We start from the raw sequence: 141284 nt of genomic DNA on the forward strand, positions 1-141284 counted from the left end.
GGCAGAAGCTTTTTTCTGAAAAGGCAAACTTACGGCTCCTTCTCCCACAGGGAAGGTGCCAGCCCTGAAAACTAATGCAGTTTTTCACTATCCCTCTGCAGCCTATCCACAGGCACAACAGCTTTTGGGATCTCTGCTTTCCCAGAGACTCAGCATGTCACGGTGCTCGTTCTCGGCAGAAGCTTTTTCTGAGAAGGCAAAAGTGTGGCTCCTTCTCCCACAAGGAAGGTGCTAGCCCTGAAAGATCTTGCTGGTATTCACTATCCCTCTGCAGCCTATCCACAGGCACAACAGCTTTGGGGATCTCTGCTTTCCCAGAGACTCAGCATGTCACGGTGCTCGCTCTCGGCAGAAGCTTTTTTCTGAAAAGGCAAACTTACGGCTCCTTCTCCCACAGGGAAGGTGCCAGCCCTGAAAACTAATGCAGTTTTTCACTATCCCTCTGCAGCCTATCCACAGGCACAACAGCTTTGGGGATCTCTGCTTTCCCAGAGACTCAGCATGTCACGGTGCTCGCTCTCGGCAGAAGCTTTTTTCTGAAAAAGAAAACTTTCGGCTCCTTCTCCCACAAGGAAGGTGCCAGGCCTAAAAGCTAATGCAGGTCTTCACTATCCTCCTGCAGCCTATCCACAGGCACAACAGCACTGGGGATCTCTGCTTTCCCAGAGACTCAGCATGTCACGGTGCTCGCTCTCGGCAGAAGCTTTTTTCTGAAAAGGCAAACTTACGGCTCCTTCTCCCACAGGGAAGGTGCCAGCCCTGAAAACTAATGCAGTTTTTCACTATCCCTCTGCAGCCTATCCACAGGCACAACAGCTTTGGGGATCTCTGCTTTCCCAGAGACTCAGCATGTCACGGTGCTCGCTCTCGGCAGAAGCTTTTTTCTGAAAAGGCAAACTTACGGCTCCTTCTCCCACAGGGAAGGTGCCAGCCCTGAAAACTAATGCAGTTTTTCACTATCCCTCTGCAGCCTATCCACAGGCACAACAGCTTTGGGGATCTCTGCTTTCCCAGAGACTCAGCATGTCACGGTGCTCACTCTCGCCAGAGCCTTTTTCTGAAAAGGCAAACTTACGGCTCCTTCTCCCATTAGGAAGGTGACAGCCCTGAAAGATCTTGCTGGTATTCACTATCCCTCTGCAGCCTATCCACAGGCACAACAGCTTTTGGGATCTCTGCTTTCCCAGAGACTCAGCATGTCACGGTGCTCGCTCTCGGCAGAAGCTTTTTTCTGAAAAGGCAAACTTACGGCACCTTCTCCCACAGGGAAGGTGCCAGCCCTGAAAACTAATGCAGTTTTTCACTATCCCTCTGCAGCCTATCCACAGGCACAACAGCTTTGGGGATCTCTGCTTTCCCAGAGACTCAGCATGTCACGGTGCTCGGTCTCGGCAGAAGCTTTTTCTGAGAAGGCAAAAGTGTGGCTCCTTCTCCCACAAGGAAGGTGCTAGCCCTGAAAGATCTTGCTGGTATTCACTATCCCTCTGCAGCCTATCCACAGGCACAACAGCTTTGGGGATCTCTGCTTTCCCAGAGACTCAGCATGTCACGGTGCTCGCTCTCGGCAGAAGCTTTTTTCTGAAAAGGCAAACTTACGGCTCCTTCTCCCACAGGGAAGGTGCCAGCCCTGAAAACTAATGCAGTTTTTCACTATCCCTCTGCAGCCTATCCACAGGCACAACAGCTTTGGGGATCTCTGCTTTCCCAGAGACTCAGCATGTCACAGTGCTCGCTCTCGGCAGAAGCTTTTTTCTGAAAAAGAAAACTTTCGGCTCCTTCTCCCACAAGGAAGGTGCCAGGCCTAAAAGCTAATGCAGCTCTTCACTATCCTCCTGCAGCCTATCCACAGGCACAACAGCACTGGGGATCTCTGCTTTCCCAGAGACTCAGCATGTCACGGTGCTCGCTCTCGGCAGAAGCTTTTTTCTGAAAAGGCAAACTTACGGCTCCTTCTCCCACAGGGAAGGTGCCAGCCCTGAAAACTAATGCAGTTTTTCACTATCCCTCTGCAGCCTATCCACAGGCACAACAGCTTTGGGGATCTCTGCTTTCCCAGAGACTCAGCATGTCACGGTGCTCGCTCTCGGCAGAAGCTTTTTTCTGAAAAGGCAAACTTACGGCTCCTTCTCCCACAGGGAAGGTGCCAGCCCTGAAAACTAATGCAGTTTTTTACTATCCCTCTGCAGCCTATCCACAGGCACAACAGCTTTGGGGATCTCTGCTTTCCCAGAGACTCAGCATGTCACGGTGCTCACTCTCGCCAGAGCCTTTTTCTGAAAAGGCAAACTTACGGCTCCTTCTCCCACAAGGAAGGTGCCAGCCCTGAAAGATCTTGCTGGTATTCACTATCCCTCTGCAGCCTATCCACAGGCACAACAGCTTTGGGGATCTCTGCTTTCCCAGAGACTCAGCATGTCACGGTGCTCGCTCTCGGCAGAAGCTTTTTTCTGAAAAGGCAAACTTACGGCTCCTTCTCCCACAGGGAAGGTGCCAGCCCTGAAAACTAATGCAGTTTTTCACTATCCCTCTGCAGCCTATCCACAGGCACAACAGCTTTTGGGATCTCTGCTTTCCCAGAGACTCAGCATGTCACGGTGCTCGCTCTCGGCAGAAGCTTTTTTCTGAAAAGGCAAACTTACGGCTCCTTCTCCCACAGGGAAGGTGCCAGCCCTGAAAACTAATGCAGTTTTTCACTATCCCTCTGCAGCCTATCCACAGGCACAACAGCTTTGGGGATCTCTGCTTTCCCAGAGACTCAGCATGTCACGGTGCTCACTCTCGCCAGAGCCTTTTTCTGAAAAGGCAAACTTACGGCTCCTTCTCCCACAAGGAAGGTGCCAGCCCTGAAAGATCTTGCTGGTATTCACTATCCCTCTGCAGCCTATCCACAGGCACAACAGCACTGGGGATCTCTGCTTTCCCAGAGACTCAGCATCTCACGGTGCTCGTTATCGGCAGAAGCTTTTTTCTGAAAAGGCAAACGTCTGGCTCCTTCTCCAGCAAGGCAAGTGCCAGGCCTGAAAGATTTTGTGGTCTTCACCGCCACCTGCAGCCTATCCACAGGCACAACAGCACTGGGGATCCTTTAGCCGCAGCAGCACTGGGGATCTCTGCTTTCCCAGAGACTCAGCATGTCACGGTGCTCGTTCTCGGCAGAATCTTTTTTTCTGAAAATGCAAACGTCTGGCTCCTTCTCCCACAAGGAAGCTGCCAGACTGAAAGCTAATGCAGGTCTTCACTATCCGCCTGCAGCCTATCCACAGGCACAACAGCTTTTGGGATCTCTGCTTTCCCAGAGACTCAGCATGTCACGGTGCTCGCTCTCGGCAGAAGCTTTTTTCTGAAAAGGCAAACTTACGGCTCCTTCTCCCACAGGGAAGGTGCCAGCCCTGAAAACTAATGCAGTTTTTCACTATCCCTCTGCAGCCTATCCACAGGCACAACAGCTTTGGGGATCTCTGCTTTCCCAGAGACTCAGCATGTCACGGTGCTCGCTCTCGGCAGAAGCTTTTTTCTGAAAAGGCAAACTTACGGCTCCTTCTCCCACAGGGAAGGTGCCAGCCCTGAAAACTAATGCAGTTTTTCACTATCCCTCTGCAGCCTATCCACAGGCACAACAGCTTTGGGGATCTCTGCTTTCCCAGAGACTCAGCATGTCACGGTGCTCGTTCTCGGCAGAAGCTTTTTCTGAGAAGGCAAAAGTGTGGCTCCTTCTCCCACAAGGAAGGTGCTAGCCCTGAAAGATCTTGCTGGTATTCACTATCCCTCTGCAGCCTATCCACAGGCACAACAGCTTTGGGGATCTCTGCTTTCCCAGAGACTCAGCATGTCACGGTGCTCGCTCTCGGCAGAAGCTTTTTTCTGAAAAGGCAAACTTACGGCTCCTTCTCCCACAGGGAAGGTGCCAGCCCTGAAAACTAATGCAGTTTTTCACTATCCCTCTGCAGCCTATCCACAGGCACAACAGCTGTGGGGATCTCTGCTTTCCCAGAGACTCAGCATGTCACGGTGCTCGCTCTCGGCAGAAGCTTTTTTCTGAAAAGGCAAACTTACGGCTCCTTCTCCCACAGGGAAGGTGCCAGCCCTGAAAACTAATGCAGTTTTTCACTATCCCTCTGCAGCCTATCCACAGGCACAACAGCTTTTGGGATCTCTGCTTTCCCAGAGACTCAGCATGTCACGGTGCTCGTTCTCGGCAGAAGCTTTTTCTGAGAAGGCAAAAGTGTGGCTCCTTCTCCCACAAGGAAGGTGCTAGCCCTGAAAGATCTTGCTGGTATTCACTATCCCTCTGCAGCCTATCCACAGGCACAACAGCTTTGGGGATCTCTGCTTTCCCAGAGACTCAGCATGTCACGGTGCTCGCTCTCGGCAGAAGCTTTTTTCTGAAAAGGCAAACTTACGGCTCCTTCTCCCACAGGGAAGGTGCCAGCCCTGAAAACTAATGCAGTTTTTCACTATCCCTCTGCAGCCTATCCACAGGCACAACAGCTTTGGGGATCTCTGCTTTCCCAGAGACTCAGCATGTCACGGTGCTCGCTCTCGGCAGAAGCTTTTTTCTGAAAAAGAAAACTTTCGGCTCCTTCTCCCACAAGGAAGGTGCCAGGCCTAAAAGCTAATGCAGCTCTTCACTATCCTCCTGCAGCCTATCCACAGGCACAACAGCTTTGGGGATCTCTGCTTTCCCAGAGACTCAGCATGTCACGGTGCTCACTCTCGCCAGAGCCTTTTTCTGAAAAGGCAAACTTACGGCTCCTTCTCCCACAAGGAAGGTGCCAGCCCTGATAGATCTTGCTGGTATTCACTATCCCTCTGCAGCCTATCCACAGGCACAACAGCACTGGGGATCTCTGCTTTCCCAGAGACTCAGCATCTCACGGTGCTCGTTATCGGCAGAAGCTTTTTTCTGAAAAGGCAAACGTCTGGCTCCTTCTCCAGCAAGGCAAGTGCCAGGCCTGAAAGATTTTGTGGTCTTCACCGCCACCTGCAGCCTATCCACAGGCACAACAGCACTGGGGATCCTTTAGCCGCAGCAGCACTGGGGATCTCTGCTTTCCCAGAGACTCAGCATGTCACGGTGCTCGTTCTCGGCAGAATCTTTTTTTCTGAAAATGCAAACGTCTGGCTCCTTCTCCCACAAGGAAGCTGCCAGACTGAAAGCTAATGCAGGTCTTCACTATCCGCCTGCAGCCTATCCACAGGCACAACAGCTTTTGGGATCTCTGCTTTCCCAGAGACTCAGCATGTCACGGTGCTCGCTCTCGGCAGAAGCTTTTTTCTGAAAAGGCAAACTTACGGCTCCTTCTCCCACAGGGAAGGTGCCAGCCCTGAAAACTAATGCAGTTTTTCACTATCCCTCTGCAGCCTATCCACAGGCACAACAGCTTTGGGGATCTCTGCTTTCCCAGAGACTCAGCATGTCACGGTGCTCGCTCTCGGCAGAAGCTTTTTTCTGAAAAGGCAAACTTACGGCTCCTTCTCCCACAGGGAAGGTGCCAGCCCTGAAAACTAATGCAGTTTTTCACTATCCCTCTGCAGCCTATCCACAGGCACAACAGCTTTTGGGATCTCTGCTTTCCCAGAGACTCAGCATGTCACGGTGCTCGCTCTCGGCAGAAGCTTTTTTCTGAAAAGGCAAACTTACGGCTCCTTCTCCCACAGGGAAGGTGCTAGCCCTGAAAGATCTTGCTGGTATTCACTATCCCTCTGCAGCCTATCCACAGGCACAACAGCTTTGGGGATCTCTGCTTTCCCAGAGACTCAGCATGTCACGGTGCTCGCTCTCGGCAGAAGCTTTTTTCTGAAAAGGCAAACTTACGGCTCCTTCTCCCACAGGGAAGGTGCCAGCCCTGAAAACTAATGCAGTTTTTCACTATCCCTCTGCAGCCTATCCACAGGCACAACAGCTTTGGGGATCTCTGCTTTCCCAGAGACTCAGCATGTCACGGTGCTCGCTCTCGGCAGAAGCTTTTTTCTGAAAAGGCAAACTTACGGCTCCTTCTCCCACAGGGAAGGTGCCAGCCCTGAAAACTAATGCAGTTTTTCACTATCCCTCTGCAGCCTATCCACAGGCACAACAGCTTTTGGGATCTCTGCTTTCCCAGAGACTCAGCATGTCACGGTGCTCGTTCTCGGCAGAAGCTTTTTCTGAGAAGGCAAAAGTGTGGCTCCTTCTCCCACAAGGAAGGTGCTAGCCCTGAAAGATCTTGCTGGTATTCACTATCCCTCTGCAGCCTATCCACAGGCACAACAGCTTTGGGGATCTCTGCTTTCCCAGAGACTCAGCATGTCACGGTGCTCGCTCTCGGCAGAAGCTTTTTTCTGAAAAGGCAAACTTACGGCTCCTTCTCCCACAGGGAAGGTGCCAGCCCTGAAAACTAATGCAGTTTTTCACTATCCCTCTGCAGCCTATCCACAGGCACAACAGCTTTGGGGATCTCTGCTTTCCCAGAGACTCAGCATGTCACGGTGCTCGCTCTCGGCAGAAGCTTTTTTCTGAAAAAGAAAACTTTCGGCTCCTTCTCCCACAAGGAAGGTGCCAGGCCTAAAAGCTAATGCAGCTCTTCACTATCCTCCTGCAGCCTATCCACAGGCACAACAGCTTTGGGGATCTCTGCTTTCCCAGAGACTCAGCATGTCACGGTGCTCGCTCTCGGCAGAAGCTTTTTTCTGAAAAGGCAAACTTACGGCTCCTTCTCCCACAGGGAAGGTGCCAGCCCTGAAAACTAATGCAGTTTTTCACTATCCCTCTGCAGCCTATCCACAGGCACAACAGCTTTGGGGATCTCTGCTTTCCCAGAGACTCAGCATGTCACGGTGCTCGCTCTCGGCAGAAGCTTTTTTCTGAAAAGGCAAACTTACGGCTCCTTCTCCCACAGGGAAGGTGCCAGCCCTGAAAACTAATGCAGTTTTTCACTATCCCTCTGCAGCCTATCCACAGGCACAACAGCTTTGGGGATCTCTGCTTTCCCAGAGACTCAGCATGTCACGGTGCTCACTCTCGCCAGAGCCTTTTTCTGAAAAGGCAAACTTACGGCTCCTTCTCCCACAAGGAAGGTGCCAGCCCTGAAAGATCTTGCTGGTATTCACTATCCCTCTGCAGCCTATCCACAGGCACAACAGCTTTGGGGATCTCTGCTTTCCCAGAGACTCAGCATGTCACGGTGCTCGCTCTCGGCAGAAGCTTTTTTCTGAAAAGGCAAACTTACGGCTCCTTCTCCCACAGGGAAGGTGCCAGCCCTGAAAACTAATGCAGTTTTTCACTATCCCTCTGCAGCCTATCCACAGGCACAACAGCTTTTGGGATCTCTGCTTTCCCAGAGACTCAGCATGTCACGGTGCTCGTTCTCGGCAGAAGCTTTTTCTGAGAAGGCAAAAGTGTGGCTCCTTCTCCCACAAGGAAGGTGCTAGCCCTGAAAGATCTTGCTGGTATTCACTATCCCTCTGCAGCCTATCCACAGGCACAACAGCTTTGGGGATCTCTGCTTTCCCAGAGACTCAGCATGTCACGGTGCTCGCTCTCGGCAGAAGCTTTTTTCTGAAAAGGCAAACTTACGGCTCCTTCTCCCACAGGGAAGGTGCCAGCCCTGAAAACTAATGCAGTTTTTCACTATCCCTCTGCAGCCTATCCACAGGCACAACAGCTTTTGGGATCTCTGCTTTCCCAGAGACTCAGCATGTCACGGTGCTCGTTCTCGGCAGAAGCTTTTTCTGAGAAGGCAAAAGTGTGGCTCCTTCTCCCACAAGGAAGGTGCTAGCCCTGAAAGATCTTGCTGGTATTCACTATCCCTCTGCAGCCTATCCACAGGCACAACAGCACTGGGGATCTCTGCTTTCCCAGAGACTCAGCATCTCACGGTGCTCGTTATCGGCAGAAGCTTTTTTCTGAAAAGGCAAACGTCTGGCTCCTTCTCCAGCAAGGCAAGTGCCAGGCCTGAAAGATTTTGTGGTCTTCACCGCCACCTGCAGCCTATCCACAGGCACAACAGCACTGGGGATCCTTTAGCCGCAGCAGCACTGGGGATCTCTGCTTTCCCAGAGACTCAGCATGTCACGGTGCTCGTTCTCGGCAGAATCTTTTTTTCTGAAAATGCAAACGTCTGGCTCCTTCTCCCACAAGGAAGCTGCCAGACTGAAAGCTAATGCAGGTCTTCACTATCCGCCTGCAGCCTATCCACAGGCACAACAGCTTTTGGGATCTCTGCTTTCCCAGAGACTCAGCATGTCACGGTGCTCGCTCTCGGCAGAAGCTTTTTTCTGAAAAGGCAAACTTACGGCTCCTTCTCCCACAGGGAAGGTGCCAGCCCTGAAAACTAATGCAGTTTTTCACTATCCCTCTGCAGCCTATCCACAGGCACAACAGCTTTGGGGATCTCTGCTTTCCCAGAGACTCAGCATGTCACGGTGCTCGTTCTCGGCAGAAGCTTTTTCTGAGAAGGCAAAAGTGTGGCTCCTTCTCCCACAAGGAAGGTGCTAGCCCTGAAGGATCTTGCTGGTATTCACTATCCCTCTGCAGCCTATCCACAGGCACAACAGCTTTGGGGATCTCTGCTTTCCCAGAGACTCAGCATGTCACGGTGCTCGCTCTCGGCAGAAGCTTTTTTCTGAAAAGGCAAACTTACGGCTCCTTCTCCCACAGGGAAGGTGCCAGCCCTGAAAACTAATGCAGTTTTTCACTATCCCTCTGCAGCCTATCCACAGGCACAACAGCTTTGGGGATCTCTGCTTTCCCAGAGACTCAGCATGTCACGGTGCTCGCTCTCGGCAGAAGCTTTTTTCTGAAAAAGAAAACTTTCGGCTCCTTCTCCCACAAGGAAGGTGCCAGGCCTAAAAGCTAATGCAGCTCTTCACTATCCTCCTGCAGCCTATCCACAGGCACAACAGCACTGGGGATCTCTGCTTTCCCAGAGACTCAGCATGTCACGGTGCTCGCTCTCGGCAGAAGCTTTTTTCTGAAAAGGCAAACTTACGGCTCCTTCTCCCACAGGGAAGGTGCCAGCCCTGAAAACTAATGCAGTTTTTCACTATCCCTCTGCAGCCTATCCACAGGCACAACAGCTTTGGGGATCTCTGCTTTCCCAGAGACTCAGCATGTCACGGTGCTCTCTCTCGCCAGAGCCTTTTTCTGAAAAGGCAAACTTACGGCTCCTTCTCCCACAAGGAAGGTGCCAGCCCTGAAAGATCTTGCTGGTATTCACTATCCCTCTGCAGCCTATCCACAGGCACAACAGCTTTTGGGATCTCTGCTTTCCCAGAGACTCAGCATGTCACGGTGCTCGCTCTCGGCAGAAGCTTTTTTCTGAAAAGGCAAACTTACGGCTCCTTCTCCCACAGGGAAGGTGCCAGCCCTGAAAACTAATGCAGTTTTTCACTATCCCTCTGCAGCCTATCCACAGGCACAACAGCTTTGGGGATCTCTGCTTTCCCAGAGACTCAGCATGTCATGGTGCTCGCTCTCGGCAGAAGCTTTTTTCTGAAAAAGAAAACTTTCGGCTCCTTCTCCCACAGGGAAGGTGCCAGCCCTGAAAACTAATGCAGCTCTTCACTATCCTCCTGCAGCCTATCCACAGGCACAACAGCACTGGGGATCTCTGCTTTCCCAGAGACTCAGCATGTCACGGTGCTCGCTCTCGGCAGAAGCTTTTTTCTGAAAAAGAAAACTTTCGGCTCCTTCTCCCACAAGGAAGGTGCCAGGCCTAAAAGCTAATGCAGCTCTTCACTATCCCTCTGCAGCCTATCCACAGGCACAACAGCTTTGGGGATCTCTGCTTTCCCAGAGACTCAGCATGTCACGGTGCTCGCTCTCGGCAGAAGCTTTTTTCTGAAAAGGCAAACTTACGGCTCCTTCTCCCACAGGGAAGGTGCCAGCCCTGAAAACTAATGCAGTTTTTCACTATCCCTCTGCAGCCTATCCACAGGCACAACAGCTTTGGGGATCTCTGCTTTCCCAGAGACTCAGCATGTCACGGTGCTCACTCTCGCCAGAGCCTTTTTCTGAAAAGGCAAACTTACGGCTCCTTCTCCCACAAGGAAGGTGCCAGCCCTGAAAGATCTTGCTGGTATTCACTATCCCTCTGCAGCCTATCCACAGGCACAACAGCTTTTGGGATCTCTGCTTTCCCAGAGACTCAGCATGTCACGGTGCTCGCTCTCGGCAGAAGCTTTTTTCTGAAAAGGCAAACTTACGGCTCCTTCTCCCACAGGGAAGGTGCCAGCCCTGAAAACTAATGCAGTTTTTCACTATCCCTCTGCAGCCTATCCACAGGCACAACAGCTTTGGGGATCTCTGCTTTCCCAGAGACTCAGCATGTCACGGTGCTCGCTCTCGGCAGAAGCTTTTTTCTGAAAAGGCAAACTTACGGCTCCTTCTCCCACAGGGAAGGTGCCAGCCCTGAAAACTAATGCAGTTTTTCACTATCCCTCTGCAGCCTATCCACAGGCACAACAGCTTTGGGGATCTCTGCTTTCCCAGAGACTCAGCATGTCACGGTGCTCGCTCTCGGCAGAAGCTTTTTTCTGAAAAGGCAAACTTACGGCTCCTTCTCCCACAGGGAAGGTGCCAGCCCTGAAAACTAATGCAGTTTTTCACTATCCCTCTGCAGCCTATCCACAGGCACAACAGCTTTGGGGATCTCTGCTTTCCCAGAGACTCAGCATGTCACGGTGCTCGCTCTCGGCAGAAGCTTTTTCTGAGAAGGCAAAAGTGTGGCTCCTTCTCCCACAAGGAAGGTGCTAGCCCTGAAAGATCTTGCTGGTATTCACTATCCCTCTGCAGCCTATCCACAGGCACAACAGCACTGGGGATCTCTGCTTTCCCAGAGACTCAGCATCTCACGGTGCTCGTTATCGGCAGAAGCTTTTTTCTGAAAAGGCAAACGTCTGGCTCCTTCTCCAGCAAGGCAAGTGCCAGGCCTGAAAGATTTTGTGGTCTTCACCGCCACCTGCAGCCTATCCACAGGCACAACAGCACTGGGGATCCTTTAGCCGCAGAAGCACTGGGGATCTCTGCTTTCCCAGAGACTCAGCATGTCACGGTGCTCGTTCTCGGCAGAATCTTTTTTTCTGAAAATGCAAACGTCTGGCTCCTTCTCCCACAAGGAAGCTGCCAGACTGAAAGCTAATGCAGGTCTTCACTATCCGCCTGCAGCCTATCCACAGGCACAACAGCTTTTGGGATCTCTGCTTTCCCAGAGACTCAGCATGTCACGGTGCTCGCTCTCGGCAGAAGCTTTTTTCTGAAAAGGCAAACTTACGGCTCCTTCTCCCACAGGGAAGGTGCCAGCCCTGAAAACTAATGCAGTTTTTCACTATCCCTCTGCAGCCTATCCACAGGCACAACAGCTTTTGGGATCTCTGCTTTCCCAGAGACTCAGCATGTCACGGTGCTCGTTCTCGGCAGAAGCTTTTTCTGAGAAGGCAAAAGTGTGGCTCCTTCTCCCACAAGGAAGGTGCTAGCCCTGAAAGATCTTGCTGGTATTCACTATCCCTCTGCAGCCTATCCACAGGCACAACAGCTTTGGGGATCTCTGCTTTCCCAGAGACTCAGCATGTCACGGTGCTCGCTCTCGGCAGAAGCTTTTTTCTGAAAAGGCAAACTTACGGCTCCTTCTCCCACAGGGAAGGTGCCAGCCCTGAAAACTAATGCAGTTTTTCACTATCCCTCTGCAGCCTATCCACAGGCACAACAGCTTTGGGGATCTCTGCTTTCCCAGAGACTCAGCATGTCACGGTGCTCGCTCTCGGCAGAAGCTTTTTTCTGAAAAGGCAAACTTACGGCTCCTTCTCCCACAGGGAAGGTGCCAGCCCTGAAAACTAATGCAGTTTTTCACTATCCCTCTGCAGCCTATCCACAGGCACAACAGCTTTTGGGATCTCTGCTTTCCCAGAGACTCAGCATGTCACGGTGCTCGTTCTCGGCAGAAGCTTTTTCTGAGAAGGCAAAAGTGTGGCTCCTTCTCCCACAAGGAAGGTGCTAGCCCTGAAAGATCTTGCTGGTATTCACTATCCCTCTGCAGCCTATCCACAGGCACAACAGCTTTGGGGATCTCTGCTTTCCCAGAGACTCAGCATGTCACGGTGCTCGCTCTCGGCAGAAGCTTTTTTCTGAAAAGGCAAACTTACGGCTCCTTCTCCCACAGGGAAGGTGCCAGCCCTGAAAACTAATGCAGTTTTTCACTATCCCTCTGCAGCCTATCCACAGGCACAACAGCTTTGGGGATCTCTGCTTTCCCAGAGACTCAGCATGTCACGGTGCTCGCTCTCGGCAGAAGCTTTTTTCTGAAAAAGAAAACTTTCGGCTCCTTCTCCCACAAGGAAGGTGCCAGGCCTAAAAGCTAATGCAGCTCTTCACTATCCTCCTGCAGCCTATCCACAGGCACAACAGCACTGGGGATCTCTGCTTTCCCAGAGACTCAGCATGTCACGGTGCTCGCTCTCGGCAGAAGCTTTTTTCTGAAAAGGCAAACTTACGGCTCCTTCTCCCACAGGGAAGGTGCCAGCCCTGAAAACTAATGCAGTTTTTCACTATCCCTCTGCAGCCTATCCACAGGCACAACAGCTTTGGGGATCTCTGCTTTCCCAGAGACTCAGCATGTCACGGTGCTCGCTCTCGGTAGAAGCTTTTTTCTGAAAAGGCAAACTTACGGCTCCTTCTCCCACAGGGAAGGTGCCAGCCCTGAAAACTAATGCAGTTTTTCACTATCCCTCTGCAGCCTATCCACAGGCACAACAGCTTTGGGGATCTCTGCTTTCCCAGAGACTCAGCATGTCACGGTGCTCACTCTCGCCAGAGCCTTTTTCTGAAAAGGCAAACTTACGGCTCCTTCTCCCACAAGGAAGGTGCCAGCCCTGAAAGATCTTGCTGGTATTCACTATCCCTCTGCAGCCTATCCACAGGCACAACAGCTTTGGGGATCTCTGCTTTCCCAGAGACTCAGCATGTCACGGTGCTCGCTCTCGGCAGAAGCTTTTTTCTGAAAAGGCAAACTTACGGCTCCTTCTCCCACAGGGAAGGTGCCAGCCCTGAAAATTAATGCAGTTTTTCACTATCCCTCTGCAGCCTATCCACAGGCACAACAGCTTTTGGGATCTCTGCTTTCCCAGAGACTCAGCATGTCACGGTGCTCGTTCTCGGCAGAAGCTTTTTCTGAGAAGGCAAAAGTGTGGCTCCTTCTCCCACAAGGAAGGTGCTAGCCCTGAAAGATCTTGCTGGTATTCACTATCCCTCTGCAGCCTATCCACAGGCACAACAGCTTTGGGGATCTCTGCTTTCCCAGAGACTCAGCATGTCACGGTGCTCGCTCTCGGCAGAAGCTTTTTTCTGAAAAGGCAAACTTACGGCTCCTTCTCCCACAGGGAAGGTGCCAGCCCTGAAAACTAATGCAGTTTTTCACTATCCCTCTGCAGCCTATCCACAGGCACAACAGCTTTGGGGATCTCTGCTTTCCCAGAGACTCAGCATGTCACGGTGCTCGCTCTCGGCAGAAGCTTTTTTCTGAAAAGGCAAACTTACGGCTCCTTCTCCCACAGGGAAGGTGCCAGCCCTGAAAACTAATGCAGTTTTTCACTATCCCTCTGCAGCCTATCCACAGGCACAACAGCTTTGGGGATCTCTGCTTTCCCAGAGACTCAGCATGTCACGGTGCTCGCTCTCGGCAGAAGCTTTTTTCTGAAAAGGCAAACTTACGGCTCCTTCTCCCACAGGGAAGGTGCCAGCCCTGAAAACTAATGCAGTTTTTCACTATCCCTCTGCAGCCTATCCACAGGCACAACAGCTTTGGGGATCTCTGCTTTCCCAGAGACTCAGCATGTCACGGTGCTCGTTCTCGCCAGACCCTTTTTCTGAAAAGGCAAACTTACGGCTCCTTTTCCCACAAGGAAGGTGCCAGCCCTGAAAGATCTTGCTGGTATTCACTATCCCTCTGCAGCCTATCCACAGGCACAACAGCTTTGGGGATCTCTGCTTTCCCAGAGACTCAGCATGTCACGGTGCTCGCTCTCGGCAGAAGCTTTTTTCTGAAAAGGCAAACTTACGGCTCCTTCTCCCACAGGGAAGGTGCCAGCCCTGAAAACTAATGCAGTTTTTCACTATCCCTCTGCAGCCTATCCACAGGCACAACAGCTTTGGGGATCTCTGCTTTCCCAGAGACTCAGCATGTCACGGTGCTCGCTCTCGGCAGAAGCTTTTTTCTGAAAAGGCAAACTTACGGCTCCTTCTCCCACAGGGAAGGTGCCAGCCCTGAAAACTAATGCAGTTTTTCACTATCCCTCTGCAGCCTATCCACAGGCACAACAGCTTTTGGGATCTCTGCTTTCCCAGAGACTCAGCATGTCACGGTGCTCGCTCTCGCCAGAGCCTTTTTCTGAAAAGGCAAACTTACGGCTCCTTCTCCCACAGGGAAGGTGCCAGCCCTGAAAACTAATGCAGTTTTTCACTATCCCTCTGCAGCCTATCCACAGGCACAACAGCTTTGGGGATCTCTGCTTTCCCAGAGACTCAGCATGTCACGGTGCTCGCTCTCGGCAGAAGCTTTTTTCTGAAAAGGCAAACTTACGGCTCCTTCTCCGACAGGGAAGGTGCCAGCCCTGAAAACTAATGCAGTTTTTCACTATCCCTCTGCAGCCTATCCACAGGCACAACAGCTTTGGGGATCTCTGCTTTCCCAGAGACTCAGCATGTCACGGTGCTCGCTCTCGGCAGAAGCTTTTTTCTGAAAAGGCAAACTTACGGCTCCTTCTCCCACAGGGAAGGTGCCAGCCCTGAAAACTAATGCAGTTTTTCACTATCCCTCTGCAGCCTATCCACAGGCACAACAGCTTTGGGGATCTCTGCTTTCCCAGAGACTCAGCATGTCACGGTGCTCGCTCTCGGCAGAAGCTTTTTTCTGAAAAGGCAAACTTACGGCTCCTTCTCCCACAGGGAAGGTGCCAGCCCTGAAAACTAATGCAGTTTTTCACTATCCCTCTGCAGCCTATCCACAGGCACAACAGCTTTCGGGATCTCTGCTTTCCCAGAGACTCAGCATGTCACGGTGCTCGCTCTCGGCAGAAGCTTTTTTCTGAAAAGGCAAACTTACGGCTCCTTCTCCCACAGGGAAGGTGCCAGCCCTGAAAACTAATGCAGTTTTTCACTATCCCTCTGCAGCCTATCCACAGGCACAACAGCTTTGGGGATCTCTGCTTTCCCAGAGACTCAGCATGTCACGGTGCTCGCTCTCGGCAGAAGCTTTTTTCTGAAAAGGCAAACTTACGGCTCCTTCTCCCACAGGGAAGGTGCCAGCCCTGAAAACTAATGCAGTTTTTCACTATCCCTCTGCAGCCTATCCACAGGCACAACAGCTTTTGGGATCTCTGCTTTCCCAGAGACTCAGCATGTCACGGTGCTCGCTCTCGGCAGAAGCTTTTTTCTGAAAAGGCAAACTTACGGCTCCTTCTCCCACAGGGAAGGTGCCAGCCCTGAAAACTAATGCAGTTTTTCACTATCCCTCTGCAGCCTATCCACAGGCACAACAGCTTTGGGGATCTCTGCTTTCCCAGAGACTCAGCATGTCACGGTGCTCGCTCTCGGCAGAAGCTTTTTTCTGAAAAGGCAAACTTACGGCTCCTTCTCCCACAGGGAAGGTGCCAGCCCAGAAAACTAATGCAGTTTTTCACTATCCCTCTGCAGCCTATCCACAGGCACAACAGCTTTGGGGATCTCTGCTTTCCCAGAGACTCAGCATGTCACGGTGCTCGTTCTCGCCAGAGCCTTTTTCTGAAAAGGGAAACTTACGGCTCCTTTTCCCACAAGGAAGGTGCCAGCCCTGAAAGATCTTGCTGGTATTCACTATCCCTCTGCAGCCTATCCACAGGCACAACAGCTTTTGGGATCTCTGCTTTCCCAGAGACTCAGCATGTCACGGTGCTCGCTCTCGGCAGAAGCTTTTTTCTGAAAAGGCAAACTTACGGCTCCTTCTCCCACAGGGAAGGTGCCAGCCCTGAAAACTAATGCGTTTTTTCACTATCCCTCTGCAGCCTATCCACAGGCACAACAGCTTTGGGGATCTCTGCTTTCCCAGAGACTCAGCATGTCACGGTGCTCGCTCTCGGCAGAAGCTTTTTTCTGAGAAGGCAAACTTACGGCTCCTTCTCCCACAGGGAAGGTGCCAGCCCTGAAAACTAATGCAGTTTTTCACTATCCCTCTGCAGCCTATCCACAGGCACAACAGCTTTGGGGATCTCTGCTTTCCCAGAGACTCAGCATGTCACGGTGCTCGCTCTCGGCAGAAGCTTTTTTCTGAAAAGGCAAACTTACGGCTCCTTCTCCCACAGGGAAGGTGCCAGCCCTGAAAACTAATGCAGTTTTTCACTATCCCTCTGCAGCCTATCCACAGGCACAACAGCTTTGGGGATCTCTGCTTTCCCAGAGACTCAGCATGTCACGGTGCTCACTCTCGCCAGAGCCTTTTTCTGAAAAGGCAAACTTAGGGCTCCTTCTCCCACAAGGAAGGTGCCAGCCCTGAAAGATCTTGCTGGTATTCACTATCCCTCTGCAGCCTATCCACAGGCACAACAGCTTTTGGGATCTCTGCTTTCCCAGAGACTCAGCATGTCACGGTGCTCGCTCTCGGCAGAAGCTTTTTTCTGAAAAGGCAAACTTACGGCTCCTTCTCCCACAGGGAAGGTGCCAGCCCTGAAAACTAATGCAGTTTTTCACTATCCCTCTGCAGCCTATCCACAGGCACAACAGCTTTGGGGATCTCTGCTTTCCCAGAGACTCAGCATGTCACGGTGCTCGCTCTCGGCAGAAGCTTTTTTCTGAAAAGGCAAACTTACGGCTCCTTCTCCCACAGGGAAGGTGCCAGCCCTGAAAACTAATGCAGTTTTTCACTATCCCTCTGCAGCCTATCCACAGGCACAACAGCTTTTGGGATCTCTGCTTTCCCAGAGACTCAGCATGTCACGGTGCTCGCTCTCGGCAGAAGCTTTTTTCTGAAAAGGCAAACTTACGGCTCCTTCTCCCACAGGGAAGGTGCCAGCCCTGAAAACTAATGCAGTTTTTCACTATCCCTCTGCAGCCTATCCACAGGCACAACAGCTTTCGGGATCTCTGCTTTCCCAGAGACTCAGCATGTCACGGTGCTCGCTCTCGGCAGAAGCTTTTTTCTGAAAAGGCAAACTTACGGCTCCTTCTCCCACAGGGAAGGTGCCAGCCCTGAAAACTAATGCAGTTTTTCACTATCCCTCTGCAGCCTATCCACAGGCACAACAGCTTTGGGGATCTCTGCTTTCCCAGAGACTCAGCATGTCACGGTGCTCGCTCTCGGCAGAAGCTTTTTTCTGAAAAGGCAAACTTACGGCTCCTTCTCCCACAGGGAAGGTGCCAGCCCTGAAAACTAATGCAGTTTTTCACTATCCCTCTGCAGCCTATCCACAGGCACAACAGCTTTTGGGATCTCTGCTTTCCCAGAGACTCAGCATGTCACGGTGCTCGCTCTCGGCAGAAGCTTTTTTCTGAAAAGGCAAACTTACGGCTCCTTCTCCCACAGGGAAGGTGCCAGCCCTGAAAACTAATGCAGTTTTTCACTATCCCTCTGCAGCCTATCCACAGGCACAACAGCTTTCGGGATCTCTGCTTTCCCAGAGACTCAGCATGTCACGGTGCTCGCTCTCGGCAGAAGCTTTTTTCTGAAAAGGCAAACTTACGGCTCCTTCTCCCACAGGGAAGGTGCCAGCCCTGAAAACTAATGCAGTTTTTCACTATCCCTCTGCAGCCTATCCACAGGCACAACAGCTTTGGGGATCTCTGCTTTCCCAGAGACTCAGCATGTCACGGTGCTCGTTCTCGCCAGAGCCTTTTTCTGAAAAGGGAAACTTACGGCTCCTTTTCCCACAAGGAAGGTGCCAGCCCTGAAAGATCTTGCTGGTATTCACTATCCCTCTGCAGCCTATCCACAGGCACAACAGCTTTTGGGATCTCTGCTTTCCCAGAGACTCAGCATGTCACGGTGCTCGCTCTCGGCAGAAGCTTTTTTCTGAAAAGGCAAACTTACGGCTCCTTCTCCCACAGGGAAGGTGCCAGCCCTGAAAACTAATGCGGTTTTTCACTATCCCTCTGCAGCCTATCCACAGGCACAACAGCTTTGGGGATCTCTGCTTTCCCAGAGACTCAGCATGTCACGGTGCTCGCTCTCGGCAGAAGCTTTTTTCTGAAAAGGCAAACTTACGGCTCCTTCTCCCACAGGGAAGGTGCCAGCCCTGAAAACTAATGCAGTTTTTCACTATCCCTCTGCAGCCTATCCACAGGCACAACAGCTTTTGGGATCTCTGCTTCCCCAGAGACTCAGCATGTCACGGTGCTCGCTCTCGCCAGAGCCTTTTTCTGAAAAGGCAAACTTACGGCTCCTTCTCCCACAGGGAAGGTGCCAGCCCTGAAAACTAATGCAGTTTTTCACTATCCCTCTGCAGCCTATCCACAGGCACAACAGCTTTGGGGATCTCTGCTTTCCCAGAGACTCAGCATGTCACGGTGCTCGCTCTCGGCAGAAGCTTTTTTCTGAAAAGGCAAACTTACGGCTCCTTCTCCGACAGGGAAGGTGCCAGCCCTGAAAACTAATGCAGTTTTTCACTATCCCTCTGCAGCCTATCCACAGGCACAACAGCTTTGGGGATCTCTGCTTTCCCAGAGACTCAGCATGTCACGGTGCTCGCTCTCGGCAGAAGCTTTTTTCTGAAAAGGCAAACTTACGGCTCCTTCTCCCACAGGGAAGGTGCCAGCCCTGAAAACTAATGCAGTTTTTCACTATCCCTCTGCAGCCTATCCACAGGCACAACAGCTTTGGGGATCTCTGCTTTCCCAGAGACTCAGCATGTCACGGTGCTCGCTCTCGGCAGAAGCTTTTTTCTGAAAAGGCAAACTTACGGCTCCTTCTCCCACAGGGAAGGTGCCAGCCCTGAAAACTAATGCAGTTTTTCACTATCCCTCTGCAGCCTATCCACAGGCACAACAGCTTTCGGGATCTCTGCTTTCCCAGAGACTCAGCATGTCACGGTGCTCGCTCTCGGCAGAAGCTTTTTTCTGAAAAGGCAAACTTACGGCTCCTTCTCCCACAGGGAAGGTGCCAGCCCTGAAAACTAATGCAGTTTTTCACTATCCCTCTGCAGCCTATCCACAGGCACAACAGCTTTGGGGATCTCTGCTTTCCCAGAGACTCAGCATGTCACGGTGCTCGCTCTCGGCAGAAGCTTTTTTCTGAAAAGGCAAACTTACGGCTCCTTCTCCCACAGGGAAGGTGCCAGCCCTGAAAACTAATGCAGTTTTTCACTATCCCTCTGCAGCCTATCCACAGGCACAACAGCTTTTGGGATCTCTGCTTTCCCAGAGACTCAGCATGTCACGGTGCTCGCTCTCGGCAGAAGCTTTTTTCTGAAAAGGCAAACTTACGGCTCCTTCTCCCACAGGGAAGGTGCCAGCCCTGAAAACTAATGCAGTTTTTCACTATCCCTCTGCAGCCTATCCACAGGCACAACAGCTTTGGGGATCTCTGCTTTCCCAGAGACTCAGCATGTCACGGTGCTCGCTCTCGGCAGAAGCTTTTTTCTGAAAAGGCAAACTTACGGCTCCTTCTCCCACAGGGAAGGTGCCAGCCCTGAAAACTAATGCAGTTTTTCACTATCCCTCTGCAGCCTATCCACAGGCACAACAGCTTTGGGGATCTCTGCTTTCCCAGAGACTCAGCATGTCACGGTGCTCGTTCTCGCCAGAGCCTTTTTCTGAAAAGGGAAACTTACGGCTCCTTTTCCCACAAGGAAGGTGCCAGCCCTGAAAGATCTTGCTGGTATTCACTATCCCTCTGCAGCCTATCCACAGGCACAACAGCTTTTGGGATCTCTGCTTTCCCAGAGACTCAGCATGTCACGGTGCTCGCTCTCGGCAGAAGCTTTTTTCTGAAAAGGCAAACTTACGGCTCCTTCTCCCACAGGGAAGGTGCCAGCCCTGAAAACTAATGCGGTTTTTCACTATCCCTCTGCAGCCTATCCACAGGCACAACAGCTTTGGGGATCTCTGCTTTCCCAGAGACTCAGCATGTCACGGTGCTCGCTCTCGGCAGAAGCTTTTTTCTGAAAAGGCAAACTTACGGCTCCTTCTCCCACAGGGAAGGTGCCAGCCCTGAAAACTAATGCAGTTTTTCACTATCCCTCTGCAGCCTATCCACAGGCACAACAGCTTTGGGGATCTCTGCTTTCCCAGAGACTCAGCATGTCACGGTGCTCGCTCTCGGCAGAAGCTTTTTTCTGAAAAGGCAAACTTACGGCTCCTTCTCCCACAGGGAAGGTGCCAGCCCTGAAAACTAATGCAGTTTTTCACTATCCCTCTGCAGCCTATCCACAGGCACAACAGCTTTGGGGATCTCTGCTTTCCCAGAGACTCAGCATGTCACGGTGCTCACTCTCGCCAGAGCCTTTTTCTGAAAAGGCAAACTTAGGGCTCCTTCTCCCACAAGGAAGGTGCCAGCCCTGAAAGATCTTGCTGGTATTCACTATCCCTCTGCAGCCTATCCACAGGCACAACAGCTTTTGGGATCTCTGCTTTCCCAGAGACTCAGCATGTCACGGTGCTCGCTCTCGGCAGAAGCTTTTTTCTGAAAAGGCAAACTTACGGCTCCTTCTCCCACAGGGAAGGTGCCAGCCCTGAAAACTAATGCAGTTTTTCACTATCCCTCTGCAGCCTATCCACAGGCACAACAGCTTTGGGGATCTCTGCTTTCCCAGAGACTCAGCATGTCACGGTGCTCGCTCTCGGCAGAAGCTTTTTTCTGAAAAGGCAAACTTACGGCTCCTTCTCCCACAGGGAAGGTGCCAGCCCTGAAAACTAATGCAGTTTTTCACTATCCCTCTGCAGCCTATCCACAGGCACAACAGCTTTTGGGATCTCTGCTTTCCCAGAGACTCAGCATGTCACGGTGCTCGCTCTCGGCAGAAGCTTTTTTCTGAAAAGGCAAACTTACGGCTCCTTCTCCCACAGGGAAGGTGCCAGCCCTGATAACTAATGCAGTTTTTCACTATCCCTCTGCAGCCTATCCACAGGCACAACAGCTTTCGGGATCTCTGCTTTCCCAGAGACTCAGCATGTCACGGTGCTCGCTCTCGGCAGAAGCTTTTTTCTGAAAAGGCAAACTTACGGCTCCTTCTCCCACAGGGAAGGTGCCAGCCCTGAAAACTAATGCAGTTTTTCACTATCCCTCTGCAGCCTATCCACAGGCACAACAGCTTTGGGGATCTCTGCTTTCCCAGAGACTCAGCATGTCACGGTGCTCGCTCTCGGCAGAAGCTTTTTTCTGAAAAGGCAAACTTACGGCTCCTTCTCCCACAGGGAAGGTGCCAGCCCTGAAAACTAATGCAGTTTTTCACTATCCCTCTGCAGCCTATCCACAGGCACAACAGCTTTTGGGATCTCTGCTTTCCCAGAGACTCAGCATGTCACGGTGCTCGCTCTCGGCAGAAGCTTTTTTCTGAAAAGGCAAACTTACGGCTCCTTCTCCCACAGGGAAGGTGCCAGCCCTGAAAACTAATGCAGTTTTTCACTATCCCTCTGCAGCCTATCCACAGGCACAACAGCTTTCGGGATCTCTGCTTTCCCAGAGACTCAGCATGTCACGGTGCTCGCTCTCGGCAGAAGCTTTTTTCTGAAAAGGCAAACTTACGGCTCCTTCTCCCACAGGGAAGGTGCCAGCCCTGAAAACTAATGCAGTTTTTCACTATCCCTCTGCAGCCTATCCACAGGCACAACAGCTTTGGGGATCTCTGCTTTCCCAGAGACTCAGCATGTCACGGTGCTCGTTCTCGCCAGAGCCTTTTTCTGAAAAGGGAAACTTACGGCTCCTTTTCCCACAAGGAAGGTGCCAGCCCTGAAAGATCTTGCTGGTATTCACTATCCCTCTGCAGCCTATCCACAGGCACAACAGCTTTTGGGATCTCTGCTTTCCCAGAGACTCAGCATGTCACGGTGCTCGCTCTCGGCAGAAGCTTTTTTCTGAAAAGGCAAACTTACGGCTCCTTCTCCCACAGGGAAGGTGCCAGCCCTGAAAACTAATGCGGTTTTTCACTATCCCTCTGCAGCCTATCCACAGGCACAACAGCTTTGGGGATCTCTGCTTTCCCAGAGACTCAGCATGTCACGGTGCTCGCTCTCGGCAGAAGCTTTTTTCTGAAAAGGCAAACTTACGGCTCCTTCTCCCACAGGGAAGGTGCCAGCCCTGAAAACTAATGCAGTTTTTCACTATCCCTCTGCAGCCTATCCACAGGCACAACAGCTTTTGGGATCTCTGCTTTCCCAGAGACTCAGCATGTCACGGTGCTCGCTCTCGCCAGAGCCTTTTTCTGAAAAGGCAAACTTACGGCTCCTTCTCCCACAGGGAAGGTGCCAGCCCTGAAAACTAATGCAGTTTTTCACTATCCCTCTGCAGCCTATCCACAGGCACAACAGCTTTGGGGATCTCTGCTTTCCCAGAGACTCAGCATGTCACGGTGCTCGCTCTCGGCAGAAGCTTTTTTCTGAAAAGGCAAACTTACGGCTCCTTCTCCCACAGGGAAGGTGCCAGCCCTGAAAACTAATGCAGTTTTTCACTATCCCTCTGCAGCCTATCCACAGGCACAACAGCTTTGGGGATCTCTGCTTTCCCAGAGACTCAGCATGTCACGGTGCTCACTCTCGCCAAAGCTTTTTCTGAGAAGGCAAAAGTGTGGCTCCTTCTCCCACAAGGAAGGTGCTAGCCCTGAAAGATCTTGCTGGTATTCACTATCCCTCTGCAGCCTATCCACAGGCACAACAGCTTTTGGGATCTCTGCTTTCCCAGAGACTCAGCATGTCACGGTGCTCGCTCTCGGCAGAAGCTTTTTTCTGAAAAGGCAAACTTACGGCTCCTTCTCCCACAGGGAAGGTGCCAGCCCTGAAAACTAATGCAGTTTTTCACTATCCCTCTGCAGCCTATCCACAGGCACAACAGCTTTGGGGATCTCTGCTTTCCCAGAGACTCAGCATGTCACGGTGCTCGCTCTCGGCAGAAGCTTTTTTCTGAAAAGGCAAACTTACGGCTCCTTCTCCCACAGGGAAGGTGCCAGCCCTGAAAACTAATGCAGTTTTTCACTATCCCTCTGCAGCCTATCCACAGGCACAACAGCTTTGGGGATCTCTGCTTTCCCAGAGACTCAGCATATCACGGTGCTCGCTCTCGGCAGAAGCTTTTTTCTGAAAAGGCAAACTTACGGCTCCTTCTCCCACAGGGAAGGTGCCAGCCCTGAAAACTAATGCAGTTTTTCACTATCCCTCTGCAGCCTATCCACAGGCACAACAGCTTTGGGGATCTCTGCTTTCCCAGAGACTCAGCATGTCACGGTGCTCGCTCTCGGCAGAAGCTTTTTTCTGAAAAGGCAAACTTACGGCTCCTTCTCCCACAGGGAAGGTGCCAGCCCTGAAAACTAATGCAGTTTTTCACTATCCCTCTGCAGCCTATCCACAGGCACAACAGCTTTGGGGATCTCTGCTTTCCCAGAGACTCAGCATGTCACGGTGCTCGCTCTCGGCAGAAGCTTTTTTCTGAAAAGGCAAACTTACGGCTCCTTCTCCCACAGGGAAGGTGCCAGCCCTGAAAACTAATGCAGTTTTTCACTATCCCTCTGCAGCCTATCCACAGGCACAACAGCTTTGGGGATCTCTGCTTTCCCAGAGACTCAGCATGTCACGGTGCTCGCTCTCGGCAGAAGCTTTTTCTGAGAAGGCAAAAGTGTGGCTCCTTCTCCCACAAGGAAGGTGCTAGCCCTGAAAGATCTTGCTGGTATTCACTATCCCTCTGCAGCCTATCCACAGGCACAACAGCTTTGGGGATCTCTGCTTTCCCAGAGACTCAGCATGTCACGGTGCTCGCTCTCGGCAGAAGCTTTTTTCTGAAAAGGCAAACTTACGGCTCCTTCTCCCACAGGGAAGGTGCCAGCCCTGAAAACTAATGCAGTTTTTCACTATCCCTCTGCAGCCTATCCACAGGCACAACAGCTTTGGGGATCTCTGCTTTCCCAGAGACTCAGCATGTCACGGTGCTCGCTCTCGGCAGAAGCTTTTTTCTGAAAAGGCAAACTTACGGCTCCTTCTCCCACAGGGAAGGTGCCAGCCCTGAAAACTAATGCAGTTTTTCACTATCCCTCTGCAGCCTATCCACAGGCACAACAGCTTTGGGGATCTCTGCTTTCCCAGAGACTCAGCATGTCACGGTGCTCGCTCTCGGCAGAAGCTTTTTTCTGAAAAGGCAAACTTACGGCTCCTTCTCCGAAAGGGAAGGTGCCAGCCCTGAAAACTAATGCAGTTTTTCACTATCCCTCTGCAGCCTATCCACAGGCACAACAGCTTTGGGGATCTCTGCTTTCCCAGAGACTCAGCATGTCACGGTGCTCGCTCTCGGCAGAAGCTTTTTTCTGAAAAGGCAAACTTACGGCTCCTTCTCCCACAGGGAAGGTGCCAGCCCTGAAAACTAATGCAGTTTTTCACTATCCCTCTGCAGCCTATCCACAGGCACAACAGCTTTGGGGATCTCTGCTTTCCCAGAGACTCAGCATGTCACGGTGCTCGCTCTCGGCAGAAGCTTTTTTCTGAAAAGGCAAACTTACGGCTCCTTCTCCCACAGGGAAGGTGCCAGCCCTGAAAACTAATGCAGTTTTTCACTATCCCTCTGCAGCCTATCCACAGGCACAACAGCTTTTGGGATCTCTGCTTTCCCAGAGACTCAGCATGTCACGGTGCTCGCTCTCGGCAGAAGCTTTTTTCTGAAAAGGCAAACTTACGGCTCCTTCTCCCACAGGGAAGGTGCCAGCCCTGAAAACTAATGCAGTTTTTCACTATCCCTCTGCAGCCTATCCACAGGCACAACAGCTTTGGGGATCTCTGCTTTCCCAGAGACTCAGCATGTCACGGTGCTCGCTCTCGGCAGAAGCTTTTTTCTGAAAAGGCAAACTTACGGCTCCTTCTCCCACAGGGAAGGTGCCAGCCCTGAAAACTAATGCAGTTTTTCACTATCCCTCTGCAGCCTATCCACAGGCACAACAGCTTTGGGGATCTCTGCTTTCCCAGAGACTCAGCATGTCACGGTGCTCGTTCTCGCCAGAGCCTTTTTCTGAAAAGGGAAACTTACGGCTCCTTTGCCCACAAGGAAGGTGCCAGCCCTGAAAGATCTTGCTGGTATTCACTATCCCTCTGCAGCCTATCCACAGGCACAACAGCTTTGGGGATCTCTGCTTTCCCAGAGACTCAGCATGTCACGGTGCTCGCTCTCGGCAGAAGCTTTTTTCTGAAAAGGCAAACTTACGGCTCCTTCTCCCACAGGGAAGGTGCCAGCCCTGAAAACTAATGCAGTTTTTCACTATCCCTCTGCAGCCTATCCACAGGCACAACAGCTTTTGGGATCTCTGCTTTCCCAGAGACTCAGCATGTCACGGTGCTCGCTCTCGCCAGAGCCTTTTTCTGAAAAGGCAAACTTACGGCTCCTTCTCCCACAGGGAAGGTGCCAGCCCTGAAAACTAATGCAGTTTTTCACTATCCCTCTGCAGCCTATCCACAGGCACAACAGCTTTGGGGATCTCTGCTTTCCCAGAGACTCAGCATGTCACGGTGCTCGCTCTCGGCAGAAGCTTTTTTCTGAAAAGGCAAACTTACGGCTCCTTCTCCCACAGGGAAGGTGCCAGCCCTGAAAACTAATGCAGTTTTTCACTATCCCTCTGCAGCCTATCCACAGGCACAACAGCTTTGGGGATCTCTGCTTTCCCAGAGACTCAGCATGTCACGGTGCTCGCTCTCGGCAGAAGCTTTTTTCTGAAAAGGCAAACTTACGGCTCCTTCTCCCACAGGGAAGGTGCCAGCCCTGAAAACTAATGCAGTTTTTCACTATCCCTCTGCAGCCTATCCACAGGCACAACAGCTTTGGGGATCTCTGCTTTCCCAGAGACTCAGCATGTCACGGTGCTCACTCTCGCCAGAGCCTTTTTCTGAAAAGGCAAACTTACGGCTCCTTCTCCCACAAGGAAGGTGCCAGCCCTGAAAGATCTTGCTGGTATTCACTATCCCTCTGCAGCCTATCCACAGGCACAACAGCTCTTGGGATCTCTGCTTTCCCAGAGACTCAGCATGTCACGGTGCTCGCTCTCGGCAGAAGCTTTTTTCTGAAAAGGCAAACTTACGGCTCCTTCTCCCACAGGGAAGGTGCCAGCCCTGAAAACTAATGCAGTTTTTCACTATCCCTCTGCAGCCTATCCACAGGCACAACAGCTTTGGGGATCTCTGCTTTCCCAGAGACTCAGCATGTCACGGTGCTCGCTCTCGGCAGAAGCTTTTTTCTGAAAAGGCAAACTTACGGCTCCTTCTCCCACAGGGAAGGTGCCAGCCCTGAAAACTAATGCAGTTTTTCACTATCCCTCTGCAGCCTATCCACAGGCACAACAGCTTTTGGGATCTCTGCTTTCCCAGAGACTCAGCATGTCACGGTGCTCGCTCTCGGCAGAAGCTTTTTTCTGAAAAGGCAAACTTACGGCTCCTTCTCCCACAGGGAAGGTGCCAGCCCTGAAAACTAATGCAGTTTTTCACTATCCCTCTGCAGCCTATCCACAGGCACAACAGCTTTCGGGATCTCTGCTTTCCCAGAGACTCAGCATGTCACGGTGCTCGCTCTCGGCAGAAGCTTTTTTCTGAAAAGGCAAACTTACGGCTCCTTCTCCCACAGGGAAGGTGCCAGCCCTGAAAACTAATGCAGTTTTTCACTATCCCTCTGCAGCCTATCCACAGGCACAACAGCTTTGGGGATCTCTGCTTTCCCAGAGACTCAGCATGTCACGGTGCTCGCTCTCGGCAGAAGCTTTTTTCTGAAAAGGCAAACTTACGGCTCCTTCTCCCACAGGGAAGGTGCCAGCCCTGAAAACTAATGCAGTTTTTCACTATCCCTCTGCAGCCTATCCACAGGCACAACAGCTTTTGGTATCTCTGCTTTCCCAGAGACTCAGCATGTCACGGTGCTCGCTCTCGGCAGAAGCTTTTTTCTGAAAAGGCAAACTTACGGCTCCTTCTCCCACAGGGAAGGTGCCAGCCCTGAAAACTAATGCAGTTTTTCACTATCCCTCTGCAGCCTATCCACAGGCACAACAGCTTTCGGGATCTCTGCTTTCCCAGAGACTCAGCATGTCACGGTGCTCGCTCTCGGCAGAAGCTTTTTTCTGAAAAGGCAAACTTACGGCTCCTTCTCCCACAGGGAAGGTGCCAGCCCTGAAAACTAATGCAGTTTTTCACTATCCCTCTGCAGCCTATCCACAGGCACAACAGCTTTGGGGATCTCTGCTTTCCCAGAGACTCAGCATGTCACGGTGCTCGTTCTCGCCAGAGCCTTTTTCTGAAAAGGGAAACTTACGGCTCCTTTTCCCACAAGGAAGGTGCCAGCCCTGAAAGATCTTGCTGGTATTCACTATCCCTCTGCAGCCTATCCACAGGCACAACAGCTTTTGGGATCTCTGCTTTCCCAGAGACTCAGCATGTCACGGTGCTCGCTCTCGGCAGAAGCTTTTTTCTGAAAAGGCAAACTTACGGCTCCTTCTCCCACAGGGAAGGTGCCAGCCCTGAAAACTAATGCGGTTTTTCACTATCCCTCTGCAGCCTATCCACAGGCACAACAGCTTTGGGGATCTCTGCTTTCCCAGAGACTCAGCATGTCACGGTGCTCGCTCTCGGCAGAAGCTTTTTTCTGAAAAGGCAAACTTACGGCTCCTTCTCCCACAGGGAAGGTGCCAGCCCTGAAAACTAATGCAGTTTTTCACTATCCCTCTGCAGCCTATCCACAGGCACAACAGCTTTTGGGATCTCTGCTTTCCCAGAGACTCAGCATGTCACGGTGCTCGCTCTCGCCAGAGCCTTTTTCTGAAAAGGCAAACTTACGGCTCCTTCTCCCACAGGGAAGGTGCCAGCCCTGAAAACTAATGCAGTTTTTCACTATCCCTCTGCAGCCTATCCACAGGCACAACAGCTTTGGGGATCTCTGCTTTCCCAGAGACTCAGCATGTCACGGTGCTCGCTCTCGGCAGAAGCTTTTTTCTGAAAAGGCAAACTTACGGCTCCTTCTCCCACAGGGAAGGTGCCAGCCCTGAAAACTAATGCAGTTTTTCACTATCCCTCTGCAGCCTATCCACAGGCACAACAGCTTTGGGGATCTCTGCTTTCCCAGAGACTCAGCATGTCACGGTGCTCACTCTCGCCAAAGCTTTTTCTGAGAAGGCAAAAGTGTGGCTCCTTCTCCCACAAGGAAGGTGCTAGCGCTGAAAGATCTTGCTGGTATTCACTATCCCTCTGCAGCCTATCCACAGGCACAACAGCTTTTGGGATCTCTGCTTTCCCAGAGACTCAGCATGTCACGGTGCTCGCTCTCGGCAGAAGCTTTTTTCTGAAAAGGCAAACTTACGGCTCCTTCTCCCACAGGGAAGGTGCCAGCCCTGAAAACTAATGCAGTTTTTCACTATCCCTCTGCAGCCTATCCACAGGCACAACAGCTTTGGGGATCTCTGCTTTCCCAGAGACTCAGCATGTCACGGTGCTCGCTCTCGGCAGAAGCTTTTTTCTGAAAAGGCAAACTTACGGCTCCTTCTCCCACAGGGAAGGTGCCAGCCCTGAAAACTAATGCAGTTTTTCACTATCCCTCTGCAGCCTATCCACAGGCACAACAGCTTTGGGGATCTCTGCTTTCCCAGAGACTCAGCATATCACGGTGCTCGCTCTCGGCAGAAGCTTTTTTCTGAAAAGGCAAACTTACGGCTCCTTCTCCCACAGGGAAGGTGCCAGCCCTGAAAACTAATGCAGTTTTTCACTATCCCTCTGCAGCCTATCCACAGGCACAACAGCTTTGGGGATCTCTGCTTTCCCAGAGACTCAGCATGTCACGGTGCTCGCTCTCGGCAGAAGCTTTTTTCTGAAAAGGCAAACTTACGGCTCCTTCTCCCACAGGGAAGGTGCCAGCCCTGAAAACTAATGCAGTTTTTCACTATCCCTCTGCAGCCTATCCACAGGCACAACAGCTTTGGGGATCTCTGCTTTCCCAGAGACTCAGCATATCACGGTGCTCGCTCTCGGCAGAAGCTTTTTTCTGAAAAGGCAAACTTACGGCTCCTTCTCCCACAGGGAAGGTGCCAGCCCTGAAAACTAATGCAGTTTTTCACTATCCCTCTGCAGCCTATCCACAGGCACAACAGCTTTGGGGATCTCTGCTTTCCCAGAGACTCAGCATGTCACGGTGCTCGCTCTCGGCAGAAGCTTTTTTCTGAAAAGGCAAACTTACGGCTCCTTCTCCCACAGGGAAGGTGCCAGCCCTGAAAACTAATGCAGTTTTTCACTATCCCTCTGCAGCCTATCCACAGGCACAACAGCTTTGGGGATCTCTGCTTTCCCAGAGACTCAGCATGTCACGGTGCTCGCTCTCGGCAGAAGCTTTTTTCTGAAAAGGCAAACTTACGGCTCCTTCTCCCACAGGGAAGGTGCCAGCCCTGAAAACTAATGCAGTTTTTCACTATCCCTCTGCAGCCTATCCACAGGCACAACAGCTTTGGGGATCTCTGCTTTCCCAGAGACTCAGCATGTCACGGTGCTCGCTCTCGGCAGAAGCTTTTTCTGAGAAGGCAAAAGTGTGGCTCCTTCTCCCACAAGGAAGGTGCTAGCCCTGAAAGATCTTGCTGGTATTCACTATCCCTCTGCAGCCTATCCACAGGCACAACAGCTTTGGGGATCTCTGCTTTCCCAGAGACTCAGCATGTCACGGTGCTCGCTCTCGGCAGAAGCTTTTTTCTGAAAAGGCAAACTTACGGCTCCTTCTCCCACAGGGAAGGTGCCAGCCCTGAAAACTAATGCAGTTTTTCACTATCCCTCTGCAGCCTATCCACAGGCACAACAGCTTTGGGGATCTCTGCTTTCCCAGAGACTCAGCATGTCACGGTGCTCGTTCTCGCCAGAGCCTTTTTCTGAAAAGGCAAACTTAGGGCTCCTTCTCCCACAAGGAAGGTGCCAGCCCTGAAAGATCTTGCTGGTATTCACTATCCCTCTGCAGCCTATCCACAGGCACAACAGCTTTGGGGATCTCTGCTTTCCCAGAGACTCAGCATGTCACGGTGCTCGCTCTCGGCAGAAGCTTTTTTCTGAAAAGGCAAACTTACGGCTCCTTCTCCGAAAGGGAAGGTGCCAGCCCTGAAAACTAATGCAGTTTTTCACTATCCCTCTGCAGCCTATCCACAGGCACAACAGCTTTGGGGATCTCTGCTTTCCCAGAGACTCAGCATGTCACGGTGCTCGCTCTCGGCAGAAGCTTTTTTCTGAAAAGGCAAACTTACGGCTCCTTCTCCCACAGGGAAGGTGCCAGCCCTGAAAACTAATGCAGTTTTTCACTATCCCTCTGCAGCCTATCCACAGGCACAACAGCTTTGGGGATCTCTGCTTTCCCAGAGACTCAGCATGTCACGGTGCTCGCTCTCGGCAGAAGCTTTTTTCTGAAAAGGCAAACTTACGGCTCCTTCTCCCACAGGGAAGGTGCCAGCCCTGAAAACTAATGCAGTTTTTCACTATCCCTCTGCAGCCTATCCACAGGCACAACAGCTTTTGGGATCTCTGCTTTCCCAGAGACTCAGCATGTCACGGTGCTCGCTCTCGGCAGAAGCTTTTTTCTGAAAAGGCAAACTTACGGCTCCTTCTCCCACAGGGAAGGTGCCAGCCCTGAAAACTAATGCAGTTTTTCACTATCCCTCTGCAGCCTATCCACAGGCACAACAGCTTTGGGGATCTCTGCTTTCCCAGAGACTCAGCATGTCACGGTGCTCGCTCTCGGCAGAAGCTTTTTTCTGAAAAGGCAAACTTACGGCTCCTTCTCCCACAGGGAAGGTGCCAGCCCTGAAAACTAATGCAGTTTTTCACTATCCCTCTGCAGCCTATCCACAGGCACAACAGCTTTGGGGATCTCTGCTTTCCCAGAGACTCAGCATGTCACGGTGCTCGTTCTCGCCAGAGCCTTTTTCTGAAAAGGGAAACTTACGGCTCCTTTTCCCACAAGGAAGGTGCCAGCCCTGAAAGATCTTGCTGGTATTCACTATCCCTCTGCAGCCTATCCACAGGCACAACAGCTTTTGGGATCTCTGCTTTCCCAGAGACTCAGCATGTCACGGTGCTCGCTCTCGGCAGAAGCTTTTTTCTGAAAAGGCAAACTTACGGCTCCTTCTCCCACAGGGAAGGTGCCAGCCCTGAAAACTAATGCGGTTTTTCACTATCCCTCTGCAGCCTATCCACAGGCACAACAGCTTTGGGGATCTCTGCTTTCCCAGAGACTCAGCATGTCACGGTGCTCGCTCTCGGCAGAAGCTTTTTTCTGAAAAGGCAAACTTACGGCTCCTTCTCCCACAGGGAAGGTGCCAGCCCTGAAAACTAATGCAGTTTTTCACTATCCCTCTGCAGCCTATCCACAGGCACAACAGCTTTTGGGATCTCTGCTTTCCCAGAGACTCAGCATGTCACGGTGCTCGCTCTCGCCAGAGCCTTTTTCTGAAAAGGCAAACTTACGGCTCCTTCTCCCACAGGGAAGGTGCCAGCCCTGAAAACTAATGCAGTTTTTCACTATCCCTCTGCAGCCTATCCACAGGCACAACAGCTTTGGGGATCTCTGCTTTCCCAGAGACTCAGCATGTCACGGTGCTCGCTCTCGGCAGAAGCTTTTTTCTGAAAAGGCAAACTTACGGCTCCTTCTCCCACAGGGAAGGTGCCAGCCCTGAAAACTAATGCAGTTTTTCACTATCCCTCTGCAGCCTATCCACAGGCACAACAGCTTTGGGGATCTCTGCTTTCCCAGAGACTCAGCATGTCACGGTGCTCGCTCTCGGCAGAAGCTTTTTTCTGAAAAGGCAAACTTACGGCTCCTTCTCCCACAGGGAAGGTGCCAGCCCTGAAAACTAATGCAGTTTTTCACTATCCCTCTGCAGCCTATCCACAGGCACAACAGCTTTGGGGATCTCTGCTTTCCCAGAGACTCAGCATGTCACGGTGCTCACTCTCGCCAGAGCCTTTTTCTGAAAAGGCAAACTTAGGGCTCCTTCTCCCACAAGGAAGGTGCCAGCCCTGAAAGATCTTGCTGGTATTCACTATCCCTCTGCAGCCTATCCACAGGCACAACAGCTTTTGGGATCTCTGCTTTCCCAGAGACTCAGCATGTCACGGTGCTCGCTCTCGGCAGAAGCTTTTTTCTGAAAAGGCAAACTTACGGCTCCTTCTCCCACAGGGAAGGTGCCAGCCCTGAAAACTAATGCAGTTTTTCACTATCCCTCTGCAGCCTATCCACAGGCACAACAGCTTTGGGGATCTCTGCTTTCCCAGAGACTCAGCATGTCACGGTGCTCGCTCTCGGCAGAAGCTTTTTTCTGAAAAGGCAAACTTACGGCTCCTTCTCCCACAGGGAAGGTGCCAGCCCTGAAAACTAATGCAGTTTTTCACTATCCCTCTGCAGCCTATCCACAGGCACAACAGCTTTTGGGATCTCTGCTTTCCCAGAGACTCAGCATGTCACGGTGCTCGCTCTCGGCAGAAGCTTTTTTCTGAAAAGGCAAACTTACGGCTCCTTCTCCCACAGGGAAGGTGCCAGCCCTGAAAACTAATGCAGTTTTTCACTATCCCTCTGCAGCCTATCCACAGGCACAACAGCTTTGGGGATCTCTGCTTTCCCAGAGACTCAGCATGTCACGGTGCTCGCTCTCGGCAGAAGCTTTTTTCTGAAAAGGCAAACTTACGGCTCCTTCTCCCACAGGGAAGGTGCCAGCCCTGAAAACTAATGCAGTTTTTCACTATCCCTCTGCAGCCTATCCACAGGCACAACAGCTTTCGGGATCTCTGCTTTCCCAGAGACTCAGCATGTCACGGTGCTCGCTCTCGGCAGAAGCTTTTTTCTGAAAAGGCAAACTTACGGCTCCTTCTCCCACAGGGAAGGTGCCAGCCCTGAAAACTAATGCAGTTTTTCACTATCCCTCTGCAGCCTATCCACAGGCACAACAGCTTTTGGTATCTCTGCTTTCCCAGAGACTCAGCATGTCACGGTGCTCGCTCTCGGCAGAAGCTTTTTTCTGAAAAGGCAAACTTACGGCTCCTTCTCCCACAGGGAAGGTGCCAGCCCTGAAAACTAATGCAGTTTTTCACTATCCCTCTGCAGCCTATCCACAGGCACAACAGCTTTCGGGATCTCTGCTTTCCCAGAGACTCAGCATGTCACGGTGCTCGCTCTCGGCAGAAGCTTTTTTCTGAAAAGGCAAACTTACGGCTCCTTCTCCCACAGGGAAGGTGCCAGCCCTGAAAACTAATGCAGTTTTTCACTATCCCTCTGCAGCCTATCCACAGGCACAACAGCTTTGGGGATCTCTGCTTTCCCAGAGACTCAGCATGTCACGGTGCTCGTTCTCGCCAGAGCCTTTTTCTGAAAAGGGAAACTTACGGCTCCTTTTCCCACAAGGAAGGTGCCAGCCCTGAAAGATCTTGCTGGTATTCACTATCCCTCTGCAGCCTATCCACAGGCACAACAGCTTTGGGGATCTCTGCTTTCCCAGAGACTCAGCATGTCACGGTGCTCGCTCTCGGCAGAAGCTTTTTTCTGAAAAGGCAAACTTACGGCTCCTTCTCCCACAGGGAAGGTGCCAGCCCTGAAAACTAATGCAGTTTTTCACTATCCCTCTGCAGCCTATCCACAGGCACAACAGCTTTTGGGATCTCTGCTTTCCCAGAGACTCAGCATGTCACGGTGCTCGCTCTCGCCAGAGCCTTTTTCTGAAAAGGCAAACTTACGGCTCCTTCTCCCACAGGGAAGGTGCCAGCCCTGAAAACTAATGCAGTTTTTCACTATCCCTCTGCAGCCTATCCACAGGCACAACAGCTTTGGGGATCTCTGCTTTCCCAGAGACTCAGCATGTCACGGTGCTCGCTCTCGGCAGAAGCTTTTTTCTGAAAAGGCAAACTTACGGCTCCTTCTCCCACAGGGAAGGTGCCAGCCCTGAAAACTAATGCAGTTTTTCACTATCCCTCTGCAGCCTATCCACAGGCACAACAGCTTTGGGGATCTCTGCTTTCCCAGAGACTCAGCATGTCACGGTGCTCACTCTCGCCAAAGCTTTTTCTGAGAAGGCAAAAGTGTGGCTCCTTCTCCCACAAGGAAGGTGCTAGCGCTGAAAGATCTTGCTGGTATTCACTATCCCTCTGCAGCCTATCCACAGGCACAACAGCTTTTGGGATCTCTGCTTTCCCAGAGACTCAGCATGTCACGGTGCTCGCTCTCGGCAGAAGCTTTTTTCTGAAAAGGCAAACTTACGGCTCCTTCTCCCACAGGGAAGGTGCCAGCCCTGAAAACTAATGCAGTTTTTCACTATCCCTCTGCAGCCTATCCACAGGCACAACAGCTTTGGGGATCTCTGCTTTCCCAGAGACTCAGCATGTCACGGTGCTCGCTCTCGGCAGAAGCTTTTTTCTGAAAAGGCAAACTTACGGCTCCTTCTCCCACAGGGAAGGTGCCAGCCCTGAAAACTAATGCAGTTTTTCACTATCCCTCTGCAGCCTATCCACAGGCACAACAGCTTTGGGGATCTCTGCTTTCCCAGAGACTCAGCATATCACGGTGCTCGCTCTCGGCAGAAGCTTTTTTCTGAAAAGGCAAACTTACGGCTCCTTCTCCCACAGGGAAGGTGCCAGCCCTGAAAACTAATGCAGTTTTTCACTATCCCTCTGCAGCCTATCCACAGGCACAACAGCTTTGGGGATCTCTGCTTTCCCAGAGACTCAGCATGTCACGGTGCTCGCTCTCGGCAGAAGCTTTTTTCTGAAAAGGCAAACTTACGGCTCCTTCTCCCACAGGGAAGGTGCCAGCCCTGAAAACTAATGCAGTTTTTCACTATCCCTCTGCAGCCTATCCACAGGCACAACAGCTTTGGGGATCTCTGCTTTCCCAGAGACTCAGCATGTCACGGTGCTCGCTCTCGGCAGAAGCTTTTTTCTGAAAAGGCAAACTTACGGCTCCTTCTCCCACAGGGAAGGTGCCAGCCCTGAAAACTAATGCAGTTTTTCACTATCCCTCTGCAGCCTATCCACAGGCACAACAGCTTTGGGGATCTCTGCTTTCCCAGAGACTCAGCATGTCACGGTGCTCGCTCTCGGCAGAAGCTTTTTCTGAGAAGGCAAAAGTGTGGCTCCTTCTCCCACAAGGAAGGTGCTAGCCCTGAAAGATCTTGCTGGTATTCACTATCCCTCTGCAGCCTATCCACAGGCACAACAGCTTTGGGGATCTCTGCTTTCCCAGAGACTCAGCATGTCACGGTGCTCGCTCTCGGCAGAAGCTTTTTTCTGAAAAGGCAAACTTACGGCTCCTTCTCCCACAGGGAAGGTGCCAGCCCTGAAAACTAATGCAGTTTTTCACTATCCCTCTGCAGCCTATCCACAGGCACAACAGCTTTGGGGATCTCTGCTTTCCCAGAGACTCAGCATGTCACGGTGCTCGCTCTCGCCAGAGCCTTTTTCTGAAAAGGCAAACTTACGGCTCCTTCTCCCACAAGGAAGGTGCCAGCCCTGAAAGATCTTGCTGGTATTCACTATCCCTCTGCAGCCTATCCACAGGCACAACAGCTTTGGGGATCTCTGCTTTCCCAGAGACTCAGCATGTCACGGTGCTCGCTCTCGGCAGAAGCTTTTTTCTGAAAAGGCAAACTTACGGCTCCTTCTCCGAAAGGGAAGGTGCCAGCCCTGAAAACTAATGCAGTTTTTCACTATCCCTCTGCAGCCTATCCACAGGCACAACAGCTTTGGGGATCTCTGCTTTCCCAGAGACTCAGCATGTCACGGTGCTCGCTCTCGGCAGAAGCTTTTTTCTGAAAAGGCAAACTTACGGCTCCTTCTCCCACAGGGAAGGTGCCAGCCCTGAAAACTAATGCAGTTTTTCACTATCCCTCTGCAGCCTATCCACAGGCACAACAGCTTTGGGGATCTCTGCTTTCCCAGAGACTCAGCATGTCACGGTGCTCGCTCTCGGCAGAAGCTTTTTTCTGAAAAGGCAAACTTACGGCTCCTTCTCCCACAGGGAAGGTGCCAGCCCTGAAAACTAATGCAGTTTTTACTATCCCTCTGCAGCCTATCCACAGGCACAACAGCTTTGGGGATCTCTGCTTTCCCAGAGACTCAGCATGTCACGGTGCTCACTCTCGCCAAAGCTTTTTCTGAGAAGGCAAAAGTGTGGCTCCTTCTCCCACAAGGAAGGTGCTAGCCCTGAAAGATCTTGCTGGTATTCACTATCCCTCTGCATCCTATCCACAGGCACAACAGCTTTGGGGATCTCTGCTTTCCCAGAGACTCAGCATGTCACGGTGCTCGCTCTCGGCAGAAGCTTTTTTCTGAAAAGGCAAACTTACGGCTCCTTCTCCCACAGGGAAGGTGCCAGCCCTGAAAACTAATGCAGTTTTTCACTATCCCTCTGCAGCCTATCCACAGGCACAACAGCTTTGGGGATCTCTGCTTTCCCAGAGACTCAGCATGTCACGGTGCTCGCTCTCGGCAGAAGCTTTTTTCTGAAAAGGCAAACTTACGGCTCCTTCTCCCACAGGGAAGGTGCCAGCCCTGAAAACTAATGCAGTTTTTCACTATCCCTCTGCAGCCTATCCACAGGCACAACAGCTTTGGGGATCTCTGCTTTCCCAGAGACTCAGCATGTCACGGTGCTCGCTCTCGGCAGAAGCTTTTTTCTGAAAAGGCAAACTTACGGCTCCTTCTCCCACAGGGAAGGTGCCAGCCCTGAAAACTAATGCAGTTTTTCACTATCCCTCTGCAGCCTATCCACAGGCACAACAGCTTTGGGGATCTCTGCTTTCCCAGAGACTCAGCATGTCACGGTGCTCGTTCTCGCCAGAGCCTTTATCTGAAAAGGCAAACTTACGGCTCCTTTTCCCACAAGGAAGGTGCCAGCCCTGAAAACTAATGCAGTTTTTCACTATCCCTCTGCAGCCTATCCACAGGCACAACAGCTTTGGGGATCTCTGCTTTCCCAGAGACTCAGCATGTCACGGTGCTCGCTCTCGGCAGAAGCTTTTTTCTGAAAAGGCAAACTTACGGCTCCTTCTCCCACAGGGAAGGTGCCAGCCCTGAAAACTAATGCAGTTTTTCACTATCCCTCTGCAGCCTATCCACAGGCACAACAGCTTTTGGGATCTCTGCTTTCCCAGAGACTCAGCATGTCACAGTGCTCGCTCTCGGCAGAAGCTTTTTTCTGAAAAGGCAAACTTACGGCTCCTTCTCCCACAGGGAAGGTGCCAGCCCTGAAAACTAATGCAGTTTTTCACTATCCCTCTGCAGCCTATCCACAGGCACAACAGCTTTGGGGATCTCTGCTTTCCCAGAGACTCAGCATGTCACGGTGCTCGCTCTCGGCAGAAGCTTTTTTCTGAAAAGGCAAACTTATGGCTCCTTCTCCCACAGGGAAGGTGCCAGCCCTGAAAACTAATGCAGTTTTTCACTATCCCTCTGCAGCCTATCCACAGGCACAACAGCTTTGGGGATCTCTGCTTTCCCAGAGACTCAGCATGTCACGGTGCTCGCTCTCGGCAGAAGCTTTTTCTGAGAAGGCAAAAGTGTGTCTCCTTCTCCCACAAGGAAGGTGCTAGCCCTGAAAGATCTTGCTGGTATTCACTATCCCTCTGCAGCCTATCCACAGGCACAACAGCTTTGGGGATCTCTGCTTTCCCAGAGACTCAGCATGTCACGGTGCTCGCTCTCGGCAGAAGCTTTTTTCTGAAAAGGCAAACTTACGGCTCCTTCTCCCACAGGGAAGGTGCCAGCCCTGAAAACTAATGCAGTTTTTCACTATCCCTCTGCAGCCTATCCACAGGCACAACAGCTTTGGGGATCTCTGCTTTCCCAGAGACTCAGCATGTCACGGTGCTCGCTCTCGGCAGAAGCTTTTTTCTGAAAAGGCAAACTTACGGCTCCTTCTCCCACAGGGAAGGTGCCAGCCCTGAAAACTAATGCAGTTTTTCACTATCCCTCTGCAGCCTATCCACAGGCACAACAGCTTTTGGGATCTCTGCTTTCCCAGAGACTCAGCATGTCACAGTGCTCGCTCTCGGCAGAAGCTTTTTTCTGAAAAGGCAAACTTACGGCTCCTTCTCCCACAGGGAAGGTGCCAGCCCTGAAAACTAATGCAGTTTTTCACTATCCCTCTGCAGCCTATCCACAGGCACAACAGCTTTGGGGATCTCTGCTTTCCCAGAGACTCAGCATGTCACGGTGCTCGCTCTCGGCAGAAGCTTTTTTCTGAAAAGGCAAACTTATGGCTCCTTCTCCCACAGGGAAGGTGCCAGCCCTGAAAACTAATGCAGTTTTTCACTATCCCTCTGCAGCCTATCCACAGGCACAACAGCTTTGGGGATCTCTGCTTTCCCAGAGACTCAGCATGTCACGGTGCTCGCTCTCGGCAGAAGCTTTTTCTGAGAAGGCAAAAGTGTGGCTCCTTCTCCCACAAGGAAGGTGCTAGCCCTGAAAGATCTTGCTGGTATTCACTATCCCTCTGCAGCCTATCCACAGGCACAACAGCTTTGGGGATCTCTGCTTTCCCAGAGACTCAGCATGTCACGGTGCTCGCTCTCGGCAGAAGCTTTTTTCTGAAAAGGCAAACTTACGGCTCCTTCTCCCACAGGGAAGGTGCCAGCCCTGAAAACTAATGCAGTTTTTCACTATCCCTCTGCAGCCTATCCACAGGCACAACAGCTTTGGGGATCTCTGCTTTCCCAGAGACTCAGCATGTCACGGTGCTCGCTCTCGGCAGAAGCTTTTTTCTGAAAAGGCAAACTTACGGCTCCTTCTCCCACAGGGAAGGTGCCAGCCCTGAAAACTAATGCAGTTTTTCACTATCCCTCTGCAGCCTATCCACAGGCACAACAGCTTTTGGGATCTCTGCTTTCCCAGAGACTCAGCATGTCACGGTGCTCGCTCTCGGCAGAAGCTTTTTTCTGAAAAGGCAAACTTACGGCTCCTTCTCCCACAGGGAAGGTGCCAGCCCTGAAAACTAATGCAGTTTTTCACTATCCCTCTGCAGCCTATCCACAGGCACAACAGCTTTGGGGATCTCTGCTTTCCCAGAGACTCAGCATGTCACGGTGCTCGCTCTCGGCAGAAGCTTTTTCTGAGAAGGCAAAAGTGTGGCTCCTTCTCCCACAAGGAAGGTGCTAGCCCTGAAAGATCTTGCTGGTATTCACTATCCCTCTGCAGCCTATCCACAGGCACAACAGCTTTGGGGATCTCTGCTTTCCCAGAGACTCAGCATGTCACGGTGCTCGCTCTCGGCAGAAGCTTTTTTCTGAAAAGGCAAACTTACGGCTCCTTCTCCCACAGGGAAGGTGCTAGCCCTGAAAACTAATGCAGTTTTTCACTATCCCTCTGCTGCCTATCCACAGGCACAACAGCTTTTGGGATCTCTGCTTTCCCAGAGACTCAGCATGTCACGGTGCTCGCTCTCGGCAGAAGCTTTTTTCTGAAAAGGCAAACTTACGGCTCCTTCTCCCACAGGGAAGGTGCCAGCCCTGAAAACTAATGCAGTTTTTCACTATCCCTCTGCAGCCTATCCACAGGCACAACAGCTTTGGGGATCTCTGCTTTCCCAGAGACTCAGCATGTCACGGTGCTCGCTCTCGGCAGAAGCTTTTTTCTGAAAAGGCAAACTTACGGCTCCTTCTCCCACAGGGAAGGTGCCAGCCCTGAAAACTAATGCAGTTTTTCACTATCCCTCTGCAGCCTATCCACAGGCACAACAGCTTTTGGGATCTCTGCTTTCCCAGAGACTCAGCATGTCACGGTGCTCGCTCTCGGCAGAAGCTTTTTTCTGAAAAGGCAAACTTACGGCTCCTTCTCCCACAGGGAAGGTGCCAGCCCTGAAAACTAATGCAGTTTTTCACTATCCCTCTGCAGCCTATCCACAGGCACAACAGCTTTTGGGATCTCTGCTTTCCCAGAGACTCAGCATGTCACGGTGCTCGCTCTCGGCAGAAGCTTTTTTCTGAAAAGGCAAACTTACGGCTCCTTCTCCCACAGGGAAGGTGCCAGCCCTGAAAACTAATGCAGTTTTTCACTATCCCTCTGCAGCCTATCCACAGTCACAACAGCTTTTGGGATCTCTGCTTTCCCAGAGACTCAGCATGTCACGGTGCTCGCTCTCGGCAGAAGCTTTTTTCTGAAAAGGCAAACTTACGGCTCCTTCTCCCACAGGGAAGGTGCCAGCCCTGAAAACTAATGCAGTTTTTCACTATCCCTCTGCAGCCTATCCACAGGCACAACAGCTTTGGGGATCTCTGCTTTCCCAGAGACTCAGCATGTCACGGTGCTCGCTCTCGGCAGAAGCTTTTTTCTGAAAAGGCAAACTTACGGCTCCTTCTCCCACAGGGAAGGTGCCAGCCCTGAAAACTAATGCAGTTTTTCACTATCCCTCTGCAGCCTATCCACAGGCACAACAGCTTTTGGGATCTCTGCTTTCCCAGAGACTCAGCATGTCACGGTGCTCGCTCTCGGCAGAAGCTTTTTTCTGAAAAGGCAAACTTACGGCTCCTTCTCCCACAGGGAAGGTGCCAGCCCTGAAAACTAATGCAGTTTTTCACTATCCCTCTGCAGCCTATCCACAGGCACAACAGCTTTGGGGATCTCTGCTTTCCCAGAGACTCAGCATGTCACGGTGCTCGCTCTCGGCAGAAGCTTTTTTCTGAAAAGGCAAACTTACGGCTCCTTCTCCCACAGGGAAGGTGCCAGCCCTGAAAACTAATGCAGTTTTTCACTATCCCTCTGCAGCCTATCCACAGGCACAACAGCTTTGGGGATCTCTGCTTTCCCAGAGACTCAGCATGTCACGGTGCTCGCTCTCGGCAGAAGCTTTTTCTGAGAAGGCAAAAGTGTGGCTCCTTCTCCCACAAGGAAGGTGCTAGCCCTGAAAGATCTTGCTGGTATTCACTATCCCTCTGCAGCCTATCCACAGGCACAACAGCTTTGGGGATCTCTGCTTTCCCAGAGACTCAGCATGTCACGGTGCTCGCTCTCGGCAGAAGCCTTTTTCTGAAAAGGCAAACTTACGGCTCCTTCTCCCACAGGGAAGGTGCCAGCCCTGAAAACTAATGCAGTTTTTCACTATCCCTCTGCAGCCTATCCACAGGCACAACAGCTTTGGGGATCTCTGCTTTCCCAGAGACTCAGCATGTCACGGTGCTCGTTCTCGCCAGAGCCTTTTTCTGAAAAGGCAAACTTACGGCTCCTTCTCCCACAAGGAAGGTGCCAGCCCTGAAAGATCTTGCTGGTATTCACTATCCCTCTGCAGCCTATCCACAGGCACAACAGCTTTGGGGATCTCTGCTTTCCCAGAGACTCAGCATGTCACGGTGCTCACTCTCGCCAGAGCCTTTTTCTGAAAAGGCAAACTTACGGCTCCTTCTCCCACAAGGAAGGTGCCAGCCCTGAAAGATCTTGCTGGTATTCACTATCCCTCTGCAGCCTATCCACAGGCACAACAGCTTTGGGGATCTCTGCTTTCCCAGAGACTCAGCATGTCACGGTGCTCGCTCTCGGCAGAAGCTTTTTTCTGAAAAGGCAAACTTACGGCTCCTTCTCCGAAAGGGAAGGTGCCAGCCCTGAAAACTAATGCAGTTTTTCACTATCCCTCTGCAGCCTATCCACAGGCACAACAGCTTTGGGGATCTCTGCTTTCCCAGAGACTCAGCATGTCACGGTGCTCGCTCTCGGCAGAAGCTTTTTTCTGAAAAGGCAAACTTACGGCTCCTTCTCCCACAGGGAAGGTGCCAGCCCTGAAAACTAATGCAGTTTTTCACTATCCCTCTGCAGCCTATCCACAGGCACAACAGCTTTGGGGATCTCTGCTTTCCCAGAGACTCAGCATGTCACGGTGCTCGCTCTCGGCAGAAGCTTTTTTCTGAAAAGGCAAACTTACGGCTCCTTCTCCCACAGGGAAGGTGCCAGCCCTGAAAACTAATGCAGTTTTTACTATCCCTCTGCAGCCTATCCACAGGCACAACAGCTTTGGGGATCTCTGCTTTCCCAGAGACTCAGCATGTCACGGTGCTCACTCTCGCCAAAGCTTTTTCTGAGAAGGCAAAAGTGTGGCTCCTTCTCCCACAAGGAAGGTGCTAGCCCTGAAAGATCTTGCTGGTATTCACTATCCCTCTGCAGCCTATCCACAGGCACAACAGCTTTTGGGATCTCTGCTTTCCCAGAGACTCAGCATGTCACGGTGCTCGCTCTCGGCAGAAGCTTTTTTCTGAAAAGGCAAACTTACGGCTCCTTCTCCCACAGGGAAGGTGCCAGCCCTGAAAACTAATGCAGTTTTTCACTATCCCTCTGCAGCCTATCCACAGGCACAACAGCTTTGGGGATCTCTGCTTTCCCAGAGACTCAGCATGTCACGGTGCTCGCTCTCGGCAGAAGCTTTTTTCTGAAAAGGCAAACTTACGGCTCCTTCTCCCACAGGGAAGGTGCCAGCCCTGAAAACTAATGCAGTTTTTCACTATCCCTCTGCAGCCTATCCACAGGCACAACAGCTTTGGGGATCTCTGCTTTCCCAGAGACTCAGCATGTCACGGTGCTCGCTCTCGGCAGAAGCTTTTTTCTGAAAAGGCAAACTTACGGCTCCTTCTCCCACAGGGAAGGTGCCAGCCCTGAAAACTAATGCAGTTTTTCACTATCCCTCTGCAGCCTATCCACAGGCACAACAGCTTTGGGGATCTCTGCTTTCCCAGAGACTCAGCATGTCACGGTGCTCGTTCTCGCCAGAGCCTTTTTCTGAAAAGGCAAACTTACGGCTCCTTTTCCCACAAGGAAGGTGCCAGCCCTGAAAACTAATGCAGTTTTTCACTATCCCTCTGCAGCCTATCCACAGGCACAACAGCTTTGGGGATCTCTGCTTTCCCAGAGACTCAGCATGTCACGGTGCTCGCTCTCGGCAGAAGCTTTTTTCTGAAAAGGCAAACTTACGGCTCCTTCTCCCACAGGGAAGGTGCCAGCCCTGAAAACTAATGCAGTTTTTCACTATCCCTCTGCAGCCTATCCACAGGCACAACAGCTTTTGGGATCTCTGCTTTCCCAGAGACTCAGCATGTCACAGTGCTCGCTCTCGGCAGAAGCTTTTTTCTGAAAAGGCAAACTTACGGCTCCTTCTCCCACAGGGAAGGTGCCAGCCCTGAAAACTAATGCAGTTTTTCACTATCCCTCTGCAGCCTATCCACAGGCACAACAGCTTTGGGGATCTCTGCTTTCCCAGAGACTCAGCATGTCACGGTGCTCGCTCTCGGCAGAAGCTTTTTTCTGAAAAGGCAAACTTACGGCTCCTTCTCCCACAGGGAAGGTGCCAGCCCTGAAAACTAATGCAGTTTTTCACTATCCCTCTGCAGCCTATCCACAGGCACAACAGCTTTGGGGATCTCTGCTTTCCCAGAGACTCAGCATGTCACGGTGCTCGCTCTCGGCAGAAGCTTTTTCTGAGAAGGCAAAAGTGTGGCTCCTTCTCCCACAAGGAAGGTGCTAGCCCTGAAAGATCTTGCTGGTATTCACTATCCCTCTGCAGCCTATCCACAGGCACAACAGCTTTGGGGATCTCTGCTTTCCCAGAGACTCAGCATGTCACGGTGCTCGCTCTCGGCAGAAGCTTTTTTCTGAAAAGGCAAACTTACGGCTCCTTCTCCCACAGGGAAGGTGCCAGCCCTGAAAACTAATGCAGTTTTTCACTATCCCTCTGCAGCCTATCCACAGGCACAACAGCTTTTGGGATCTCTGCTTTCCCACAGACTCAGCATGTCACGGTGCTCGCTCTCGGCAGAAGCTTTTTTCTGAAAAGGCAAACTTACGGCTCCTTCTCCCACAGGGAAGGTGCCAGCCCTGAAAACTAATGCAGTTTTTCACTATCCCTCTGCAGCCTATCCACAGGCACAACAGCTTTTGGGATCTCTGCTTTCCCAGAGACTCAGCATGTCACGGTGCTCGCTCTCGGCAGAAGCTTTTTTCTGAAAAGGCAAACTTACGGCTCCTTCTCCCACAGGGAAGGTGCCAGCCCTGAAAACTAATGCAGTTTTTCACTATCCCTCTGCAGCCTATCCACAGGCACAACAGCTTTGGGGATCTCTGCTTTCCCAGAGACTCAGCATGTCACGGTGCTCGCTCTCGGCAGAAGCTTTTTTCTGAAAAGGCAAACTTACGGCTCCTTCTCCCACAGGGAAGGTGCCAGCCCTGAAAACTAATGCAGTTTTTCACTATCCCTCTGCAGCCTATCCACAGGCACAACAGCTTTGGGGATCTCTGCTTTCCCAGAGACTCAGCATGTCACGGTGCTCACTCTCGCCAGAGCCTTTTTCTGAAAAGGCAAACTTAGGGCTCCTTCTCCCACAAGGAAGGTGCCAGCCCTGAAAGATCTTGCTGGTATTCACTATCCCTCTGCAGCCTATCCACAGGCACAACAGCTTTGGGGATCTCTGCTTTCCCAGAGACTCAGCATGTCACGGTGCTCGCTCTCGGCAGAAGCTTTTTCTGAGAAGGCAAAAGTGTGGCTCCTTCTCCCACAAGGAAGGTGCTAGCCCTGAAAGATCTTGCTGGTATTCACTATCCCTCTGCAGCCTATCCACAGGCACAACAGCTTTGGGGATCTCTGCTTTCCCAGAGACTCAGCATGTCACGGTGCTCGCTCTCGGCAGAAGCTTTTTTCTGAAAAGGCAAACTTACGGCTCCTTCTCCCACAGGGAAGGTGCCAGCCCTGAAAACTAATGCAGTTTTTCACTATCCCTCTGCAGCCTATCCACAGGCACAACAGCTTTTGGGATCTCTGCTTTCCCACAGACTCAGCATGTCACGGTGCTCGCTCTCGGCAGAAGCTTTTTTCTGAAAAGGCAAACTTACGGCTCCTTCTCCCACAGGGAAGGTGCCAGCCCTGAAAACTAATGCAGTTTTTCACTATCCCTCTGCAGCCTATCCACAGGCACAACAGCTTTTGGGATCTCTGCTTTCCCAGAGACTCAGCATGTCACGGTGCTCGCTCTCGGCAGAAGCTTTTTTCTGAAAAGGCAAACTTACGGCTCCTTCTCCCACAGGGAAGGTGCCAGCCCTGAAAACTAATGCAGTTTTTCACTATCCCTCTGCAGCCTATCCACAGGCACAACAGCTTTGGGGATCTCTGCTTTCCCAGAGACTCAGCATGTCACGGTGCTCGCTCTCGGCAGAAGCTTTTTTCTGAAAAGGCAAACTTATGGCTCCTTCTCCCACAGGGAAGGTGCCAGCCCTGAAAACTAATGCAGTTTTTCACTATCCCTCTGCAGCCTATCCACAGGCACAACAGCTTTGGGGATCTCTGCTTTCCCAGAGACTCAGCATGTCACGGTGCTCACTCTCGCCAGAGCCTTTTTCTGAAAAGGCAAACTTAGGGCTCCTTCTCCCACAAGGAAGGTGCCAGCCCTGAAAGATCTTGCTGGTATTCACTATCCCTCTGCAGCCTATCCACAGGCACAACAACTTTGGGGATCTCTGCTTTCCCAGAGACTCAGCATGTCACGGTGCTCGCTCTCGGCAGAAGCTTTTTTCTGAAAAGGCAAACTTACGGCTCCTTCTCCCACAGGGAAGGTGCCAGCCCTGAAAACTAATGCAGTTTTTCACTATCCCTCTGCAGCCTATCCACAGGCACAACAGCTTTGGGGATCTCTGCTTTCCCAGAGACTCAGCATGTCACGGTGCTCGCTCTCGGCAGAAGCTTTTTTCTGAAAAGGCAAACTTACGGCTCCTTCTCCCACAGGGAAGGTGCCAGCCCTGAAAACTAATGCAGTTTTTCACTATCCCTCTGCAGCCTATCCACCGGCACAACAGCTTTGGGGATCTCTGCTTTCCCAGAGACTCAGCATGTCACGGTGCTCGCTCTCGGCAGAAGCTTTTTTCTGAAAAGGCAAACTTACGGCTCCTTCTCCCACAGGGAAGGTGCCAGCCCTGAAAACTAATGCAGTTTTTCACTATCCCTCTGCAGCCTATCCACAGGCACAACAGCTTTGGGGATCTCTGCTTTCCCAGAGACTCAGCATGTCACGGTGCTCACTCTCGCCAAAGCTTTTTCTGAGAAGGCAAAAGTGTGGCTCCTTCTCCCACAAGGAAGGTGCTAGCCCTGAAAGATCTTGCTGGTATTCACTATCCCTCTGCAGCCTATCCACAGGCACAACAGCTTTTGGGATCTCTGCTTTCCCAGAGACTCAGCATGTCACGGTGCTCGCTCTCGGCAGAAGCTTTTTTCTGAAAAGGCAAACTTACGGCTCCTTCTCCCACAGGGAAGGTGCCAGCCCTGAAAACTAATGCAGTTTTTCACTATCCCTCTGCAGCCTATCCACAGGCACAACAGCTTTGGGGATCTCTGCTTTCCCAGAGACTCAGCATGTCACGGTGCTCGCTCTCGGCAGAAGCTTTTTTCTGAAAAGGCAAACTTACGGCTCCTTCTCCCACAGGGAAGGTGCCAGCCCTGAAAACTAATGCAGTTTTTCACTATCCCTCTGCAGCCTATCCACAGGCACAACAGCTTTGGGGATCTCTGCTTTCCCAGAGACTCAGCATGTCACGGTGCTCGCTCTCGGCAGAAGCTTTTTTCTGAAAAGGCAAACTTACGGCTCCTTCTCCCACAGGGAAGGTGCCAGCCCTGAAAACTAATGCAGTTTTTCACTATCCCTCTGCAGCCTATCCACAGGCACAACAGCTTTGGGGATCTCTGCTTTCCCAGAGACTCAGCATGTCACGGTGCTCGCTCTCGGCAGAAGCTTTTTCTGAGAAGGCAAAAGTGTGGCTCCTTCTCCCACAAGGAAGGTGCTAGCCCTGAAAGATCTTGCTGGTATTCACTATCCCTCTGCAGCCTATCCACAGGCACAACAGCTTTGGGGATCTCTGCTTTCCCAGAGACTCAGCATGTCACGGTGCTCGCTCTCGGCAGAAGCTTTTTTCTGAAAAGGCAAACTTACGGCTCCTTCTCCCACAGGGAAGGTGCCAGCCCTGAAAACTAATGCAGTTTTTCACTATCCCTCTGCAGCCTATCCACAGGCACAACAGCTTTTGGGATCTCTGCTTTCCCAGAGACTCAGCATGTCACGGTGCTCGCTCTCGGCAGAAGCTTTTTTCTGAAAAGGCAAACTTACGGCTCCTTCTCCCACAGGGAAGGTGCCAGCCCTGAAAACTAATGCAGTTTTTCACTATCCCTCTGCAGCCTATCCACAGGCACAACAGCTTTGGGGATCTCTGCTTTCCCAGAGACTCAGCATGTCACGGTGCTCGCTCTCGGCAGAAGCTTTTTTCTGAGAAGGCAAACTTACGGCTCCTTCTCCCACAGGGAAGGTGCCAGCCCTGAAAACTAATGCAGTTTTTCACTATCCCTCTGCAGCCTATCCACAGGCACAACAGCTTTTGGGATCTCTGCTTTCCCAGAGACTCAGCATGTCACGGTGCTCGCTCTCGGCAGAAGCTTTTTTCTGAAAAGGCAAACTTACGGCTCCTTCTCCCACAGGGAAGGTGCCAGCCCTGAAAACTAATGCTGTTTTTCACTATCCCTCTGCAGCCTATCCACAGGCACAACAGCTTTGGGGATCTCTGCTTTCCCAGAGACTCAGCATGTCACGGTGCTCGCTCTCGGCAGAAGCTTTTTCTGAGAAGGCAAAAGTGTGGCTCCTTCTCCCACAAGGAAGGTGCTAGCCCTGAAAGATCTTGCTGGTATTCACTATCCCTCTGCAGCCTATCCACAGGCACAACAGCTTTGGGGATCTCTGCTTTCCCAGAGACTCAGCATGTCACGGTGCTCGCTCTCGGCAGAAGCTTTTTTCTGAAAAGGCAAACTTACGGCTCCTTCTCCCACAGGGAAGGTGCCAGCCCTGAAAACTAATGCAGTTTTTCACTATCCCTCTGCAGCCTATCCACAGGCACAACAGCTTTGGGGATCTCTGCTTTCCCAGAGACTCAGCATGTCACGGTGCTCGTTCTCGCCAGAGCCTTTTTCTGAAAAGGCAAACTTACGGCTCCTTCTCCCACAAGGAAGGTGCCAGCCCTGAAAGATCTTGCTGGTATTCACTATCCCTCTGCAGCCTATCCACAGGCACAACAGCTTTTGGGATCTCTGCTTTCCCAGAGACTCAGCATGTCACGGTGCTCGCTCTCGGCAGAAGCTTTTTTCTGAAAAGGCAAACTTACGGCTCCTTCTCCCACAGGGAAGGTGCCAGCCCTGAAAACTAATGCAGTTTTTCACTATCCCTCTGCAGCCTATCCACAGGCACAACAGCTTTGGGGATCTCTGCTTTCCCAGAGACTCAGCATGTCACGGTGCTCGCTCTCGGCAGAAGCTTTTTCTGAGAAGGCAAAAGTGTGGCTCCTTCTCCCACAAGGAAGGTGCCAGCCCTGAAAGATCTTGCTGGTATTCACTATCCCTCTGCAGCCTATCCACAGGCACAACAGCTTTGGGGATCTCTGCTTTCCCAGAGACTCAGCATGTCACGGTGCTCGCTCTCGGCAGAAGCTTTTTTCTGAAAAGGCAAACTTACGGCTCCTTCTCCCACAGGGAAGGTGCCAGCCCTGAAAACTAATGCAGTTTTTCACTATCCCTCTGCAGCCTATCCACAGGCACAACAGCTTTGGGGATCTCTGCTTTCCCAGAGACTCAGCATGTCACGGTGCTCGCTCTCGGCAGAAGCTTTTTTCTGAAAAGGCAAACTTACGGCTCCTTCTCCCACAGGGAAGGTGCCAGCCCTGAAAACTAATGCAGTTTTTCACTATCCCTCTGCAGCCTATCCACAGGCACAACAGCTTTGGGGATCTCTGCTTTCCCAGAGACTCAGCATGTCACGGTGCTCGCTCTCGGCAGAAGCTTTTTCTGAGAAGGCAAAAGTGTGGCTCCTTCTCCCACAAGGAAGGTGCTAGCCCTGAAAGATCTTGCTGGTATTCACTATCCCTCTGCAGCCTATCCACAGGCACAACAGCTTTTGGGATCTCTGCTTTCCCAGAGACTCAGCATGTCACGGTGCTCGCTCTCGGCAGAAGCTTTTTTCTGAAAAGGCAAACTTACGGCTCCTTCTCCCACAGGGAAGGTGCCAGCCCTGAAAACTAATGCAGTTTTTCACTATCCCTCTGCAGCCTATCCACAGGCACAACAGCTTTGGGGATCTCTGCTTTCCCAGAGACTCAGCATGTCACGGTGCTCGCTCTCGGCAGAAGCTTTTTTCTGAGAAGGCAAACTTACGGCTCCTTCTCCCACAGGGAAGGTGCCAGCCCTGAAAACTAATGCAGTTTTTCACTATCCCTCTGCAGCCTATCCACAGGCACAACAGCTTTGGGGATCTCTGCTTTCCCAGAGACTCAGCATGTCACGGTGCTCGCTCTCGGCAGAAGCTTTTTTCTGAAAAGGCAAACTTACGGCTCCTTCTCCCACAGGGAAGGTGCCAGCCCTGAAAACTAATGCAGTTTTTCACTATCCCTCTGCAGCCTATCCACAGGCACAACAGCTTTGGGGATCTCTGCTTTCCCAGAGACTCAGCATGTCACGGTGCTCGCTCTCGGCAGAAGCTTTTTTCTGAAAAGGCAAACTTACGGCTCCTTCTCCCACAGGGAAGGTGCCAGCCCTGAAAACTAATGCAGTTTTTCACTATCCCTCTGCAGCCTATCCACAGGCACAACAGCTTTGGGGATCTCTGCTTTCCCAGAGACTCAGCATGTCACGGTGCTCGCTCTCGGCAGAAGCTTTTTCTGAGAAGGCAAAAGTGTGGCTCCTTCTCCCACAAGGAAGGTGCTAGCCCTGAAAGATCTTGCTGGTATTCACTATCCCTCTGCAGCCTATCCACAGGCACAACAGCTTTGGGGATCTCTGCTTTCCCAGAGACTCAGCATGTCACGGTGCTCGCTCTCGGCAGAAGCTTTTTTCTGAAAAGGCAAACTTACGGCTCCTTCTCCCACAGGGAAGGTGCCAGCCCTGAAAACTAATGCAGTTTTTCACTATCCCTCTGCAGCCTATCCACAGGCACAACAGCTTTTGGGATCTCTGCTTTCCCAGAGACTCAGCATGTCACGGTGCTCGTTCTCGCCAGAGCCTTTTTCTGAAAAGGCAAACTTACGGCTCCTTCTCCCACAAGGAAGGTGCCAGCCCTGAAAGATCTTGCTGGTATTCACTATCCCTCTGCAGCCTATCCACAGGCACAACAGCTTTTGGGATCTCTGCTTTCCCAGAGACTCAGCATGTCACGGTGCTCGCTCTCGGCAGAAGCTTTTTTCTGAAAAGGCAAACTTACGGCTCCTTCTCCCACAGGGAAGGTGCCAGCCCTGAAAACTAATGCAGTTTTTCACTATCCCTCTGCAGCCTATCCACAGGCACAACAGCTTTGGGGATCTCTGCTTTCCCAGAGACTCAGCATGTCACGGTGCTCGCTCTCGGCAGAAGCTTTTTTCTGAAAAGGCAAACTTATGGCTCCTTCTCCCACAGGGAAGGTGCCAGCCCTGAAAACTAATGCAGTTTTTCACTATCCCTCTGCAGCCTATCCACAGGCACAACAGCTTTGGGGATCTCTGCTTTCCCAGAGACTCAGCATGTCACGGTGCTCACTCTCGGCAGAGCCTTTTTCTGAAAAGGCAAACTTAGGGCTCCTTCTCCCACAAGGAAGGTGCCAGCCCTGAAAGATCTTGCTGGTATTCACTATCCCTCTGCAGCCTATCCACAGGCACAACAACTTTGGGGATCTCTGCTTTCCCAGAGACTCAGCATGTCACGGTGCTCGCTCTCGGCAGAAGCTTTTTTCTGAAAAGGCAAACTTACGGCTCCTTCTCCCACAGGGAAGGTGCCAGCCCTGAAAACTAATGCAGTTTTTCACTATCCCTCTGCAGCCTATCCACAGGCACAACAGCTTTGGGGATCTCTGCTTTCCCAGAGACTCAGCATGTCACGGTGCTCGCTCTCGGCAGAAGCTTTTTTCTGAAAAGGCAAACTTACGGCTCCTTCTCCCACAGGGAAGGTGCCAGCCCTGAAAACTAATGCAGTTTTTCACTATCCCTCTGCAGCCTATCCACAGGCACAACAGCTTTGGGGATCTCTGCTTTCCCAGAGACTCAGCATGTCACGGTGCTCGCTCTCGGCAGAAGCTTTTTTCTGAAAAGGCAAACTTACGGCTCCTTCTCCCACAGGGAAGGTGCCAGCCCTGAAAACTAATGCAGTTTTTCACTATCCCTCTGCAGCCTATCCACAGGCACAACAGCTTTGGGGATCTCTGCTTTCCCAGAGACTCAGCATGTCACGGTGCTCGCTCTCGGCAGAAGCTTTTTCTGAGAAGGCAAAAGTGTGGCTCCTTCTCCCACAAGGAAGGTGCTAGCCCTGAAAGATCTTGCTGGTATTCACTATCCCTCTGCAGCCTATCCACAGGCACAACAGCTTTGGGGATCTCTGCTTTCCCAGAGACTCAGCATGTCACGGTGCTCGCTCTCGGCAGAAGCTTTTTTCTGAAAAGGCAAACTTACGGCTCCTTCTCCCACAGGGAAGGTGCCAGCCCTGAAAACTAATGCAGTTTTTCACTATCCCTCTGCATCCTATCCACAGGCACAACAGCTTTGGGGATCTCTGCTTTCCCAGAGACTCAGCATGTCACGGTGCTCGCTCTCGGCAGAAGCTTTTTTCTGAAAAGGCAAACTTACGGCTCCTTCTCCCACAGGGAAGGTGCCAGCCCTGAAAACTAATGCAGTTTTTCACTATCCCTCTGCAGCCTATCCACAGGCACAACAGCTTTGGGGATCTCTGCTTTCCCAGAGACTCAGCATGTCACGGTGCTCGCTCTCGGCAGAAGCTTTTTTCTGAAAAGGCAAACTTACGGCTCCTTCTCCCACAGGGAAGGTGCCAGCCCTGAAAACTAATGCAGTTTTTCACTATCCCTCTGCTGCCTATCCACAGGCACAACAGCTTTTGGGATATCTGCTTTCCCAGAGACTCAGCATGTCACGGTGCTCGTTCTCGGCAGAAGCTTTTTCTGAAAAGGCAAACTTACGGCTCCTTCTCCCACAGGGAAGGTGCTAGCCCTGAAGGATCTTGCTGGTATTCACTATCCCTCTGCAGCCTATCCACAGGCACAACAGCTTTGGGGATCTCTGCTTTCCCAGAGACTCAGCATGTCACGGTGCTCGCTCTCGGCAGAAGCTTTTTTCTGAAAAGGCAAACTTACGGCTCCTTCTCCCACAGGGAAGGTGCCAGCCCTGAAAACTAATGCAGTTTTTCACTATCCCTCTGCAGCCTATCCACAGGCACAACAGCTTTGGGGATCTCTGCTTTCCCAGAGACTCAGCATGTCACGGTGCTCGCTCTCGGCAGAAGCTTTTTTCTGAAAAAGAAAACTTTCGGCTCCTTCTCCCACAAGGAAGGTGCCAGGCCTAAAAGCTAATGCAGCTCTTCACTATCCTCCTGCAGCCTATCCACAGGCACAACAGCACTGGGGATCTCTGCTTTCCCAGAGACTCAGCATGTCACGGTGCTCGCTCTCGGCAGAAGCTTTTTTCTGAAAAGGCAAACTTACGGCTCCTTCTCCCACAGGGAAGGTGCCAGCCCAGAAAACTAATGCAGTTTTTCACTATCCCTCTGCAGCCTATCCACAGGCACAACAGCTTTGGGGATCTCTGCTTTCCCAGAGACTCAGCATGTCACGGTGCTCACTCTCGCCAGAGCCTTTTTCTGAAAAGGCAAACTTACGGCTCCTTCTCCCACAAGGAAGGTGCCAGCCCTGAAAGATCTTGCTGGTATTCACTATCCCTCTGCAGCCTATCCACAGGCACAACAGCTTTTGGGATCTCTGCTTTCCCAGAGACTCAGCATGTCACGGTGCTCGCTCTCGGCAGAAGCTTTTTTCTGAAAAGGCAAACTTACGGCTCCTTCTCCCACAGGGAAGGTGCCAGCCCTGAAAACTAATGCAGTTTTTCACTATCCCTCTGCAGCCTATCCACAGGCACAACAGCTTTGGGGATCTCTGCTTTCCCAGAGACTCAGCATGTCACGGTGCTCATTCTCGGCAGAAGCTTTTTCTGAGAAGGCAAAAGTGTGGCTCCTTCTCCCACAAGGAAGGTGCTAGCCCTGAAAGATCTTGCTGGTATTCACTATCCCTCTGCAGCCTATCCACAGGCACAACAGCTTTGGGGATCTCTGCTTTCCCAGAGACTCAGCATGTCATGGTGCTCGCTCTCGGCAGAAGCTTTTTTCTGAAAAAGAAAACTTTCGGCTCCTTCTCCCACAGGGAAGGTGCCAGCCCTGAAAACTAATGCAGCTCTTCACTATCCACCTGCAGCCTATCCACAGGCACAACAGCTCTGGGGATCTCTGCTTTCCCAGAGACTCAGCATGTCACGGTGCTCGCTCTCGGCAGAAGCTTTTTTCTGAAAAAGAAAACTTTCGGCTCCTTCTCCCACAAGGAAGGTGCCAGGCCTAAAAGCTAATGCAGCTCTTCACTATCCCTCTGCAGCCTATCCACAGGCACAACAGCTTTGGGGATCTCTGCTTTCCCAGAGACTCAGCATGTCACGGTGCTCGCTCTCGGCAGAAGCTTTTTTCTGAAAAGGCAAACTTACGGCTCCTTCTCCCACAGGGAAGGTGCCAGCCCTTAAAGCTAATGCAGTTTTTCACTATCCCTCTGCAGCCTATCCACAGGCACAACAGCTTTGGGGATCTCTGCTTTCCCAGAGACTCAGCATGTCACGGTGCTCACTCTCGCCAGAGCCTTTTTCTGAAAAGGCAAACTTACGGCTCCTTCTCCCACAAGGAAGGTGCCAGCCCTGAAAGATCTTGCTGGTATTCACTATCCCTCTGCAGCCTATCCACAGGCACAACAGCTTTTGGGATCTCTGCTTTCCCAGAGACTCAGCATGTCACGGTGCTCGCTCTCGGCAGAAGCTTTTTTCTGAAAAGGCAAACTTACGGCTCCTTCTCCCACAGGGAAGGTGCCAGCCCTGAAAACTAATGCAGTTTTTCACTATCCCTCTGCAGCCTATCCACAGGCACAACAGCTTTTGGGATCTCTGCTTTCCCAGAGACTCAGCATGTCACGGTGCTCGTTCTCGGCAGAAGCTTTTTCTGAGAAGGCAAAAGTGTGGCTCCTTCTCCCACAAGGAAGGTGCTAGCCCTGAAAGATCTTGCTGGTATTCACTATCCCTCTGCAGCCTATCCACAGGCACAACAGCTTTGGGGATCTCTGCTTTCCCAGAGACTCAGCATCTCACGGTGCTCGTTATCGGCAGAAGCTTTTTTCTGAAAAGGCAAACGTCTGGCTCCTTCTCCAGCAAGGCAAGTGCCAGGCCTGAAAGATTTTGTGGTCTTCACCGCCACCTGCAGCCTATCCACAGGCACAACAGCACTGGGGATCCTTTAGCCGCAGCAGCACTGGGGATCTCTGCTATCCCAGAGACTCAGCATGTCACGGTGCTCGTTCTCGGCAGAATCTTTTTTTCTGAAAATGCAAACGTCTGGCTCCTTCTCCCACAAGGAAGCTGCCAGACTGAAAGCTAATGCAGGTCTTCACTATCCGCCTGCAGCCTATCCACAGGCACAACAGCTTTTGGGATCTCTGCTTTCCCAGAGACTCAGCATGTCACGGTGCTCGCTCTCGGCAGAAGCTTTTTTCTGAAAAGGCAAACTTACGGCTCCTTCTCCCACAGGGAAGGTGCCAGCCCTGAAAACTAATGCAGTTTTTCACTATCCCTCTGCAGCCTATCCACAGGCACAACAGCTTTGGGGATCTCTGCTTTCCCAGAGACTCAGCATGTCACGGTGCTCGTTCTCGCCAGAGCCTTTTTCTGAAAAGGCAAACTTACGGCTCCTTCTCCCACAAGGAAGGTGCCAGCCCTGAAAGATCTTGCTGGTATTCACTATCCCTCTGCAGCCTATCCACAGGCACAACAGCTTTTGGGATCTCTGCTTTCCCAGAGACTCAGCATGTCACGGTGCTCGCTCTCGGCAGAAGCTTTTTTCTGAAAAGGCAAACTTACGGCTCCTTCTCCCACAGGGAAGGTGCCAGCCCTGAAAACTAATGCAGTTTTTCACTATCCCTCTGCAGCCTATCCACAGGCACAACAGCTTTGGGGATCTCTGCTTTCCCAGAGACTCAGCATGTCACGGTGCTCGCTCTCGGCAGAAGCTTTTTTCTGAAAAGGCAAACTTACGGCTCCTTCTCCCACAGGGAAGGTGCCAGCCCTGAAAACTAATGCAGTTTTTCACTATCCCTCTGCAGCCTATCCACAGGCACAACAGCTTTGGGGATCTCTGCTTTCCCAGAGACTCAGCATGTCACGGTGCTCGCTCTCGGCAGAAGCTTTTTCTGAGAAGGCAAAAGTGTGGCTCCTTCTCCCACAAGGAAGGTGCTAGCCCTGAAAGATCTTGCTGGTATTCACTATCCCTCTGCAGCCTATCCACAGGCACAACAGCTTTGGGGATCTCTGCTTTCCCAGAGACTCAGCATGTCACGGTGCTCGCTCTCGGCAGAAGCTTTTTTCTGAAAAGGCAAACTTACGGCTCCTTCTCCCACAGGGAAGGTGCCAGCCCTGAAAACTAATGCAGTTTTTCACTATCCCTCTGCAGCCTATCCACAGGCACAACAGCTTTGGGGATCTCTGCTTTCCCAGAGACTCAGCATGTCACGGTGCTCGCTCTCGGCAGAAGCTTTTTTCTGAAAAGGCAAACTTACGGCTCCTTCTCCCACAGGGAAGGTGCCAGCCCTGAAAACTAATGCAGTTTTTCACTATCCCTCTGCAGCCTATCCACAGGCACAACAGCTTTGGGGATCTCTGCTTTCCCAGAGACTCAGCATGTCACGGTGCTCGCTCTCGGCAGAAGCTTTTTTCTGAGAAGGCAAACTTACGGCTCCTTCTCCCACAGGGAAGGTGCCAGCCCTGAAAACTAATGCAGTTTTTCACTATCCCTCTGCAGCCTATCCACAGGCACAACAGCTTTTGGGATCTCTGCTTTCCCAGAGACTCAGCATGTCACGGTGCTCGCTCTCGGCAGAAGCTTTTTTCTGAAAAGGCAAACTTACGGCTCCTTCTCCCACAGGGAAGGTGCCAGCCCTGAAAACTAATGCAGTTTTTCACTATCCCTCTGCAGCCTATCCACAGGCACAACAGCTTTGGGGATCTCTGCTTTCCCAGAGACTCAGCATGTCACGGTGCTCGCTCTCGGCAGAAGCTTTTTTCTGAAAAGGCAAACTTACGGCTCCTTCTCCCACAGGGAAGGTGCCAGCCCTGAAAACTAATGCAGTTTTTCACTATCCCTCTGCAGCCTATCCACAGGCACAACAGCTTTGGGGATCTCTGCTTTCCCAGAGACTCAGCATGTCACGGTGCTCGCTCTCGGCAGAAGCTTTTTCTGAGAAGGCAAAAGTGTGGCTCCTTCTCCCACAAGGAAGGTGCTAGCCCTGAAAGATCTTGCTGGTATTCACTATCCCTCTGCAGCCTATCCACAGGCACAACAGCTTTGGGGATCTCTGCTTTCCCAGAGACTCAGCATGTCACGGTGCTCGCTCTCGGCAGAAGCTTTTTTCTGAAAAGGCAAACTTACGGCTCCTTCTCCCACAGGGAAGGTGCCAGCCCTGAAAACTAATGCAGTTTTTCACTATCCCTCTGCAGCCTATCCACAGGCACAACAGCTTTGGGGATCTCTGCTTTCCCAGAGACTCAGCATGTCACGGTGCTCGTTCTCGCCAGAGCCTTTTTCTGAAAAGGCAAACTTACGGCTCCTTCTCCCACAAGGAAGGTGCCAGCCCTGAAAGATCTTGCTGGTATTCACTATCCCTCTGCAGCCTATCCACAGGCACAACAGCTTTTGGGATCTCTGCTTTCCCAGAGACTCAGCATGTCACGGTGCTCGCTCTCGGCAGAAGCTTTTTTCTGAAAAGGCAAACTTACGGCTCCTTCTCCCACAGGGAAGGTGCCAGCCCTGAAAACTAATGCAGTTTTTCACTATCCCTCTGCAGCCTATCCACAGGCACAACAGCTTTGGGGATCTCTGCTTTCCCAGAGACTCAGCATGTCACGGTGCTCGCTCTCGGCAGAAGCTTTTTTCTGAAAAGGCAAACTTATGGCTCCTTCTCCCACAGGGAAGGTGCCAGCCCTGAAAACTAATGCAGTTTTTCACTATCCCTCTGCAGCCTATCCACAGGCACAACAGCTTTGGGGATCTCTGCTTTCCCAGAGACTCAGCATGTCACGGTGCTCATTCTCGCCAGAGCCTTTTTCTGAAAAGGCAAACTTAGGGCTCCTTCTCCCACAAGGAAGGTGCCAGCCCTGAAAGATCTTGCTGGTATTCACTATCCCTCTGCAGCCTATCCACAGGCACAACAACTTTGGGGATCTCTGCTTTCCCAGAGACTCAGCATGTCACGGTGCTCGCTCTCGGCAGAAGCTTTTTTCTGAAAAGGCAAACTTACGGCTCCTTCTCCCACAGGGAAGGTGCCAGCCCTGAAAACTAATGCAGTTTTTCACTATCCCTCTGCAGCCTATCCACAGGCACAACAGCTTTGGGGATCTCTGCTTTCCCAGAGACTCAGCATGTCACGGTGCTCGCTCTCGGCAGAAGCTTTTTTCTGAAAAGGCAAACTTACGGCTCCTTCTCCCACAGGGAAGGTGCCAGCCCTGAAAACTAATGCAGTTTTTCACTATCCCTCTGCAGCCTATCCACAGGCACAACAGCTTTGGGGATCTCTGCTTTCCCAGAGACTCAGCATGTCACGGTGCTCGCTCTCGGCAGAAGCTTTTTTCTGAAAAGGCAAACTTACGGCTCCTTCTCCCACAGGGAAGGTGCCAGCCCTGAAAACTAATGCAGTTTTTCACTATCCCTCTGCAGCCTATCCACAGGCACAACAGCTTTTGGGATCTCTGCTTTCCCAGAGACTCAGCATGTCACGGTGCTCGTTCTCGGCAGAAGCTTTTTCTGAGAAGGCAAAAGTGTGGCTCCTTCTCCCACAAGGAAGGTGCTAGCCCTGAAGGATCTTGCTGGTATTCACTATCCCTCTGCAGCCTATCCACAGGCACAACAGCTTTGGGGATCTCTGCTTTCCCAGAGACTCAGCATGTCACGGTGCTCGCTCTCGGCAGAAGCTTTTTTCTGAAAAGGCAAACTTACGGCTCCTTCTCCCACAGGGAAGGTGCCAGCCCTGAAAACTAATGCAGTTTTTCACTATCCCTCTGCAGCCTATCCACAGGCACAACAGCTTTGGGGATCTCTGCTTTCCCAGAGACTCAGCATGTCACGGTGCTCGCTCTCGGCAGAAGCTTTTTTCTGAAAAAGAAAACTTTCGGCTCCTTCTCCCACAAGGAAGGTGCCAGGCCTAAAAGCTAATGCAGCTCTTCACTATCCTCCTGCAGCCTATCCACAGGCACAACAGCACTGGGGATCTCTGCTTTCCCAGAGACTCAGCATGTCACGGTGCTCGCTCTCGGCAGAAGCTTTTTTCTGAAAAGGCAAACTTACGGCTCCTTCTCCCACAGGGAAGGTGCCAGCCCTGAAAACTAATGCAGTTTTTCACTATCCCTCTGCAGCCTATCCACAGGCACAACAGCTTTGGGGATCTCTGCTTTCCCAGAGACTCAGCATGTCACGGTGCTCACTCTCGCCAGAGCCTTTTTCTGAAAAGGCAAACTTACGGCTCCTTCTCCCACAAGGAAGGTGCCAGCCCTGAAAGATCTTGCTGGTATTCACTATCCCTCTGCAGCCTATCCACAGGCACAACAGCTTTTGGGATCTCTGCTTTCCCAGAGACTCAGCATGTCACGGTGCTCGCTCTCGGCAGAAGCTTTTTTCTGAAAAGGCAAACTTACGGCTCCTTCTCCCACAGGGAAGGTGCCAGCCCTGAAAACTAATGCAGTTTTTCACTATCCCTCTGCAGCCTATCCACAGGCACAACAGCTTTGGGGATCTCTGCTTTCCCAGAGACTCAGCATGTCACGGTGCTCATTCTCGGCAGAAGCTTTTTCTGAGAAGGCAAAAGTGTGGCTCCTTCTCCCACAAGGAAGGTGCTAGCCCTGAAAGATCTTGCTGGTATTCACTATCCCTCTGCAGCCTATCCACAGGCACAACAGCTTTGGGGATCTCTGCTTTCCCAGAGACTCAGCATGTCATGGTGCTCGCTCTCGGCAGAAGCTTTTTTCTGAAAAAGAAAACTTTCGGCTCCTTCTCCCACAGGGAAGGTGCCAGCCCTGAAAACTAATGCAGCTCTTCACTATCCTCCTGCAGCCTATCCACAGGCACAACAGCACTGGGGATCTCTGCTTTCCCAGAGACTCAGCATGTCACGGTGCTCGCTCTCGGCAGAAGCTTTTTTCTGAAAAAGAAAACTTTCGGCTCCTTCTCCCACAAGGAAGGTGCCAGGCCTAAAAGCTAATGCAGCTCTTCACTATCCCTCTGCAGCCTATCCACAGGCACAACAGCTTTGGGGATCTCTGCTTTCCCAGAGACTCAGCATGTCACGGTGCTCGCTCTCGGCAGAAGCTTTTTTCTGAAAAGGCAAACTTACGGCTCCTTCTCCCACAGGGAAGGTGCCAGCCCTGAAAACTAATGCAGTTTTTCACTATCCCTCTGCAGCCTATCCACAGGCACAACAGCTTTGGGGATCTCTGCTTTCCCAGAGACTCAGCATGTCACGGTGCTCACTCTCGCCAGAGCCTTTTTCTGAAAAGGCAAACTTACGGCTCCTTCTCCCACAAGGAAGGTGCCAGCCCTGAAAGATCTTGCTGGTATTCACTATCCCTCTGCAGCCTATCCACAGGCACAACAGCTTTTGGGATCTCTGCTTTCCCAGAGACTCAGCATGTCACGGTGCTCGCTCTCGGCAGAAGCTTTTTTCTGAAAAGGCAAACTTACGGCTCCTTCTCCCACAGGGAAGGTGCCAGCCCTGAAAACTAATGCAGTTTTTCACTATCCCTCTGCAGCCTATCCACAGGCACAACAGCTTTTGGGATCTCTGCTTTCCCAGAGACTCAGCATGTCACGGTGCTCGTTCTCGGCAGAAGCTTTTTCTGAGAAGGCAAAAGTGTGGCTCCTTCTCCCACAAGGAAGGTGCTAGCCCTGAAAGATCTTGCTGGTATTCACTATCCCTCTGCAGCCTATCCACAGGCACAACAGCTTTGGGGATCTCTGCTTTCCCAGAGACTCAGCATCTCACGGTGCTCGTTATCGGCAGAAGCTTTTTTCTGAAAAGGCAAACGTCTGGCTCCTTCTCCAGCAAGGCAAGTGCCAGGCCTGAAAGATTTTGTGGTCTTCACCGCCACCTGCAGCCTATCCACAGGCACAACAGCACTGGGGATCCTTTAGCCGCAGCAGCACTGGGGATCTCTGCTATCCCAGAGACTCAGCATGTCACGGTGCTCGTTCTCGGCAGAATCTTTTTTTCTGAAAATGCAAACGTCTGGCTCCTTCTCCCACAAGGAAGCTGCCAGACTGAAAGCTAATGCAGGTCTTCACTATCCGCCTGCAGCCTATCCACAGGCACAACAGCTTTTGGGATCTCTGCTTTCCCAGAGACTCAGCATGTCACGGTGCTCGCTCTCGGCAGAAGCTTTTTTCTGAAAAGGCAAACTTACGGCTCCTTCTCCCACAGGGAAGGTGCCAGCCCTGAAAACTAATGCAGTTTTTCACTATCCCTCTGCAGCCTATCCACAGGCACAACAGCTTTGGGGATCTCTGCTTTCCCAGAGACTCAGCATGTCACGGTGCTCGCTCTCGGCAGAAGCTTTTTCTGAGAAGGCAAAAGTGTGGCTCCTTCTCCCACAAGGAAGGTGCTAGCCCTGAAAGATCTTGCTGGTATTCACTATCCCTCTGCAGCCTATCCACAGGCACAACAGCTTTGGGGATCTCTGCTTTCCCAGAGACTCAGCATGTCACGGTGCTCGCTCTCGGCAGAAGCTTTTTTCTGAAAAGGCAAACTTACGGCTCCTTCTCCCACAGGGAAGGTGCCAGCCCTGAAAACTAATGCAGTTTTTCACTATCCCTCTGCAGCCTATCCACAGGCACAACAGCTTTGGGGATCTCTGCTTTCCCAGAGACTCAGCATGTCACGGTGCTCGCTCTCGGCAGAAGCTTTTTTCTGAAAAGGCAAACTTACGGCTCCTTCTCCCACAGGGAAGGTGCCAGCCCTGAAAACTAATGCAGTTTTTCACTATCCCTCTGCAGCCTATCCACAGGCACAACAGCTTTTGGGATCTCTGCTTTCCCAGAGACTCAGCATGTCACGGTGCTCGTTCTCGGCAGAAGCTTTTTCTGAGAAGGCAAAAGTGTGGCTCCTTCTCCCACAAGGAAGGTGCTAGCCCTGAAAGATCTTGCTGGTATTCACTATCCCTCTGCAGTCTATCCACAGGCACAACAGCTTTGGGGATCTCTGCTTTCCCAGAGACTCAGCATGTCACGGTGCTCATTCTCGCCAGAGCCTTTTTCTGAAAAGGCAAACTTAGGGCTCCTTCTCCCACAAGGAAGGTGCCAGCCCTGAAAGATCTTGCTGGTATTCACTATCCCTCTGCAGCCTATCCACAGGCACAACAACTTTGGGGATCTCTGCTTTCCCAGAGACTCAGCATGTCACGGTGCTCGCTCTCGGCAGAAGCTTTTTTCTGAAAAGGCAAACTTACGGCTCCTTCTCCCACAGGGAAGGTGCCAGCCCTGAAAACTAATGCAGTTTTTCACTATCCCTCTGCAGCCTATCCACAGGCACAACAGCTTTGGGGATCTCTGCTTTCCCAGAGACTCAGCATGTCACGGTGCTCGCTCTCGGCAGAAGCTTTTTTCTGAAAAGGCAAACTTACGGCTCCTTCTCCCACAGGGAAGGTGCCAGCCCTGAAAACTAATGCAGTTTTTCACTATCCCTCTGCAGCCTATCCACAGGCACAACAGCTTTGGGGATCTCTGCTTTCCCAGAGACTCAGCATGTCACGGTGCTCGCTCTCGGCAGAAGCTTTTTTCTGAAAAGGCAAACTTACGGCTCCTTCTCCCACAGGGAAGGTGCCAGCCCTGAAAACTAATGCAGTTTTTCACTATCCCTCTGCAGCCTATCCACAGGCACAACAGCTTTGGGGATCTCTGCTTTCCCAGAGACTCAGCATGTCACGGTGCTCGCTCTCGGCAGAAGCTTTTTCTGAGAAGGCAAAAGTGTGGCTCCTTCTCCCACAAGGAAGGTGCTAGCCCTGAAAGATCTTGCTGGTATTCACTATCCCTCTGCAGCCTATCCACAGGCACAACAGCTTTGGGGATCTCTGCTTTCCCAGAGACTCAGCATGTCACGGTGCTCGCTCTCGGCAGAAGCTTTTTTCTGAAAAGGCAAACTTACGGCTCCTTCTCCCACAGGGAAGGTGCCAGCCCTGAAAACTAATGCAGTTTTTCACTATCCCTCTGCATCCTATCCACAGGCACAACAGCTTTGGGGATCTCTGCTTTCCCAGAGACTCAGCATGTCACGGTGCTCGCTCTCGGCAGAAGCTTTTTTCTGAAAAGGCAAACTTACGGCTCCTTCTCCCACAGGGAAGGTGCCAGCCCTGAAAACTAATGCAGTTTTTCACTATCCCTCTGCAGCCTATCCACAGGCACAACAGCTTTGGGGATCTCTGCTTTCCCAGAGACTCAGCATGTCACGGTGCTCGCTCTCGGCAGAAGCTTTTTTCTGAAAAGGCAAACTTACGGCTCCTTCTCCCACAGGGAAGGTGCCAGCCCTGAAAACTAATGCAGTTTTTCACTATCCCTCTGCAGCCTATCCACAGGCACAACAGCTTTTGGGATCTCTGCTTTCCCAGAGACTCAGCATGTCACGGTGCTCGTTCTCGGCAGAAGCTTTTTCTGAGAAGGCAAAAGTGTGGCTCCTTCTCCCACAAGGAAGGTGCTAGCCCTGAAGGATCTTGCTGGTATTCACTATCCCTCTGCAGCCTATCCACAGGCACAACAGCTTTGGGGATCTCTGCTTTCCCAGAGACTCAGCATGTCACGGTGCTCGCTCTCGGCAGAAGCTTTTTTCTGAAAAGGCAAACTTACGGCTCCTTCTCCCACAGGGAAGGTGCCAGCCCTGAAAACTAATGCAGTTTTTCACTATCCCTCTGCAGCCTATCCACAGGCACAACAGCTTTGGGGATCTCTGCTTTCCCAGAGACTCAGCATGTCACGGTGCTCGCTCTCGGCAGAAGCTTTTTTCTGAAAAAGAAAACTTTCGGCTCCTTCTCCCACAAGGAAGGTGCCAGGCCTAAAAGCTAATGCAGCTCTTCACTATCCTCCTGCAGCCTATCCACAGGCACAACAGCACTGGGGATCTCTGCTTTCCCAGAGACTCAGCATGTCACGGTGCTCGCTCTCGGCAGAAGCTTTTTTCTGAAAAGGCAAACTTACGGCTCCTTCTCCCACAGGGAAGGTGCCAGCCCTGAAAACTAATGCAGTTTTTCACTATCCCTCTGCAGCCTATCCACAGGCACAACAGCTTTGGGGATCTCTGCTTTCCCAGAGACTCAGCATGTCACGGTGCTCACTCTCGCCAGAGCCTTTTTCTGAAAAGGCAAACTTACGGCTCCTTCTCCCACAAGGAAGGTGCCAGCCCTGAAAGATCTTGCTGGTATTCACTATCCCTCTGCAGCCTATCCACAGGCACAACAGCTTTTGGGATCTCTGCTTTCCCAGAGACTCAGCATGTCACGGTGCTCGCTCTCGGCAGAAGCTTTTTTCTGAAAAGGCAAACTTACGGCTCCTTCTCCCACAGGGAAGGTGCCAGCCCTGAAAACTAATGCAGTTTTTCACTATCCCTCTGCAGCCTATCCACAGGCACAACAGCTTTGGGGATCTCTGCTTTCCCAGAGACTCAGCATGTCACGGTGCTCATTCTCGGCAGAAGCTTTTTCTGAGAAGGCAAAAGTGTGGCTCCTTCTCCCACAAGGAAGGTGCTAGCCCTGAAAGATCTTGCTGGTATTCACTATCCCTCTGCAGCCTATCCACAGGCACAACAGCTTTGGGGATCTCTGCTTTCCCAGAGACTCAGCATGTCATGGTGCTCGCTCTCGGCAGAAGCTTTTTTCTGAAAAAGAAAACTTTCGGCTCCTTCTCCCACAGGGAAGGTGCCAGCCCTGAAAACTAATGCAGCTCTTCACTATCCTCCTGCAGCCTATCCACAGGCACAACAGCACTGGGGATCTCTGCTTTCCCAGAGACTCAGCATGTCACGGTGCTCGCTCTCGGCAGAAGCTTTTTTCTGAAAAAGAAAACTTTCGGCTCCTTCTCCCACAAGGAAGGTGCCAGGCCTAAAAGCTAATGCAGCTCTTCACTATCCCTCTGCAGCCTATCCACAGGCACAACAGCTTTGGGGATCTCTGCTTTCCCAGAGACTCAGCATGTCACGGTGCTCGCTCTCGGCAGAAGCTTTTTTCTGAAAAGGCAAACTTACGGCTCCTTCTCCCACAGGGAAGGTGCCAGCCCTGAAAACTAATGCAGTTTTTCACTATCCCTCTGCAGCCTATCCACAGGCACAACAGCTTTGGGGATCTCTGCTTTCCCAGAGACTCAGCATGTCACGGTGCTCACTCTCGCCAGAGCCTTTTTCTGAAAAGGCAAACTTACGGCTCCTTCTCCCACAAGGAAGGTGCCAGCCCTGAAAGATCTTGCTGGTATTCACTATCCCTCTGCAGCCTATCCACAGGCACAACAGCTTTTGGGATCTCTGCTTTCCCAGAGACTCAGCATGTCACGGTGCTCGCTCTCGGCAGAAGCTTTTTTCTGAAAAGGCAAACTTACGGCTCCTTCTCCCACAGGGAAGGTGCCAGCCCTGAAAACTAATGCAGTTTTTCACTATCCCTCTGCAGCCTATCCACAGGCACAACAGCTTTTGGGATCTCTGCTTTCCCAGAGACTCAGCATGTCACGGTGCTCGTTCTCGGCAGAAGCTTTTTCTGAGAAGGCAAAAGTGTGGCTCCTTCTCCCACAAGGAAGGTGCTAGCCCTGAAAGATCTTGCTGGTATTCACTATCCCTCTGCAGCCTATCCACAGGCACAACAGCTTTGGGGATCTCTGCTTTCCCAGAGACTCAGCATCTCACGGTGCTCGTTATCGGCAGAAGCTTTTTTCTGAAAAGGCAAACGTCTGGCTCCTTCTCCAGCAAGGCAAGTGCCAGGCCTGAAAGATTTTGTGGTCTTCACCGCCACCTGCAGCCTATCCACAGGCACAACAGCACTGGGGATCCTTTAGCCGCAGCAGCACTGGGGATCTCTGCTATCCCAGAGACTCAGCATGTCACGGTGCTCGTTCTCGGCAGAATCTTTTTTTCTGAAAATGCAAACGTCTGGCTCCTTCTCCCACAAGGAAGCTGCCAGACTGAAAGCTAATGCAGGTCTTCACTATCCGCCTGCAGCCTATCCACAGGCACAACAGCTTTGGGGATCTCTGCTTTCCCAGAGACTCAGCATGTCACGGTGCTCGCTCTCGGCAGAAGCTTTTTTCTGAAAAGGCAAACTTACGGCTCCTTCTCCCACAGGGAAGGTGCCAGCCCTGAAAACTAATGCAGTTTTTCACTATCCCTCTGCAGCCTATCCACAGGCACAACAGCTTTGGGGATCTCTGCTTTCCCAGAGACTCAGCATGTCACGGTGCTCGCTCTCGGCAGAAGCTTTTTCTGAGAAGGCAAAAGTGTGGCTCCTTCTCCCACAAGGAAGGTGCTAGCCCTGAAAGATCTTGCTGGTATTCACTATCCCTCTGCAGCCTATCCACAGGCACAACAGCTTTGGGGATCTCTGCTTTCCCAGAGACTCAGCATGTCACGGTGCTCGCTCTCGGCAGAAGCTTTTTTCTGAAAAGGCAAACTTACGGCTCCTTCTCCCACAGGGAAGGTGCCAGCCCTGAAAACTAATGCAGTTTTTCACTATCCCTCTGCAGCCTATCCACAGGCACAACAGCTTTGGGGATCTCTGCTTTCCCAGAGACTCAGCATGTCACGGTGCTCGCTCTCGGCAGAAGCTTTTTTCTGAAAAGGCAAACTTACGGCTCCTTCTCCCACAGGGAAGGTGCCAGCCCTGAAAACTAATGCAGTTTTTCACTATCCCTCTGCAGCCTATCCACAGGCACAACAGCTTTTGGGATCTCTGCTTTCCCAGAGACTCAGCATGTCACGGTGCTCGTTCTCGGCAGAAGCTTTTTCTGAGAAGGCAAAAGTGTGGCTCCTTCTCCCACAAGGAAGGTGCTAGCCCTGAAAGATCTTGCTGGTATTCACTATCCCTCTGCAGTCTATCCACAGGCACAACAGCTTTGGGGATCTCTGCTTTCCCAGAGACTCAGCATGTCACGGTGCTCGCTCTCGGCAGAAGCTTTTTTCTGAAAAGGCAAACTTACGGCTCCTTCTCCCACAGGGAAGGTGCCAGCCCTGAAAACTAATGCAGTTTTTCACTATCCCTCTGCAGCCTATCCACAGGCACAACAGCTTTGGGGATCTCTGCTTTCCCAGAGACTCAGCATGTCACGGTGCTCGCTCTCGGCAGAAGCTTTTTTCTGAAAAAGAAAACTTTCGGCTCCTTCTCCCACAAGGAAGGTGCCAGGCCTAAAAGCTAATGCAGCTCTTCACTATCCTCCTGCAGCCTATCCACAGGCACAACAGCACTGGGGATCTCTGCTTTCCCAGAGACTCAGCATGTCACGGTGCTCGCTCTCGGCAGAAGCTTTTTTCTGAAAAGGCAAACTTACGGCTCCTTCTCCCACAGGGAAGGTGCCAGCCCTGAAAACTAATGCAGTTTTTCACTATCCCTCTGCAGCCTATCCACAGGCACAACAGCTTTGGGGATCTCTGCTTTCCCAGAGACTCAGCATGTCACGGTGCTCGCTCTCGGTAGAAGCTTTTTTCTGAAAAGGCAAACTTACGGCTCCTTCTCCCACAGGGAAGGTGCCAGCCCTGAAAACTAATGCAGTTTTTCACTATCCCTCTGCAGCCTATCCACAGGCACAACAGCTTTGGGGATCTCTGCTTTCCCAGAGACTCAGCATGTCACGGTGCTCACTCTCGCCAGAGCCTTTTTCTGAAAAGGCAAACTTACGGCTCCTTCTCCCACAAGGAAGGTGCCAGCCCTGAAAGATCTTGCTGGTATTCACTATCCCTCTGCAGCCTATCCACAGGCACAACAGCTTTGGGGATCTCTGCTTTCCCAGAGACTCAGCATGTCACGGTGCTCGCTCTCGGCAGAAGCTTTTTTCTGAAAAGGCAAACTTACGGCTCCTTCTCCCACAGGGAAGGTGCCAGCCCTGAAAATTAATGCAGTTTTTCACTATCCCTCTGCAGCCTATCCACAGGCACAACAGCTTTTGGGATCTCTGCTTTCCCAGAGACTCAGCATGTCACGGTGCTCGTTCTCGGCAGAAGCTTTTTCTGAGAAGGCAAAAGTGTGGCTCCTTCTCCCACAAGGAAGGTGCTAGCCCTGAAAGATCTTGCTGGTATTCACTATCCCTCTGCAGCCTATCCACAGGCACAACAGCTTTTGGGATCTCTGCTTTCCCAGAGACTCAGCATGTCACGGTGCTCGCTCTCGGCAGAAGCTTTTTTCTGAAAAGGCAAACTTACGGCTCCTTCTCCCACAGGGAAGGTGCCAGCCCTGAAAACTAATGCAGTTTTTCACTATCCCTCTGCAGCCTATCCACAGGCACAACAGCTTTGGGGATCTCTGCTTTCCCAGAGACTCAGCATGTCACGGTGCTCGCTCTCGGCAGAAGCTTTTTTCTGAAAAGGCAAACTTACGGCTCCTTCTCCCACAGGGAAGGTGCCAGCCCTGAAAACTAATGCAGTTTTTCACTATCCCTCTGCAGCCTATCCACAGGCACAACAGCTTTGGGGATCTCTGCTTTCCCAGAGACTCAGCATGTCACGGTGCTCGCTCTCGGCAGAAGCTTTTTTCTGAAAAGGCAAACTTACGGCTCCTTCTCCCACAGGGAAGGTGCCAGCCCTGAAAACTAATGCAGTTTTTCACTATCCCTCTGCAGCCTATCCACAGGCACAACAGCTTTGGGGATCTCTGCTTTCCCAGAGACTCAGCATGTCACGGTGCTCGTTCTCGCCAGAGCCTTTTTCTGAAAAGGCAAACTTACGGCTCCTTTTCCCACAGGGAAGGTGCCAGCCCTGAAAGATCTTGCTGGTATTCACTATCCCTCTGCAGCCTATCCACAGGCACAACAGCTTTGGGGATCTCTGCTTTCCCAGAGACTCAGCATGTCACGGTGCTCGCTCTCGGCAGAAGCTTTTTTCTGAAAAGGCAAACTTACGGCTCCTTCTCCCACAGGGAAGGTGCCAGCCCTGAAAACTAATGCAGTTTTTCACTATCCCTCTGCAGCCTATCCACAGGCACAACAGCTTTGGGGATCTCTGCTTTCCCAGAGACTCAGCATGTCACGGTGCTCGCTCTCGGCAGAAGCTTTTTTCTGAAAAGGCAAACTTACGGCTCCTTCTCCCACAGGGAAGGTGCCAGCCCTGAAAACTAATGCAGTTTTTCACTATCCCTCTGCAGCCTATCCACAGGCACAACAGCTTTTGGGATCTCTGCTTTCCCAGAGACTCAGCATGTCACGGTGCTCGCTCTCGCCAGAGCCTTTTTCTGAAAAGGCAAACTTACGGCTCCTTCTCCCACAGGGAAGGTGCCAGCCCTGAAAACTAATGCAGTTTTTCACTATCCCTCTGCAGCCTATCCACAGGCACAACAGCTTTGGGGATCTCTGCTTTCCCAGAGACTCAGCATGTCACGGTGCTCGCTCTCGGCAGAAGCTTTTTTCTGAAAAGGCAAACTTACGGCTCCTTCTCCGACAGGGAAGGTGCCAGCCCTGAAAACTAATGCAGTTTTTCACTATCCCTCTGCAGCCTATCCACAGGCACAACAGCTTTGGGGATCTCTGCTTTCCCAGAGACTCAGCATGTCACGGTGCTCGCTCTCGGCAGAAGCTTTTTTCTGAAAAGGCAAACTTACGGCTCCTTCTCCCACAGGGAAGGTGCCAGCCCTGAAAACTAATGCAGTTTTTCACTATCCCTCTGCAGCCTATCCACAGGCACAACAGCTTTGGGGATCTCTGCTTTCCCAGAGACTCAGCATGTCACGGTGCTCGCTCTCGGCAGAAGCTTTTTTCTGAAAAGGCAAACTTACGGCTCCTTCTCCCACAGGGAAGGTGCCAGCCCTGAAAACTAATGCAGTTTTTCACTATCCCTCTGCAGCCTATCCACAGGCACAACAGCTTTGGGGATCTCTGCTTTCCCAGAGACTCAGCATGTCACGGTGCTCACTCTCGCCAAAGCTTTTTCTGAGAAGGCAAAAGTGTGGCTCCTTCTCCCACAAGGAAGGTGCTAGCCCTGAAAGATCTTGCTGGTATTCACTATCCCTCTGCAGCCTATCCACAGGCACAAGAGCTTTTGGGATCTCTGCTTTCCCAGAGACTCAGCATGTCACGGTGCTCGCTCTCGGCAGAAGCTTTTTTCTGAAAAGGCAAACTTACGGCTCCTTCTCCCACAGGGAAGGTGCCAGCCCTGAAAACTAATGCAGTTTTTCACTATCCCTCTGCAGCCTATCCACAGGCACAACAGCTTTGGGGATCTCTGCTTTCCCAGAGACTCAGCATGTCACGGTGCTCGCTCTCGGCAGAAGCTTTTTTCTGAAAAGGCAAACTTACGGCTCCTTCTCCCACAGGGAAGGTGCCAGCCCTGAAAACTAATGCAGTTTTTCACTATCCCTCTGCAGCCTATCCACAGGCACAACAGCTTTGGGGATCTCTGCTTTCCCAGAGACTCAGCATGTCACGGTGCTCGCTCTCGGCAGAAGCTTTTTTCTGAAAAGGCAAACTTACGGCTCCTTCTCCCACAGGGAAGGTGCCAGCCCTGAAAACTAATGCAGTTTTTCACTATCCCTCTGCAGCCTATCCACAGGCACAACAGCTTTGGGGATCTCTGCTTTCCCAGAGACTCAGCATGTCACGGTGCTCACTCTCGCCAGAGCCTTTTTCTGAAAAGGCAAACTTAGGGCTCCTTCTCCCACAAGGAAGGTGCTAGCCCTGAAAGATCTTGCTGGTATTCACTATCCCTCTGCAGCCTATCCACAGGCACAACAGCTTTGGGGATCTCTGCTTTCCCAGAGACTCAGCATGTCACGGTGCTCGCTCTCGGCAGAAGCTTTTTTCTGAAAAGGCAAACTTACGGCTCCTTCTCCCACAGGGAAGGTGCCAGCCCTGAAAACTAATGCAGTTTTTCACTAACCCTCTGCAGCCTATCCACAGGCACAACAGCTTTGGGGATCTCTGCTTTCCCAGAGACTCAGCATGTCACGGTGCTCGCTCTCGGCAGAAGCTTTTTTCTGAAAAGGCAAACTTACGGCTCCTTCTCCCACAGGGAAGGTGCCAGCCCTGAAAACTAATGCAGTTTTTCACTATCCCTCTGCAGCCTATCCACAGGCACAACAGCTTTTGGGATCTCTGCTTTCCCAGAGACTCAGCATGTCACGGTGCTCGCTCTCGGCAGAAGCTTTTTTCTGAAAAGGCAAACTTACGGCTCCTTCTCCCACAGGGAAGGTGCCAGCCCTGAAAACTAATGCAGTTTTTCACTATCCCTCTGCAGCCTATCCACAGGCACAACAGCTTTCGGGATCTCTGCTTTCCCAGAGACTCAGCATGTCACGGTGCTCGCTCTCGGCAGAAGCTTTTTTCTGAAAAGGCAAACTTACGGCTCCTTCTCCCACAGGGAAGGTGCCAGCCCTGAAAACTAATGCAGTTTTTCACTATCCCTCTGCAGCCTATCCACAGGCACAACAGCTTTGGGGATCTCTGCTTTCCCAGAGACTCAGCATGTCACGGTGCTCGCTCTCGGCAGAAGCTTTTTTCTGAAAAGGCAAACTTACGGCTCCTTCTCCCACAGGGAAGGTGCCAGCCCTGAAAACTAATGCAGTTTTTCACTATCCCTCTGCAGCCTATCCACAGGCACAACAGCTTTTGGGATCTCTGCTTTCCCAGAGACTCAGCATGTCACGGTGCTCGCTCTCGGCAGAAGCTTTTTTCTGAAAAGGCAAACTTACGGCTCCTTCTCCCACAGGGAAGGTGCCAGCCCTGAAAACTAATGCAGTTTTTCACTATCCCTCTGCAGCCTATCCACAGGCACAACAGCTTTGGGGATCTCTGCTTTCCCAGAGACTCAGCATGTCACGGTGCTCGCTCTCGGCAGAAGCTTTTTTCTGAAAAGGCAAACTTACGGCTCCTTCTCCCACAGGGAAGGTGCCAGCCCTGAAAACTAATGCAGTTTTTCACTATCCCTCTGCAGCCTATCCACAGGCACAACAGCTTTGGGGATCTCTGCTTTCCCAGAGACTCAGCATGTCACGGTGCTCGTTCTCGCCAGAGCCTTTTTCTGAAAAGGCAAACTTACGGCTCCTTTTCCCACAAGGAAGGTGCCAGCCCTGAAAACTAATGCAGTTTTTCACTATCCCTCTGCAGCCTATCCACAGGCACAACAGCTTTGGGGATCTCTGCTTTCCCAGAGACTCAGCATGTCACGGTGCTCGCTCTCGGCAGAAGCTTTTTTCTGAAAAGGCAAACTTACGGCTCCTTCTCCCACAGGGAAGGTGCCAGCCCTGAAAACTAATGCAGTTTTTCACTATCCCTCTGCAGCCTATCCACAGGCACAACAGCTTTTGGGATCTCTGCTTTCCCAGAGACTCAGCATGTCACAGTGCTCGCTCTCGGCAGAAGCTTTTTTCTGAAAAGGCAAACTTACGGCTCCTTCTCCCACAGGGAAGGTGCCAGCCCTGAAAACTAATGCAGTTTTTCACTATCCCTCTGCAGCCTATCCACAGGCACAACAGCTTTGGGGATCTCTGCTTTCCCAGAGACTCAGCATGTCACGGTGCTCGCTCTCGGCAGTAGCTTTTTTCTGAAAAGGCAAACTTATGGCTCCTTCTCCCACAGGGAAGGTGCCAGCCCTGAAAACTAATGCAGTTTTTCACTATCCCTCTGCAGCCTATCCACAGGCACAACAGCTTTGGGGATCTCTGCTTTCCCAGAGACTCAGCATGTCACGGTGCTCGCTCTCGGCAGAAGCTTTTTCTGAGAAGGCAAAAGTGTGGCTCCTTCTCCCACAAGGAAGGTGCTAGCCCTGAAAGATCTTGCTGGTATTCACTATCCCTCTGCAGCCTATCCACAGGCACAACAGCTTTGGGGATCTCTGCTTTCCCAGAGACTCAGCATGTCACGGTGCTCGCTCTCGGCAGAAGCTTTTTTCTGAAAAGGCAAACTTACGGCTCCTTCTCCCACAGGGAAGGTGCCAGCCCTGAAAACTAATGCAGTTTTTCACTATCCCTCTGCAGCCTATCCACAGGCACAACAGCTTTTGGGATCTCTGCTTTCCCACAGACTCAGCATGTCACGGTGCTCGCTCTCGGCAGAAGCTTTTTTCTGAAAAGGCAAACTTACGGCTCCTTCTCCCACAGGGAAGGTGCCAGCCCTGAAAACTAATGCAATTTTTCACTATCCCTCTGCAGCCTATCCACAGGCACAACAGCTTTGGGGATCTCTGCTTTCCCAGAGACTCAGCATGTCACGGTGCTCGCTCTCGGCAGAAGCTTTTTTCTGAAAAGGCAAACTTACGGCTCCTTCTCCCACAGGGAAGGTGCCAGCCCTGAAAACTAATGCAGTTTTTCACTATCCCTCTGCAGCCTATCCACAGGCACAACAGCTTTGGGGATCTCTGCTTTCCCAGAGACTCAGCATGTCACGGTGCTCGCTCTCGGCAGAAGCTTTTTTCTGAAAAGGCAAACTTACGGCTCCTTCTCCCACAGGGAAGGTGCCAGCCCTGAAAACTAATGCAGTTTTTCACTATCCCTCTGCAGCCTATCCACAGGCACAACAGCTTTGGGGATCTCTGCTTTCCCAGAGACTCAGCATGTCACGGTGCTCACTCTCGCCAGAGCCTTTTTCTGAAAAGGCAAACTTAGGGCTCCTTCTCCCACAAGGAAGGTGCCAGCCCTGAAAGATCTTGCAGTTATTCACTATCCCTCTGCAGCCTATCCACAGGCACAACAGCTTTGGGGATCTCTGCTTTCCCAGAGACTCAGCATGTCACGGTGCTCGCTCTCGGCAGAAGCTTTTTTCTGAAAAGGCAAACTTACGGCTCCTTCTCCCACAGGGAAGGTGCCAGCCCTGAAAACTAATGCAGTTTTTCACTATCCCTCTGCAGCCTATCCACAGGCACAACAGCTTTGGGGATCTCTGCTTTCCCAGAGACTCAGCATGTCACGGTGCTCGCTCTCGGCAGAAGCTTTTTTCTGAAAAGGCAAACTTACGGCTCCTTCTCCCACAGGGAAGGTGCCAGCCCTGAAAACTAATGCAGTTTTTCACTATCCCTCTGCAGCCTATCCACAGGCACAACAGCTTTGGGGATCTCTGCTTTCCCAGAGACTCAGCATGTCACGGTGCTCGCTCTCGGCAGAAGCTTTTTCTGAGAAGGCAAAAGTGTGGCTCCTTCTCCCACAAGGAAGGTGCTAGCCCTGAAAGATCTTGCTGGTATTCACTATCCCTCTGCAGCCTATCCACAGGCACAACAGCTTTGGGGATCTCTGCTTTCCCAGAGACTCAGCATGTCACGGTGCTCGCTCTCGGCAGAAGCTTTTTTCTGAAAAGGCAAACTTACGGCTCCTTCTCCCACAGGGAAGGTGCCAGCCCTGAAAACTAATGCAGTTTTTCACTATCCCTCTGCAGCCTATCCACAGGCACAACAGCTTTGGGGATCTCTGCTTTCCCAGAGACTCAGCATGTCACGGTGCTCGATCTCGCCAGAGCCTTTTTCTGAAAAGGCAAACTTACGGCTCCTTCTCCCACAAGGAAGGTGCCAGCCCTGAAAGATCTTGCTGGTATTCACTATCCCTCTGCAGCCTATCCACAGGCACAACAGCTTTGGGGATCTCTGCTTTCCCAGAGACTCAGCATGTCACGGTGCTCACTCTCGCCAGAGCCTTTTTCTGAAAAGGCAAACTTACGGCTCCTTCTCCCACAAGGAAGGTGCCAGCCCTGAAAGATCTTGCTGGTATTCACTATCCCTCTGCAGCCTATCCACAGGCACAACAGCTTTGGGGATCTCTGCTTTCCCAGAGACTCAGCATGTCACGGTGCTCGCTCTCGGCAGAAGCTTTTTTCTGAAAAGGCAAACTTACGGCTCCTTCTCCCAAAGGGAAGGTGCCAGCCCTGAAAACTAATGCAGTTTTTCACTATCCCTCTGCAGCCTATCCACAGGCACAACAGCTTTGGGGATCTCTGCTTTCCCAGAGACTCAGCATGTCACGGTGCTCGCTCTCGGCAGAAGCTTTTTTCTGAAAAGGCAAACTTACGGCTCCTTCTCCCACAGGGAAGGTGCCAGCCCTGAAAACTAATGCAGTTTTTCACTATCCCTCTGCAGCCTATCCACAGGCACAACAGCTTTGGGGATCTCTGCTTTCCCAGAGACTCAGCATGTCACAGTGCTCGCTCTCGGCAGAAGCTTTTTTCTGAAAAGGCAAACTTACGGCTCCTTCTCCCACAGGGAAGGTGCCAGCCCTGAAAACTAATGCAGTTTTTCACTATCCCTCTGCAGCCTATCCACAGGCACAACAGCTTTGGGGATCTCTGCTTTCCCAGAGACTCAGCATGTCACGGTGCTCGCTCTCGGCAGAAGCTTTTTCTGAGAAGGCAAAAGTGTGGCTCCTTCTCCCACAAGGAAGGTGCCAGCCCTGAAAACTAATGCAGTTTTTCACTATCCCTCTGCAGCCTATCCACAGGCACAACAGCTTTTGGGATCTCTGCTTTCCCAGAGACTCAGCATGTCACAGTGCTCGCTCTCGGCAGAAGCTTTTTTCTGAAAAGGCAAACTTACGGCTCCTTCTCCCACAGGGAAGGTGCCAGCCCTGAAAACTAATGCAGTTTTTCACTATCCCTCTGCAGCCTATCCACAGGCACAACAGCTTTGGGGATCTCTGCTTTCCCAGAGACTCAGCATGTCACGGTGCTCGCTCTCGGCAGAAGCTTTTTTCTGAAAAGGCAAACTTATGGCTCCTTCTCCCACAGGGAAGGTGCCAGCCCTGAAAACTAATGCAGTTTTTCACTATCCCTCTGCAGCCTATCCACAGGCACAACAGCTTTGGGGATCTCTGCTTTCCCAGAGACTCAGCATGTCACGGTGCTCGCTCTCGGCAGAAGCTTTTTCTGAGAAGGCAAAAGTGTGGCTCCTTCTCCCACAAGGAAGGTGCTAGCCCTGAAAGATCTTGCTGGTATTCACTATCCCTCTGCAGCCTATCCACAGGCACAACAGCTTTGGGGATCTCTGCTTTCCCAGAGACTCAGCATGTCACGGTGCTCGCTCTCGGCAGAAGCTTTTTTCTGAAAAGGCAAACTTACGGCTCCTTCTCCCACAGGGAAGGTGCCAGCCCTGAAAACTAATGCAGTTTTTCACTATCCCTCTGCAGCCTATCCACAGGCACAACAGCTTTTGGGATCTCTGCTTTCCCAGAGACTCAGCATGTCACGGTGCTCGCTCTCGGCAGAAGCTTTTTTCTGAAAAGGCAAACTTACGGCTCCTTCTCCCACAGGGAAGGTGCCAGCCCTGAAAACTAATGCAGTTTTTCACTATCCCTCTGCAGCCTATCCACAGGCACAACAGCTTTGGGGATCTCTGCTTTCCCAGAGACTCAGCATGTCACGGTGCTCGCTCTCGGCAGAAGCTTTTTTCTGAAAAGGCAAACTTATGGCTCCTTCTCCCACAGGGAAGGTGCCAGCCCTGAAAACTAATGCAGTTTTTCACTATCCCTCTGCAGCCTATCCACAGGCACAACAGCTTTGGGGATCTCTGCTTTCCCAGAGACTCAGCATGTCACGGTGCTCGCTCTCGGCAGAAGCTTTTTTCTGAAAAGGCAAACTTATGGCTCCTTCTCCCACAGGGAAGGTGCCAGCCCTGAAAACTAATGCAGTTTTTCACTATCCCTCTGCAGCCTATCCACAGGCACAACAGCTTTGGGGATCTCTGCTTTCCCAGAGACTCAGCATGTCACGGTGCTCACTCTCGCCAGAGCCTTTTTCTGAAAAGGCAAACTTAGGGCTCCTTCTCCCACAAGGAAGGTGCCAGCCCTGAAAGATCTTGCTGGTATTCACTATCCCTCTGCAGCCTATCCACAGGCACAACAACTTTGGGGATCTCTGCTTTCCCAGAGACTCAGCATGTCACGGTGCTCGCTCTCGGCAGAAGCTTTTTTCTGAAAAGGCAAACTTACGGCTCCTTCTCCCACAGGGAAGGTGCCAGCCCTGAAAACTAATGCAGTTTTTCACTATCCCTCTGCAGCCTATCCACAGGCACAACAGCTTTTGGGATCTCTGCTTTCCCAGAGACTCAGCATGTCACGGTGCTCGCTCTCGGCAGAAGCTTTTTTCTGAAAAGGCAAACTTACGGCTCCTTCTCCCACAGGGAAGGTGCCAGCCCTGAAAACTAATGCAGTTTTTCACTATCCCTCTGCAGCCTATCCACAGGCACAACAGCTTTGGGGATCTCTGCTTTCCCAGAGACTCAGCATGTCACGGTGCTCGCTCTCGGCAGAAGCTTTTTTCTGAAAAGGCAAACTTACGGCTCCTTCTCCCACAGGGAAGGTGCCAGCCCTGAAAACTAATGCAGTTTTTCACTATCCCTCTGCAGCCTATCCACAGGCACAACAGCTTTGGGGATCTCTGCTTTCCCAGAGACTCAGCATGTCACGGTGCTCGTTCTCGGCAGAAGCTTTTTCTGAGAAGGCAAAAGTGTGGCTCCTTCTCCCACAAGGAAGGTGCTAGCCCTGAAAGATCTTGCTGGTATTCACTATCCCTCTGCAGCCTATCCACAGGCACAACAGCTTTTGGGATCTCTGCTTTCCCAGAGACTCAGCATGTCACGGTGCTCGCTCTCGGCAGAAGCTTTTTTCTGAAAAGGCAAACTTACGGCTCCTTCTCCCACAGGGAAGGTGCCAGCCCTGAAAACTAATGCAGTTTTTCACTATCCCTCTGCAGCCTATCCACAGGCACAACAGCTTTGGGGATCTCTGCTTTCCCAGAGACTCAGCATGTCACGGTGCTCGCTCTCGGCAGAAGCTTTTTTCTGAAAAGGCAAACTTACGGCTCCTTCTCCCACAGGGAAGGTGCCAGCCCTGAAAACTAATGCAGTTTTTCACTATCCCTCTGCAGCCTATCCACAGGCACAACAGCTTTGGGGATCTCTGCTTTCCCAGAGACTCAGCATGTCACGGTGCTCGCTCTCGGCAGAAGCTTTTTTCTGAAAAGGCAAACTTACGGCTCCTTCTCCCACAGGGAAGGTGCCAGCCCTGAAAACTAATGCAGTTTTTCACTATCCCTCTGCAGCCTATCCACAGGCACAACAGCTTTGGGGATCTCTGCTTTCCCAGAGACTCAGCATGTCACGGTGCTCGCTCTCGGCAGAAGCTTTTTCTGAGAAGGCAAAAGTGTGGCTCCTTCTCCCACAAGGAAGGTGCTAGCCCTGAAAGATCTTGCTGGTATTCACTATCCCTCTGCAGCCTATCCACAGGCACAACAGCTTTGGGGATCTCTGCTTTCCCAGAGACTCAGCATGTCACGGTGCTCGCTCTCGGCAGAAGCTTTTTTCTGAAAAGGCAAACTTACGGCTCCTTCTCCCACAGGGAAGGTGCCAGCCCTGAAAACTAATGCAGTTTTTCACTATCCCTCTGCAGCCTATCCACAGGCACAACAGCTTTGGGGATCTCTGCTTTCCCAGAGACTCAGCATGTCACGGTGCTCGCTATCGGCAGAAGCTTTTTTCTGAGAAGGCAAACTTACGGCTCCTTCTCCCACAGGGAAGGTGCCAGCCCTGAAAACTAATGCAGTTTTTCACTATCCCTCTGCAGCCTATCCACAGGCACAACAGCTTTTGGGATCTCTGCTTTCCCAGAGACTCAGCATGTCACGGTGCTCGCTCTCGGCAGAAGCTTTTTTCTGAAAAGGCAAACTTACGGCTCCTTCTCCCACAGGGAAGGTGCCAGCCCTGAAAACTAATGCAGTTTTTCACTATCCCTCTGCAGCCTATCCACAGGCACAACAGCTTTGGGGATCTCTGCTTTCCCAGAGACTCAGCATGTCACGGTGCTCGTTCTCGGCAGAAGCTTTTTCTGAGAAGGCAAAAGTGTGGCTCCTTCTCCCACAAGGAAGGTGCTAGCCCTGAAAGATCTTGCTGGTATTCACTATCCCTCTGCAGCCTATCCACAGGCACAACAGCTTTGGGGATCTCTGCTTTCCCAGAGACTCAGCATGTCACGGTGCTCGCTCTCGGCAGAAGCTTTTTTCTGAAAAGGCAAACTTACGGCTCCTTCTCCCACAGGGAAGGTGCCAGCCCTGAAAACTAATGCAGTTTTTCACTATCCCTCTGCAGCCTATCCACAGGCACAACAGCTTTGGGGATCTCTGCTTTCCCAGAGACTCAGCATGTCACGGTGCTCGTTCTCGCCAGAGCCTTTTTCTGAAAAGGCAAACTTACGGCTCCTTCTCCCACAAGGAAGGTGCCAGCCCTGAAACATCTTGCTGGTATTCACTATCCCTCTGCAGCCTATCCACAGGCACAACAGCTTTTGGGATCTCTGCTTTCCCAGAGACTCAGCATGTCACGGTGCTCGCTCTCGGCAGAAGCTTTTTTCTGAAAAGGCAAACTTACGGCTCCTTCTCCCACAGGGAAGGTGCCAGCCCTGAAAACTAATGCAGTTTTTCACTATCCCTCTGCAGCCTATCCACAGGCACAACAGCTTTGGGGATCTCTGCTTTCCCAGAGACTCAGCATGTCACGGTGCTCGCTCTCGGCAGAAGCTTTTTCTGAGAAGGCAAAAGTGTGGCTCCTTCTCCCACAAGGAAGGTGCCAGCCCTGAAAGATCTTGCTGGTATTCACTATCCCTCTGCAGCCTATCCACAGGCACAACAGCTTTTGGGATCTCTGCTTTCCCAGAGACTCAGCATGTCACGGTGCTCGCTCTCGGCAGAAGCTTTTTTCTGAAAAGGCAAACTTACGGCTCCTTCTCCCACAGGGAAGGTGCCAGCCCTGAAAACTAATGCAGTTTTTCACTATCCCTCTGCAGCCTATCCACAGGCACAACAGCTTTGGGGATCTCTGCTTTCCCAGAGACTCAGCATGTCACGGTGCTCGCTCTCGGCAGAAGCTTTTTTCTGAAAAGGCAAACTTACGGCTCCTTCTCCCACAGGGAAGGTGCCAGCCCTGAAAACTAATGCAGTTTTTCACTATCCCTCTGCAGCCTATCCACAGGCACAACAGCTTTGGGGATCTCTGCTTTCCCAGAGACTCAGCATGTCACGGTGCTCGCTCTCGGCAGAAGCTTTTTCTGAGAAGGCAAAAGTGTGGCTCCTTCTCCCACAAGGAAGGTGCTAGCCCTGAAAGATCTTGCTGGTATTCACTATCCCTCTGCAGCCTATCCACAGGCACAACAGCTTTGGGGATCTCTGCTTTCCCAGAGACTCAGCATGTCACGGTGCTCGCTCTCGGCAGAAGCTTTTTTCTGAAAAGGCAAACTTACGGCTCCTTCTCCCACAGGGAAGGTGCCAGCCCTGAAAACTAATGCAGTTTTTCACTATCCCTCTGCAGCCTATCCACAGGCACAACAGCTTTGGGGATCTCTGCTTTCCCAGAGACTCAGCATGTCACGGTGCTCGCTCTCGGCAGAAGCTTTTTTCTGAAAAGGCAAACTTACGGCTCCTTCTCCCACAGGGAAGGTGCCAGCCCTGAAAACTAATGCAGTTTTTCACTATCCCTCTGCAGCCTATCCACAGGCACAACAGCTTTGGGGATCTCTGCTTTCCCAGAGACTCAGCATGTCACGGTGCTCGCTCTCGGCAGAAGCTTTTTTCTGAGAAGGCAAACTTACGGCTCCTTCTCCCACAGGGAAGGTGCCAGCCCTGAAAACTAATGCAGTTTTTCACTATCCCTCTGCAGCCTATCCACAGGCACAACAGCTTTGGGGATCTCTGCTTTCCCAGAGACTCAGCATGTCACGGTGCTCGCTCTCGGCAGAAGCTTTTTTCTGAAAAGGCAAACTTACGGCTCCTTCTCCCACAGGGAAGGTGCCAGCCCTGAAAACTAATGCAGTTTTTCACTATCCCTCTGCAGCCTATCCACAGGCACAACAGCTTTGGGGATCTCTGCTTTCCCAGAGACTCAGCATGTCACGGTGCTCGCTCTCGGCAGAAGCTTTTTTCTGAAAAGGCAAACTTACGGCTCCTTCTCCCACAGGGAAGGTGCCAGCCCTGAAAACTAATGCAGTTTTTCACTATCCCTCTGCAGCCTATCCACAGGCACAACAGCTTTGGGGATCTCTGCTTTCCCAGAGACTCAGCATGTCACGGTGCTCGCTCTCGGCAGAAGCTTTTTCTGAGAAGGCAAAAGTGTGGCTCCTTCTCCCACAAGGAAGGTGCTAGCCCTGAAAGATCTTGCTGGTATTCACTATCCCTCTGCAGCCTATCCACAGGCACAACAGCTTTGGGGATCTCTGCTTTCCCAGAGACTCAGCATGTCACGGTGCTCGCTCTCGGCAGAAGCTTTTTTCTGAAAAGGCAAACTTACGGCTCCTTCTCCCACAGGGAAGGTGCCAGCCCTGAAAACTAATGCAGTTTTTCACTATCCCTCTGCAGCCTATCCACAGGCACAACAGCTTTGGGGATCTCTGCTTTCCCAGAGACTCAGCATGTCACGGTGCTCGTTCTCGCCAGAGCCTTTTTCTGAAAAGGCAAACTTACGGCTCCTTCTCCCACAAGGAAGGTGCCAGCCCTGAAAGATCTTGCTGGTATTCACTATCCCTCTGCAGCCTATCCACAGGCACAACAGCTTTTGGGATCTCTGCTTTCCCAGAGACTCAGCATGTCACGGTGCTCGCTCTCGGCAGAAGCTTTTTTCTGAAAAGGCAAACTTACGGCTCCTTCTCCCACAGGGAAGGTGCCAGCCCTGAAAACTAATGCAGTTTTTCACTATCCCTCTGCAGCCTATCCACAGGCACAACAGCTTTGGGGATCTCTGCTTTCCCAGAGACTCAGCATGTCACGGTGCTCACTCTCGCCAGAGCCTTTTTCTGAAAAGGCAAACTTAGGGCTCCTTCTCCCACAAGGAAGGTGCCAGCCCTGAAAGATCTTGCTGGTATTCACTATCCCTCTGCAGCCTATCCACAGGCACAACAACTTTGGGGATCTCTGCTTTCCCAGAGACTCAGCATGTCACGGTGCTCGCTCTCGGCAGAAGCTTTTTTCTGAAAAGGCAAACTTACGGCTCCTTCTCCCACAGGGAAGGTGCCAGCCCTGAAAACTAATGCAGTTTTTCACTATCCCTCTGCAGCCTATCCACAGGCACAACAGCTTTGGGGATCTCTGCTTTCCCAGAGACTCAGCATGTCACGGTGCTCGCTCTCGGCAGAAGCTTTTTTCTGAAAAGGCAAACTTACGGCTCCTTCTCCCACAGGGAAGGTGCCAGCCCTGAAAACTAATGCAGTTTTTCACTATCCCTCTGCAGCCTATCCACAGGCACAACAGCTTTGGGGATCTCTGCTTTCCCAGAGACTCAGCATGTCACGGTGCTCGCTCTCGGCAGAAGCTTTTTTCTGAAAAGGCAAACTTACGGCTCCTTCTCCCACAGGGAAGGTGCCAGCCCTGAAAACTAATGCAGTTTTTCACTATCCCTCTGCAGCCTATCCACAGGCACAACAGCTTTGGGGATCTCTGCTTTCCCAGAGACTCAGCATGTCACGGTGCTCGCTCTCGGCAGAAGCTTTTTCTGAGAAGGCAAAAGTGTGGCTCCTTCTCCCACAAGGAAGGTGCTAGCCCTGAAAGATCTTGCTGGTATTCACTATCCCTCTGCAGCCTATCCACAGGCACAACAGCTTTGGGGATCTCTGCTTTCCCAGAGACTCAGCATGTCACGGTGCTCGCTCTCGGCAGAAGCTTTTTTCTGAAAAGGCAAACTTACGGCTCCTTCTCCCACAGGGAAGGTGCCAGCCCTGAAAACTAATGCAGTTTTTCACTATCCCTCTGCATCCTATCCACAGGCACAACAGCTTTGGGGATCTCTGCTTTCCCAGAGACTCAGCATGTCACGGTGCTCGCTCTCGGCAGAAGCTTTTTTCTGAAAAGGCAAACTTACGGCTCCTTCTCCCACAGGGAAGGTGCCAGCCCTGAAAACTAATGCAGTTTTTCACTATCCCTCTGCAGCCTATCCACAGGCACAACAGCTTTGGGGATCTCTGCTTTCCCAGAGACTCAGCATGTCACGGTGCTCGCTCTCGGCAGAAGCTTTTTTCTGAAAAGGCAAACTTACGGCTCCTTCTCCCACAGGGAAGGTGCCAGCCCTGAAAACTAATGCAGTTTTTCACTATCCCTCTGCAGCCTATCCACAGGCACAACAGCTTTGGGGATCTCTGCTTTCCCAGAGACTCAGCATGTCACGGTGCTCGCTCTCGGCAGAAGCTTTTTCTGAGAAGGCAAAAGTGTGGCTCCTTCTCCCACAAGGAAGGTGCTAGCCCTGAAAGATCTTGCTGGTATTCACTATCCCTCTGCAGCCTATCCACAGGCACAACAGCTTTGGGGATCTCTGCTTTCCCAGAGACTCAGCATGTCACGGTGCTCGCTCTCGGCAGAAGCTTTTTTCTGAAAAGGCAAACTTACGGCTCCTTCTCCCACAGGGAAGGTGCCAGCCCTGAAAACTAAAGCAGTTTTTCACTATCCCTCTGCAGCCTATCCACAGGCACAACAGCTTTTGGGATCTCTGCTTTCCCAGAGACTCAGCATGTCACGGTGCTCGCTCTCGGCAGAAGCTTTTTTCTGAAAAGGCAAACTTACGGCTCCTTCTCCCACAGGGAAGGTGCCAGCCCTGAAAACTAATGCAGTTTTTCACTATCCCTCTGCAGCCTATCCACAGGCACAACAGCTTTGGGGATCTCTGCTTTCCCAGAGACTCAGCATGTCACGGTGCTCGCTCTCGGCAGAAGCTTTTTTCTGAGAAGGCAAACTTACGGCTCCTTCTCCCACAGGGAAGGTGCCAGCCCTGAAAACTAATGCAGTTTTTCACTATCCCTCTGCAGCCTATCCACAGGCACAACAGCTTTTGGGATCTCTGCTTTCCCAGAGACTCAGCATGTCACGGTGCTCGCTCTCGGCAGAAGCTTTTTTCTGAAAAGGCAAACTTACGGCTCCTTCTCCCACAGGGAAGGTGCCAGCCCTGAAAACTAATGCAGTTTTTCACTATCCCTCTGCAGCCTATCCACAGGCACAACAGCTTTGGGGATCTCTGCTTTCCCAGAGACTCAGCATGTCACGGTGCTCGCTCTCGGCAGAAGCTTTTTTCTGAAAAGGCAAACTTACGGCTCCTTCTCCCACAGGGAAGGTGCCAGCCCTGAAAACTAATGCAGTTTTTCACTATCCCTCTGCAGCCTATCCACAGGCACAACAGCTTTGGGGATCTCTGCTTTCCCAGAGACTCAACATGTCACGGTGCTCGCTCTCGGCAGAAGCTTTTTCTGAGAAGGCAAAAGTGTGGCTCCTTCTCCCACAAGGAAGGTGCTAGCCCTGAAAGATCTTGCTGGTATTCACTATCCCTCTGCAGCCTATCCACAGGCACAACAGCTTTGGGGATCTCTGCTTTCCCAGAGACTCAGCATGTCACGGTGCTCGCTCTCGGCAGAAGCTTTTTTCTGAAAAGGCAAACTTACGGCTCCTTCTCCCACAGGGAAGGTGCCAGCCCTGAAAACTAATGCAGTTTTTCACTATCCCTCTGCAGCCTATCCACAGGCACAACAGCTTTGGGGATCTCTGCTTTCCCAGAGACTCAGCATGTCACGGTGCTCGCTCTCGGCAGAAGCTTTTTTCTGAAAAGGCAAACTTACGGCTCCTTCTCCCACAGGGAAGGTGCCAGCCCTGAAAACTAATGCAGTTTTTCACTATCCCTCTGCAGCCTATCCACAGGCACAACAGCTTTGGGGATCTCTGCTTTCCCAGAGACTCAGCATGTCACGGTGCTCGCTCTCGGCAGAAGCTTTTTCTGAAAAGGCAAACTTTGGGCTCCTTCTCCCACAAGGAAGGTGCTAGCCCTGAAAGATCTTGCTGGTATTCACTATCCCTCTGCAGCCTATCCACAGGCACAACAGCTTTGGGGATCTCTGCTTTCCCAGAGACTCAGCATGTCACGGTGCTCGCTCTCGGCAGAAGCTTTTTTCTGAAAAGGCAAACTTACGGCTCCTTCTCCCACAGGGAAGGTGCCAGCCCTGAAAACTAATGCAGTTTTTCACTATCCCTCTGCAGCCTATCCACAGGCACAACAGCTTTGGGGATCTCTGCTTTCCCAGAGACTCAGCATGTCACGGTGCTCGCTCTCGGCAGAAGCTTTTTTCTGAGAAGGCAAACTTACGGCTCCTTCTCCCACAGGGAAGGTGCCAGCCCTGAAAACTAATGCAGTTTTTCACTATCCCTCTGCAGCCTATCCACAGGCACAACAGCTTTGGGGATCTCTGCTTTCCCAGAGACTCAGCATGTCACGGTGCTCGCTCTCGGCAGAAGCTTTTTTCTGAAAAGGCAAACTTACGGCTCCTTCTCCCACAGGGAAGGTGCCAGCCCTGAAAACTAATGCAGTTTTTCACTATCCCTCTGCAGCCTATCCACAGGCACAACAGCTTTGGGGATCTCTGCTTTCCCAGAGACTCAGCATGTCACGGTGCTCGCTCTCGGCAGAAGCTTTTTTCTGAAAAGGCAAACTTACGGCTCCTTCTCCCACAGGGAAGGTGCCAGCCCTGAAAACTAATGCAGTTTTTCACTATCCCTCTGCAGCCTATCCACAGGCACAACAGCTTTGGGGATCTCTGCTTTCCCAGAGACTCAGCATGTCACGGTGCTCGCTCTCGGCAGAAGCTTTTTTCTGAAAAGGCAAACTTACGGCTCCTTCTCCCACAGGGAAGGTGCCAGCCCTGAAAACTAATGCAGTTTTTCACTATCCCTCTGCAGCCTATCCACAGGCACAACAGCTTTGGGGATCTCTGCTTTCCCAGAGACTCAGCATGTCACGGTGCTCGCTCTCGGCAGAAGCTTTTTCTGAGAAGGCAAAAGTGTGGCTCCTTCTCCCACAAGGAAGGTGCTAGCCCTGAAAGATCTTGCTGGTATTCACTATCCCTCTGCAGCCTATCCACAGGCACAACAGCTTTGGGGATCTCTGCTTTCCCAGAGACTCAGCATGTCACGGTGCTCGCTCTCGGCAGAAGCTTTTTTCTGAAAAGGCAAACTTACGGCTCCTTCTCCCACAGGGAAGGTGCCAGCCCTGAAAACTAATGCAGTTTTTCACTATCCCTCTGCAGCCTATCCACAGGCACAACAGCTTTGGGGATCTCTGCTTTCCCAGAGACTCAGCATGTCACGGTGCTCGTTCTCGCCAGAGCCTTTTTCTGAAAAGGCAAACTTACGGCTCCTTCTCCCACAAGGAAGGTGCCAGCCCTGAAACATCTTGCTGGTATTCACTATCCCTCTGCAGCCTATCCACAGGCACAACAGCTTTTGGGATCTCTGCTTTCCCAGAGACTCAGCATGTCACGGTGCTCGCTCTCGGCAGAAGCTTTTTTCTGAAAAGGCAAACTTACGGCTCCTTCTCCCACAGGGAAGGTGCCAGCCCTGAAAACTAATGCAGTTTTTCACTATCCCTCTGCAGCCTATCCACAGGCACAACAGCTTTGGGGATCTCTGCTTTCCCAGAGACTCAGCATGTCACGGTGCTCGCTCTCGGCAGAAGCTTTTTCTGAGAAGGCAAAAGTGTGGCTCCTTCTCCCACAAGGAAGGTGCCAGCCCTGAAAGATCTTGCTGGTATTCACTATCCCTCTGCAGCCTATCCACAGGCACAACAGCTTTTGGGATCTCTGCTTTCCCAGAGACTCAGCATGTCACGGTGCTCGCTCTCGGCAGAAGCTTTTTTCTGAAAAGGCAAACTTACGGCTCCTTCTCCCACAGGGAAGGTGCCAGCCCTGAAAACTAATGCAGTTTTTCACTATCCCTCTGCAGCCTATCCACAGGCACAACAGCTTTGGGGATCTCTGCTTTCCCAGAGACTCAGCATGTCACGGTGCTCGCTCTCGGCAGAAGCTTTTTTCTGAAAAGGCAAACTTACGGCTCCTTCTCCCACAGGGAAGGTGCCAGCCCTGAAAACTAATGCAGTTTTTCACTATCCCTCTGCAGCCTATCCACAGGCACAACAGCTTTGGGGATCTCTGCTTTCCCAGAGACTCAGCATGTCACGGTGCTCGCTCTCGGCAGAAGCTTTTTCTGAGAAGGCAAAAGTGTGGCTCCTTCTCCCACAAGGAAGGTGCTAGCCCTGAAAGATCTTGCTGGTATTCACTATCCCTCTGCAGCCTATCCACAGGCACAACAGCTTTGGGGATCTCTGCTTTCCCAGAGACTCAGCATGTCACGGTGCTCGCTCTCGGCAGAAGCTTTTTTCTGAAAAGGCAAACTTACGGCTCCTTCTCCCACAGGGAAGGTGCCAGCCCTGAAAACTAATGCAGTTTTTCACTATCCCTCTGCAGCCTATCCACAGGCACAACAGCTTTGGGGATCTCTGCTTTCCCAGAGACTCAGCATGTCACGGTGCTCGCTCTCGGCAGAAGCTTTTTTCTGAAAAGGCAAACTTACGGCTCCTTCTCCCACAGGGAAGGTGCCAGCCCTGAAAACTAATGCAGTTTTTCACTATCCCTCTGCAGCCTATCCACAGGCACAACAGCTTTGGGGATCTCTGCTTTCCCAGAGACTCAGCATGTCACGGTGCTCGCTCTCGGCAGAAGCTTTTTTCTGAGAAGGCAAACTTACGGCTCCTTCTCCCACAGGGAAGGTGCCAGCCCTGAAAACTAATGCAGTTTTTCACTATCCCTCTGCAGCCTATCCACAGGCACAACAGCTTTGGGGATCTCTGCTTTCCCAGAGACTCAGCATGTCACGGTGCTCGCTCTCGGCAGAAGCTTTTTTCTGAAAAGGCAAACTTACGGCTCCTTCTCCCACAGGGAAGGTGCCAGCCCTGAAAACTAATGCAGTTTTTCACTATCCCTCTGCAGCCTATCCACAGGCACAACAGCTTTGGGGATCTCTGCTTTCCCAGAGACTCAGCATGTCACGGTGCTCGCTCTCGGCAGAAGCTTTTTTCTGAAAAGGCAAACTTACGGCTCCTTCTCCCACAGGGAAGGTGCCAGCCCTGAAAACTAATGCAGTTTTTCACTATCCCTCTGCAGCCTATCCACAGGCACAACAGCTTTGGGGATCTCTGCTTTCCCAGAGACTCAGCATGTCACGGTGCTCGCTCTCGGCAGAAGCTTTTTCTGAGAAGGCAAAAGTGTGGCTCCTTCTCCCACAAGGAAGGTGCTAGCCCTGAAAGATCTTGCTGGTATTCACTATCCCTCTGCAGCCTATCCACAGGCACAACAGCTTTGGGGATCTCTGCTTTCCCAGAGACTCAGCATGTCACGGTGCTCGCTCTCGGCAGAAGCTTTTTTCTGAAAAGGCAAACTTACGGCTCCTTCTCCCACAGGGAAGGTGCCAGCCCTGAAAACTAATGCAGTTTTTCACTATCCCTCTGCAGCCTATCCACAGGCACAACAGCTTTGGGGATCTCTGCTTTCCCAGAGACTCAGCATGTCACGGTGCTCGTTCTCGCCAGAGCCTTTTTCTGAAAAGGCAAACTTACGGCTCCTTCTCCCACAAGGAAGGTGCCAGCCCTGAAAGATCTTGCTGGTATTCACTATCCCTCTGCAGCCTATCCACAGGCACAACAGCTTTGGGGATCTCTGCTTTCCCAGAGACTCAGCATGTCACGGTGCTCGCTCTCGGCAGAAGCTTTTTTCTGAAAAGGCAAACTTACGGCTCCTTCTCCCACAGGGAAGGTGCCAGCCCTGAAAACTAATGCAGTTTTTCACTATCCCTCTGCAGCCTTTCCACAGGCACAACAGCTTTGGGGATCTCTGCTTTCCCAGAGACTCAGCATGTCACGGTGCTCACTCTCGCCAGAGCCTTTTTCTGAAAAGGCAAACTTAGGGCTCCTTCTCCCACAAGGAAGGTGCCAGCCCTGAAAGATCTTGCTGGTATTCACTATCCCTCTGCAGCCTATCCACAGGCACAACAACTTTGGGGATCTCTGCTTTCCCAGAGACTCAGCATGTCACGGTGCTCGCTCTCGGCAGAAGCTTTTTTCTGAAAAGGCAAACTTACGGCTCCTTCTCCCACAGGGAAGGTGCCAGCCCTGAAAACTAATGCAGTTTTTCACTATCCCTCTGCAGCCTATCCACAGGCACAACAGCTTTGGGGATCTCTGCTTTCCCAGAGACTCAGCATGTCACGGTGCTCGCTCTCGGCAGAAGCTTTTTTCTGAAAAGGCAAACTTACGGCTCCTTCTCCCACAGGGAAGGTGCCAGCCCTGAAAACTAATGCAGTTTTTCACTATCCCTCTGCAGCCTATCCACAGGCACAACAGCTTTGGGGATCTCTGCTTTCCCAGAGACTCAGCATGTCACGGTGCTCGCTCTCGGCAGAAGCTTTTTTCTGAAAAGGCAAACTTACGGCTCCTTCTCCCACAGGGAAGGTGCCAGCCCTGAAAACTAATGCAGTTTTTCACTATCCCTCTGCAGCCTATCCACAGGCACAACAGCTTTGGGGATCTCTGCTTTCCCAGAGACTCAGCATGTCACGGTGCTCGCTCTCGGCAGAAGCTTTTTCTGAGAAGGCAAAAGTGTGGCTCCTTCTCCCACAAGGAAGGTGCTAGCCCTGAAAGATCTTGCTGGTATTCACTATCCCTCTGCAGCCTATCCACAGGCACAACAGCTTTGGGGATCTCTGCTTTCCCAGAGACTCAGCATGTCACGGTGCTCGCTCTCGGCAGAAGCTTTTTTCTGAAAAGGCAAACTTACGGCTCCTTCTCCCACAGGGAAGGTGCCAGCCCTGAAAACTAATGCAGTTTTTCACTATCCCTCTGCATCCTATCCACAGGCACAACAGCTTTGGGGATCTCTGCTTTCCCAGAGACTCAGCATGTCACGGTGCTCGCTCTCGGCAGAAGCTTTTTTCTGAAAAGGCAAACTTACGGCTCCTTCTCCCACAGGGAAGGTGCCAGCCCTGAAAACTAATGCAGTTTTTCACTATCCCTCTGCAGCCTATCCACAGGCACAACAGCTTTGGGGATCTCTGCTTTCCCAGAGACTCAGCATGTCACGGTGCTCGCTCTCGGCAGAAGCTTTTTTCTGAAAAGGCAAACTTACGGCTCCTTCTCCCACAGGGAAGGTGCCAGCCCTGAAAACTAATGCAGTTTTTCACTATCCCTCTGCAGCCTATCCACAGGCACAACAGCTTTGGGGATCTCTGCTTTCCCAGAGACTCAGCATGTCACGGTGCTCGCTCTCGGCAGAAGCTTTTTCTGAGAAGGCAAAAGTGTGGCTCCTTCTCCCACAAGGAAGGTGCTAGCCCTGAAAGATCTTGCTGGTATTCACTATCCCTCTGCAGCCTATCCACAGGCACAACAGCTTTGGGGATCTCTGCTTTCCCAGAGACTCAGCATGTCACGGTGCTCGCTCTCGGCAGAAGGCAGAAGCTTTTTTCTGAAAAGGCAAACTTACGGCTCCTTCTCCCACAGGGAAGGTGCCAGCCCTGAAAACTAATGCAGTTTTTCACTATCCCTCTGCAGCCTATCCACAGGCACAACAGCTTTGGGGATCTCTGCTTTCCCAGAGACTCAGCATGTCACGGTGCTCGCTCTCGGCAGAAGCTTTTTTCTGAAAAGGCAAACTTACGGCTCCTTCTCCCACAGGGAAGGTGCCAGCCCTGAAAACTAATGCAGTTTTTCACTATCCCTCTGCAGCCTATCCACAGGCACAACAGCTTTGGGGATCTCTGCTTTCCCAGAGACTCAGCATGTCACGGTGCTCGCTCTCGGCAGAAGCTTTTTTCTGAGAAGGCAAACTTACGGCTCCTTCTCCCACAGGGAAGGTGCCAGCCCTGAAAACTAATGCAGTTTTTCACTATCCCTCTGCAGCCTATCCACAGGCACAACAGCTTTGGGGATCTCTGCTTTCCCAGAGACTCAGCATGTCACGGTGCTCGCTCTCGGCAGAAGCTTTTTTCTGAAAAGGCAAACTTACGGCTCCTTCTCCCACAGGGAAGGTGCCAGCCCTGAAAACTAATGCAGTTTTTCACTATCCCTCTGCAGCCTATCCACAGGCACAACAGCTTTGGGGATCTCTGCTTTCCCAGAGACTCAGCATGTCACGGTGCTCGCTCTCGGCAGAAGCTTTTTTCTGAAAAGGCAAACTTACGGCTCCTTCTCCCACAGGGAAGGTGCCAGCCCTGAAAACTAATGCAGTTTTTCACTATCCCTCTGCAGCCTATCCACAGGCACAACAGCTTTGGGGATCTCTGCTTTCCCAGAGACTCAGCATGTCACGGTGCTCGCTCTCGGCAGAAGCTTTTTCTGAGAAGGCAAAAGTGTGGCTCCTTCTCCCACAAGGAAGGTGCTAGCCCTGAAAGATCTTGCTGGTATTCACTATCCCTCTGCAGCCTATCCACAGGCACAACAGCTTTGGGGATCTCTGCTTTCCCAGAGACTCAGCATGTCACGGTGCTCGCTCTCGGCAGAAGCTTTTTTCTGAAAAGGCAAACTTACGGCTCCTTCTCCCACAGGGAAGGTGCCAGCCCTGAAAACTAATGCAGTTTTTCACTATCCCTCTGCAGCCTATCCACAGGCACAACAGCTTTGGGGATCTCTGCTTTCCCAGAGACTCAGCATGTCACGGTGCTCGTTCTCGCCAGAGCCTTTTTCTGAAAAGGCAAACTTACGGCTCCTTCTCCCACAAGGAAGGTGCCAGCCCTGAAAGATCTTGCTGGTATTCACTATCCCTCTGCAGCCTATCCACAGGCACAACAGCTTTTGGGATCTCTGCTTTCCCAGAGACTCAGCATGTCACGGTGCTCGCTCTCGGCAGAAGCTTTTTTCTGAAAAGGCAAACTTACGGCTCCTTCTCCCACAGGGAAGGTGCCAGCCCTGAAAACTAATGCAGTTTTTCACTATCCCTCTGCAGCCTATCCACAGGCACAACAGCTTTGGGGATCTCTGCTTTCCCAGAGACTCAGCATGTCACGGTGCTCGCTCTCGGCAGAAGCTTTTTTCTGAAAAGGCAAACTTACGGCTCCTTCTCCCACAGGGAAGGTGCCAGCCCTGAAAACTAATGCAGTTTTTCACTATCCCTCTGCAGCCTATCCACAGGCACAACAGCTTTGGGGATCTCTGCTTTCCCAGAGACTCAGCATGTCACGGTGCTCGCTCTCGGCAGAAGCTTTTTCTGAAAAGGCAAACTTAGGGCTCCTTCTCCCACAAGGAAGGTGCTAGCCCTGAAAGATCTTGCTGGTATTCACTATCCCTCTGCAGCCTATCCACAGGCACAACAGCTTTGGGGATCTCTGCTTTCCCAGAGACTCAGCATGTCACGGTGCTCGCTCTCGGCAGAAGCTTTTTTCTGAAAAGGCAAACTTACGGCTCCTTCTCCCACAGGGAAGGTGCCAGCCCTGAAAACTAATGCAGTTTTTCACTATCCCTCTGCAGCCTATCCACAGGCACAACAGCTTTGGGGATCTCTGCTTTCCCAGAGACTCAGCATGTCACGGTGCTCGCTCTCGGCAGAAGCTTTTTTCTGAGAAGGCAAACTTACGGCTCCTTCTCCCACAGGGAAGGTGCCAGCCCTGAAAACTAATGCAGTTTTTCACTATCCCTCTGCAGCCTATCCACAGGCACAACAGCTTTTGGGATCTCTGCTTTCCCAGAGACTCAGCATGTCACGGTGCTCGCTCTCGGCAGAAGCTTTTTTCTGAAAAGGCAAACTTACGGCTCCTTCTCCCACAGGGAAGGTGCCAGCCCTGAAAACTAATGCAGTTTTTCACTATCCCTCTGCAGCCTATCCACAGGCACAACAGCTTTGGGGATCTCTGCTTTCCCAGAGACTCAGCATGTCACGGTGCTCGCTCTCGGCAGAAGCTTTTTTCTGAAAAGGCAAACTTACGGCTCCTTCTCCCACAGGGAAGGTGCCAGCCCTGAAAACTAATGCAGTTTTTCACTATCCCTCTGCAGCCTATCCACAGGCACAACAGCTTTGGGGATCTCTGCTTTCCCAGAGACTCAGCATGTCACGGTGCTCGCTCTCGGCAGAAGCTTTTTCTGAGAAGGCAAAAGTGTGGCTCCTTCTCCCACAAGGAAGGTGCTAGCCCTGAAAGATCTTGCTGGTATTCACTATCCCTCTGCAGCCTATCCACAGGCACAACAGCTTTGGGGATCTCTGCTTTCCCAGAGACTCAGCATGTCACGGTGCTCGCTCTCGGCAGAAGCTTTTTTCTGAAAAGGCAAACTTACGGCTCCTTCTCCCACAGGGAAGGTGCCAGCCCTGAAAACTAATGCAGTTTTTCACTATCCCTCTGCAGCCTATCCACAGGCACAACAGCTTTGGGGATCTCTGCTTTCCCAGAGACTCAGCATGTCACGGTGCTCGTTCTCGCCAGAGCCTATTTCTGAAAAGGCAAACTTACGGCTCCTTCTCCCACAAGGAAGGTGCCAGCCCTGAAAGATCTTGCTGGTATTCACTATCCCTCTGCAGCCTATCCACAGGCACAACAGCTTTTGGGATCTCTGCTTTCCCAGAGACTCAGCATGTCACGGTGCTCGCTCTCGGCAGAAGCTTTTTTCTGAAAAGGCAAACTTACGGCTCCTTCTCCCACAGGGAAGGTGCCAGCCCTGAAAACTAATGCAGTTTTTCACTATCCCTCTGCAGCCTATCCACAGGCACAACAGCTTTTGGGATCTCTGCTTTCCCAGAGACTCAGCATGTCACGGTGCTCGCTCTCGGCAGAAGCTTTTTCTGAGAAGGCAAAAGTGTGGCTCCTTCTCCCACAAGGAAGGTGCCAGCCCTGAAAGATCTTGCTGGTATTCACTATCCCTCTGCAGCCTATCCACAGGCACAACAGCTTTGGGGATCTCTGCTTTCCCAGAGACTCAGCATGTCACGGTGCTCGCTCTCGGCAGAAGCTTTTTTCTGAAAAGGCAAACTTACGGCTCCTTCTCCCACAGGGAAGGTGCCAGCCCTGAAAACTAATGCAGTTTTTCACTATCCCTCTGCAGCCTATCCACAGGCACAACAGCTTTGGGGATCTCTGCTTTCCCAGAGACTCAGCATGTCACGGTGCTCGCTCTCGGCAGAAGCTTTTTTCTGAAAAGGCAAACTTACGGCTCCTTCTCCCACAGGGAAGGTGCCAGCCCTGAAAACTAATGCAGTTTTTCACTATCCCTCTGCAGCCTATCCACAGGCACAACAGCTTTGGGGATCTCTGCTTTCCCAGAGACTCAGCATGTCACGGTGCTCACTCTCGCCAGAGCCTTTTTCTGAGAAGGCAAAAGTGTGGCTCCTTCTCCCACAAGGAAGGTGCTAGCCCTGAAAGATCTTGCTGGTATTCACTATCCCTCTGCAGCCTATCCACAGGCACAACAGCTTTGGGGATCTCTGCTTTCCCAGAGACTCAGCATGTCACGGTGCTCGCTCTCGGCAGAAGCTTTTTTCTGAGAAGGCAAACTTACGGCTCCTTCTCCCACAGGGAAGGTGCCAGCCCTGAAAACTAATGCAGTTTTTCACTATCCCTCTGCAGCCTATCCACAGGCACAACAGCTTTTGGGATCTCTGCTTTCCCAGAGACTCAGCATGTCACGGTGCTCGCTCTCGGCAGAAGCTTTTTTCTGAAAAGGCAAACTTACGGCTCCTTCTCCCACAGGGAAGGTGCCAGCCCTGAAAACTAATGCAGTTTTTCACTATCCCTCTGCAGCCTATCCACAGGCACAACAGCTTTGGGGATCTCTGCTTTCCCAGAGACTCAGCATGTCACGGTGCTCGCTCTCGGCAGAAGCTTTTTCTGAAAAGGCAAACTTAGGGCTCCTTCTCCCACAAGGAAGGTGCTAGCCCTGAAAGATCTTGCTGGTATTCACTATCCCTCTGCAGCCTATCCACAGGCACAACAGCTTTGGGGATCTCTGCTTTCCCAGAGACTCAGCATGTCACGGTGCTCGCTCTCGGCAGAAGCTTTTTTCTGAAAAGGCAAACTTACGGCTCCTTCTCCCACAGGGAAGGTGCCAGCCCTGAAAACTAATGCAGTTTTTCACTATCCCTCTGCAGCCTATCCACAGGCACAACAGCTTTGGGGATCTCTGCTTTCCCAGAGACTCAGCATGTCACGGTGCTCGCTCTCGGCAGAAGCTTTTTTCTGAGAAGGCAAACTTACGGCTCCTTCTCCCACAGGGAAGGTGCCAGCCCTGAAAACTAATGCAGTTTTTCACTATCCCTCTGCAGCCTATCCACAGGCACAACAGCTTTTGGGATCTCTGCTTTCCCAGAGACTCAGCATGTCACGGTGCTCGCTCTCGGCAGAAGCTTTTTTCTGAAAAGGCAAACTTACGGCTCCTTCTCCCACAGGGAAGGTGCCAGCCCTGAAAACTAATGCAGTTTTTCACTATCCCTCTGCAGCCTATCCACAGGCACAACAGCTTTGGGGATCTCTGCTTTCCCAGAGACTCAGCATGTCACGGTGCTCGCTCTCGGCAGAAGCTTTTTTCTGAAAAGGCAAACTTACGGCTCCTTCTCCCACAGGGAAGGTGCCAGCCCTGAAAACTAATGCAGTTTTTCACTATCCCTCTCCAGCCTATCCACAGGCACAACAGCTTTGGGGATCTCTGCTTTCCCAGAGACTCAGCATGTCACGGTGCTCGCTCTCGGCAGAAGCTTTTTCTGAGAAGGCAAAAGTGTGGCTCCTTCTCCCACAAGGAAGGTGCTAGCCCTGAAAGATCTTGCTGGTATTCACTATCCCTCTGCAGCCTATCCACAGGCACAACAGCTTTGGGGATCTCTGCTTTCCCAGAGACTCAGCATGTCACGGTGCTCGCTCTCGGCAGAAGCTTTTTTCTGAAAAGGCAAACTTACGGCTCCTTCTCCCACAGGGAAGGTGCCAGCCCTGAAAACTAATGCAGTTTTTCACTATCCCTCTGCAGCCTATCCACAGGCACAACAGCTTTGGGGATCTCTGCTTTCCCTGAGACTCAGCATGTCACGGTGCTCGTTCTCGCCAGAGCCTTTTTCTGAAAAGGCAAACTTACGGCTCCTTCTCCCACAAGGAAGGTGCCAGCCCTGAAAGATCTTGCTGGTATTCACTATCCCTCTGCAGCCTATCCACAGGCACAACAGCTTTTGGGATCTCTGCTTTCCCAGAGACTCAGCATGTCACGGTGCTCGCTCTCGGCAGAAGCTTTTTTCTGAAAAGGCAAACTTACGGCTCCTTCTCCCACAGGGAAGGTGCCAGCCCTGAAAACTAATGCAGTTTTTCACTATCCCTCTGCAGCCTATCCACAGGCACAACAGCTTTTGGGATCTCTGCTTTCCCAGAGACTCAGCATGTCACGGTGCTCGCTCTCGGCAGAAGCTTTTTCTGAGAAGGCAAAAGTGTGGCTCCTTCTCCCACAAGGAAGGTGCCAGCCCTGAAAGATCTTGCTGGTATTCACTATCCCTCTGCAGCCTATCCACAGGCACAACAGCTTTGGGGATCTCTGCTTTCCCAGAGACTCAGCATGTCACGGTGCTCGCTCTCGGCAGAAGCTTTTTTCTGAAAAGGCAAACTTTCGGCTCCTTCTCCCACAGGGAAGGTGCCAGCCCTGAAAACTAATGCAGTTTTTCACTATCCCTCTGCAGCCTATCCACAGGCACAACAGCTTTGGGGATCTCTGCTTTCCCAGAGACTCAGCATGTCACGGTGCTCGCTCTCGGCAGAAGCTTTTTTCTGAAAAGGCAAACTTACGGCTCCTTCTCCCACAGGGAAGGTGCCAGCCCTGAAAACTAATGCAGTTTTTCACTATCCCTCTGCAGCCTATCCACAGGCACAACAGCTTTGGGGATCTCTGCTTTCCCAGAGACTCAGCATGTCACGGTGCTCACTCTCGCCAGAGCCTTTTTCTGAGAAGGCAAAAGTGTGGCTCCTTCTCCCACAAGGAAGGTGCTAGCCCTGAAAGATCTTGCTGGTATTCACTATCCCTCTGCAGCCTATCCACAGGCACAACAGCTTTGGGGATCTCTGCTTTCCCAGAGACTCAGCATGTCACGGTGCTCGCTCTCGGCAGAAGCTTTTTTCTGAGAAGGCAAACTTACGGCTCCTTCTCCCACAGGGAAGGTGCCAGCCCTGAAAACTAATGCAGTTTTTCACTATCCCTCTGCAGCCTATCCACAGGCACAACAGCTTTTGGGATCTCTGCTTTCCCAGAGACTCAGCATGTCACGGTGCTCGCTCTCGGCAGAAGCTTTTTTCTGAAAAGGCAAACTTACGGCTCCTTCTCCCACAGGGAAGGTGCCAGCCCTGAAAACTAATGCAGTTTTTCACTATCCCTCTGCAGCCTATCCACAGGCACAACAGCTTTGGGGATCTCTGCTTTCCCAGAGACTCAGCATGTCACGGTGCTCGCTCTCGGCAGAAGCTTTTTTCTGAAAAGGCAAACTTACGGCTCCTTCTCCCACAGGGTAGGTGATAGCCCTGAAAACTAATGCAGTTTTTCACTATCCCTCTGCAGCCTATCCACAGGCACAACAGCTTTTGGGATCTCTGCTTTCCCAGAGACTCAGCATGTCACGGTGCTCGTTCTCGGCAGAAGCTTTTTCTGAGAAGGCAAAAGTGTGGCTCCTTCTCCCACAAGGAAGGTGCTAGCCCTGAAAGATCTTGCTGGTATTCACTATCCCTCTGCAGCCTATCCACAGGCACAACAGCTTTGGGGATCTCTGCTTTCCCAGAGACTCAGCATGTCACGGTGCTCGCTCTCGGCAGAAGCTTTTTTCTGAAAAGGCAAACTTACGGCTCCTTCTCCCACAGGGAAGGTGCCAGCCCTGAAAACTAATGCAGTTTTTCACTATCCCTCTGCAGCCTATCCACAGGCACAACAGCTTTGGGGATCTCTGCTTTCCCAGAGACTCAGCATGTCACGGTGCTCGCTCTCGGCAGAAGCTTTTTTCTGAAAAGGCAAACTTACGGCTCCTTCTCCCACAGGGAAGGTGCCAGCCCTGAAAACTAATGCAGTTTTTCACTATCCCTCTGCTGCCTATCCACAGGCACAACAGCTTTTGGGATATCTGCTTTCCCAGAGACTCAGCATGTCACGGTGCTCGCTCTCGGCAGAAGCTTTTTTCTGAAAAGGCAAACTTACGGCTCCTTCTCCCACAGGGAAGGTGCCAGCCCTGAAAACTAATGCAGTTTTTCACTATCCCTCTGCAGCCTATCCACAGGCACAACAGCTTTGGGGATCTCTGCTTTCCCAGAGACTCAGCATGTCACGGTGCTCGCTCTCGGCAGAAGCTTTTTTCTGAAAAGGCAAACTTACGGCTCCTTCTCCCACAGGGAAGGTGCCAGCCCTGAAAACTAATGCAGTTTTTCACTATCCCTCTGCAGCCTATCCACAGGCACAACAGCTTTGGGGATCTCTGCTTTCCCAGAGACTCAGCATGTCACGGTGCTCGCTCTCGGCAGAAGCTTTTTTCTGAAAAGGCAAACTTACGGCTCCTTCTCCCACAGGGAAGGTGCCAGCCCTGAAAACTAATGCAGTTTTTCACTATCCCTCTGCAGCCTATCCACAGGCACAACAGCTTTTGGGATCTCTGCTTTCCCAGAGACTCAGCATGTCACGGTGCTCGCTCTCGGCAGAAGCTTTTTTCTGAAAAGGCAAACTTACGGCTCCTTCTCCCACAGGGAAGGTGCCAGCCCTGAAAACTAATGCAGTTTTTCACTATCCCTCTGCAGCCTATCCACAGGCACAACAGCTTTGGGGATCTCTGCTTTCCCAGAGACTCAGCATGTCACGGTGCTCACTCTCGCCAACGCTTTTTCTGAGAAGGCAAAAGTGTGGCTCCTTCTCCCACAAGGAAGGTGCTAGCCCTGAAAGATCTTGCTGGTATTCACTATCCCTCTGCAGCCTATCCACAGGCACAACAGCTTTGGGGATCTCTGCTTTCCCAGAGACTCAGCATGTCACGGTGCTCGCTCTCGGCAGAAGCTTTTTTCTGAAAAGGCAAACTTACGGCTCCTTCTCCCACAGGGAAGGTGCCAGCCCTGAAAACTAATGCAGTTTTTCACTATCCCTCTGCAGCCTATCCACAGGCACAACAGCTTTGGGGATCTCTGCTTTCCCAGAGACTCAGCATGTCACGGTGCTCACTCTCGCCAAAGCTTTTTCTGAGAAGGCAAAAGTGTGGCTCCTTCTCCCACAAGGAAGGTGCTAGCCCTGAAAGATCTTGCTGGTATTCACTATCCCTCTGCAGCCTATCCACAGGCACAACAGCTTTTGGGATCTCTGCTTTCCCAGAGACTCAGCATGTCACGGTGCTCGCTCTCGGCAGAAGCTTTTTTCTGAAAAGGCAAACTTACGGCTCCTTCTCCCACAGGGAAGGTGCCAGCCCTGAAAACTAATGCAGTTTTTCACTATCCCTCTGCAGCCTATCCACAGGCACAACAGCTTTGGGGATCTCTGCTTTCCCAGAGACTCAGCATGTCACGGTGCTCGCTCTCGGCAGAAGCTTTTTTCTGAAAAGGCAAACTTACGGCTCCTTCTCCCACAGGGAAGGTGCCAGCCCTGAAAACTAATGCAGTTTTTCACTATCCCTCTGCAGCCTATCCACAGGCACAACAGCTTTGGGGATCTCTGCTTTCCCAGAGACTCAGCATGTCACGGTGCTTGCTCTCGGCAGAAGCTTTTTTCTGAAAAGGCAAACTTACGGCTCCTTCTCCCACAGGGAAGGTGCCAGCCCTGAAAACTAATGCAGTTTTTCACTATCCCTCTGCAGCCTATCCACAGGCACAACAGCTTTTGGGATCTCTGCTTTCCCAGAGACTCAGCATGTCACGGTGCTCGCTCTCGGCAGAAGCTTTTTTCTGAAAAGGCAAACTTACGGCTCCTTCTCCCACAGGGAAGGTGCCAGCCCTGAAAACTAATGCAGTTTTTCACTATCCCTCTGCAGCCTATCCACAGGCACAACAGCTTTGGGGATCTCTGCTTTCCCAGAGACTCAGCATGTCACGGTGCTCACTCTCGCCAAAGCTTTTTCTGAGAAGGAAAAAGTGTGGCTCCTTCTCCCACAAGGAAGGTGCTAGCCCTGAAAGATCTTGCTGGTATTCACTATCCCTCTGCAGCCTATCCACAGGCACAACAGCTTTGGGGATCTCTGCTTTCCCAGAGACTCAGCATGTCACGGTGCTCGCTCTCGGCAGAAGCTTTTTTCTGAAAAGGCAAACTTACGGCTCCTTCTCCCACAGGGAAGGTGCCAGCCCTGAAAACTAATGCAGTTTTTCACTATCCCTCTGCAGCCTATCCACAGGCACAACAGCTTTGGGGATCTCTGCTTTCCCAGAGACTCAGCATGTCACGGTGCTCACTCTCGCCAAAGCTTTTTCTGAGAAGGCAAAAGTGTGGCTCCTTCTCCCACAAGGAAGGTGCTAGCCCTGAAAGATCTTGCTGGTATTCACTATCCCTCTGCAGCCTATCCACAGGCACAACAGCTTTTGGGATCTCTGCTTTCCCAGAGACTCAGCATGTCACGGTGCTCGCTCTCGGCAGAAGCTTTTTTCTGAAAAGGCAAACTTACGGCTCCTTCTCCCACAGGGAAGGTGCCAGCCCTGAAAACTAATGCAGTTTTTCACTATCCCTCTGCAGCCTATCCACAGGCACAACAGCTTTGGGGATCTCTGCTTTCCCAGAGACTCAGCATGTCACGGTGCTCGCTCTCGGCAGAAGCTTTTTTCTGAAAAGGCAAACTTACGGCTCCTTCTCCCACAGGGAAGGTGCCAGCCCTGAAAACTAATGCAGTTTTTCACTATCCCTCTGCAGCCTATCCACAGGCACAACAGCTTTGGGGATCTCTGCTTTCCCAGAGACTCAGCATGTCACGGTGCTCGCTCTCGGCAGAAGCTTTTTTCTGAGAAGGCAAACTTACGGCTCCTTCTCCCACAGGGAAGGTGCCAGCCCTGAAAACTAATGCAGTTTTTCACTATCCCTCTGCAGCCTATCCACAGGCACAACAGCTTTTGGGATCTCTGCTTTCCCAGAGACTCAGCATGTCACGGTGCTCGCTCTCGGCAGAAGCTTTTTTCTGAAAAGGCAAACTTACGGCTCCTTCTCCCACAGGGAAGGTGCCAGCCCTGAAAACTAATGCAGTTTTTCACTATCCCTCTGCAGCCTATCCACAGGCACAACAGCTTTGGGGATCTCTGCTTTCCCAGAGACTCAGCATGTCACGGTGCTCGCTCTCGGCAGAAGCTTTTTTCTGAAAAGGCAAACTTACGGCTCCTTCTCCCACAGGGAAGGTGCCAGCCCTGAAAACTAATGCAGTTTTTCACTATCCCTCTGCAGCCTATCCACAGGCACAACAGCTTTTGGGATCTCTGCTTTCCCAGAGACTCAGCATGTCACGGTGCTCGTTCTCGGCAGAAGCTTTTTCTGAGAAGGCAAAAGTGTGGCTCCTTCTCCCACAAGGAAGGTGCTAGCCCTGAAAGATCTTGCTGGTATTCACTATCCCTCTGCAGCCTATCCACAGGCACAACAGCTTTGGGGATCTCTGCTTTCCCAGAGACTCAGCATGTCACGGTGCTCGCTCTCGGCAGAAGCTTTTTTCTGAAAAGGCAAACTTACGGCTCCTTCTCCCACAGGGAAGGTGCCAGCCCTGAAAACTAATGCAGTTTTTCACTATCCCTCTGCAGCCTATCCACAGGCACAACAGCTTTGGGGATCTCTGCTTTCCCAGAGACTCAGCATGTCACGGTGCTCGCTCTCGGCAGAAGCTTTTTTCTGAAAAGGCAAACTTACGGCTCCTTCTCCCACAGGGAAGGTGCCAGCCCTGAAAACTAATGCAGTTTTTCACTATCCCTCTGCTGCCTATCCACAGGCACAACAGCTTTTGGGATCTCTGCTTTCCCAGAGACTCAGCATGTCACGGTGCTCGCTCTCGGCAGAAGCTTTTTTCTGAAAAGGCAAACTTACGGCTCCTTCTCCCACAGGGAAGGTGCCAGCCCTGAAAACTAATGCAGTTTTTCACTATCCCTCTGCAGCCTATCCACAGGCACAACAGCTTTGGGGATCTCTGCTTTCCCAGAGACTCAGCATGTCACGGTGCTCGCTCTCGGCAGAAGCTTTTTTCTGAAAAGGCAAACTTACGGCTCCTTCTCCCACAGGGAAGGTGCCAGCCCTGAAAACTAATGCAGTTTTTCACTATCCCTCTGCAGCCTATCCACAGGCACAACAGCTTTGGGGATCTCTGCTTTCCCAGAGACTCAGCATGTCACGGTGCTCGCTCTCGGCAGAAGCTTTTTTCTGAAAAGGCAAACTTACGGCTCCTTCTCCCACAGGGAAGGTGCCAGCCCTGAAAACTAATGCAGTTTTTCACTATCCCTCTGCAGCCTATCCACATGCACAACAGCTTTGGGGATCTCTGCTTTCCCAGAGACTCAGCATGTCACGGTGCTCGCTCTCGGCAGAAGCTTTTTTCTGAAAAGGCAAACTTACGGCTCCTTCTCCCACAGGGAAGGTGCCAGCCCTGAAAACTAATGCAGTTTTTCACTATCCCTCTGCAGCCTATCCACAGGCACAACAGCTTTGGGGATCTCTGCTTTCCCAGAGACTCAGCATGTCACGGTGCTCACTCTCGCCAAAGCTTTTTCTGAGAAGGCAAAAGTGTGGCTCCTTCTCCCACAAGGAAGGTGCTAGCCCTGAAAGATCTTGCTGGTATTCACTATCCCTCTGCAGCCTATCCACAGGCACAACAGCTTTGGGGATCTCTGCTTTCCCAGAGACTCAGCATGTCACGGTGCTCGCTCTCGGCAGAAGCTTTTTTCTGAAAAGGCAAACTTACGGCTCCTTCTCCCACAGGGAAGGTGCCAGCCCTGAAAACTAATGCAGTTTTTCACTATCCCTCTGCAGCCTATCCACAGGCACATCAGCTTTGGGGATCTCTGCTTTCCCAGAGACTCAGCATGTCACGGTGCTCGCTCTCGGCAGAAGCTTTTTTCTGAAAAGGCAAACTTACGGCTCCTTCTCCCACAGGGAAGGTGCCAGCCCTGAAAACTAATGCAGTTTTTCACTATCCCTGTGCAGCCTATCCACAGGCACAACAGCTTTTGGGATCTCTGCTTTCCCAGAGACTCAGCATGTCACGGTGCTCGCTCTCGGCAGAAGCTTTTTTCTGAAAAGGCAAACTTACGGCTCCTTCTCCCACAGGGAAGGTGCCAGCCCTGAAAACTAATGCAGTTTTTCACTATCCCTCTGCAGCCTATCCACAGGCACAACAGCTTTGGGGATCTCTGCTTTCCCAGAGACTCAGCATGTCACGGTGCTCGCTCTCGGCAGAAGCTTTTTTCTGAAAAGGCAAACTTACGGCTCCTTCTCCCACAGGGAAGGTGCCAGCCCTGAAAACTAATGCAGTTTTTCACTATCCCTCTGCAGCCTATCCACAGGCACAACAGCTTTGGGGATCTCTGCTTTCCCAGAGACTCAGCATGTCACGGTGCTCACTCTCGCCAAAGCTTTTTCTGAGAAGGCAAAAGTGTGGCTCCTTCTCCCACAAGGAAGGTGCTAGCCCTGAAAGATCTTGCTGGTATTCACTATCCCTCTGCAGCCTATCCACAGGCACAACAGCTTTGGGGATCTCTGCTTTCCCAGAGACTCAGCATGTCACGGTGCTCGCTCTCGGCAGAAGCTTTTTTCTGAAAAGGCAAACTTACGGCTCCTTCTCCCACAGGGAAGGTGCCAGCCCTGAAAACTAATGCAGTTTTTCACTATCCCTCTGCAGCCTATCCACAGGCACAACAGCTTTGGGGATCTCTGCTTTCCCAGAGACTCAGCATGTCACGGTGCTCACTCTCGCCAAAGCTTTTTCTGAGAAGGCAAAAGTGTGGCTCCTTCTCCCACAAGGAAGGTGCTAGCCCTGAAAGATCTTGCTGGTATTCACTATCCCTCTGCAGCCTATCCACAGGCACAACAGCTTTTGGGATCTCTGCTTTCCCAGAGACTCAGCATGTCACGGTGCTCGCTCTCGGCAGAAGCTTTTTTCTGAAAAGGCAAACTTACGGCTCCTTCTCCCACAGGGAAGGTGCCAGCCCTGAAAACTAATGCAGTTTTTCACTATCCCTCTGCAGCCTATCCACAGGCACAACAGCTTTTGGGATCTCTGCTTTCCCAGAGACTCAGCATGTCACGGTGCTCGCTCTCGGCAGAAGCTTTTTTCTGAAAAGGCAAACTTATGGCTCCTTCTCCCACAGGGAAGGTGCCAGCCCTGAAAACTAATGCAGTTTTTCACTATCCCTCTGCAGCCTATCCACAGGCACAACAGCTTTGGGGATCTCTGCTTTCCCAGAGACTCAGCATGTCACGGTGCTCGCTCTCGGCAGAAGCTTTTTTCTGAAAAGGCAAACTTACGGCTCCTTCTCCCACAGGGAAGGTGCCAGCCCTGAAAACTAATGCAGTTTTTCACTATCCCTCTGCAGCCTATCCACAGGCACAACAGCTTTGGGGATCTCTGCTTTCCCAGAGACTCAGCATGTCACGGTGCTCGCTCTCGGCAGAAGCTTTTTTCTGAAAAGGCAAACTTACGGCTCCTTCTCCCACAGGGAAGGTGCCAGCCCTGAAAACTAATGCAGTTTTTCACTATCCCTCTGCAGCCTATCCACAGGCACAACAGCTTTGGGGATCTCTGCTTTCCCAGAGACTCAGCATGTCACGGTGCTCGCTCTCGGCAGAAGCTTTTTTCTGAAAAGGCAAACTTACGGCTCCTTCTCCCACAGGGAAGGTGCCAGCCCTGAAAACTAATGCAGTTTTTCACTATCCCTCTGCTGCCTATCCACAGGCACAACAGCTTTTGGGATCTCTGCTTTCCCAGAGACTCAGCATGTCACGGTGCTCGCTCTCGGCAGAAGCTTTTTTCTGAAAAGGCAAACTTACGGCTCCTTCTCCCACAGGGAAGGTGCCAGCCCTGAAAACTAATGCAGTTTTTCACTATCCCTCTGCAGCCTATCCACAGGCACAACAGCTTTGGGGATCTCTGCTTTCCCAGAGACTCAGCATGTCACGGTGCTCGCTCTCGGCAGAAGCTTTTTTCTGAAAAGGCAAACTTACGGCTCCTTCTCCCACAGGGAAGGTGCCAGCCCTGAAAACTAATGCAGTTTTTCACTATCCCTCTGCAGCCTATCCACAGGCACAACAGCTTTGGGGATCTCTGCTTTCCCAGAGACTCAGCATGTCACGGTGCTCGCTCTCGGCAGAAGCTTTTTTCTGAAAAGGCAAACTTACGGCTCCTTCTCCCACAGGGAAGGTGCCAGCCCTGAAAACTAATGCAGTTTTTCACTATCCCTCTGCAGCCTATCCACAGGCACAACAGCTTTTGGGATCTCTGCTTTCCCAGAGACTCAGCATGTCACGGTGCTCGCTCTCGGCAGAAGCTTTTTTCTGAAAAGGCAAACTTACGGCTCCTTCTCCCACAGGGAAGGTGCCAGCCCTGAAAACTAATGCAGTTTTTCACTATCCCTCTGCAGCCTATCCACAGGCACAACAGCTTTGGGGATCTCTGCTTTCCCAGAGACTCAGCATGTCACGGTGCTCACTCTCGCCAAAGCTTTTTCTGAGAAGGCAAAAGTGTGGCTCCTTCTCCCACAAGGAAGGTGCTAGCCCTGAAAGATCTTGCTGGTATTCACTATCCCTCTGCAGCCTATCCACAGGCACAACAGCTTTGGGGATCTCTGCTTTCCCAGAGACTCAGCATGTCACGGTGCTCGCTCTCGGCAGAAGCTTTTTTCTGAAAAGGCAAACTTACGGCACCTTCTCCCACAGGGAAGGTGCCAGCCCTGAAAACTAATGCAGTTTTTCACTATCCCTCTGCAGCCTATCCACAGGCACAACAGCTTTGGGGATCTCTGCTTTCCCAGAGACTCAGCATGTCACGGTGCTCGCTCTCGGCAGAAGCTTTTTCTGAGAAGGCAAAAGTGTGGCTCCTTCTCCCACAAGGAAGGTGCTAGCCCTGAAAGATCTTGCTGGTATTCACTATCCCTCTGCAGCCTATCCACAGGCACAACAGCTTTGGGGATCTCTGCTTTCCCAGAGACTCAGCATGTCACGGTGCTCGCTCTCGGCAGAAGCTTTTTTCTGAAAAGGCAAACTTACGGCTCCTTCTCCCACAGGGAAGGTGCCAGCCCTGAAAACTAAAGCAGTTTTTCACTATCCCTCTGCAGCCTATCCACAGGCACAACAGCTTTTGGGATCTCTGCTTTCCCAGAGACTCAGCATGTCACGGTGCTCGCTCTCGGCAGAAGCTTTTTTCTGAAAAGGCAAACTTACGGCTCCTTCTCCCACAGGGAAGGTGCCAGCCCTGAAAACTAATGCAGTTTTTCACTATCCCTCTGCAGCCTATCCACAGGCACAACAGCTTTTGGGATCTCTGCTTTCCCAGAGACTCAGCATGTCACGGTGCTCGCTCTCGGCAGAAGCTTTTTTCTGAAAAGGCAAACTTACGGCTCCTTCTCCCACAGGGAAGGTGCCAGCCCTGAAAACTAATGCAGTTTTTCACTATCCCTCTGCAGCCTATCCACAGGCACAACAGCTTTGGGGATCTCTGCTTTCCCAGAGACTCAGCATGTCACGGTGCTCGCTCTCGGCAGAAGCTTTTTTCTGAAAAGGCAAACTTACGGCTCCTTCTCCCACAGGGAAGGTGCCAGCCCTGAAAACTAATGCAGTTTTTCACTATCCCTCTGCAGCCTATCCACAGGCACAACAGCTTTTGGGATCTCTGCTTTCCCAGAGACTCAGCATGTCACGGTGCTCGTTCTCGGCAGAAGCTTTTTCTGAGAAGGCAAAAGTGTGGCTCCTTCTCCCACAAGGAAGGTGCTAGCCCTGAAAGATCTTGCTGGTATTCACTATCCCTCTGCAGCCTATCCACAGGCACAACAGCTTTGGGGATCTCTGCTTTCCCAGAGACTCAGCATGTCACGGTGCTCGCTCTCGGCAGAAGCTTTTTTCTGAAAAGGCAAACTTACGGCTCCTTCTCCCACAGGGAAGGTGCCAGCCCTGAAAACTAATGCAGTTTTTCACTATCCCTCTGCAGCCTATCCACAGGCACAACAGCTTTGGGGATCTCTGCTTTCCCAGAGACTCAGCATGTCACGGTGCTCGCTCTCGGCAGAATCTTTTTTCTGAAAAGGCAAACTTACGGCTCCTTCTCCCACAGGGAAGGTGCCAGCCCTGAAAACTAATGCAGTTTTTCACTATCCCTCTGCTGCCTATCCACAGGCACAACAGCTTTTGGGATCTCTGCTTTCCCAGAGACTCAGCATGTCACGGTGCTCGCTCTCGGCAGAAGCTTTTTTCTGAAAAGGCAAACTTACGGCTCCTTCTCCCACAGGGAAGGTGCCAGCCCTGAAAACTAATGCAGTTTTTCACTATCCCTCTGCAGCCTATCCACAGGCACAACAGCTTTGGGGATCTCTGCTTTCCCAGAGACTCAGCATGTCACGGTGCTCGCTCTCGGCAGAAGCTTTTTTCTGAAAAGGCAAACTTACGGCTCCTTCTCCCACAGGGAAGGTGCCAGCCCTGAAAACTAATGCAGTTTTTCACTATCCCTCTGCAGCCTATCCACAGGCACAACAGCTTTGGGGATCTCTGCTTTCCCAGAGACTCAGCATGTCACGGTGCTCGCTCTCGGCAGAAGCTTTTTTCTGAAAAGGCAAACTTACGGCTCCTTCTCCCACAGGGAAGGTGCCAGCCCTGAAAACTAATGCAGTTTTTCACTATCCCTCTGCAGCCTATCCACAGGCACAACAGCTTTGGGGATCTCTGCTTTCCCAGAGACTCAGCATGTCACGGTGCTCGCTCTCGGCAGAAGCTTTTTTCTGAAAAGGCAAACTTACGGCTCCTTCTCCCACAGGGAAGGTGCCAGCCCTGAAAACTAATGCAGTTTTTCACTATCCCTCTGCAGCCTATCCACAGGCACAACAGCTTTGGGGATCTCTGCTTTCCCAGAGACTCAGCATGTCACGGTGCTCACTCTCGCCAAAGCTTTTTCTGAGAAGGCAAAAGTGTGGCTCCTTCTCCCACAAGGAAGGTGCTAGCCCTGAAAGATCTTGCTGGTATTCACTATCCCTCTGCAGCCTATCCACAGGCACAACAGCTTTGGGGATCTCTGCTTTCCCAGAGACTCAGCATGTCACGGTGCTCGCTCTCGGCAGAAGCTTTTTTCTGAAAAGGCAAACTTACGGCTCCTTCTCCCACAGGGAAGGTGCCAGCCCTGAAAACTAATGCAGTTTTTCACTATCCCTCTGCAGCCTATCCACAGGCACAACAGCTTTGGGGATCTCTGCTTTCCCAGAGACTCAGCATGTCACGGTGCTCGCTCTCGGCAGAAGCTTTTTCTGAGAAGGCAAAAGTGTGGCTCCTTCTCCCACAAGGAAGGTGCTAGCCCTGAAAGATCTTGCTGGTATTCACTATCCCTCTGCAGCCTATCCACAGGCACAACAGCTTTGGGGATCTCTGCTTTCCCAGAGACTCAGCATGTCACGGTGCTCGCTCTCGGCAGAAGCTTTTTTCTGAAAAGGCAAACTTACGGCTCCTTCTCCCACAGGGAAGGTGCCAGCCCTGAAAACTAATGCAGTTTTTCACTATCCCTCTGCAGCCTATCCACAGGCACAACAGCTTTGGGGATCTCTGCTTTCCCAGAGACTCAGCATGTCACGGTGCTCGCTCTCGGCAGAAGCTTTTTTCTGAAAAGGCAAACTTACGGCTCCTTCTCCCACAGGGAAGGTGCCAGCCCTGAAAACTAATGCAGTTTTTCACTATCCCTCTGCAGCCTATCCACAGGCACAACAGCTTTGGGGATCTCTGCTTTCCCAGAGACTCAGCATGTCACGGTGCTCGCTCTCGGCAGAAGCTTTTTTCTGAAAAGGCAAACTTACGGCTCCTTCTCCCACAGGGAAGGTGCCAGCCCTGAAAACTAATGCAGTTTTTCACTATCCCTCTGCAGCCTATCCACAGGCACAACAGCTTTTGGGATCTCTGCTTTCCCAGAGACTCAGCATGTCACGGTGCTCGCTCTCGGCAGAAGCTTTTTCTGAGAAGGCAAAAGTGTGGCTCCTTCTCCCACAAGGAAGGTGCTAGCCCTGAAAGATCTTGCTGGTATTCACTATCCCTCTGCAGCCTATCCACAGGCACAACAGCTTTGGGGATCTCTGCTTTCCCAGAGACTCAGCATGTCACGGTGCTCGCTCTCGGCAGAAGCTTTTTTCTGAAAAGGCAAACTTACGGCTCCTTCTCCCACAGGGAAGGTGCCAGCCCTGAAAACTAATGCAGTTTTTCACTATCCCTCTGCAGCCTATCCACAGGCACAACAGCTTTGGGGATCTCTGCTTTCCCAGAGACTCAGCATGTCACGGTGCTCGCTCTCGGCAGAATCTTTTTTCTGAAAAGGCAAACTTACGGCTCCTTCTCCCACAGGGAAGGTGCCAGCCCTGAAAACTAATGCAGTTTTTCACTATCCCTCTGCTGCCTATCCACAGGCACAACAGCTTTTGGGATCTCTGCTTTCCCAGAGACTCAGCATGTCACGGTGCTCGCTCTCGGCAGAAGCTTTTTTCTGAAAAGGCAAACTTACGGCTCCTTCTCCCACAGGGAAGGTGCCAGCCCTGAAAACTAATGCAGTTTTTCACTATCCCTCTGCAGCCTATCCACAGGCACAACAGCTTTGGGGATCTCTGCTTTCCCAGAGACTCAGCATGTCACGGTGCTCGCTCTCGGCAGAAGCTTTTTTCTGAAAAGGCAAACTTACGGCTCCTTCTCCCACAGGGAAGGTGCCAGCCCTGAAAACTAATGCAGTTTTTCACTATCCCTCTGCAGCCTATCCACAGGCACAACAGCTTTGGGGATCTCTGCTTTCCCAGAGACTCAGCATGTCACGGTGCTCGCTCTCGGCAGAAGCTTTTTTCTGAAAAGGCAAACTTACGGCTCCTTCTCCCACAGGGAAGGTGCCAGCCCTGAAAACTAATGCAGTTTTTCACTATCCCTCTGCAGCCTATCCACAGGCACAACAGCTTTGGGGATCTCTGCTTTCCCAGAGACTCAGCATGTCACGGTGCTCGCTCTCGGCAGAAGCTTTTTTCTGAAAAGGCAAACTTACGGCTCCTTCTCCCACAGGGAAGGTGCCAGCCCTGAAAACTAATGCAGTTTTTCACTATCCCTCTGCAGCCTATCCACAGGCACAACAGCTTTGGGGATCTCTGCTTTCCCAGAGACTCAGCATGTCACGGTGCTCACTCTCGCCAAAGCTTTTTCTGAGAAGGCAAAAGTGTGGCTCCTTCTCCCACAAGGAAGGTGCTAGCCCTGAAAGATCTTGCTGGTATTCACTATCCCTCTGCAGCCTATCCACAGGCACAACAGCTTTGGGGATCTCTGCTTTCCCAGAGACTCAGCATGTCACGGTGCTCGCTCTCGGCAGAAGCTTTTTTCTGAAAAGGCAAACTTACGGCTCCTTCTCCCACAGGGAAGGTGCCAGCCCTGAAAACTAATGCAGTTTTTCACTATCCCTCTGCAGCCTATCCACAGGCACAACAGCTTTGGGGATCTCTGCTTTCCCAGAGACTCAGCATGTCACGGTGCTCGCTCTCGGCAGAAGCTTTTTCTGAGAAGGCAAAAGTGTGGCTCCTTCTCCCACAAGGAAGGTGCTAGCCCTGAAAGATCTTGCTGGTATTCACTATCCCTCTGCAGCCTATCCACAGGCACAACAGCTTTGGGGATCTCTGCTTTCCCAGAGACTCAGCATGTCACGGTGCTCGCTCTCGGCAGAAGCTTTTTTCTGAAAAGGCAAACTTACGGCTCCTTCTCCCACAGGGAAGGTGCCAGCCCTGAAAACTAATGCAGTTTTTCACTATCCCTCTGCAGCCTATCCACAGGCACAACAGCTTTGGGGATCTCTGCTTTCCCAGAGACTCAGCATGTCACGGTGCTCGCTCTCGGCAGAAGCTTTTTTCTGAAAAGGCAAACTTACGGCTCCTTCTCCCACAGGGAAGGTGCCAGCCCTGAAAACTAATGCAGTTTTTCACTATCCCTCTGCAGCCTATCCACAGGCACAACAGCTTTGGGGATCTCTGCTTTCCCAGAGACTCAGCATGTCACGGTGCTCGCTCTCGGCAGAAGCTTTTTTCTGAAAAGGCAAACTTACGGCTCCTTCTCCCACAGGGAAGGTGCCAGCCCTGAAAACTAATGCAGTTTTTCACTATCCCTCTGCAGCCTATCCACAGGCACAACAGCTTTGGGGATCTCTGCTTTCCCAGAGACTCAGCATGTCACGGTGCTCGCTCTCGGCAGAAGCTTTTTCTGAGAAGGCAAAAGTGTGGCTCCTTCTCCCACAAGGAAGGTGCTAGCCCTGAAAGATCTTGCTGGTATTCACTATCCCTCTGCAGCCTATCCACAGGCACAACAGCTTTGGGGATCTCTGCTTTCCCAGAGACTCAGCATGTCACGGTGCTCGCTCTCGGCAGAAGCTTTTTTCTGAAAAGGCAAACTTACGGCTCCTTCTCCCACAGGGAAGGTGCCAGCCCTGAAAACTAATGCAGTTTTTCACTATCCCTCTGCAGCCTATCCACAGGCACAACAGCTTTTGGGATCTCTGCTTTCCCAGAGACTCAGCATGTCACGGTGCTCGCTCTCGGCAGAAGCTTTTTTCTGAAAAGGCAAACTTACGGCTCCTTCTCCCACAGGGAAGGTGCCAGCCCTGAAAACTAATGCAGTTTTTCACTATCCCTCTGCAGCCTATCCACAGGCACAACAGCTTTGGGGATCTCTGCTTTCCCAGAGACTCAGCATGTCACGGTGCTCGCTCTCGGCAGAAGCTTTTTTCTGAGAAGGCAAACTTACGGCTCCTTCTCCCACAGGGAAGGTGCCAGCCCTGAAAACTAATGCAGTTTTTCACTATCCCTCTGCAGCCTATCCACAGGCACAACAGCTTTTGGGATCTCTGCTTTCCCAGAGACTCAGCATGTCACGGTGCTCGCTCTCGGCAGAAGCTTTTTTCTGAAAAGGCAAACTTACGGCTCCTTCTCCCACAGGGAAGGTGCCAGCCCTGAAAACTAATGCTGTTTTTCACTATCCCTCTGCAGCCTATCCACAGGCACAACAGCTTTGGGGATCTCTGCTTTCCCAGAGACTCAGCATGTCACGGTGCTCGCTCTCGGCAGAAGCTTTTTTCTGAAAAGGCAAACTTACGGCTCCTTCTCCCACAGGGAAGGTGCCAGCCCTGAAAACTAATGCAGTTTTTCACTATCCCTCTGCAGCCTATCCACAGGCACAACAGCTTTGGGGATCTCTGCTTTCCCAGAGACTCAGCATGTCACGGTGCTCGCTCTCGGCAGAAGCTTTTTTCTGAAAAGGCAAACTTACGGCTCCTTCTCCCACAAGGAAGGTGCTAGCCCTGAAAGATCTTGCTGGTATTCACTATCCCTCTGCAGCCTATCCACAGGCACAACAGCTTTGGGGATCTCTGCTTTCCCAGAGACTCAGCATGTCACGGTGCTCGCTCTCGGCAGAAGCTTTTTTCTGAAAAGGCAAACTTACGGCTCCTTCTCCCACAGGGAAGGTGCCAGCCCTGAAAACTAATGCAGTTTTTCACTATCCCTCTGCAGCCTATCCACAGGCACAACAGCTTTGGGGATCTCTGCTTTCCCAGAGACTCAGCATGTCACGGTGCTCGTTCTCGCCAGAGCCTTTTTCTGAAAAGGCAAACTTACGGCTCCTTCTCCCACAAGGAAGGTGCCAGCCCTGAAAGATCTTGCTGGTATTCACTATCCCTCTGCAGCCTATCCACAGGCACAACAGCTTTTGGGATCTCTGCTTTCCCAGAGACTCAGCATGTCACGGTGCTCGCTCTCGGCAGAAGCTTTTTTCTGAGAAGGCAAACTTACGGCTCCTTCTCCCACAGGGAAGGTGCCAGCCCTGAAAACTAATGCAGTTTTTCACTATCCCTCTGCAGCCTATCCACAGGCACAACAGCTTTTGGGATCTCTGCTTTCCCAGAGACTCAGCATGTCACGGTGCTCGCTCTCGGCAGAAGCTTTTTCTGAGAAGGCAAAAGTGTGGCTCCTTCTCCCACAAGGAAGGTGCCAGCCCTGAAAGATCTTGCTGGTATTCACTATCCCTCTGCAGCCTATCCACAGGCACAACAGCTTTTGGGATCTCTGCTTTCCCAGAGACTCAGCATGTCACGGTGCTCGCTCTCGGCAGAAGCTTTTTTCTGAAAAGGCAAACTTACGGCTCCTTCTCCCACAGGGAAGGTGCCAGCCCTGAAAACTAATGCAGTTTTTCACTATCCCATGCAGCCTATCCACAGGCACAACAGCTTTGGGGATCTCTGCTTTCCCAGAGACTCAGCATGTCACGGTGCTCGCTCTCGGCAGAAGCTTTTTTCTGAAAAGGCAAACTTACGGCTCCTTCTCCCACAGGGAAGGTGCCAGCCCTGAAAACTAATGCAGTTTTTCACTATCCCTCTGCAGCCTATCCACAGGCACAACAGCTTTGGGGATCTCTGCTTTCCCAGAGACTCAGCATGTCACGGTGCTCACTCTCGCCAAAGCTTTTTCTGAGAAGGCAAAAGTGTGGCTCCTTCTCCCACAAGGAAGGTGCTAGCCCTGAAAGATCTTGCTGGTATTCACTATCCCTCTGCAGCCTATCCACAGGCACAACAGCTTTGGGGATCTCTGCTTTCCCAGAGACTCAGCATGTCACGGTGCTCGCTCTCGGCAGAAGCTTTTTTCTGAAAAGGCAAACTTACGGCTCCTTCTCCCACAGGGAAGGTGCCAGCCCTGAAAACTAATGCAGTTTTTCACTATCCCTCTGCAGCCTATCCACAGGCACAACAGCTTTGGGGATCTCTGCTTTCCCAGAGACTCAGCATGTCACGGTGCTCGCTCTCGGCAGAAGCTTTTTCTGAGAAGGCAAAAGTGTGGCTCCTTCTCCCACAAGGAAGGTGCTAGCCCTGAAAGATCTTGCTGGTATTCACTATCCCTCTGCAGCCTATCCACAGGCACAACAGCTTTGGGGATCTCTGCTTTCCCAGAGACTCAGCATGTCACGGTGCTCGCTCTCGGCAGAAGCTTTTTTTCTGAAAAGGCAAACTTACGGCTCCTTCTCCCACAGGGAAGGTGCCAGCCCTGAAAACTAATGCAGTTTTTCACTATCCCTCTGCAGCCTATCCACAGGCACAACAGCTTTGGGGATCTCTGCTTTCCCAGAGACTCAGCATGTCACGGTGCTCGCTCTCGGCAGAAGCTTTTTTCTGAAAAGGCAAACTTACGGCTCCTTCTCCCACAGGGAAGGTGCCAGCCCTGAAAACTAATGCAGTTTTTCACTATCCCTCTGCAGCCTATCCACAGGCACAACAGCTTTGGGGATCTCTGCTTTCCCAGAGACTCAGCATGTCACGGTGCTCGCTCTCGGCAGAAGCTTTTTTCTGAAAAGGCAAACTTACGGCTCCTTCTCCCACAGGGAAGGTGCCAGCCCTGAAAACTAATGCAGTTTTTCACTATCCCTCTGCAGCCTATCCACAGGCACAACAGCTTTGGGGATCTCTGCTTTCCCAGAGACTCAGCATGTCACGGTGCTCGCTCTCGGCAGAAGCTTTTTCTGAGAAGGCAAAAGTGTGGCTCCTTCTCCCACAAGGAAGGTGCTAGCCCTGAAAGATCTTGCTGGTATTCACTATCCCTCTGCAGCCTATCCACAGGCACAACAGCTTTGGGGATCTCTGCTTTCCCAGAGACTCAGCATGTCACGGTGCTCGCTCTCGGCAGAAGCTTTTTTCTGAAAAGGCAAACCTACGGCTCCTTCTCCCACAGGGAAGGTGCCAGCCCTGAAAACTAATGCAGTTTTTCACTATCCCTCTGCAGCCTATCCACAGGCACAACAGCTTTGGGGATCTCTGCTTTCCCAGAGACTCAGCATGTCACGGTGCTCGCTCTCGGCAGAAGCTTTTTTCTGAAAAGGCAAACTTACGGCTCCTTCTCCCACAGGGAAGGTGCCAGCCCTGAAAACTAATGCAGTTTTTCACTATCCCTCTGCAGCCTATCCACAGGCACAACAGCTTTGGGGATCTCTGCTTTCCCAGAGACTCAGCATGTCACGGTGCTCGCTCTCGGCAGAAGCTTTTTTCTGAAAAGGCAAACTTACGGCTCCTTCTCCCACAGGGAAGGTGCCAGCCCTGAAAACTAATGCAGTTTTTCACTATCCCTCTGCAGCCTATCCACAGGCACAACAGCTTTGGGGATCTCTGCTTTCCCAGAGACTCAGCATGTCACGGTGCTCGCTCTCGGCAGAAGCTTTTTTCTGAAAAGGCAAACTTACGGCTCCTTCTCCCACAGGGAAGGTGCCAGCCCTGAAAACTAATGCAGTTTTTCACTATCCCTCTGCAGCCTATCCACAGGCACAACAGCTTTGGGGATCTCTGCTTTCCCAGAGACTCAGCATGTCACGGTGCTCGCTCTCGGCAGAAGCTTTTTTCTGAAAAGGCAAACTTACGGCTCCTTCTCCCACAGGGAAGGTGCCAGCCCTGAAAACTAATGCAGTTTTTCACTATCCCTCTGCAGCCTATCCACAGGCACAACAGCTTTGGGGATCTCTGCTTTCCCAGAGACTCAGCATGTCACGGTGCTCGCTCTCGGCAGAAGCTTTTTCTGAGAAGGCAAAAGTTTGGCTCCTTCTCCCAAAAGGAAGGTGCTAGCCCTGAAAGATCTTGCTGGTATTCACTATCCCTCTGCAGCCTATCCACAGGCACAACAGCTTTGGGGATCTCTGCTTTCCCAGAGACTCAGCATGTCACGGTGCTCGCTCTCGGCAGAAGCTTTTTTCTGAAAAGGCAAACTTACGGCTCCTTCTCCCACAGGGAAGGTGCCAGCCCTGAAAACTAATGCAGTTTTTCACTATCCCTCTGCAGCCTATCCACAGGCACAACAGCTTTGGGGATCTCTGCTTTCCCAGAGACTCAGCATGTCACGGTGCTCGTTCTCGCCAGAGCCTTTTTCTGAAAAGGCAAACTTACGGCTCCTTCTCCCACAAGGAAGGTGCTAGCCCTGAAAGATCTTGCTGGTATTCACTATCCCTCTGCAGCCTATCCACAGGCACAACAGCTTTTGGGATCTCTGCTTTCCCAGAGACTCAGCATGTCACGGTGCTCGCTCTCGGCAGAAGCTTTTTTCTGAAAAGGCAAACTTACGGCTCCTTCTCCCACAGGGAAGGTGCCAGCCCTGAAAACTAATGCAGTTTTTCACTATCCCTCTGCAGCCTATCCACAGGCACAACAGCTTTGGGGATCTCTGCTTTCCCAGAGACTCAGCATGTCACGGTGCTCGCTCTCGGCAGAAGCTTTTTTCTGAAAAGGCAAACTTATGGCTCCTTCTCCCACAGGGAAGGTGCCAGCCCTGAAAACTAATGCAGTTTTTCACTATCCCTCTGCAGCCTATCCACAGGCACAACAGCTTTGGGGATCTCTGCTTTCCCAGAGACTCAGCATGTCACGGTGCTCGCTCTCGGCAGAAGCTTTTTTCTGAGAAGGCAAACTTACGGCTCCTTCTCCCACAGGGAAGGTGCCAGCCCTGAAAACTAATGCAGTTTTTCACTATCCCTCTGCAGCCTATCCACAGGCACAACAGCTTTTGGGATCTCTGCTTTCCCAGAGACTCAGCATGTCACGGTGCTCGCTCTCGGCAGAAGCTTTTTTCTGAAAAGGCAAACTTACGGCTCCTTCTCCCACAAGGAAGGTGCTAGCCCTGAAAGATCTTGCTGGTATTCACTATCCCTCTGCAGCCTATCCACAGGCACAACAGCTTTGGGGATCTCTGCTTTCCCAGAGACTCAGCATGTCACGGTGCTCGCTCTCGGCAGAAGCTTTTTTCTGAAAAGGCAAACTTACGGCTCCTTCTCCCACAGGGAAGGTGCCAGCCCTGAAAACTAATGCAGTTTTTCACTATCCCTCTGCAGCCTATCCACAGGCACAACAGCTTTGGGGATCTCTGCTTTCCCAGAGACTCAGCATGTCACGGTGCTCGCTCTCGGCAGAAGCTTTTTTCTGAAAAGGCAAACTTACGGCTCCTTCTCCCACAGGGAAGGTGCCAGCCCTGAAAACTAATGCAGTTTTTCACTATCCCTCTGCAGCCTATCCACAGGCACAACAGCTTTGGGGATCTCTGCTTTCCCAGAGACTCAGCATGTCACGGTGCTCGCTCTCGGCAGAAGCTTTTTTCTGAAAAGGCAAACTTACGGCTCCTTCTCCCACAGGGAAGGTGCCAGCCCTGAAAACTAATGCAGTTTTTCACTATCCCTCTGCAGCCTATCCACAGGCACAACAGCTTTGGGGATCTCTGCTTTCCCAGAGACTCAGCATGTCACGGTGCTCGCTCTCGGCAGAAGCTTTTTTCTGAAAAGGCAAACTTACGGCTCCTTCTCCCACAGGGAAGGTGCCAGCCCTGAAAACTAATGCAGTTTTTCACTATCCCTCTGCAGCCTATCCACAGGCACAACAGCTTTGGGGATCTCTGCTTTCCCAGAGACTCAGCATGTCACGGTGCTCGCTCTCGGCAGAAGCTTTTTTCTGAAAAGGCAAACTTACGGCTCCTTCTCCCACAGGGAAGGTGCCAGCCCTGAAAACTAATGCAGTTTTTCACTATCCCTCTGCAGCCTATCCACAGGCACAACAGCTTTTGGGATCTCTGCTTTCCCAGAGACTCAGCATGTCACGGTGCTCGCTCTCGGCAGAAGCTTTTTTCTGAAAAGGCAAACTTACGGCTCCTTCTCCCACAGGGAAGGTGCCAGCCCTGAAAACTAATGCAGTTTTTCACTATCCCTCTGCAGCCTATCCACAGGCACAACAGCTTTGGGGATCTCTGCTTTCCCAGAGACTCAGCATGTCACGGTGCTCACTCTCGCCAAAGCTTTTTCTGAGAAGGAAAAAGTGTGGCTCCTTCTCCCACAAGGAAGGTGCTAGCCCTGAAAGATCTTGCTGGTATTCACTATCCCTCTGCAGCCTATCCACAGGCACAACAGCTTTGGGGATCTCTGCTTTCCCAGAGACTCAGCATGTCACGGTGCTCGCTCTCGGCAGAAGCTTTTTTCTGAAAAGGCAAACTTACGGCTCCTTCTCCCACAGGGAAGGTGCCAGCCCTGAAAACTAATGCAGTTTTTCACTATCCCTCTGCAGCCTATCCACAGGCACAACAGCTTTGGGGATCTCTGCTTTCCCAGAGACTCAGCATGTCACGGTGCTCACTCTCGCCAAAGCTTTTTCTGAGAAGGCAAAAGTGTGGCTCCTTCTCCCACAAGGAAGGTGCTAGCCCTGAAAGATCTTGCTGGTATTCACTATCCCTCTGCAGCCTATCCACAGGCACAACAGCTTTTGGGATCTCTGCTTTCCCAGAGACTCAGCATGTCACGGTGCTCGCTCTCGGCAGAAGCTTTTTTCTGAAAAGGCAAACTTACGGCTCCTTCTCCCACAGGGAAGGTGCCAGCCCTGAAAACTAATGCAGTTTTTCACTATCCCTCTGCAGCCTATCCACAGGCACAACAGCTTTGGGGATCTCTGCTTTCCCAGAGACTCAGCATGTCACGGTGCTCGCTCTCGGCAGAAGCTTTTTTCTGAAAAGGCAAACTTACGGCTCCTTCTCCCACAGGGAAGGTGCCAGCCCTGAAAACTAATGCAGTTTTTCACTATCCCTCTGCAGCCTATCCACAGGCACAACAGCTTTGGGGATCTCTGCTTTCCCAGAGACTCAGCATGTCACGGTGCTCGCTCTCGGCAGAAGCTTTTTTCTGAAAAGGCAAACTTACGGCTCCTTCTCCCACAGGGAAGGTGCCAGCCCTGAAAACTAATGCAGTTTTTCACTATCCCTCTGCAGCCTATCCACAGGCACAACAGCTTTTGGGATCTCTGCTTTCCCAGAGACTCAGCATGTCACGGTGCTCGCTCTCGGCAGAAGCTTTTTTCTGAAAAGGCAAACTTACGGCTCCTTCTCCCACAGGGAAGGTGCCAGCCCTGAAAACTAATGCAGTTTTTCACTATCCCTCTGCAGCCTATCCACAGGCACAACAGCTTTGGGGATCTCTGCTTTCCCAGAGACTCAGCATGTCACGGTGCTCACTCTCGCCAAAGCTTTTTCTGAGAAGGAAAAAGTGTGGCTCCTTCTCCCACAAGGAAGGTGCTAGCCCTGAAAGATCTTGCTGGTATTCACTATCCCTCTGCAGCCTATCCACAGGCACAACAGCTTTGGGGATCTCTGCTTTCCCAGAGACTCAGCATGTCACGGTGCTCGCTCTCGGCAGAAGCTTTTTTCTGAAAAGGCAAACTTACGGCTCCTTCTCCCACAGGGAAGGTGCCAGCCCTGAAAACTAATGCAGTTTTTCACTATCCCTCTGCAGCCTATCCACAGGCACAACAGCTTTGGGGATCTCTGCTTTCCCAGAGACTCAGCATGTCACGGTGCTCACTCTCGCCAAAGCTTTTTCTGAGAAGGCAAAAGTGTGGCTCCTTCTCCCACAAGGAAGGTGCTAGCCCTGAAAGATCTTGCTGGTATTCACTATCCCTCTGCAGCCTATCCACAGGCACAACAGCTTTTGGGATCTCTGCTTTCCCAGAGACTCAGCATGTCACGGTGCTCGCTCTCGGCAGAAGCTTTTTTCTGAAAAGGCAAACTTACGGCTCCTTCTCCCACAGGGAAGGTGCCAGCCCTGAAAACTAATGCAGTTTTTCACTATCCCTCTGCAGCCTATCCACAGGCACAACAGCTTTGGGGATCTCTGCTTTCCCAGAGACTCAGCATGTCACGGTGCTCGCTCTCGGCAGAAGCTTTTTTCTGAAAAGGCAAACTTATGGCTCCTTCTCCCACAGGGAAGGTGCCAGCCCTGAAAACTAATGCAGTTTTTCACTATCCCTCTGCAGCCTATCCACAGGCACAACAGCTTTGGGGATCTCTGCTTTCCCAGAGACTCAGCATGTCACGGTGCTCGTTCTCGGCAGAAGCTTTTTTCTGAAAAGGCAAACTTACGGCTCCTTCTCCCACAGGGAAGGTGCCAGCCCTGAAAACTAATGCAGTTTTTCACTATCCCTCTGCAGCCTATCCACAGGCACAACAGCTTTTGGGATCTCTGCTTTCCCAGAGACTCAGCATGTCACGGTGCTCGCTCTCGGCAGAAGCTTTTTTCTGAAAAGGCAAACTTACGGCTCCTTCTCCCACAGGGAAGGTGCCAGCCCTGAAAACTAATGCAGTTTTTCACTATCCCTCTGCAGCCTATCCACAGGCACAACAGCTTTGGGGATCTCTGCTTTCCCAGAGACTCAGCATGTCACGGTGCTCGCTCTCGGCAGAAGCTTTTTTCTGAAAAGGCAAACTTACGGCTCCTTCTCCCACAGGGAAGGTGCCAGCCCTGAAAACTAATGCAGTTTTTCACTATCCCTCTGCAGCCTATCCACAGGCACAACAGCTTTGGGGATCTCTGCTTTCCCAGAGACTCAGCATGTCACGGTGCTCACTCTCGCCAAAGCTTTTTCTGAGAAGGAAAAAGTGTGGCTCCTTCTCCCACAAGGAAGGGGCTAGCCCTGAAAGATCTTGCTGGTATTCACTATCCCTCTGCAGCCTATCCACAGGCACAACAGCTTTGGGGATCTCTGCTTTCCCAGAGACTCAGCATGTCACGGTGCTCGCTCTCGGCAGAAGCTTTTTTCTGAAAAGGCAAACTTACGGCTCCTTCTCCCACAGGGAAGGTGCCAGCCCTGAAAACTAATGCAGTTTTTCACTATCCCTCTGCAGCCTATCCACAGGCACAACAGCTTTGGGGATCTCTGCTTTCCCAGAGACTCAGCATGTCACGGTGCTCACTCTCGCCAAAGCTTTTTCTGAGAAGGCAAAAGTGTGGCTCCTTCTCCCACAAGGAAGGTGCTAGCCCTGAAAGATCTTGCTGGTATTCACTATCCCTCTGCAGCCTATCCACAGGCACAACAGCTTTGGGGATCTCTGCTTTCCCAGAGACTCAGCATGTCACGGTGCTCGCTCTCGGCAGAAGCTTTTTTCTGAAAAGGCAAACTTATGGCTCCTTCTCCCACAGGGAAGGTGCCAGCCCTGAAAACTAATGCAGTTTTTCACTATCCCTCTGCAGCCTATCCACAGGCACAACAGCTTTGGGGATCTCTGCTTTCCCAGAGACTCAGCATGTCACGGTGCTCGCTCTCGGCAGAAGCTTTTTTCTGAAAAGGCAAACTTACGGCTCCTTCTCCCACAGGGAAGGTGCCAGCCCTGAAAACTAATGCAGTTTTTCACTATCCCTCTGCAGCCTATCCACAGGCACAACAGCTTTGGGGATCTCTGCTTTCCCAGAGACTCAGCATGTCACGGTGCTCGCTCTCGGCAGAAGCTTTTTTCTGAAAAGGCAAACTTACGGCTCCTTCTCCCACAGGGAAGGTGCCAGCCCTGAAAACTAATGCAGTTTTTCACTATCCCTCTGCAGCCTATCCACAGGCACAACAGCTTTGGGGATCTCTGCTTTCCCAGAGACTCAGCATGTCACGGTGCTCGCTCTCGGCAGAAGCTTTTTTCTGAAAAGGCAAACTTACGGCTCCTTCTCCCACAGGGAAGGTGCCAGCCCTGAAAACTAATGCAGTTTTTCACTATCCCTCTGCAGCCTATCCACAGGCACAACAGCTTTTGGGATCTCTGCTTTCCCAGAGACTCAGCATGTCACGGTGCTCGTTCTCGGCAGAAGCTTTTTCTGAGAAGGCAAAAGTGTGGCTCCTTCTCCCACAAGGAAGGTGCTAGCCCTGAAAGATCTTGCTGGTATTCACTATCCCTCTGCAGCCTATCCACAGGCACAACAGCTTTGGGGATCTCTGCTTTCCCAGAGACTCAGCATGTCACGGTGCTCGCTCTCGGCAGAAGCTTTTTTCTGAAAAGGCAAACTTACGGCTCCTTCTCCCACAGGGAAGGTGCCAGCCCTGAAAACTAATGCAGTTTTTCACTATCCCTCTGCAGCCTATCCACAGGCACAACAGCTTTGGGGATCTCTGCTTTCCCAGAGACTCAGCATGTCACGGTGCTCGCTCTCGGCAGAAGCTTTTTTCTGAAAAGGCAAACTTACGGCTCCTTCTCCCACAGGGAAGGTGCCAGCCCTGAAAACTAATGCAGTTTTTCACTATCCCTCTGCTGCCTATCCACAGGCACAACAGCTTTGGGGATCTCTGCTTTCCCAGAGACTCAGCATGTCACGGTGCTCGCTCTCGGCAGAAGCTTTTTTCTGAAAAGGCAAACTTACGGCTCCTTCTCCCACAGGGAAGGTGCCAGCCCTGAAAACTAATGCAGTTTTTCACTATCCCTCTGCAGCCTATCCACAGGCACAACAGCTTTGGGGATCTCTGCTTTCCCAGAGACTCAGCATGTCACGGTGCTCGCTCTCGGCAGAAGCTTTTTTCTGAAAAGGCAAACTTACGGCTCCTTCTCCCACAGGGAAGGTGCCAGCCCTGAAAACTAATGCAGTTTTTCACTATCCCTCTGCAGCCTATCCACAGGCACAACAGCTTTGGGGATCTCTGCTTTCCCAGAGACTTAGCATGTCACGGTGCTCGCTCTCGGCAGAAGCTTTTTTCTGAAAAGGCAAACTTACGGCTCCTTCTCCCACAGGGAAGGTGCCAGCCCTGAAAACTAATGCAGTTTTTCACTATCCCTCTGCAGCCTATCCACAGGCACAACAGCTTTTGGGATCTCTGCTTTCCCAGAGACTCAGCATGTCACGGTGCTCGCTCTCGGCAGAAGCTTTTTTCTGAAAAGGCAAACTTACGGCTCCTTCTCCCACAGGGAAGGTGCCAGCCCTGAAAACTAATGCAGTTTTTCACTATCCCTCTGCAGCCTATCCACAGGCACAACAGCTTTGGGGATCTCTGCTTTCCCAGAGACTCAGCATGTCACGGTGCTCACTCTCGCCAAAGCTTTTTCTGAGAAGGCAAAAGTGTGGCTCCTTCTCCCACAAGGAAGGTGCTAGCCCTGAAAGATCTTGCTGGTATTCACTATCCCTCTGCAGCCTATCCACAGGCACAACAGCTTTGGGGATCTCTGCTTTCCCAGAGACTCAGCATGTCACGGTGCTCGCTCTCGGCAGAAGCTTTTTTCTGAAAAGGCAAACTTACGGCTCCTTCTCCCACAGGGAAGGTGCCAGCCCTGAAAACTAATGCAGTTTTTCACTATCCCTCTGCAGCCTATCCACAGGCACAACAGCTTTGGGGATCTCTGCTTTCCCAGAGACTCAGCATGTCACGGTGCTCGCTCTCGGCAGAAGCTTTTTCTGAGAAGGCAAAAGTGTGGCTCCTTCTCCCACAAGGAAGGTGCTAGCCCTGAAAGATCTTGCTGGTATTCACTATCCCTCTGCAGCCTATCCACAGGCACAACAGCTTTGGGGATCTCTGCTTTCCCAGAGACTCAGCATGTCACGGTGCTCGCTCTCGGCAGAAGCTTTTTTCTGAAAAGGCAAACTTACGGCTCCTTCTCCCACAGGGAAGGTGCCAGCCCTGAAAACTAATGCAGTTTTTCACTATCCCTCTGCAGCCTATCCACAGGCACAACAGCTTTGGGGATCTCTGCTTTCCCAGAGACTCAGCATGTCACGGTGCTCGCTCTCGGCAGAAGCTTTTTTCTGAAAAGGCAAACTTACGGCTCCTTCTCCCACAGGGAAGGTGCCAGCCCTGAAAACTAATGCAGTTTTTCACTATCCCTCTGCAGCCTATCCACAGGCACAACAGCTTTTGGGATCTCTGCTTTCCCAGAGACTCAGCATGTCACGGTGCTCGCTCTCGGCAGAAGCTTTTTTCTGAAAAGGCAAACTTACGGCTCCTTCTCCCACAGGGAAGGTGCCAGCCCTGAAAACTAATGCAGTTTTTCACTATCCCTCTGCAGCCTATCCACAGGCACAACAGCTTTGGGGATCTCTGCTTTCCCAGAGACTCAGCATGTCACGGTGCTCGCTCTCGGCAGAAGCTTTTTTCTGAAAAGGCAAACTTACGGCTCCTTCTCCCACAGGGAAGGTGCCAGCCCTGAAAACTAATGCAGTTTTTCACTATCCCTCTGCAGCCTATCCACAGGCACAACAGCTTTGGGGATCTCTGCTTTCCCAGAGACTCAGCATGTCACGGTGCTCGTTCTCGGCAGAAGCTTTTTCTGAGAAGGCAAAAGTGTGGCTCCTTCTCCCACAAGGAAGGTGCTAGCCCTGAAAGATCTTGCTGGTATTCACTATCCCTCTGCAGCCTATCCACAGGCACAACAGCTTTGGGGATCTCTGCTTTCCCAGAGACTCAGCATGTCACGGTGCTCGCTCTCGGCAGAAGCTTTTTTCTGAAAAGGCAAACTTACGGCTCCTTCTCCCACAGGGAAGGTGCCAGCCCTGAAAACTAATGCAGTTTTTCACTATCCCTCTGCAGCCTATCCACAGGCACAACAGCTTTGGGGATCTCTGCTTTCCCAGAGACTCAGCATGTCACGGTGCTCGCTCTCGGCAGAAGCTTTTTTCTGAAAAGGCAAACTTACGGCTCCTTCTCCCACAGGGAAGGTGCCAGCCCTGAAAACTAATGCAGTTTTTCACTATCCCTCTGCTGCCTATCCACAGGCACAACAGCTTTTGGGATCTCTGCTTTCCCAGAGACTCAGCATGTCACGGTGCTCGCTCTCGGCAGAAGCTTTTTTCTGAAAAGGCAAACTTACGGCTCCTTCTCCCACAGGGAAGGTGCCAGCCCTGAAAACTAATGCAGTTTTTCACTATCCCTCTGCAGCCTATCCACAGGCACAACAGCTTTGGGGATCTCTGCTTTCCCAGAGACTCAGCATGTCACGGTGCTCGCTCTCGGCAGAAGCTTTTTTCTGAAAAGGCAAACTTACGGCTCCTTCTCCCACAGGGAAGGTGCCAGCCCTGAAAACTAATGCAGTTTTTCACTATCCCTCTGCAGCCTATCCACAGGCACAACAGCTTTGGGGATCTCTGCTTTCCCAGAGACTCAGCATGTCACGGTGCTCGTTCTCGCCAGAGCCTTTTTCTGAAAAGGCAAACTTACGGCTCCTTTTCCCACAAGGAAGGTGCCAGCCCTGAAAACTAATGCAGTTTTTCACTATCCCTCTGCAGCCTATCCACAGGCACAACAGCTTTGGGGATCTCTGCTTTCCCAGAGACTCAGCATGTCACGGTGCTCGCTCTCGGCAGAAGCTTTTTTCTGAAAAGGCAAACTTACGGCTCCTTCTCCCACAGGGAAGGTGCCAGCCCTGAAAACTAATGCAGTTTTTCACTATCCCTCTGCAGCCTATCCACAGGCACAACAGCTTTTGGGATCTCTGCTTTCCCAGAGACTCAGCATGTCACAGTGCTCGCTCTCGGCAGAAGCTTTTTTCTGAAAAGGCAAACTTACGGCTCCTTCTCCCACAGGGAAGGTGCCAGCCCTGAAAACTAATGCAGTTTTTCACTATCCCTCTGCAGCCTATCCACAGGCACAACAGCTTTGGGGATCTCTGCTTTCCCAGAGACTCAGCATGTCACGGTGCTCGCTCTCGGCAGAAGCTTTTTTCTGAAAAGGCAAACTTACGGCTCCTTCTCCCACAGGGAAGGTGCCAGCCCTGAAAACTAATGCAGTTTTTCACTATCCCTCTGCAGCCTATCCACAGGCACAACAGCTTTGGGGATCTCTGCTTTCCCAGAGACTCAGCATGTCACGGTGCTCGCTCTCGGCAGAAGCTTTTTCTGAGAAGGCAAAAGTGTGGCTCCTTCTCCCACAAGGAAGGTGCTAGCCCTGAAAGATCTTGCTGGTATTCACTATCCCTCTGCAGCCTATCCACAGGCACAACAGCTTTGGGGATCTCTGCTTTCCCAGAGACTCAGCATGTCACGGTGCTCGCTCTCGGCAGAAGCTTTTTTCTGAAAAGGCAAACTTACGGCTCCTTCTCCCACAGGGAAGGTGCCAGCCCTGAAAACTAATGCAGTTTTTCACTATCCCTCTGCAGCCTATCCACAGGCACAACAGCTTTTGGGATCTCTGCTTTCCCACAGACTCAGCATGTCACGGTGCTCGCTCTCGGCAGAAGCTTTTTTCTGAAAAGGCAAACTTACGGCTCCTTCTCCCACAGGGAAGGTGCCAGCCCTGAAAACTAATGCAGTTTTTCACTATCCCTCTGCAGCCTATCCACAGGCACAACAGCTTTTGGGATCTCTGCTTTCCCAGAGACTCAGCATGTCACGGTGCTCGCTCTCGGCAAAAGCTTTTTTCTGAAAAGGCAAACTTACGGCTCCTTCTCCCACAGGGAAGGTGCCAGCCCTGAAAACTAATGCAGTTTTTCACTATCCCTCTGCAGCCTATCCACAGGCACAACAGCTTTGGGGATCTCTGCTTTCCCAGAGACTCAGCATGTCACGGTGCTCGCTCTCGGCAGAAGCTTTTTTCTGAAAAGGCAAACTTACGGCTCCTTCTCCCACAGGGAAGGTGCCAGCCCTGAAAACTAATGCAGTTTTTCACTATCCCTCTGCAGCCTATCCACAGGCACAACAGCTTTGGGGATCTCTGCTTTCCCAGAGACTCAGCATGTCACGGAGCTCACTCTCGCCAGAGCCTTTTCCTGAAAAGGCAAACTTAGGGCTCCTTCTCCCACAAGGAAGGTGCCAGCCCTGAAAGATCTTGCTGGTATTCACTATCCCTCTGCAGCCTATCCACAGGCACAACAGCTTTGGGGATCTCTGCTTTCCCAGAGACTCAGCATGTCACGGTGCTCGCTCTCGGCAGAAGCTTTTTTCTGAAAAGGCAAACTTACGGCTCCTTCTCCCACAGGGAAGGTGCCAGCCCTGAAAACTAATGCAGTTTTTCACTATCCCTCTGCAGCCTATCCACAGGCACAACAGCTTTGGGGATCTCTGCTTTCCCAGAGACTCAGCATGTCACGGTGCTCGCTCTCGGCAGAAGCTTTTTTCTGAAAAGGCAAACTTACGGCTCCTTCTCCCACAGGGAAGGTGCCAGCCCTGAAAACTAATGCAGTTTTTCACTATCCCTCTGCAGCCTATCCACAGGCACAACAGCTTTGGGGATCTCTGCTTTCCCAGAGACTCAGCATGTCACGGTGCTCGCTCTCGGCAGAAGCTTTTTCTGAGAAGGCAAAAGTGTGGCTCCTTCTCCCACAAGGAAGGTGCTAGCCCTGAAAGATCTTGCTGGTATTCACTATCCCTCTGCAGCCTATCCACAGGCACAACAGCTTTGGGGATCTCTGCTTTCCCAGAGACTCAGCATGTCACGGTGCTCGCTCTCGGCAGAAGCTTTTTTCTGAAAAGGCAAACTTACGGCTCCTTCTCCCACAGGGAAGGTGCCAGCCCTGAAAACTAATGCAGTTTTTCACTATCCCTCTGCAGCCTATCCACAGGCACAACAGCTTTGGGGATCTCTGCTTTCCCAGAGACTCAGCATGTCACGGTGCTCGTTCTCGCCAGAGCCTTTTTCTGAAAAGGCAAACTTACGGCTCCTTCTCCCACAAGGAAGGTGCCAGCCCTGAAAGATCTTGCTGGTATTCACTATCCCTCTGCAGCCTATCCACAGGCACAACAGCTTTGGGGATCTCTGCTTTCCCAGAGACTCAGCATGTCACGGTGCTCACTCTCGCCAGAGCCTTTTTCTGAAAAGGCAAACTTACGGCTCCTTCTCCCACAAGGAAGGTGCCAGCCCTGAAAGATCTTGCTGGTATTCACTATCCCTCTGCAGCCTATCCACAGGCACAACAGCTTTGGGGATCTCTGCTTTCCCAGAGACTCAGCATGTCACGGTGCTCGCTCTCGGCAGAAGCTTTTTTCTGAAAAGGCAAACTTACGGCTCCTTCTCCCACAGGGAAGGTGCCAGCCCTGAAAACTAATGCAGTTTTTCACTATCCCTCTGCAGCCTATCCACAGGCACAACAGCTTTGGGGATCTCTGCTTTCCCAGAGACTCAGCATGTCACGGTGCTCGCTCTCGGCAGAAGCTTTTTTCTGAAAAGGCAAACTTACGGCTCCTTCTCCCACAGGGAAGGTGCCAGCCCTGAAAACTAATGCAGTTTTTCACTATCCCTCTGCAGCCTATCCACAGGCACAACAGCTTTGGGGATCTCTGCTTTCCCAGAGACTCAGCATGTCACGGTGCTCGCTCTCGGCAGAAGCTTTTTTCTGAAAAGGCAAACTTACGGCTCCTTCTCCCACAGGGAAGGTGCCAGCCCTGAAAACTAATGCAGTTTTTACTATCCCTCTGCAGCCTATCCACAGGCACAACAGCTTTGGGGATCTCTGCTTTCCCAGAGACTCAGCATGTCACGGTGCTCACTCTCGCCAAAGCTTTTTCTGAGAAGGCAAAAGTGTGGCTCCTTCTCCCACAAGGAAGGTGCTAGCCCTGAAAGATCTTGCTGGTATTCACTATCCCTCTGCAGCCTATCCACAGGCACAACAGCTTTTGGGATCTCTGCTTTCCCAGAGACTCAGCATGTCACGGTGCTCGCTCTCGGCAGAAGCTTTTTTCTGAAAAGGCAAACTTACGGCTCCTTCTCCCACAGGGAAGGTGCCAGCCCTGAAAACTAATGCAGTTTTTCACTATCCCTCTGCAGCCTATCCACAGGCACAACAGCTTTGGGGATCTCTGCTTTCCCAGAGACTCAGCATGTCACGGTGCTCGCTCTCGGCAGAAGCTTTTTTCTGAAAAGGCAAACTTACGGCTCCTTCTCCCACAGGGAAGGTGCCAGCCCTGAAAACTAATGCAGTTTTTCACTATCCCTCTGCAGCCTATCCACAGGCACAACAGCTTTGGGGATCTCTGCTTTCCCAGAGACTCAGCATGTCACGGTGCTCGTTCTCGCCAGAGCCTTTTTCTGAAAAGGCAAACTTACGGCTCCTTTTCCCACAAGGAAGGTGCCAGCCCTGAAAACTAATGCAGTTTTTCACTATCCCTCTGCAGCCTATCCACAGGCACAACAGCTTTGGGGATCTCTGCTTTCCCAGAGACTCAGCATGTCACGGTGCTCGCTCTCGGCAGAAGCTTTTTTCTGAAAAGGCAAACTTATGGCTCCTTCTCCCACAGGGAAGGTGCCAGCCCTGAAAACTAATGCAGTTTTTCACTATCCCTCTGCAGCCTATCCACAGGCACAACAGCTTTTGGGATCTCTGCTTTCCCAGAGACTCAGCATGTCACAGTGCTCGCTCTCGGCAGAAGCTTTTTTCTGAAAAGGCAAACTTACGGCTCCTTCTCCCACAGGGAAGGTGCCAGCCCTGAAAACTAATGCAGTTTTTCACTATCCCTCTGCAGCCTATCCACAGGCACAACAGCTTTGGGGATCTCTGCTTTCCCAGAGACTCAGCATGTCACGGTGCTCGCTCTCGGCAGAAGCTTTTTTCTGAAAAGGCAAACTTATGGCTCCTTCTCCCACAGGGAAGGTGCCAGCCCTGAAAACTAATGCAGTTTTTCACTATCCCTCTGCAGCCTATCCACAGGCACAACAGCTTTGGGGATCTCTGCTTTCCCAGAGACTCAGCATGTCACGGTGCTCGCTCTCGGCAGAAGCTTTTTCTGAGAAGGCAAAAGTGTGGCTCCTTCTCCCACAAGGAAGGTGCTAGCCCTGAAAGATCTTGCTGGTATTCACTATCCCTCTGCAGCCTATCCACAGGCACAACAGCTTTGGGGATCTCTGCTTTCCCAGAGACTCAGCATGTCACGGTGCTCGCTCTCGGCAGAAGCTTTTTTCTGAAAAGGCAAACTTACGGCTCCTTCTCCCACAGGGAAGGTGCCAGCCCTGAAAACTAATGCAGTTTTTCACTATCCCTCTGCAGCCTATCCACAGGCACAACAGCTTTGGGGATCTCTGCTTTCCCAGAGACTCAGCATGTCACGGTGCTCGCTCTCGGCAGAAGCTTTTTTCTGAAAAGGCAAACTTACGGCTCCTTCTCCCACAGGGAAGGTGCCAGCCCTGAAAACTAATGCAGTTTTTCACTATCCCTCTGCAGCCTATCCACAGGCACAACAGCTTTGGGGATCTCTGCTTTCCCAGAGACTCAGCATGTCACGGTGCTCGCTCTCGGCAGAAGCTTTTTTCTGAAAAGGCAAACTTACGGCTCCTTCTCCCACAGGGAAGGTGCCAGCCCTGAAAACTAATGCAGTTTTTCACTATCCCTCTGCAGCCTATCCACAGGCACAACAGCTTTGGGGATCTCTGCTTTCCCAGAGACTCAGCATGTCACGGTGCTCGCTCTCGGCAGAAGCTTTTTTCTGAAAAGGCAAACTTACGGCTCCTTCTCCCACAGGGAAGGTGCCAGCCCTGAAAACTAATGCAGTTTTTCACTATCCCTATGCAGCCTATCCACAGGCACAACAGCTTTGGGGATCTCTGCTTTCCCAGAGACTCAGCATGTCACGGTGCTCACTCTCGCCAGAGCCTTTTTCTGAAAAGGCAAACTTAGGGCTCCTTCTCCCACAAGGAAGGTGCCAGCCCTGAAAGATCTTGCTGGTATTCACTATCCCTCTGCAGCCTATCCACAGGCACAACAGCTTTGGGGATCTCTGCTTTCCCAGAGACTCAGCATGTCACGGTGCTCGCTCTCGGCAGAAGCTTTTTTCTGAAAAGGCAAACTTACGGCTCCTTCTCCCACAGGGAAGGTGCCAGCCCTGAAAACTAATGCAGTTTTTCACTATCCCTCTGCAGCCTATCCACAGGCACAACAGCTTTGGGGATCTCTGCTTTCCCAGAGACTCAGCATGTCACGGTGCTCGCTCTCGGCAGAAGCTTTTTTCTGAAAAGGCAAACTTACGGCTCCTTCTCCCACAGGGAAGGTGCCAGCCCTGAAAACTAATGCAGTTTTTCACAATCCCTCTGCAGCCTATCCACAGGCACAACAGCTTTGGGGATCTCTGCTTTCCCAGAGACTCAGCATGTCACGGTGCTCGCTCTCGGCAGAAGCTTTTTCTGAGAAGGCAAAAGTGTGGCTCCTTCTCCCACAAGGAAGGTGCTAGCCCTGAAAGATCTTGCTGGTATTCACTATCCCTCTGCAGCCTATCCACAGGCACAACAGCTTTGGGGATCTCTGCTTTCCCAGAGACTCAGCATGTCACGGTGCTCGCTCTCGGCAGAAGCTTTTTTCTGAAAAGGCAAACTTACGGCTCCTTCTCCCACAGGGAAGGTGCCAGCCCTGAAAACTAATGCAGTTTTTCACTATCCCTCTGCAGCCTATCCACAGGCACAACAGCTTTGGGGATCTCTGCTTTCCCAGAGACTCAGCATGTCACGGTGCTCGCTCTCGGCAGAAGCTTTTTTCTGAAAAGGCAAACTTACGGCTCCTTCTCCCACAGGGAAGGTGCCAGCCCTGAAAACTAATGCAGTTTTTACTATCCCTCTGCAGCCTATCCACAGGCACAACAGCTTTGGGGATCTCTGCTTTCCCAGAGACTCAGCATGTCACGGTGCTCGCTCTCGGCAGAAGCTTTTTCTGAGAAGGCAAAAGTGTGGCTCCTTCTCCCACAAGGAAGGTGCCAGCCCTGAAAACTAATGCAGTTTTTCACTATCCCTCTGCAGCCTATCCACAGGCACAACAGCTTTTGGGATCTCTGCTTTCCCAGAGACTCAGCATGTCACAGTGCTCGCTCTCGGCAGAAGCTTTTTTCTGAAAAGGCAAACTTACGGCTCCTTCTCCCACAGGGAAGGTGCCAGCCCTGAAAACTAATGCAGTTTTTCACTATCCCTCTGCAGCCTATCCACAGGCACAACAGCTTTTGGGATCTCTGCTTTCCCAGAGACTCAGCATGTCACGGTGCTCGCTCTCGGCAGAAGCTTTTTTCTGAAAAGGCAAACTTATGGCTCCTTCTCCCACAGGGAAGGTGCCAGCCCTGAAAACTAATGCAGTTTTTCACTATCCCTCTGCAGCCTATCCACAGGCACAACAGCTTTGGGGATCTCTGCTTTCCCAGAGACTCAGCATGTCACGGTGCTCGCTCTCGGCAGAAGCTTTTTCTGAGAAGGCAAAAGTGTGGCTCCTTCTCCCACAAGGAAGGTGCTAGCCCTGAAAGATCTTGCTGGTATTCACTATCCCTCTGCAGCCTATCCACAGGCACAACAGCTTTGGGGATCTCTGCTTTCCCAGAGACTCAGCATGTCACGGTGCTCGCTCTCGGCAGAAGCTTTTTTCTGAAAAGGCAAACTTACGGCTCCTTCTCCCACAGGGAAGGTGCCAGCCCTGAAAACTAATGCAGTTTTTCACTATCCCTCTGCAGCCTATCCACAGGCACAACAGCTTTTGGGATCTCTGCTTTCCCACAGACTCAGCATGTCACGGTGCTCGCTCTCGGCAGAAGCTTTTTTCTGAAAAGGCAAACTTACGGCTCCTTCTCCCACAGGGAAGGTGCCAGCCCTGAAAACTAATGCAGTTTTTCACTATCCCTCTGCAGCCTATCCACAGGCACAACAGCTTTGGGGATCTCTGCTTTCCCAGAGACTCAGCATGTCACGGTGCTCGCTCTCGGCAGAAGCTTTTTTCTGAAAAGGCAAACTTACGGCTCCTTCTCCCACAGGGAAGGTGCCAGCCCTGAAAACTAATGCAGTTTTTCACTATCCCTCTGCAGCCTATCCACAGGCACAACAGCTTTGGGGATCTCTGCTTTCCCAGAGACTCAGCATGTCACGGTGCTCGCTCTCGGCAGAAGCTTTTTTCTGAAAAGGCAAACTTATGGCTCCTTCTCCCACAGGGAAGGTGCCAGCCCTGAAAACTAATGCAGTTTTTCACTATCCCTCTGCAGCCTATCCACAGGCACAACAGCTTTGGGGATCTCTGCTTTCCCAGAGACTCAGCATGTCACGGTGCTCACTCTCGCCAGAGCCTTTTTCTGAAAAGGCAAACTTAGGGCTCCTTCTCCCACAAGGAAGGTGCCAGCCCTGAAAGATCTTGCTGGTATTCACTATCCCTCTGCAGCCTATCCACAGGCACAACAACTTTGGGGATCTCTGCTTTCCCAGAGACTCAGCATGTCACGGTGCTCGCTCTCAGCAGAAGCTTTTTTCTGAAAAGGCAAACTTACGGCTCCTTCTCCCACAGGGAAGGTGCCAGCCCTGAAAACTAATGCAGTTTTTCACTATCCCTCTGCAGCCTATCCACAGGCACAACAGCTTTGGGGATCTCTGCTTTCCCAGAGACTCAGCATGTCACGGTGCTCGCTCTCGGCAGAAGCTTTTTTCTGAAAAGGCAAACTTACGGCTCCTTCTCCCACAGGGAAGGTGCCAGCCCTGAAAACTAATGCAGTTTTTCACTATCCCTCTGCAGCCTATCCACAGGCACAACAGCTTTGGGGATCTCTGCTTTCCCAGAGACTCAGCATGTCACGGTGCTCGCTCTCGGCAGAAGCTTTTTTCTGAAAAGGCAAACTTACGGCTCCTTCTCCCACAGGGAAGGTGCCAGCCCTGAAAACTAATGCAGTTTTTCACTATCCCACTGCAGCCTATCCACAGGCACAACAGCTTTGGGGATCTCTGCTTTCCCAGAGACTCAGCATGTCACGGTGCTCACTCTCGCCAAAGCTTTTTCTGAGAAGGCAAAAGTGTGGCTCCTTCTCCCACAAGGAAGGTGCTAGCCCTGAAAGATCTTGCTGGTATTCACTATCCCTCTGCAGCCTATCCACAGGCACAACAGCTTTTGGGATCTCTGCTTTCCCAGAGACTCAGCATGTCACGGTGCTCGCTCTCGGCAGAAGCTTTTTTCTGAAAAGGCAAACTTACGGCTCCTTCTCCCACAGGGAAGGTGCCAGCCCTGAAAACTAATGCAGTTTTTCACTATCCCTCTGCAGCCTATCCACAGGCACAACAGCTTTGGGGATCTCTGCTTTCCCAGAGACTCAGCATGTCACGGTGCTCGCTCTCGGCAGAAGCTTTTTTCTGAAAAGGCAAACTTACGGCTCCTTCTCCCACAGGGAAGGTGCCAGCCCTGAAAACTAATGCAGTTTTTCACTATCCCTCTGCAGCCTATCCACAGGCACAACAGCTTTGGGGATCTCTGCTTTCCCAGAGACTCAGCATGTCACGGTGCTCGTTCTCGGCAGAATCTTTTTTTCTGAAAATGCAAACGTCTGGCTCCTTCTCCCACAAGGAAGCTGCCAGACTGAAAGCTAATGCAGGTCTTCACTATCCGCCTGCAGCCTATCCACAGGCACAACAGCTTTGGGGATCTCTGCTTTCCCAGAGACTCAGCATGTCACGGTGCTCGCTCTCGGCAGAAGCTTTTTTCTGAAAAGGCAAACTTACGGCTCCTTCTCCCACAGGGAAGGTGCCAGCCCTGAAAACTAATGCAGTTTTTCACTATCCCTCTGCAGCCTATCCACAGGCACAACAGCTTTTGGGATCTCTGCTTTCCCAGAGACTCAGCATGTCACGGTGCTCGCTCTCGGCAGAAGCTTTTTTCTGAAAAGGCAAACTTACGGCTCCTTCTCCCACAGGGAAGGTGCCAGCCCTGAAAACTAATGCAGTTTTTCACTATCCCTCTGCAGCCTATCCACAGGCACAACAGCTTTGGGGATCTCTGCTTTCCCAGAGACTCAGCATGTCACGGTGCTCGCTCTCGGCAGAAGCTTTTTCTGAGAAGGCAAAAGTGTGGCTCCTTCTCCCACAAGGAAGGTGCTAGCCCTGAAAGATCTTGCTGGTATTCACTATCCCTCTGCAGCCTATCCACAGGCACAACAGCTTTGGGGATCTCTGCTTTCCCAGAGACTCAGCATGTCACGGTGCTCGCTCTCGGCAGAAGCTTTTTTCTGAAAAGGCAAACTTACGGCTCCTTCTCCCACAGGGAAGGTGCCAGCCCTGAAAACTAATGCAGTTTTTCACTATCCCTCTGCAGCCTATCCACAGGCACAACAGCTTTGGGGATCTCTGCTTTCCCAGAGACTCAGCATGTCACGGTGCTCGTTCTCGCCAGAGCCTTTTTCTGAAAAGGCAAACTTACGGCTCCTTCTCCCACAAGGAAGGTGCCAGCCCTGAAAGATCTTGCTGGTATTCACTATCCCTCTGCAGCCTATCCACAGGCACAACAGCTTTTGGGATCTCTGCTTTCCCAGAGACTCAGCATGTCACGGTGCTCGCTCTCGGCAGAAGCTTTTTTCTGAAAAGGCAAACTTACGGCTCCTTCTCCCACAGGGAAGGTGCCAGGCCTAAAAGCTAATGCAGTTTTTCACTATCCCTCTGCAGCCTATCCACAGGCACAACAGCTTTGGGGATCTCTGCTTTCCCAGAGACTCAGCATGTCACGGTGCTCGCTCTCGGCAGAAGCTTTTTCTGAGAAGGCAAAAGTGTGGCTCCTTCTCCCACAAGGAAGGTGCCAGCCCTGAAAGATCTTGCTGGTATTCACTATCCCTCTGCAGCCTATCCACAGGCACAACAGCTTTTGGGATCTCTGCTTTCCCAGAGACTCAGCATGTCACGGTGCTCGCTCTCGGCAGAAGCTTTTTTCTGAAAAGGCAAACTTACGGCTCCTTCTCCCACAGGGAAGGTGCCAGCCCTGAAAACTAATGCAGTTTTTCACTATCCCTCTGCAGCCTATCCACAGGCACAACAGCTTTGGGGATCTCTGCTTTCCCAGAGACTCAGCATGTCACGGTGCTCGCTCTCGGCAGAAGCTTTTTTCTGAAAAGGCAAACTTACGGCTCCTTCTCCCACAGGGAAGGTGCCAGCCCTGAAAACTAATGCAGTTTTTCACTATCCCTCTGCAGCCTATCCACAGGCACAACAGCTTTGGGGATCTCTGCTTTCCCAGAGACTCAGCATGTCACGGTGCTCGCTCTCGGCAGAAGCTTTTTCTGAGAAGGCAAAAGTGTGGCTCCTTCTCCCACAAGGAAGGTGCTAGCCCTGAAAGATCTTGCTGGTATTCACTATCCCTCTGCAGCCTATCCACAGGCACAACAGCTTTGGGGATCTCTGCTTTCCCAGAGACTCAGCATGTCACGGTGCTCGCTCTCGGCAGAAGCTTTTTTCTGAAAAGGCAAACTTACGGCTCCTTCTCCCACAGGGAAGGTGCCAGCCCTGAAAACTAATGCAGTTTTTCACTATCCCTCTGCAGCCTATCCACAGGCACAACAGCTTTGGGGATCTCTGCTTTCCCAGAGACTCAGCATGTCACGGTGCTCGCTCTCGGCAGAAGCTTTTTTCTGAAAAGGCAAACTTACGGCTCCTTCTCCCACAGGGAAGGTGCCAGCCCTGAAAACTAATGCAGTTTTTCACTATCCCTCTGCAGCCTATCCACAGGCACAACAGCTTTGGGGATCTCTGCTTTCCCAGAGACTCAGCATGTCACGGTGCTCGCTCTCGGCAGAAGCTTTTTTCTGAAAAGGCAAACTTACGGCTCCTTCTCCCACAGGGAAGGTGCCAGCCCTGAAAACTAATGCAGTTTTTCACTATCCCTCTGCAGCCTATCCACAGGCACAACAGCTTTGGGGATCTCTGCTTTCCCAGAGACTCAGCATGTCACGGTGCTCGCTCTCGGCAGAAGCTTTTTTCTGAGAAGGCAAACTTACGGCTCCTTCTCCCACAGGGAAGGTGCCAGCCCTGAAAACTAATGCAGTTTTTCACTATCCCTCTGCAGCCTATCCACAGGCACAACAGCTTTTGGGATCTCTGCTTTCCCAGAGACTCAGCATGTCACGGTGCTCGCTCTCGGCAGAAGCTTTTTTCTGAAAAGGCAAACTTACGGCTCCTTCTCCCACAGGGAAGGTGCCAGCCCTGAAAACTAATGCAGTTTTTCACTATCCCTCTGCAGCCTATCCACAGGCACAACAGCTTTGGGGATCTCTGCTTTCCCAGAGACTCAGCATGTCACGGTGCTCGCTCTCGGCAGAAGCTTTTTCTGAGAAGGCAAAAGTGTGGCTCCTTCTCCCACAAGGAAGGTGCTAGCCCTGAAAGATCTTGCTGGTATTCACTATCCCTCTGCAGCCTATCCACAGGCACAACAGCTTTGGGGATCTCTGCTTTCCCAGAGACTCAGCATGTCACGGTGCTCGCTCTCGGCAGAAGCTTTTTTCTGAAAAGGCAAACTTACGGCTCCTTCTCCCACAGGGAAGGTGCCAGCCCTGAAAACTAATGCAGTTTTTCACTATCCCTCTGCAGCCTATCCACAGGCACAACAGCTTTGGGGATCTCTGCTTTCCCAGAGACTCAGCATGTCACGGTGCTCGTTCTCGCCAGAGCCTTTTTCTGAAAAGGCAAACTTACGGCTCCTTCTCCCACAAGGAAGGTGCCAGCCCTGAAAGATCTTGCTGGTATTCACTATCCCTCTGCAGCCTATCCACAGGCACAACAGCTTTTGGGATCTCTGCTTTCCCAGAGACTCAGCATGTCACGGTGCTCGCTCTCGGCAGAAGCTTTTTTCTGAAAAGGCAAACTTACGGCTCCTTCTCCCACAGGGAAGGTGCCAGGCCTAAAAGCTAATGCAGTTTTTCACTATCCCTCTGCAGCCTATCCACAGGCACAACAGCTTTGGGGATCTCTGCTTTCCCAGAGACTCAGCATGTCACGGTGCTCGCTCTCGGCAGAAGCTTTTTCTGAGAAGGCAAAAGTGTGGCTCCTTCTCCCACAAGGAAGGTGCCAGCCCTGAAAGATCTTGCTGGTATTCACTATCCCTCTGCAGCCTATCCACAGGCACAACAGCTTTTGGGATCTCTGCTTTCCCAGAGACTCAGCATGTCACGGTGCTCGCTCTCGGCAGAAGCTTTTTTCTGAAAAGGCAAACTTACGGCTCCTTCTCCCACAGGGAAGGTGCCAGCCCTGAAAACTAGTGCAGTTTTTCACTATCCCTCTGCAGCCTATCCACAGGCACAACAGCTTTGGGGATCTCTGCTTTCCCAGAGACTCAGCATGTCACGGTGCTCGCTCTCGGCAGAAGCTTTTTTCTGAAAAGGCAAACTTACGGCTCCTTCTCCCACAGGGAAGGTGCCAGCCCTGAAAACTAATGCAGTTTTTCACTATCCCTCTGCAGCCTATCCACAGGCACAACAGCTTTGGGGATCTCTGCTTTCCCAGAGACTCAGCATGTCACGGTGCTCGCTCTCGGCAGAAGCTTTTTCTGAGAAGGCAAAAGTGTGGCTCCTTCTCCCACAAGGAAGGTGCTAGCCCTGAAAGATCTTGCTGGTATTCACTATCCCTCTGCAGCCTATCCACAGGCACAACAGCTTTGGGGATCTCTGCTTTCCCAGAGACTCAGCATGTCACGGTGCTCGCTCTCGGCAGAAGCTTTTTTCTGAAAAGGCAAACTTACGGCTCCTTCTCCCACAGGGAAGGTGCCAGCCCTGAAAACTAATGCAGTTTTTCACTATCCCTCTGCAGCCTATCCACAGGCACAACAGCTTTGGGGATCTCTGCTTTCCCAGAGACTCAGCATGTCACGGTGCTCGCTCTCGGCAGAAGCTTTTTTCTGAAAAGGCAAACTTACGGCTCCTTCTCCCACAGGGAAGGTGCCAGCCCTGAAAACTAATGCAGTTTTTCACTATCCCTCTGCAGCCTATCCACAGGCACAACAGCTTTGGGGATCTCTGCTTTCCCAGAGACTCAGCATGTCACGGTGCTCGCTCTCGGCAGAAGCTTTTTTCTGAAAAGGCAAACTTACGGCTCCTTCTCCCACAGGGAAGGTGCCAGCCCTGAAAACTAATGCAGTTTTTCACTATCCCTCTGCAGCCTATCCACAGGCACAACAGCTTTGGGGATCTCTGCTTTCCCAGAGACTCAGCATGTCACGGTGCTCGCTCTCGGCAGAAGCTTTTTTCTGAAAAGGCAAACTTACGGCTCCTTCTCCCACAGGGAAGGTGCCAGCCCTGAAAACTAATGCAGTTTTTCACTATCCCTCTGCAGCCTATCCACAGGCACAACAGCTTTGGGGATCTCTGCTTTCCCAGAGACTCAGCATGTCACGGTGCTCGCTCTCGGCAGAAGCTTTTTTCTGAGAAGGCAAACTTACGGCTCCTTCTCCCACAGGGAAGGTGCCAGCCCTGAAAACTAATGCAGTTTTTCACTATCCCTCTGCAGCCTATCCACAGGCACAACAGCTTTTGGGATCTCTGCTTTCCCAGAGACTCAGCATGTCACGGTGCTCGCTCTCGGCAGAAGCTTTTTTCTGAAAAGGCAAACTTACGGCTCCTTCTCCCACAGGGAAGGTGCCAGCCCTGAAAACTAATGCAGTTTTTCACTATCCCTCTGCAGCCTATCCACAGGCACAACAGCTTTGGGGATCTCTGCTTTCCCAGAGACTCAGCATGTCACGGTGCTCGCTCTCGGCAGAAGCTTTTTCTGAGAAGGCAAAAGTGTGGCTCCTTCTCCCACAAGGAAGGTGCTAGCCCTGAAAGATCTTGCTGGTATTCACTATCCCTCTGCAGCCTATCCACAGGCACAACAGCTTTGGGGATCTCTGCTTTCCCAGAGACTCAGCATGTCACGGTGCTCGCTCTCGGCAGAAGCTTTTTTCTGAAAAGGCAAACTTACGGCTCCTTCTCCCACAGGGAAGGTGCCAGCCCTGAAAACTAATGCAGTTTTTCACTATCCCTCTGCAGCCTATCCACAGGCACAACAGCTTTGGGGATCTCTGCTTTCCCAGAGACTCAGCATGTCACGGTGCTCGTTCTCGCCAGAGCCTTTTTCTGAAAAGGCAAACTTACGGCTCCTTCTCCCACAAGGAAGGTGCCAGCCCTGAAAGATCTTGCTGGTATTCACTATCCCTCTGCAGCCTATCCACAGGCACAACAGCTTTTGGGATCTCTGCTTTCCCAGAGACTCAGCATGTCACGGTGCTCGCTCTCGGCAGAAGCTTTTTTCTGAAAAGGCAAACTTACGGCTCCTTCTCCCACAGGGAAGGTGCCAGGCCTAAAAGCTAATGCAGTTTTTCACTATCCCTCTGCAGCCTATCCACAGGCACAACAGCTTTGGGGATCTCTGCTTTCCCAGAGACTCAGCATGTCACGGTGCTCGCTCTCGGCAGAAGCTTTTTCTGAGAAGGCAAAAGTGTGGCTCCTTCTCCCACAAGGAAGGTGCCAGCCCTGAAAGATCTTGCTGGTATTCACTATCCCTCTGCAGCCTATCCACAGGCACAACAGCTTTTGGGATCTCTGCTTTCCCAGAGACTCAGCATGTCACGGTGCTCGCTCTCGGCAGAAGCTTTTTTCTGAAAAGGCAAACTTACGGCTCCTTCTCCCACAGGGAAGGTGCCAGCCCTGAAAACTAATGCAGTTTTTCACTATCCCTCTGCAGCCTATCCACATGCACAACAGCTTTGGGGATCTCTGCTTTCCCAGAGACTCAGCATGTCACGGTGCTCGCTCTCGGCAGAAGCTTTTTTCTGAAAAGGCAAACTTACGGCTCCTTCTCCCACAGGGAAGGTGCCAGCCCTGAAAACTAATGCAGTTTTTCACTATCCCTCTGCAGCCTATCCACAGGCACAACAGCTTTGGGGATCTCTGCTTTCCCAGAGACTCAGCATGTCACGGTGCTCGCTCTCGGCAGAAGCTTTTTCTGAGAAGGCAAAAGTGTGGCTCCTTCTCCCACAAGGAAGGTGCTAGCCCTGAAAGATCTTGCTGGTATTCACTATCCCTCTGCAGCCTATCCACAGGCACAACAGCTTTGGGGATCTCTGCTTTCCCAGAGACTCAGCATGTCACGGTGCTCGCTCTCGGCAGAAGCTTTTTTCTGAAAAGGCAAACTTACGGCTCCTTCTACCACAGGGAAGGTGCCAGCCCTGAAAACTAATGCAGTTTTTCACTATCCCTCTGCAGCCTATCCACAGGCACAACAGCTTTGGGGATCTCTGCTTTCCCAGAGACTCAGCATGTCACGGTGCTCGCTCTCGGCAGAAGCTTTTTTCTGAAAAGGCAAACTTACGGCTCCTTCTCCCACAGGGAAGGTGCCAGCCCTGAAAACTAATGCAGTTTTTCACTATCCCTCTGCAGCCTATCCACAGGCACAACAGCTTTGGGGATCTCTGCTTTCCCAGAGACTCAGCATGTCACGGTGCTCGCTCTCGGCAGAAGCTTTTTTCTGAGAAGGCAAACTTACGGCTCCTTCTCCCACAGGGAAGGTGCCAGCCCTGAAAACTAATGCAGTTTTTCACTATCCCTCTGCAGCCTATCCACAGGCACAACAGCTTTGGGGATCTCTGCTTTCCCAGAGACTCAGCATGTCACGGTGCTCGCTCTCGGCAGAAGCTTTTTTCTGAAAAGGCAAACTTACGGCTCCTTCTCCCACAGGGAAGGTGCCAGCCCTGAAAACTAATGCAGTTTTTCACTATCCCTCTGCAGCCTATCCACAGGCACAACAGCTTTGGGGATCTCTGCTTTCCCAGAGACTCAGCATGTCACGGTGCTCGCTCTCGGCAGAAGCTTTTTTCTGAAAAGGCAAACTTACGGCTCCTTCTCCCACAGGGAAGGTGCCAGCCCTGAAAACTAATGCAGTTTTTCACTATCCCTCTGCAGCCTATCCACAGGCACAACAGCTTTGGGGATCTCTGCTTTCCCAGAGACTCAGCATGTCACGGTGCTCGCTCTCGGCAGAAGCTTTTTCTGAGAAGGCAAAAGTGTGGCTCCTTCTCCCACAAGGAAGGTGCTAGCCCTGAAAGATCTTGCTGGTATTCACTATCCCTCTGCAGCCTATCCACAGGCACAACAGCTTTGGGGATCTCTGCTTTCCCAGAGACTCAGCATGTCACGGTGCTCGCTCTCGGCAGAAGCTTTTTTCTGAAAAGGCAAACTTACGGCTCCTTCTCCCACAGGGAAGGTGCCAGCCCTGAAAACTAATGCAGTTTTTCACTATCCCTCTGCAGCCTATCCACAGGCACAACAGCTTTGGGGATCTCTGCTTTCCCAGAGACTCAGCATGTCACGGTGCTCGTTCTCGCCAGAGCCTTTTTCTGAAAAGGCAAACTTACGGCTCCTTCTCCCACAAGGAAGGTGCCAGCCCTGAAAGATCTTGCTGGTATTCACTATCCCTCTGCAGCCTATCCACAGGCACAACAGCTTTTGGGATCTCTGCTTTCCCAGAGACTCAGCATGTCACGGTGCTCGCTCTCGGCAGAAGCTTTTTTCTGAAAAGGCAAACTTACGGCTCCTTCTCCCACAGGGAAGGTGCCAGC

Source organism: Accipiter gentilis, chromosome 21, assembly GCF_929443795.1.
Source record: "Accipiter gentilis chromosome 21, bAccGen1.1, whole genome shotgun sequence".
NCBI lineage: Eukaryota > Metazoa > Chordata > Aves > Accipitriformes > Accipitridae > Astur > Astur gentilis.